This window comes from Mus caroli, unplaced genomic scaffold (genome assembly GCF_978045245.1).
Source record: "Mus caroli unplaced genomic scaffold, Mus_caroli_1 scaffold_7, whole genome shotgun sequence".
Lineage (NCBI taxonomy): Eukaryota > Metazoa > Chordata > Mammalia > Rodentia > Muridae > Mus > Mus caroli.
In genome coordinates, this window is record NW_028227262.1 from 96,390,104 (window position 1) to 96,534,282 (window position 144,179).

Sequence of the window (144,179 nt, forward strand, 5' to 3'; positions counted from 1 at the left end):
TGTATGTTTACAATTGGGTGGTGTATGTGTAAGTGTGTGGTATGTATGTGTGTGTGTCTACAGTTTGATGGTGCATGTGTATTTGCAATTGGGTCATATGTTTGTGTGTGAGTGTATGTGGTGTGTGTGTTTCTATAGTTGAGTGATGTGAGTGTTTGTGTGTGTGCTGTGTGTCTACCATTGGGTAGTATATGTGAGTGTGTGTGGGCATCTACAGTTGAGTAGTGTGTGTATGTGTGTGTGTGTAAGAGTGTATGTGTGTGGTGTACATGTGTGTATGTGTTTGTTTATGTATCTGTTTCTAAAGTGATGCGGTGTGTGGTGTATGTGTGTGTTTCGACAGTTGGGTGGCAGGTGTCTTGATGTGTATATCGACAGTTGTTTGGTGTATGTGAGTGTCTGTGATGTGTGTGTATATACAGTTATGTGGTGTGGGTGTGTATGTGTGTATATATGGATGTGCAGTTAGGAAGTGTGTATATGTATGTGTGTGTATATGTCTATGGCTGGGTGGTATGTGTGTGTGTGGTGTATATGTGCATGTAAATGTGTGTGTCTACAGTTGAGTGGTAAGCTATCTTCTACCCTAACATGCTCTCTGTCTTGCTGAGTTGCCCATGTCTCAGGTTTTACAATAAAAAAGGGTTTTACTGAATACTTTTTGTCTGTGACTCTGGGTATTTTCAAGATTTGGTTGTGAATCCTTTCTCAGTCTAGGGACATTCCCTACTGGGGGCTGTGAGAGAATGAAGAAAAGACAGAGACAAAGGCACTTGTGGAGGAAACAGGGATCAGGTGGGCTGGGCTCTCAGATGGAGAAACAGCAGCACCCCAGAAGCTCAGTGTGTTTATTGTATAGAGTTGAACAGAGAGGCAGGGCTATTGCATACAGCTGAATCAGAAGGCAGGGTTATTACATACAGATAAACAAGGATGCAGTTTTTATTATATACAGCTGGATCACGAAAATGTGTCTAGGGCTGGAGAGATGGCTCAGTGGTTAAGAGCACTGACTGCTCTTCTGAAGGTTCTGAGTTCAAGTCCAAGCAACCACATGGTGGCTCACAACCATCATTGATGAGATCTGATGCCCTCTTCTGGTGTGTCTGAAGACAGCTACAGTGTACTTACATATAACAATAAATAAATCTTTGGGCTGGAGCAATCGGGGCTGGAGAGAGTAGGGCCGGAGCGAGCAGAGGTCCTGAGTTCAATTCCCAGCAACCACATGATAGCTCACAACCATCTGTACATCTACAGTGTACTCATATACATAAAATAAATAAATAAATCTTTAAAAAAGAAAATGGGTCTAGCTAACCTCTAATCTCAGCAGGAGCAGTCTTAGTGGGGTGAGGTCTTCCGGCCATAAATATCCAGGGGAGAAAGTTATGGTGGAAATTTCTGGACATACTATTAACACCCACAATTGGACCTTAGAGTAAGGCTTTGTCTTTTCCCTCTTGGTCTCACCCTGGGAAGGCTTTGCCATTCCCATGGGGCTGAGGCTAAGGGTCCTTGAGATGGCTGTACCCGTGTCAACAGCTCACGCCCTCTCAGAACTTTACTCAGGGATGAACGAGGAAAAGAAATAAAAGGAGGACGTGACTGCTTCGTAGGGGTCGAGGGTTTTATTACAGATAGAAGGCTGAGGCAGAGACATCTGGGAGCGCCCAGAGAGGACATGACCAGTGTACTGAGCAGGAGAGAGGAGAGGGAAGGGGGGAGAGAACAAAGGGGAAGAGGGGGAGGAGAGGGGAGAGGGGAGGGGAGAGAAAGGAGAGAGGGGAGGGGAGAGAAAGGAGAGAGGGGAGCTAAGGGGAGAGGGGAGGAGAGGGGAGAGGGGAGAGGCAAAAGGTAAGAGGACTGTGTAATCAGAATGGTTGGGTTATGTAGGGAAGAGCAGCTGCGGGAAGGGCAGCCCAGCCAGTCAGTCCCTGGGCTGGAGACTTTAAGGTGGAGAGCGAGGTATACCAGCCAGGGTGACCCATTAATAGGTACTGAGAGATGCTGGAAGAACTTGATAGCCAGAATCTGCTTTGATGTTAAAAGGCCCCTCAGTACCTCAGTTAGCCATTTGTCCCAGGGTTGAGACCTAACAAGGCTTCCTCTGGTTCTCTCATTTGGTCTCTCCAGCTCTGGGTCTGGGATATATTAGGTACATAAAGAGTCATGGGATGGGCAGGGTGCAGTGATGCACACCTTGAAGCCCAGCACTCAGGAGGCAGATACAGGTGGATCTCTAGGAATTCCAGGCCATCCTAGTTTACACAGCAAGTTCCAGGCCAATGTTCCAGGCCAATCCCTGTCTTAAATCCCAGCCTCCTCAACTCCCCCCAAGTCTAACCATAGACAGTAAACTGCCTTTCAAATATAATACAACCTTCAAGTCGTAAGGATTTTAACAAAGTCGCAACACTTAGGAAAAGCCACCTTTGAAAATCCTTTGTGAAGCAATTCGGCGCTTCTGGAAGGAGACAATAGTCTGCAGGATATGGGAATAAATTAAAACTATGACTTATTCCTTTGTGACACTGAAACAAATAGAATCAAACTTTCAATATTGGGTGAGTTCCATAGCCAGAATGAAACCAAAGCAAACTCAACCAAACCACACACACACAGAGGTGCTTCACTTGCTCACCCACAGTCCCTTGTTCTTTCTACGCCGAGGGGGATGGTGTTCACAAGAGTTGGCCTTTTGTAAGAAATAACTCATTTTCGAGAAAAGAGCCCCATAAACAACCGAGGGAAACAAAAACAGTAGCTCACAATAAAAATGACAAAAGCAATCTGATTGGGCGTAAAATCTCAGGAGGGCTGGGATATTAACTCAAGGAGCCGCAGAGATGAATTGATGTGTTGTCTCGTGTCGTAAACAGCTCTGCTGTGGGGGTCGACAGAGCTGGAAAGCAGACTGCACTTCAGCAGTTAAATATAGAAACCTGTAGGGACACATTTATTGCTTGCAGAAAATCCATTCCAGTAAAACCTAAAGAAACCAGAATAGAGAGACATGAAATACTTCAGAAACCAATTAGCCCTATTAGGGATGGAAGCACCAACTCTGACTATCCAGTAGCTATGATGTTATTTGTTTGTTTATACTTGTTTTGTTTGCTTTCTCTTTACATCTGACTGTCTTTTCTGTTATTAGGGTGGGGCAGAGGACTGTTTGGAAGGGAATTGTTTTCCTATAGCTGCAGATGGGTCCTTGAACTCTGTATGGGTTCCTGGGAACATTAATACCATGCCAGAACCCCCGAGCGTGCAAAGAAATTTTTGACAATCTTAGTTTTCCTTTTATCAGCCCTATGGCTAACTAGGAAGAGGCATTTTGCTTTTTAAAGGTCAAACTTGAATCTCTTGATTTTGCTTTTTAGGTTGGATGAATATAGCACAAGGAAAATGAATTAAAACAAAACGAACACAGGTGTTTTTTGTCATTTTGTTTTGTTTTCCTTTTTTTTTTTTTTGAGGATGGAAGGTAGGCATCTTGGTTTTCTTATTGCCTGCCCTCCCCCTACCCCCAAGCCCCATTCTTGCCTCTTGGCCCACTTTTCTTCAAAGGTTACAAGTCTTGTTTTCGTGTACTGAAGATGAAAATTCTCCAGTGGAAATTGAATACTTTGCGATTATTCTCAAGGAACAGATATTCAAATATGTATACTGTCTAACTTAGGGTTTCCTTGCTGTGAAAAGACACTATAGCCATGGCCACTCTTATAAAAACAAAAACCATTTAATTGGGGCTGGCTTACAGTTGTAGAGACCTAGTCCATTATCATCATGGTGGGGCACATAGCAGCATCTAGGCAGATGTGGTGCTAGAGTTGGTGCTGAGAGTTCTGTCTTGATCTGAAAGCAGCAGAAGGGGACTGTGTGCCACACTAGCTGTAGTTTGAGCATATGTAAGACCTCAAAGCTGGTCTCCACAGTGACGCCTTTCCTCCAACAAGGCCACACCTACTCCAATAAAGTCACACCTCCTATGTGCCAAGTATTTAAACATATGAGTCTATGGGGGCCATGCTTATTTAAACCACCAAATATACCAAATATCCAAATAAGGAAAGATCAGCAAAATATGTTTTTATAATATACATATATACTACTCCCTGGGTTTAAATGTACCATTAGATTTTGGGTTCAAAAGACACAGGTTGTAGAATTTTTTAAACATTGACGCATTTCTTGGAACTCAGTAAGTTCCTTAGAAATTCTACTCTTCAAAGAGAACAGTGTTATTAAATTACTTCCCTACTACTTTTCAAATATGACTGGAAAAACCATTGAGTTGTATATCACGTAGATTTCAGTTATTACACACATGGTAGATTCTGTGATTGTGTTTCAACAGACGCTGAAAATATATATGTTAACCCTAGGAGGTCCATGCATTTATTACTGAAGTTAAAAATGAGTCCCTATACTAGGAAACACAACATTTCTGCTCTTTCCTTAAAATACTGCCTTAGCTGCGGTTCTTGTCTGGGAGGAAGAAAAACAATTAGCAGCCCAGTGAAGAGGCAGTTGCTGCGTGCAGGTGCTCGGAGGAGGCGGTAGTGAGCGACAGCCACCGCCTCCCATACACACGTCAGCTTTTGGGTAAACAAGAATTCTCTCACCCAAAGGTTGTAAATTCAGCAGGAGGCAAAGCAGGGCGTCTATGGATTTGGGAATCCTGATTGGACTGTTTCCGACTCTCCGACCACGCCTCTCAACACAGTGCTCCGCCCCGCGGTGGGCGGAGCCCAAGCTGAGCAAGGAGAGCGCTTGCGCGAGCTGTCTCTGCGGTGGTGCGGGCCATCCCGGCTGCGCACACTCGCAGTTCACAGGCCGTGTGTGAGGCGGCGGAGGTCACGGCGCGGAGGCGGGGCGGGGGGCAGCATGGCAGCCTCCTTGGGGTTCCGGGGAGCAGCCTCCGGCCTCTGGTACTGGAGCGGCCGGCGGCGGCCCGTGGGCAGCCTTGCAGCGGGTAAGGACCTCGCGCCCCATCTGCTCGTCTTCCTCTGGTCATCCGAGGAGGGCTTTTCGTCCGAAGGGCTGCGGTTGGTTTGAGGGTAAAAGCGACAATTGTGGTCGCCTCCTAGGCCTGGGCCCTCTTGTAACTGCCTCCTGAGCGGTCAGCCTTCCACTCCTGCCCTATGCCCGGCTCCAGATTGTTCAGCGTTTCCTCTGCGGGACCCAGGAACAGCTTGTGATGAAGGGAGGAATGTTTGGGTCCCTGGCGTGCGCTTTGGATTTGGGGCTCCTAGGACATTTGGAGGGCTCACTCCAGAGGTGACCCCACCGCACCCACCTCTGGGACCCCTGGCCTTCCAGCTCCCTGGCTTCACCCTAAGCGGGGGCTCCCTCAGACTTCAAGGCCTGATTTGTGTTTTAACTACTCTAGTCGGTGGCATGGCGGTATCCTAGAAATCCAGCAAAGTTTGTCACCCTTGACCAGCAAGCAGAGCGAACTCCATTATGAAATGGAGCTGTGCTGCCTCAAAGTGGTGGACTTTTGTCGAATTATTAACCACAATTCTTTGCCTCAAAATTGTGTCTATAACCTAACCGACTACTATGCTGTGCTTCAAGTATGGAAAATGACCAGGGATTTAGGAGAAAGCTGTGTGTTTAGAGCGACATGAATATCTGAGAACTGCTTTTCACATGAGGATCTCCCAAGGCCTTAGAATGAGTAAATTGGGACTTCTCCAGCAAGATCCAGGAAGTACCCCTTGTTTCTCCCTGACTCTTGGATTTTCTAGGACATCAAGACACCTCTTTAATTAAGAATTGGTTGAAATGGTCATTACCAAGGCTTTTAGAATGCAGTTTCTCATTTGCTGTGGACATGACCATAAAGAAAAATTCCCATGAGGGTTTTCATATGCTACTTGACTAGCATTTAACCTGTTGGGAACATGTGTTGAAAAAGAATTGGTTGATTTGTGGGAGATACCGAAGGATTTTTTTTTTTTTTAATGTAAAAGTTTATTTTAACAATGCTGTTTAGCACTATCTTATACAGGACTAGCAAACAAAACACCGTTGCCTTTGCTTAGCATGCAGGAGGCTCTGGATTCAGGGTGCTTGTGTTCACTTGTTTTAATTTTTGTGTAAGAAATGTGTTGGGAGTTAATTTCTGAGCAGCTCCCAGTCTTTGTCCTCAGGAAAAACCTATGAAATTTCTTTCTGCTTTGGAAGAGCATTTGTGTGATAATAGGTAGCAGATGACAGATAAGGAATTGTGGTTAGCCAGATGCAAACACATGATTTTGGATATAATTTTTTTCTTTTTAAAAACACTTTGAAGGGAGCAGCAGTTTTCTCATCAGTGTATAACATTTTGAGATCTGATGAGTTCAGGACGATATATTTGCTGTTTAGTGTTTTTACAAGGTGACTAATGATAGTTTCTTGAACCGTTCGTGTACCTTTTAAGGGTTATGAAAGGTCTTACAATTCATGATAGGAGAGTCTGAGGCCAAAGCTTATAATCCTTTGCTCTGACAGCAGGAAGCACCTGTCTCCCCGGTGCTGGGTAAACTGCTTTACCAAACCATCTTGTGCTTGGGCTGCTCTGGCCCAAAGGCATGCGTCTATGAACAATTAATTTTAAGAAAAAGTTCTTTAGTGATGTCTTTGAAACACTCAAACAATCCCTTTTTACTTTGGAGTTATTTTAAATGCCAGTGTTTATATAAACTAATATTAATGACAAATAGTAAACTAATTACAAAAAATGTTAATGTTTTTTGAGATTTAAATCTTTTTTAAAAATTGGGGAAAATACCTCATCTCCATGCAACTTTGAAGTGTAGGAAAATGTAGAAAAGGAACCATGTTCAATTACTAATATCTGATGTTCTGAATTCTGTGGAGGGATTTGCCTCCATCATGTTTAAGCTAATTATAGCGAATAGTTGATAGTGTTATAAAGACCCATGTACTTTTTAAAAAATGAGACTTACAAGGTGTCAACTTATGGCAGCTATAATACATTTAATGCATACCAGAAGAAACAGAGAAAATAATTTCTTTCCTGTTTCATAACTCATTTAATAAGCAAATTTTGTATTTTTAAAAAAATATAATTGTACTTAGCTTTAGGTCTATATTTTTAAAGAGGTCTCTCTCTCTCTCTCTCTCTCTCACACACACACACACACACACACATATTCTTCAACTAACTTATTGGGACTCCTCAACATGTACATAGAAAAATTGTATCAGGACATTTTTAAAGACCGCTTGACCAAAGGTGGGGTGGGAAAATTAAATAGCACTGTATATAGAGTTGCAAATACTAAGTTTAAAAAACTATGTGTCTTTTGTGTATATGCTTGTATTTCTTGTATGTTTAGATTTAAGCTTTTTTTCCCCTCACAGTTTTATCCATAATACAGCAATTTGTGATTACAGTCACCCACATTCCCCTCTGTTCTACCTCCTCCTTTCCCTCTGAACCCCTTCTTGCCAGCCTGTTCCCCATTCACACCATTCACAAAATGATAACCCTTCCAGCAACAACCATTAGCAGGCAGAAGTACTGCAGGAAGGGTGGGTCCTCATGGGACCACCTCTGTGCATGATGGCCTGTTGAAGGGTCAGGTGACCACAATTGTAGCAGCAGTGGTGTCTGGATGGTTTTGTTCTGTGGCATTCCTCACCATCCTTTCCCTCTTCAGCGCCCATGGTCCGTGATGTTCCCTGAGGCTTGGGGGAGGAGAAGTGATAATGGATATGGTTTTGTAGAATGTACTCCACTTTAAAAAAAAAAAAGATTTGAATCTCAAAAAAAGTTAACATTTTTGAGGTTAGTTTACTATTTGTCCTTATTATTAATTTATATAAGCACTGGCATTTAAAATAATTCCAAAGCAAACCTCAAGTCCAACTCTAAGGTTGTAATCTCAGAGTAATCAAGTATAAAATGGTACTGTTTTCCATTTACATTAGCATCATTTAGTTTGGGACATGCAGGTCTGAAAGTTACATGTGGCCTTGGGACTAAAGTTGACCTTGAATTTACAAGAGTACACACCGAGAAATACTTACTACTGAAGTAATGTGAGACCTTCCCAGAGTACGCCATCATCCTTAGCTGAGGAACTTTTACTGTTAAGGCAAACAGTGTTTGTTACATTATTGTATGCAACAGAGGACACCGGGTTGTGCGTACAGCGGTTCTTTCTTAGCCAGTTGTGCTCTCTTCGCTTCCAAGAGTCACTCACCATTAAACACAGGCTGAAAATAATACATGGAAAGATATTTTGGGACCAACCACATTTGTATAACTTCAAAACATGTTATAATTTTTCTATATTATTATGATTATTTTTATTTGTCTCTTACTGTGCCTAATTTATAAATTAAGCTTTATTATGGGATATATACATATATATTTATGAATTAAGATTTATCATGGGGTATATATATATATATTACATACATTATTTTCTGCATATTATTATATATAGTTTTCTGCACATACATATATACACATACAAATAGGAAAACATGTTTGACATTGTAATTTCAGACATCTAATTTCAAACTATTTCCTTCAGATAAAGAAAGAACACAATCTTATGACACAATGAAAAATCCACTTAGAAGCTTTAAATGATTATTTTTGTATAATGAAGTAAACTTTTCCTTATGACTTTATAGTTTTTATAGTCTATATTCATGTGTTCCTTTGATTAGGTAGCTTTTGAAAAATGTAAGATAACTTTTTTTTACAGGTAGTAGACTGATTTCTGGTAGCCAAGTTACCAAGCTATAATAACTTTGCTCCTATTACATCATCTGTAAATTTAAAAACCAGTGTTGTCAAGTTTTCTAACCAGTTTCTCCACCAATCAGCCAGCATCACCTTTATGCTGACTGTGTTTTGTTTTGTTTTGTTTTTTTCCGGCTTGATTTTATCTGGCATCTGACATTGCTGTCTCTGCACATTACTGTTAAGGTAGGCGGGTTTCTCTTGTAGGTTAGCAGGTGTTTCTAGAGTCCCACTAAATTCCCTGGGATCCCTGTACCTTTGGGAGTCAATTCTGTGCGCCAAGTACTCCATCAGAAGCTCCCTTCACTAGAAGATGTCACTCCCTAAGTGACTCCTGCTGCCTTTAATCTGTCTCTCCCTTCTAACCCACTAGGTTAAAAAGGCTGTTTGGGTGTAGGACTTGTTCCACAGTGGCACTTTCTGACCCTTCTAATACAAGTAGCTACTGTTTACTGACTATCATATGCTAGGCATTGTTTAATGTTTTACATATCTTATTTCAAATAATCTTTACAGTAACCTTCTGATGTTGTTGGTCCTGTTGTTGATAAAGGCATCTAGAGGAGTTAGTAACTTTATGCTTCAAGGGCTTACAACCAAAGGTGACTTTACGTGGATCTCCTAAACTCAGAATGTAAATGTGATCATAACCAATGAGCAACTTCCCTTTGGGCAATACTTATACCAACTTTATTTCTTGTCTTGCCCCAATGATGAAATGAAGAGAGCTAAGCCCATCACTGACAACCTGTCATGATTGATGCTCAGATAGTTAGCCCAGATATCATAGGCCTCCTCGTTCTTGGCTCCTTAGCTTCTGCAGCGAAGGTCCGCACTGTCCCCTCAGCTCTTGGATTCTGTCACTTGGAGTTTCACAAGAACTAGTCTTTTGGTAGATAGTCTGTGCCTCTTGCCTGCTAGCATTTTGCCTGTTTGCCTGTTTTACACCCAGCCCTTTGATACTGTTCACACTAGACAAATGATTTGTTCCTTCATCTCATTAAGCACCTCTCTAGCTTTTATCCAGTCTGAAATTCATTTATAAACAGGAATTTCACTGATACCTTTGTTAATCTTAATTTTTTTTTAATCTCATGTTCAAATTCTGAGTATTACGTATATCCCTTCCTTAGGTAGTAATACTGAGGGTTATAGAAGTCTGCTCATTATTTCCAATGTTTTCATTAACCCTTGGTTCACTTCTTATTACATTTTTCATGGCACTTCCATGTATTGGCAGGATTGGTAGCCCTGGACTAGACAGTATCTGAATCTGGGATGAGGAACATCAGAGAGTTAACCTGTGTAATGGTTACAACCCAGCTCACATTTGCCGAGTCCAATTTATCACCACTGTGACTCTGTAGCTGCTTCAGACCTGGTTATATTCCTGTGTGCCCATTTAGTGAAACTTCTTTAGAGTTAGAACTCATTCACATAGCACTTAGCATCCACTCTGCCAGTACCTTTATTTCCTTTTCTTACAAAAGTAGTTATAAAGGTTAAATGTATATAGTTAAATCAGACACATGACTCTTACCACTTGAACGATGATGACTGTTTTTTTTTAATATATCCATACAAAACCCAGAAAAATAAGTCCATATATTTTTTTCACTGCATATTCTTGTATTAATGTTTTGCATCTTGCTATTTTTCTTAGGGTTTTATCCTGGAGGCTTTTCCTCTGCCTTAGACAGATAGATCATGGTAGGACAGGACAGAAAGATAGGCAGTTAAGGACCTGTGGGAGGAAAAGAATCTCCTCACTCGGGAATCTGCTTAAAACTTTCTGACAGATGAGTCAAGATGGTGGAAATCCTGCAAGGCTGCACTCCTACATGCAGAGCTAAAGCTAACTCATGTTTGCTAAGAGGGGGAGCCGATCTTCTCTAGGACCAGCCCTCTGATAGGTTCTCCAGTCCTCAGTGGTCAACTCTAACAAATGGAGTAAGCAGGCTGCACTTACATATGTGCACACACATGCATGTGTGCAGGTAACAGTAATTAAAGGAGATCATGAACTTGAGTGAATGTAAGGGGCACATGAGCAGAAGATGGGGAAAAGGAAGGACAGAAATGAAGTAATATAGTTCTCATGTATAAAATTCTCAAAATTTAAAAATGTTACTTTTCTGAAAAAAAAAAAAGAAAGAAATCCAGCATAATTAACATTTTCAGTGACGGTTACCTTTAAGAGACATTATACCTTTTATGTAGAAGTATTTCAAGTGAAACTTAAGATGACATATTTAAAGCCTAAACATACTAATAACCTTCATGTGTGGTCTTTCTCCCTTTCTCAACTGTAAGCCTGCAGTTTTCAATTGCAATGGGAATTCACAAGAATTCTCACTTACAGTGAAAGATAGTGCTGACCTGTGTATGCAGGCCTTGTGACCCCGGTTTTTACCTTACCAGATTTCAGTCCTATTCAGTCCACCTCTGGAGCCACGCTAGAATCTCATTTATGGAAAGAAGGAAAGGGGGAGGGATGTTAACAACCTTTGAGATGTAACTTGAGAGCCACTAAAATCATACACGTGACAACTGTGGGTTGGTGTGTTTTGTCCTTTCTATGAGTGCCTCTCTAATAACCACTGTGCTTGGATTTATGTTAAATTCTCTGAGTAAGTCAAGAATCCTACCCAAGCTTCCCCCAGTTGGGAGTTCTGAAAGGAAGGAACGCAGGCTGCAGCAGGTGCAAGTGTGGAGCCCCACAAATATAAGAGTAATATTGCATTGCTTTGGGTTAGTGTGAATTATTGTGAATTAGGTACTCTACTAATATGTTTTTAGCTATTTCATTTTTTTCTGCTGTAATAAACAGTGCTATAATAACTGCTTGTGTGGTTCAGAGTTTAGTGTATAGCAGGACCCTGAAAATGATAGTCCATAGTCCTGAATCTGTTTTTCTAAATAAAATTGTATGTCAGAGCTAAGGCTTAGTAGATGAGCACTTGCCATGCAAGGCCGAGGACCCAGATTTGGACCCCGAGAAGCATACACATAAGAGCTGCATGGATGTGGTGGCCTACCTCTAACAAGCTCGCTGGCTCCCCGTCACTCCCAAGCTATGACTAGGCTAGCCTAATCAAAAGGCTCACAGTTCAGGAGATCTGTAAATAAATACATAAAGTGGAGAGCGAAAGACATCAAATGTCAATCTCTGTTCTCTATATGCACCCACACATGTGTGAACATTCACATACACTCGAGACTCAAAAACTATTGTATTTGAATCAGCCATGCACTTTTGTTTATTATTTATGGCTATTTTCAAACTAGAATAGATGAATGGAATAGTTCCTTATGGCTTGCAAAGCTGAAAGTAATTTATACTGATCCTTTTAAGACAAAGTTTATAACCCTTGTAAATTTCTAGAAAGTAGAATTGCTGAGTCAAAAATTGTTTTAAATTAAAATGTAGATAGATTTTCAAAAAGGCTGATCTGATCTATTTAATAATGTATGAGAACACTCATTTCCATAAATCCTCACTAGCTGATGATAGTTTTTGTTCAAGCTTCGGTTCATTCAGTAGTTAAAGAGTAGTGTCATGTTTCTTTTCTCTAATTATAACACGTTGAATATATTTTCATAGTATTTTTTCTGAAGATAATTGACGTTTTCTGTTGTCTTTTTGTGATTTCTGCCTACCTGGGTCATTCATAGACATAGTTGGGATTTTTAAATTATTCAGGTGTGAATAGTGCTGTTTATATTGGGTGCTAGCAGCCCCTCCTTAGTTACTTGGTTCTTCGTCATCTATAATAGTTTTTATGTGTGAATATGTTAGTTTTCCCCTTGTGAAAAAACTCCAGATGGGAAGTACTAAGTAATATAGGGAATTCTGAGTAGTCTTTTGTGTAGAGTTCAGAGTTTATTATTTTTGTCATTTCCTTTATTTCCACTTACATATATACATATCCAGCGTGCATCCCTTGAAAGACAGTAGCAGCCACCATAATATTTCCTGCTATTTTAGTGTGTATCTCAGAAGAGTAAGGACGTTCCATGTTTCTAGACTAAATGATCATAAAGAGTTTCCAGTCCTAAGGTTGAACTTCTGTGAATCCATAAGATACAAGTGTGTTCAAAAGCCACAGCTACCTTCTGGCACTGCAAAACCAAAAGCAGCCCAAACAAACCCAAACCCAAAGTCAGGCCTTGGCCATTTTCCTTACGCTTGCTAAGCATCTGGGTTCCCAAGTGAAAGAAGATAATCATATCTCACAAATAATATCAATAAAGAGCTTAGGTAACTCTGTCTGGCATAAATATTAACTGTTAACTGTTTATTTCTTCTGGCTTTCCTTGTTTCTTGAATGTACTATTCCCTTTTCTTTATGTTCCCTTCCTGTTCTGTTTGAAACTTGATCCACTTTAAAATACACAAGTTAAATGTATTTTCTTAATATTTTCTAACCATGAATTCTGTACCACCGTTATTTTTTTAACATTATTCTCGCCTGTCTTATATTGATGTTTTATTGTGTTTATGTCCTCTTGGATTTTAAGGTTATTGCAAGGCAAGGATTGTATCTCATTTGTGTTCAGTGGTTTCGTCTAGTGTATACCTGTAATGCCAACACTGGGCAGCTGAGATTGGAGGATCAGAGCTTGAGGCTGCCCTCTGGCATAGCACATAGAGGTGTCTACTCAATGCTTGCGGTGTATGTGAGTCCTCACTCTTCCTTGTCGTGCTTGTTACTGTTTCACTTAGGGTAGTTGCTATTAAACTAACTGCCCTTAAATGCAGGGTTCCTTGCTTGTAATGTTTCTGGATTGTTAAATTGCACCTTTCTAACTTGAATACAGTGGCTTGATGTAATAGTGCTCCATCTTCTCTTTTTGTTAATTTGCTTATGGGCATGAGAGCTCGTATATAAAATGTACTTTTCATTCTATTTCATTTTAAATTAAAATTTCAATTAGGTGTCATTTCTCTGTCATTGAACCTCCATGGGCTATAAAGAACAAGGGCTCCTGTCACACACAGTAAACTTAGCATTGGCACTGTGATGTTGCACAGGAAGGACACGCTTGATGGAAGTGGTAGGGTCAGTGGTGAAGAGGAACTAAATAAACTGCTAACCCAGTTGAGCTTTATTTCTTAAGCATAGAGCTTCAAATAATTTGCCTTTAGGATCTCACTGTGCTCACATACACTCATGGTGAGTCGGAACACTTGAGAGGATTTGAAACTTAAAAATGGCTGAGCTTAGTTGTCACACAGAGTCTCAAAACCACAGTCATTGAAAGAGAAAGGAAGAATAAGACCTGTAAATGCTAGGGCAAGTGGAGTTCTTTCTAATTCTTTCAGTAGATTATCAACTTTTCAGGGGCAAGTACTGTGTCTTGTGTCTTTTTAAAACCCTGTCAGTATTTCATGCAATGCACCTTTAGTGAGTGGTATTTGTTCAACGTCACTGTGAAATGGAGAAAGTGTATTTAATGTTATTTCCAAGGTGAGGCAAAGCTTTCTTACCCTCTAAAGCACTTGTTTATGAGGTTAAGCCATCTTTTTTGATTATTATTTTTAGCATATATGACTATTTTGCCTACATGCATGTATGTGTACCACAAATTACTTTTTTTATTTATAAATGTATTGAAATCAGTGTGTTCTAGGTCAATGGCTTCTAAGACTCCAGTTGGATTCATTGGACTGGGAAACATGGGAAATCCAATGGCAAAAAATCTCATGAAACATGGCTATCCACTCATCCTCTATGACGTGTTCCCTGATGTATGCAAAGAGTTTAAAGAGGCCGGGGAACAGGTAAGGCTTGGCTTTGGATTTGCTTTAGATTTTGTTCTTTAAAAAACATTTTTTTTAATCAAAGAAGCAAGTGCTTCTTAGAAGCATGCTCAACAGAGTTGTAAAACCTAATTGTTGCTGTCTTTCATTTTTAATTTAACATCAGGTCAACATTTGGATCCACATCAAAAGAGCAGTATAGCTGCTGAGAGGGGTCTATTTTCTGCTAGGTGGCCAGGGCATTTCCTGTTCAGTCATTTCCTGAGATAATATCTTCTCTGATTATGTTGATGAAGCAATTATTTTGTGGAATTAGCCTTCTTGTTAGATTAAGTCAGGGACAATTGTCTTAGGACAGGAATCTGCTTTGGGACTTAAAGCTTTGCCGGAGTCCTGATCAAATACTTAAATTTTGTCTTAATGGGAGAAGTTGTTCCCTCAGCTGGTTTCCACATCTGTGAAGTGTGAATGATGACTAACTACTGTGTCATTAGATTATCAAACCCAGAGGAGAAAAATGTATGTGAATATACTTCATAAATGTTGCATGGCAGCACTCTGAGTCCATCATTAGTTATTGACTGTAAACCAGGAGACATCCTAAAAACATTGTGGGCTGTAGTATGGAGCTGAGTTATGATTGAGTGGTAGTATGTTGCTTTTAGGCTGTCATTTACATTTCAAGAATTGGGGTACTAGAGTTTATCATGTTTTATGATAGCATCTGCCTGGTAAGTCTTGTTCTGTTTGGATTTGTCAAAGTTTATTAGTAACTCAGATGATAAGAGACCATTTTTTTAGCCTCTGAATTTAACAGATATGCTCTTTTTACAATATGAAGGAAATTTTGCACAAGTCATAGAATGATAACTAAGGGCAAGATATGGTCCTGGGACTAGAAGCTTCCAAGAAACAGAAAACTATGCAAACAGAATAAAGCAGAACAAAAGACATGTGGATTATTATCGAGGCAAACACTGAGACATGCAATCCTGAGAAAGAAAATGGGTTTAGTGACTTAGAAGCCATTTTAGAGCTGAAGTGCCCTTGTCTTTCTTGGCCATGCTCTGTGTACTGTCTGACTCTGGTGGTACTGCATGAGAAAGTGACTGAAATCTTGGGGCTTTTCAGTGTCACCCTGAAGCTGCTCTTGCTCCCGTGGTCTGAGGAGACTGACATCACACTCCCTGGGACTCTGGGCTGAAGTGAAGTAACCTAGACTCTTAGCATAACTTTCTGGAACGATCTGATGACTTACTTTACTAAGAGACTGTGAAGAAGGCGACCTTTTATTATCTTTAATATGATAAGTACTCCAAGTTGGTTTGTCTGGAGTTAAATCAGTTAGTAGCTAATTGATTGAAGGAGATAGTATTAATTTTGGGTATAACACTGATATTTGATGTTCATCACTATATGGTGACATGTGTTTGCAAATGCTGCTAGATCTCTAAATTAAGGAAATGTCTTGAATTTGGGCAGAAAGCAAGGTAGAGGTTGAATGGAGACCCTCCAGTGGATTAGAAGTAAGAACTGGCAGAGCATAAACTCAGGGACTTTAAAATGCCCACACCGTTGTCCCTCCTCCCATGCCTCTAGAATATGTATATATATGTGTGTGTGTATATATATATATATATATATATATATATATATATATATATACTATAGGTTACTTTGGAACAACTGAAGTAGTTGTCACTGCATTCTATATCTTTCAGTTTTTCCTAGACTTCCAGAACTTTCTTGTGTTCTGCCTGAGTTATTGACTTCTCTGAAGTTACCCCTCTAACTCTATTCCCCAATGACATTCTTGTTCTTTACTAATTTTAGGTAGGCCTGAGGAAAGACTACCTTAATAGGCTTGTCTAGGAATAAGGGAAACGTTAACACTTTAAAAGGAAAAACAAGGGAATCTAATATTTAGTGAGAAACTGCTGTATCTGGGCCTTACTCTCAGCCCTTCAAGCATTTGGATTATGGGATTGTAACATAACAAAGAGCAGCTTAGCACTCTGATTTTGTTTTTGTTTTGTTTTGTTTGTTTTAAGTTTTATTCATTTTTAAGTATGCCTATGTGTGAGAGAGTGCAGTGCCCTCAGACACTAGGAGTGGGGTCAAATCTGAAGCTAGCTGCTCTCCTCGGGTTATTCAATGAGTTCATAGTAGGAGCGAGCCAAGGACTGAACAAAGGTGTAGTTTTGACACCTTTGAATTACAAGATGCACAGCTACTAATGAATAAAAGTTAATGTATAAGGCATTTGTCAGTGTGCAGCATGGCTTTGTTTTTGCTCTGAAATGTAGCTAGCTACTTGTCTGTTTATAAACTGGATAATTGGTGTAAATTGCCTGAATTTTTAAAACATCAGTAATGCCAACTCATAAATTGTATATGCTTTGCGCCTCCTCTTTTCCACACTCTTCTTGTACTTTGAAGAGTGTTGGAATAATAATTATTCTTCACAATAAGTTGTTTAGTGGATAGCAATGGTTGAAAAGTGGCCCCAGAAGGGTGTCTTATACAAATCAAAAGGAAACACAAGGACTAGAGGGATGGTGTAGCAGTTAAGAGCACTTACTCTTACAGAGGACCTAGGTTCAATTCCCAGCAACCACATGATGGCTTGTGTCTGTCACTGAAACTCCAGTTCCAGGGGATATGATGCCCTCTTCTGACCTCACTGGCCATTAGGAACATACACGATGCACAGACATACATGTAAGTGAAAGACTTACATACATAATGAGATAAAATGATGTAAATAAATAAATAAGTAAGTAAATGATAGTGCAATAGTGAATCTTTATGATCTAGAATTTGGCAAAGGATTCTTAGCTATAACAGTATGAGCTTGTGTAACAAAATTAATAGGTAAATTGCAATTCACTGGCGTTAAATTTGCTTGATCTAAATAACACCAGTAAACTAAAAAGATAATTCACCATGAAAGGTCTAAAATATTTACATATCATATATTTATTTGATAAGGGACTTGTATCTAAAATTCATAAAGGAGTCTTACAACTTAACCATTAAAGACAAGTAATTAAATGGGCAAAGGATCTGAACTTCAAGGCAGTTAGATGAAAGAGGCCAGAGAAGCATGAAAAGGATATACTAGTCATGAGGAGGAGAACCATGGACGCTGGGACAGTCAGAATGAAGAATCCAGCAGACAGAGCAGAACACACCTTTCTATTGTGGTCATACAGGGCAATTGGGAAACTCAACAATGGTGGCAGAAGAGAAACTGACTCGGCCACTTCAGAAGACAAGTCGGGGAGTGTCTCAGATAATGAAGCATAGAGCTAGGATATGACTGAAGAGTTCTTACTGTGTGTGCTGTACTTGAGTGTATCTTCATGTGTGTGTGTGGCCTCTCTTTCTCTGTCATTGCCCCACCTAGACTAAACCGGAGGTCACTGATTTCCTGCCTTTCTCTGCCTCTCCAACCTCTGCTGGGCTTTTAGATGCATACTGGAATACCTGGCTTTTACTTGGGTACTGGAGGTCTAAACCCAGGGACATACAGCAATATGGAAGAACTTTATTCATTTAGCTGTTTGTCTCCCCACTTCCTGGCCTGTCGATAAAAGAGAACCTGGATCTAAGCCAGGCATAAGGGAGCACGCTTTTAATCCCAGCGCTGGGGAGGCAGAGGCAGGTGGAACTCTGTGAGTTCAAGGTGAGGTCCAGCGCAGCCAGAGCTACATAGTCAAACCCTGTCTCAAGAAACAAAACAATACAACCCCCTCCCAAAGTGACAGCAACAGAAAACCAACCTGTGTCTATACTCAGGAGAAATGAAAACATATTTACACAGAACTTTCTGAATAACAGTATTGCTCATAATAGCTAAGAAATAGAAACAACACCCATGTATATCCGTGGATGAATGGGTAAGTGAAGTGTCACATCTGTACTGGAATGTTATTTAGGAATTAAGGGGGAAAAGGTGCTGATATTTACTGTGTTGCAGATGAACTAAGCACACTAAATTAAAGAAGCCAGTTGCAAAAGACCATGCTCTAAGCATCTCTTATTATCTGAAAAAAAGAAAAAATCAAGAGAAAGGAAATCTAAGTATGCTAGTTGCTTAGTGCTTGGAGAAGATAAGCAGCCTTGGGCATAGAGGAGTGGTGGCTCATGGATGGATATACAGTTTCTTTTTGAAGAGATTAAACACTTGACTGGTAATGGTTACTCTTATCTGGGAATATAATAAAAGCCAACCAATTATTCATTTACTCTAAATGGGAAAATTGTATAATGTATGTATGGGTGAAGCCATTTAAAAATGAGAGCCAGGGGCATAGCTAGTGGCAGGTGAGAACCAGGACTAAGGGTCACGGCAAGGAAGAAGACACAGACAGAGGAGAATGCTGGGAAGAGGGAGGCAGACATTACTGTTGTGTTGCTGCCAGTCATGGAATGCCACCAGCCATCGAAGTGGAAGAAGCAAAGAAAGAGCCTGCCCTAGATCACTGGAGGGAGAGTGGCCGCGCCGACACCTTGTTTTCAGACTCAGACTTCTGCCTTCCAGCTCTGTGAGAATTCATTTTTGTTCTAAGCTACTGTTCTTCTGACACTATTTTGGAATGTATGGAATATACTGGCAGGCTACAGGATGCATTGGCTTGGAATCTGCCTTTGACATTTAGTTAGCTGTGTAGTCTTTGGCAAGCTTTTGGTTTTTCTCTTTGTCAACTCGTTTCCTAATGCATAGAATAAGAACAGAGCTTTTCATATAGTTGTTAAAACAGAGTTTAGCACATAAATACTATTTTAGTGTTAGCTGAAAATTCATGTAAGCCATGTTCCCATCTCTACTATACACATCTACTATTCCTGTTCCTGTGTTCTCCATTCAAGTGATAGTAATAGTTTCCTCTTGTGTGTGTGTGTGTGTGAAGACAAGTTAATTTTATTGGGCTGATTACTGTTTCTTGAGTATATTCAGAGTGCCAGGAACTTCTTCTAGAACTCTTGCCTGAATGAATCACAGTTTTTACTACCTTGAGACCCAGTAGTAGGTAATAGATTATCAGAACACACACACAGTATAACTCTAAATAGGGAAGTTGAATGTAAAAGTAGAAGAGATATTAGTCTGTTTTAGATGTATCACATTTGTGAAATGGCATATAAGGTTCTTTATGGAGGCTGAGAGAAGAGTATGAACGATTTATTCACAGTAAGAATGAGGACAAAGGAATCCTCTTTCTTTCTTTCTTTCTTTCTTTCTTTCTTTCTTTCTTTCTTTCTTTCTCTCTTTCAAGTTGAAGCTTTATTCAGGCTCGGAGCTTCCAGACTGTTCCCAAGTAAAAGTAATGTAGCACCCCAAGAAGGAATCTGAATTTTTTAAAAATTTATTTATTTTATATATATATGAGTACACTGTCACTTTTGCTGTCTTCAGACACACCAGAAGAGGGCATCGGATCCCATTACAGATGGTTGTGAGCCACCATGTGGTTGCTGGAAATTGAACTCAGGACCTCTGGAAGAGCAGCAGTCAGTGCTCTTAACCGCCGAGCCATTTCTCCAGCCAGAGGAATCGTTTCTTTAAGAGCCTCAGTTTCGGGCTCCCAATGGAGGAGCTAGAGAAAGTACCCAAGGAACTAAAGGGATCTGCAACCCTATAGGTGGAACAACATTATGAACTAACCAGTACCCTGGAGCTCTTGACTCTAGCTGCATATGATTCGAAAGATGGCCTAGTCGGCCATCACTGGAAAGAGAGGCCCATTGAACATGCAAACTTTATATGCCCCAGTACAGGGGAACGCCAGGGCCAAAAAAATGGGAATGGGTGGGTAGGGAAGTGGGTGGGGGGGAGGATATGGGGGACTTTTGCGATAGCATTGGAAATGTAATTGAGGAAAATACGTAATAAAAAAATATTAAAAATTAAAAAAAAAGAGCCTCAGTTTCCATTTGTTAGGAGGTTTTTGCTTTTGGCCAACAGATAAAACTTGAGTATCTGTCTCATGTGGCTTTCTATCAAAATTATAATTTGACTATAATAAAATGCCAAGAGTGTTTTTGAGGAGAGAAAGACAGGTAACAACACTTAACAGTTCATTTCTGATAGAGAACCACAGAGACTAACATTGTGTATAAACGTTGCTTACCATCCAACGGAAGTGATGTCATCTGAAATGAAAGTGATGAGGACAGGGTTTCTGAGACTTAGAAGGTCCCAGGACAGATTCAGTGGCCAGGTTTTCTCCTTTCCACTTCCTTGTGATGTGTAAGTGGATAGAAAGAGATGATGTCAGACTCATTTTACAGTGACCAGCTTTCCTGGAATTGAAGGTTACTGGATATTAATAAATTGTATGTTGGAGGTAGAAGCTAAATTAGGTATTTTGTTGTTGTTTTGTAAGAGGGCACATAGGGTTCTCTGGAGGAGAAGGCAGGAGAGTAGGTAGGATTCATTCAGGTTAAGAATGAGGACAAATGTATCATTTCTTTAAAAAGCAAAGCCTCAGTCTTCATTTGTTAGGAGCCTTCCTCTGAATCCCTGAATGACTTCAAATCTGCAACACTCTTGTTAACACAAGTCTTCCTGAGTTTTAGGATTACAGGAATTAATGCACTGTCATTATGTTTGGGAAGCTGAAGCCAGAGCGGTTAAATGATTTGCACATTTAAGTAGATTGCATAGTACTTGGTGGGGGTGCAACTAAACCTGCATCTCTCACCCCCCTAAATAAGTGTTGCTTTGTTCTATCATTCTGCCTTTGCTTACCCACTCAATGAACAGATGTAATTGAGGGATTCTAATTAGTTGGCTGCTAAAGGCTTTTGTGGCTAGTGTCAGATTGGAAATGAGGTTGGTTTCTTCCCTTCTATTTTTGAGTTGTTTCCAAATTTTGTCAGTTATTGTACTTTTAAAGTCATCATAGCAATGGTAAGAGTATTTGAATGCCTTTGTTATACAAATCAGACAGTGTTAATACATACCAAATGTATGCGATCATTAGATATAGAGCAGTCTGTCCAGTAGAGTGGTGACATTGCGGTTACTACTCTCAGTGTGTGTTTTTTCCAGACCTGTGACTTTTGACATGACTTGATATTTTTGAGGGGTTACCAGCACTCTGGCAAACCAAGCATCCCGAGAAGCAGATGCTTGGGATGCAGGATACTGATAGACCACCCATGTGCTTGGCAGTTGGATGGTTTGGTGTTGCCAGCTCATGGGCATGAGAAGCTTGGGGATATGTAGTGTCCTAAGATCTGTGAGCTAATTTTTGGTACCCTGTAAGGGACCTTTGAAGGAGTTATCTAGATAGAACTAAATTTCTTTCCATGGAAGAGAACTGTGTTTCTAAGGGGGCACCTGAAGTTTTCTGACATCGACTTCCAGACTTATATCTTGGAGTGATCTAGAGATAGAGCTTCGCTAGGAAGACAACTTGCCTTTGTTTTGCTTTGTATTTACTTCAGGGAAGTAGACATTTATGGGGACTTTCTGTGAACCCCATGTTCTCCAGATAGTTCAGAAGAGGATGAAGACTCTAGCAGCCTCCATTTGTTCTTTATGTCACTGAGCTTTGTTACTGGTCATGATCTTGAACTTTTTCCAGTAAATAGTTACAGATCCTGTCATGTTTGAGACCTGGGCACTGCTTACATTTGAAGCATTAAACATAACATTAAACAATTCTCCTTTGTGATTTCTTTAAAGGTAGCATCCTCCCCAGCAGAAGTAGCCGAAAAGGCTGACAGGATTATCACAATGCTGCCCTCCAGTATGAATTCGGTAGAAGTTTATTCTGGAGCAAACGGGATTCTAAAGTATGTATTTCTCAAGGGTACAGTTTTTCTTGCTGTAGCTCTGGGTTTTGCGTTGTTAAAGCTGCTAGGGCATTTAAGCTCTATTGGTTAAATTTTCCTGTGTATTTTCTAATTTCATAAAGTGAACAGTGGTTTCCTGCTTACTGTGAAGAGTTAAGTTTTGCACTAGAGTCAAGTATGTGACTTGCAGGACTCCCTCCTCCAGCCTTGCTTAACTCTTGCATTACACTTTCTCACTGGCAGAATGGTTCGGAGCCTTTTAAGGCTTGCATTCTAAATTGTACCTACTCTTTAAAACAAGATTTTCTTCTGGTGTATAGAATTCTAGAAAAGGGACTCTGTGAAAAATAAAAGCAAACACTGAAAAGCACACCAATTTAAGACTTTACTATATAGTAAAAAGTTATGGACTGTCCTCTGGGCTGGTCCATCTGCAGTGAGGACATGAGGAAGCTGGAATCCAGTGTTAGCAGTAGCCCTTTGGGTGACGTGTAATTCCCGTCAGTGTTTCCTACCAGTGTCTGGCTTCCCTGACACTGTAAGCCTGCTGGTAAATTGCTGCTTCCTGCCAAACCCTTGTGGTGTGGTTATGTCAGAGTGACAGTGGTTGCATTCCAGTTTCTGGCTTTCTGTTTCCTATTCCTAACTTACTTTGCTGTCGAATTTAACAGAGAACTAATACAAAGTCATGTGCCATGTAGACACTTGAGTCACCACACTGATTTCTAATAATGCTTGCTAAAAGAAAGGAAGATTTGCTTTGAGAAAACCGTAATACAATGAAATTTGAGGTTTGGAAAACTAACACACTTGTAAGGAAAAGACATGTGGATATTAGACAGAAAACTGATAGGATAAATGTTTAGGTTTCAGGGGTTGGTGGAGTCAGCGGCCCCACAGTGTGGGTGGTCTTGAGGCGGCCTGGCTGACTCGCTACCCAGCCTGCTCCAGTTGTGTCCTGCTTTCTTTCTCCAGGAAAGCTGCTCAGACGTGTGCAGTGACACAACATTTACTAATATCCTTCACTTTGGAGCATGGTGGCCAGCTAGCAGACCAGTTTTGTTCAGGAAGTGCTTAGGAAGAGTTTGGTGTCGTATTAAACTCTAATTGCCCTCTCAGTGATGGTCCCCTTCTGCCTCCTCCACCATGTCTGGATTCTTTTTCTACACCCAGTGCATTGTTTTTAAGATTGTTAAAGGTGATAATACCATAGAAGACTGGTAGTTGTATTCATATTTTTTCTTTTACATAAAGTAAAACCTTTGTACTGAGGTGCGTTCTAGCAGCACTTGGCATGTCTCTTCTGTGGAGTCCACCCAAATACTCTGTTGGTTCTGTCTGAAATGTTCTTGAAAGAATTCTATGCACTTTCTTTTTCAATACAAATATTTTATTTTCCTTTTTAGTTAATTTTTTAACAGCAATTTCCCCATTTTCTCTTTTAATATTTCTATATATGGAGTTCTAATTTTCCAGTCTTGATTGTGTATCCCCTGGGCGAGTAGACCTGTGGGAAGAACTTGAGGAAATATATAGCTGGTGAGATGGCTCTGGGTAGAACCCTTGCTGTGTAAATTGACTCCACAGAGTCCTCCACTGTTTTCCATGTGTACAATTAGAACACATCATTCGCACACACTAATAATAAATGAGAACTTCGGGAAATTTGCATACAATTGTTAGCTGTCATTCTTGATTTATATGTTTCTTCTTTATTTACTTTTGAGACAGAATCTTACGGTATTGCTTAGGTTGGCCTTGGACCAGCCTTGTAACCCAGGCAGATATTGAACTTGTAATCTTCCTACCTTACCTTCTCTGAGTATTTATTTAAGATTGTAGGCCCGGGACACCGAGACCCGGTAGGCAAATTCTAATGTAGGTCAGAGTTTTCTAGCCACAAGGGTAAGTACTGCCTTATAGATAAAAGGGAACTGTTTCAGGTATATGTTCTGCACTCATAGTACAAAGAGAAATCTTTTATGATAAGGATGATAAAGGTTTATCTATGATCCTGCTTCCATCTTTACCAATGTATACATTTTAATTTGCCACAAAACCCCCCAAAAATCTTGTCAAACTTCTAGATTCAATCCTTTATTTCCTTTTTCACCTGTTTAATATTTTTTTTAAAGTGTCTTATTAGGTCAGGAAGTAGGTAGGTGGAAGTGGATCTGGAGGAGTGATAGGAAGTGGGATAGGATCAGGAAAGAGTTGGAGGAAGAGTGAGTCTGATCAAAATTAGTTATTTGAAAGTCTTAATAAAATGTTCTTTTAAAAGATGTTTCCATTGTTAAAAGAATATACCCTCTTGAAGCAAATAGCTATATTTTAGTTGCTTATATTTATTCTTAGTGAAAATGATATGGGTATGAGAAATTTGCAGTATAGCTTACTAAAGACTTAAACTTTTTAAGACCCAGTGAATAAGCCAGTTCCCTTATGAAATTACTAGGGTTTCAAACTTGCTTACACTTTAGCTTCACTGTGTCAGTATGGCCAGTGGACTTCACTTGATACTAGGCTTTGCCACTTCGTTATCTGAATGAGTATGGGTTTACTTTGAACTGTAATTGATCTGAACTTGAGTACATAAATATGAGATCTGTCAACCGTTTCAGTACCAGGCCACAGGCCTCCTTGATGGTCTGGCTATTTTGACCTGATTCTGATTGTTGCTTAGTTGCATGAAGTACTCATTCAGTGTTGTAAACTTGAATATTTTCATTTATACTTAGAAAAGTGAAGAAAGGCTCATTATTAATAGATTCCAGTACTATTGATCCTTCAGTTTCAAAAGAATTGGCAAAAGAAGTTGAGAAAATGGGAGCTGTTTTCATGGATGCCCCTGTCTCCGGTGGTAAGTGCTCTCTAAAACACATGTGCACTGTGTCATATAGTTTTCTGCTTATCCAAAGTAGCTAGCTGTCCTGCTTTTGTGCCACCCAAGGTATTTACCATTGATTTCAGATGTATTACCAATGTATACATTTTAATTTGCCACAAAACCCCCCAAAAATCTTGTTAAACTTCTAGATTCAATCCTTTATTTCCTTTTTCACCTGTTTAATATTTTGTTTTTAAAAAGTGTCTTATTAGGTCAGGAAGTAGGTAGGTGGAAGTGGATCTGGAGGAGTGATAGGAAGTGGGATAGGATCAGGAAAGAGTTGGAGGAAGATTCTTAGTCTCTCATTAAGATAACAACAGAATAAACTGGCATGATGTTTAGTGCTTTCACATACAGCACTGTAAGTTACCTGTAAATTTCTGTAAAGGTGTTAGAGCTTAGAAGAGTCACATGGTTTGGGTTGAGTTGTTGTGTGGTAAAGACAGATCATTGCCTAGAAGTTCAAGAACTGGGTCAGGGAATAATTAGTTTGGGGCTGGAGCTGTAGTTGAGTTGGTTGAATGCTTGCCTAGTGCATATGAAGTCCTGGTTTGATCCCTAGCACTGAGTAAACTACATGGGCTGGTGCATGCCTGTACCCAGTACCTGGTTGGCCGAGGCAGGAGAATTAGAAGTTCAAGGCTTCAGTACATAGGCAGTTTGAAGCCAACTTAGAGTGACTGATGTCCTACTTCAAAAACAAACAAACAATCACAAACCATAACAAAACTCCAGCTTGGCTGACTCTGTTCAAGAAATTGAAAAAGTTATTTTAAAAAGGAAAAAACAAGCCAGGCATGGTGGCGTACGCCTTTAATCCCAGCACTTGAGAGGCAGAAGCAGGCAGGTTTCTGAGTTTGAGACCAGCCTGGTCTACAAAGTGAGTTCCAGGACAGCCAGGGCTATACAGAGAAACCCTGTCTCAAAAAACCAAAACCAACCAACCAAACAAACAAACAAATAAAAAGGACAAAACAAACCCATCTGACCTCTCAAGATATATGTGAGGCTCAAGTGGCTTTACAGGTGACTGTTATTAAAACATCAAACAAAGATTATCAGATTTTCATGTGAATGTTTCCAGACAGTAGAAAATAAGGAAGGACTTCGCAGTTGATTCCACATGAAAGACCTTTCAACTCTCTTATTAAAGCAAATAGAATCAACAGGGAGAATGCTAGGTGGATTTCAGTCAGGAGTATAAAAGTTCAACCTTGAAAGACACAATTCGTAGATCAAATCCAACCATAAATAAGAGAAATAAAACATTGCAAGTTCTGTGTTGCCTTTATGTACAGATGGCTTAATATTGGAAAATCTGCAAATGTAATTTACCGTGTAACATGACGGAAGTTACAGGATACATTTTGTGAGAAGTCAGAGACTCACTAATGAAAAATTTAAAATTTAATTTTGTATCAGATAATAGCAAAAGTGGGTGTGTGGGATGGTCGGTATGTGGGGATAGCAGGATTGCTGGTTTGGTAGGATTGTGGGTGTGATTTTCTGTCATTTCCAAAATTGCCGTAATCAGAAGTGCTCTTGTGTGTATTTCTGCTTATACATATGTAAAGATAAGTATGCATTTGTAGCAGTAGGCAGCAATAGCGATTTTATTCCAATTATATTAAATATAAGATTGAACTTTTAAAAGATGAAAAGTAAAATATAATTTAATTCAGATTTTATTTTTTATAATTGGTTTTGATAAAAAATTATCTTTCAAACTTACTACTATTTGTTGTTGATGTTGTTGTTGTTGTTGCTATTTTGTTTACTTATGATAGAGTCTTATGTATTAACCAGGGTGGCCTTGATTCTCCTGTCTCTACCTCCCAAACTGGAATTGCAGACATCCATTATCATGTTCAGCTTCACATCATTTTTGAGTGTAGGTGAAAGAATAATTAATTATTAGCTCTTCTTGTTACACTGAATTAGTTATGTAAGATTACAGTATAAAGATTTGTAGTGGTATTTAGTTACCTTAAAAACTAAAATTTATTATTAGTATGTGTGTATGGCGTGTGTAGGTCGGAGGATGTCTTTGTGGAGTTGGTCCATTCCTTCTGTCATCAGGTGAATTCCATTGGTCATGTCATCAGGCTCTGTGGCAAATGCTTTCCTCACTGAGCCATCTCTAGGGCCTAAGTTTTTAAAAAGGTTTGTCAGTGTATACAGGGTGTGTGTGGTGTGGTGTGTGTGTGTGTGTGTGTGTGTGTGTGTGTGTGTGTTAGTGTAACTGTGGGTATATGAGTGTGTGCACATGTGGAGGCTCTGGACTAATGTTGGGAGTCTCCTTCAGTGCATCAGGACCTTATTCACCGAGGTAAGGCTCTCCACAGAACCCAAAGCTCACTGATGCAGTGAGTCTAGCTAGCCAGGAAGCCGCATCTGCCTAAGTGCTAGGATGACAAGTGAGCCACCATACTCACCTGGTGTTTACTTGGGTGCTGAGATCTGATCTCTGGTCCTCAAGCTTGCATAGCTTTATGCACTAAGCTAGCTCCCCAGTCTGATTCAGGCATTCTGACTGTAAAATACTAATAATATTGGGGCTGTAAATACAATTAACAAACCAAACCATTCTTTCTTTGAATGGGATGATACACAAGTTCTTGCTAGGGATTCTCCTCTTTTTTCTTCCCATGGTGCCACAGTAACACTGGGACTAGAGATGTCTGCTACCTTTACCTGGAGCAGTCAGCAGCAAAGTCATACAGTAAAAGAAGCAGTCAGTAGGGATGGGAGGAAAGCTGCACATTCTGACTCAGTACTGAAAAAGCAACTGATTAGGGAGTGAGCGATGGGGTCATAGCAACATTTCTCACAGTCGAGCAAACAGTCAACAATGCACAAACTGCCCAAAGGCTTAGGGAAGCTAGGTGGGTAAAGGACCTCAGAACCCAGGAGTGTGTATAGTGGTGGTGGTAGGGAGGGCTACACATGCGTGTGTGTGTGTGTGTGTGTGTGTGTGTGCATGCTCATGTGTGCTCGTGCATGTCCAGACCAGAGGTTGATAGTTCATATTTTCTTCCATTGCTCTCTTACTTTAAAAAGCCTTTGGTATTTCTATATATACATTTTTTTTCTCCTTCACCATGTGGTCTCTGGGGATTAAACTTAGGTCAAGTGCTTGGTGGCAAGTGCTTTATCCACTGAGACATCTTGCAGGCCCACTTAATATTTTTCACATTGTAATTTATTTTGTGTGTGTTCACTTTCCTGTATCACATGTATGAAGGCAGAGGACAACTTGAGGGAGTCAGTTTTTCCACTGTGTGGATCCTGGGAATTGAACTCAAGTGGTCAGGTTTGGCAGCAGGCACCTTTACCCACCAAACCATTTTGCCAGCTCACTCAACCTTATTCTTTTGAGCTAGTTTGTCCCTGATTCTTTAGGAATCTACTTGTCTTTGCCTCTTCAGTATTGGGGCTTTTACATGGGCCTGGGGATCCAAGTCAGAGCCTCATGCTGTTTCCTCAGTCAGAAATAGTCAGAAACATTCTTGTCTTCTCATGAAACAATGTTTGAGTCCTAGTACGACTGTGAATGCATCTGAACTTGTATTGTTATTCATGAAAAGCCTTGCATAGGTATATTTTGTGATAATTAATTGGTTTGACACTTGATCATTATGAGATTAATTACTATATAATAGCATCTTATTTATATTTATATGATCCTTTCACAGATATTTTTAGGCATTTAATGTGATGGATTATTCTCATATTTATTATTTTTATATATAAATATGGTTTGTTGAAAATTACTCTAAACTGAGCACAGTAGGGAACCTGTGGCAGGATTGCCGTGAGACTCAGGTCAGAATGGGCAATTTAGAGACGCACTGTCTCAGAAACAACAACAAAAAGATTGTGCTCTCTCAGTTAAATAAAGGATTATCTACCTGTGTGTCAAATAGACAGCCTTAAAAATTCATTATGTTTTAACCAAAGAAAACGAGGGAAGAGGGATGTGGGGGGAGAACAGTTTCATCAGTTGTGGAGTATGGAGTACTTCGGGTCATTTGAATTAAACCTTAAATTTCTTCTTCCATTGTATCCCATGCTTTACATCTGAATTAGAGGCTGCAGACTAATTTTGGGTCATTTCCTCTATTGCTCCTTATTGATTTTTTTTTTAAAATTGTTTGATGTATGTGTGTGTGTGTGTCCCCATCCATATGCGCCCTAGTATGCATTTGAAGGTCAGGAGATAACGTTGGGGGTTTGTTCTCTCATTCCACCATGTGAAAACGTAGGTCAGCAGGCTTGGTGGCAGGTGTTTTTACTTACTGAGCAGTCTGGCTGGCCACACTATTTTTGAGACAGGGTCTTTACTAAACCTGGATCTTTGCATTCCAGCTGGCCAAATTCCTGGCAACCGCCTGTCTCTGCTTCCCTGAGCTTGAGTTACAGATGTCTACTGCAACGTCTGACTTTTACTTTGGTGCTGGAGTTTAGAACTTGGGTCCTCATGCTTCTGCAGCAAGCCATTTAACCCACTAAGCCATATTGCCATCCCCCCTGGGGGGGGGAGTGTTTTAACTAAAATGTATTTAAATAGATTTATATGAGGATATAAATACAAATAGAAATGAGACAGTATCACAATTTCTATTAGCATTTTAAATAAAAGAGAATTTTTACAGTTCAGATGATTGAAATGGAGTAGCATTTGGAGGTGTGGGTTAATCTCCCCCACCCAGCACTTCTATTTCTTACTAAGCAATATTATTTTTTTTAATTTATTATTTTTTTATTAGGTATTTTCTTCATTTACATTTCCAATGCTATCCCAAAAGTCCCCCATATCCTCCCCCCCACTCCCTCACCCACCCACTCCCACTTCTTGGCCCTGGTGTTCCCCTGTACTGAGGCATATAAAGTTTGCAAGACCAATGGGCTTCTCTTTCCAATGATGGCCGACTGGCCATCTTCTGATACATATGCAGCTAGAGACACGAGCTCCAGGGGGTACTGGTTAGTTCATATTGTTGTTCAACCTATAGGGTTGCAGACCCCTTTAGCTCCTTGGGTGCTTTCTCTAGCTCCTCCATTGGGGGCCCTGTGACCCATCTAATAGCTGACTGTGAGCATCCACTTCTGTGTTTGCTAGGCCCCAGCATAACCTCACAAGAGACAGCTATATCAGGGTCCTTTCAGCAAAATCCTGCTAGTGTATGCAATGGTGTCAGCGTTTGGAGGCTGATTATGGGATGGATCCCTGGGTATGGCAGTCTCTAGATGGTCCATCCTTTCGTCTCAGTTCCAAACTTTGTCTATGTAACTCCTTCCATGGGTGTTTTGTTCCCAATTCTAAGAAAGGGCAAAGTGTCCACACTTTGGTCTTCGTTTTTCTTGAGTTTCATGTGTTTTGAAACTTGTGTCTTATATCTTGGGTATTCTAAGTTTCTGGGCTAATATCCACTTATCAGTGAGTACATATCATGTGAGTTCTTTTGTGATTGGGTTACCTCACTCAGGATGATGCCCTCCAGGTCCATCCATTTGCCTAGGAATTTCATAAATTCATTCTTTTTAATAGCTGAGTAGTAATCCATTGTGTAAATGTACCACATTTTCTGTATCCATTCCTCTGTTGAGGGGCATCTGGGTTCTTTCCAGCTTCTGGCTATTATAAATAGGGCTGCTATGAACATAGTGGAGCATGTGTCCTTTTTACCGGTTGGAACATCTTCTGGATATATGCCCAGGAGAGGTATTGCTGGATCCTCCGGTAGTACTATGTCCAGTTTTCTGAGGAACCGCCAGACTGATTTCCAGAGTGGTTGCATGGATGGGCAGGATCAGCATTGTAAAAATGACTATCTTGCCAAAAGCAATCTACAGATTCAATGCAATCCCCATCAAAATTCCAAATCAATTCTTCAACGAATTAGAAAGGGCAATCTGCAAATTCATCTGGAATAACAAAAAACCTAGGGTAGCAAAAACTCTTCTCAAGGATAAAAGAACCTCTGGTGGAATCACCATGCCTGACCTAAAGCTCTACTACAGAGCAATTGTGATAAAAACTGCATGGTACTGGTATAGCGACAGACAAGTAGACCAATGGAATAGAATTGAAGACCCAGAAATGAACCCACACACCTATGGTCACTTGATCTTTGACAAGGGAGCTAAAACCATCCAGTGGAAAAAAGACAGCATTTTCAACAAATGGTGCTGGCACAACTGGTGGTTATCATGTAGAAGAATGTGAATTGATCCATTCTTATCTCCTTGTACTAAGGTGAAATCTAAGTGGATCAAGGAACTCCACATAAAATGAGAGATAGTGAAACTTATAGAGGAGAAAGTGGGGAAAAGCCTTGAAGATATGGGTACAGGGGAAAAATTCCTGAATAGAACAGCAATGGCTGGTGCTGTAAGATCGAGAATCGACAAATGGGACCTCACTAAGTAATATTCTTAGGAGTAACAAAGATCACTCCCCTCTCCTTTTCCCAGGCCATGAAGTAGCAGGGTGAAGGTTTTCCCTAGGTTGGGTTTTATGTTTATTAAACCCAACAGAAATGACTTCTGTATACATCATTTTTATTAGAAGCAAAGCAATTATGACACGTGATTCACAATGCAACCAGCCATTTCGTAGTTTTGCATGATCGAATTTTCTGGATTCTTTTTAAAATGCTTTCAAACCATACATGTCCTTTCCATATCTCATGTTCTATTGGGGTTTCTGAGCTTTAATTCTCTTTTCCCTCATTTTAGGATATATATATATATATATATATATATATATATATATATATATATATATGGTGTGTGTGTATCAAGTCTTTTTTTAAAAACAAAACAAAACAAATTCTTTGATTAAATACTGCATATCTAATCACGTTCCTCCATCCCCGTCCTTGTGCTTTTCAGGCACTGGGAAGGTAGGAAGAATAAGCAGACACTGAGCTGATGGAGAGCACCCAGTTTAAGAGATAGAACCTCATTATTTATTACCCTCAAAGTTCTTGCTTTAAAAATACATCTTTTTAATTAATACAATACTTGTCCGTAATTATGGGAGCAGTGTGACATTTCAGTGTTAGTGTTACAGTTCTCATCAGATCCACGTAACTGCAGTGCCTGTCACCTAAGACACTGATGTTCTTCCACACTCCTCCATCTTCTCTCTGACTAGATAACCAGCGTCCTGACCTTTACATCGAATTCTCCTGCTTTTCTTTAGAGTTGAGTTCATATATTCTTAACCTCTAAGCGGTAGTTTTACGGTTTTTCATGATTTGGAACATTCTAGAAATGGAATCATCATTCTGTAACTGGCATTTTGCTTTCTGTTCTGTTCCTGAGTTGTCATGTGTGTTGTCAGAAGAGGCATTAGTTTATCCAGTTCTTGGTGAGAATCAGAAAGAGCTGTCTTCTCAGTATTGAAAACGCTCCTAGGTAAGCCTATGGAGTCTGGTTTGTCTTTGAAATAAGATATTGCTATAAAATCCAGGCTGGCCTAAAACTTGGTAACTTCCTGCCTCTGTCACTGTGGCTGGAATTACTATAGTGGTGACACATGCTGTACCACCACACTCAGTTCCAGAGGTACTTAAAAAAAGCCACTCTTGTGTGGACAAATGTCACCCTACAACAGGGTTTATGGTCTGTCAAACAATGTGGATTGAATGTCAGCCTCTACTTATCCCTTTGGTTAAATGAGCACATATAATACATGAATGTTTCGCTGTTACATACTTATTACTCGTAGTTCATTAATTTTAACTGCTATGTGATAGTCTATATAAATAACCATACTCCAGCCTTTCTACTATGATGAACATTTGGATTACTTCCAGGGCTTTAAAAAATTATACACTTTTTTATACATCACGGGAGCCTGCCCTTTCAGTCTGTCTAGTATAATACTGGAACATTGTTAGTGTTCAATAAATGCTTAAAATTTTAGGCTGAATTCAAGTGGAAAAACAACTATGAAAAACAGACAGGATAGTGGTGGTCCCCCCTTTACCAAGTGAAAATAATACACAGAGATGTTAAGTAACTTATTTCAAGCATGTACCTGTTTGGTAGGAAAACTGAATATGAGTGTGATATTTACTTCACAGTTATTATAACACAGCTGTGTTTAGAAACTTTCTCAGTGTTGTTAATTTGTTGCAAGTAGAAATAAAAGTTGTTAAATCAAGAATGCTCTTTAGAATGTGAACTCATTTCTTGGCTAAAATAGCTAATAACTGATGTGGTGCTCTGTTACAGTAATGACTTTGAATGTCTCATCTTTAGTATCTCTCCTGTTTCCACTCCTGAAATGGATTGGCCTTAACCATATGGCTTGCTTTGTACAGCGATTCATTAAATGTTTTAGACAAGGAGATTTGGAAGCACTTTGAACACTAAAATGTGCCTCTTTTTATGTGGGATTCTTCCATCAACACAGCAGCCTGATCCAGCTTGTATAGGCACACAAAGAATGGCTGAGTGTGGGTCTGCTATCGCGACCATCCTGCCCTGGTCAGCGTGCCAGATGACTGCAACCTCACTGGTTACCATGGACCTGACCAGCAATACACTGTCCAATAGGCTCAGTGTAAATTGCTTACCTATAGAATTGTGAGAAAGTAAAAGTTATGGCATTTGGTGTGGGCAGTGTATACTGCTGAGTACATGATAGACCCAGTTGAGTCAGGTAACCAAGATACTTGTCCAGGATTTGTTAGCAAGCTGGAGAAAGTGATTCTGTATAGAAATCTGTTTGATTGTAGTAAATAGTTCTTTAACCTTGTCTCTTTATTTCTGATGACTAATGAATATGTTACTTGGCAAGTTGTTATGCAATACCCGCATTTGCTCAGATCTGATAAAGTAGTTGGTAAATTTCAATAGAGGTTACTATGCTTTTTTCATGCAGTGCTGTGGTTAAGTAGTATGTCCGGCTTTTAAGTGTCTCTGCTGCTCCTAGGATGGGAATTTATCATTAGAAGGAACCCTTATGAATTACTGTAGTCTGACTCTGTTATTTTATAGATGGAAAAACTGAGGTTCAAAACTACTCAGTGACTTGCCTGGGGCTTTCCGGGTAGTGAGCAAACCTGGGAGCAGGATTCCAGTCTCTAGGTCAGGTTGGCTCTTCTGTCATCTGCCAGAGCTCCTTCCTTTTAGTGGTATCTGGGTGTCTTCTCTTTGTCCAGAGCCTTGTCCTTGTCATGGCAGTCTCTTTCTGATAGCTTTATTTCTGACAATTTGTCTTCCCCACAGCTAGTTCTGTCTGCTACTTACTCTCTGGTAGGTACTGTCACATCTTGAGAACCTAAGGGGAACTGCCTTGTCTTCTAACCCCTAGAGGCCAGCTTCTAACCTGAGCTGGGCTTTCCATTTCTTCTCCAGTCACTTAGGAGAAATTGGTTGAGAAAACATTATTGTGTAATTTGGAGAACTGAAAGTTCTGACCCATTCTACTCATTAGTTGGAGAGTGACCTCTGTTCACAGAGAGCATGAAGTGGAAACTTAAGAGTTCTTTGGAGAGTCAGTTGTGTTGGAAGGTGTTTTGCTGGGGCAAACACGTGAAGGAGCATTTTCCTAAAATGGACACAGGTGGAGGACTAAGGCAGACTTGTGAAGGAACATTTCGCTGAAGCAGACACAGGTAAAAGGAGGTGCTGCTAAAGCAAACACATGAAAGGACACATGATGAAGGGGGCCTTTGCTAACAACACGCATGTATTGGTCCGCCTTACACTGTGTAGTTGAGCATTTGTTGAGACTCCATAGAGAGAAACACACCAAAAAACTTCTGGTAGTGTGCTGTAGTTCATTGCCTCTTTGTGGACTTGGGCAGACTGGCAGATGGATGTCAGTTGAGACAGACACATGTACTGAGGCAAGACATGTGATGTTTGAAGGGTATAAATTTAGGACTTCACAGACAGTGATGGAGGCTGAGTTAGGCTTGTATAGAGCTAGCAGTGCAACACTTGTGGGTCTGGTGTCTTTGCTGAATCTTCGCTTCCCTGAGAGAACTCTTGGCATTCCTCCTGGTCCCTCCTGCTCACCTGAGCTGCGGCTGAGGCTTGGCTGTCTCTGCTAGGTAGTGTGGCACTGCTGCTGATTCATGTTTGCTAGCTGGACCCTATCTGTGAAGTGTTTGTGAGTGGATCAAGCTGCCTCTGCTAACCTGTGAACTGAACTGCTGATTTCCAGACAACACAGACCCTTTCTTTCCCACTACCTCTGGTGGGTGGTGGGCTAAAAGGGAGGTTAAAGTGTTTAAGACCATCCTTAAAAATAGGTTTTGAAAAAAATTAAAGTTGCAACAGAATGAGTGGGTTAGAACCAGTTTGGGGAGTTTTTCCTGTTTGAGATTACTAGTTTCAGGTGCTTACTCAAGCCTGCAGAGGAAGAAGTAAGTGCTTGATATGACTGGGACGTGACCCATTCCCAGACATAAGCCCTTGGGGGTTGGACAGGATTGTGCCTGAAAGCTGAAGGACAGAAAAGATTGTTTATTTTGCAGCAGTTCTGCTATGTCCACTTCTTTCTTTTGTGCATAGCATAGCATCTATGCCATTCCTAGGACTACTGTATTACATTTGTGTGCTTGTTTCTTCTGTTAGACTTGGAAGTGTGTAGGCCTTATTTAGAAAAATAAAAAATATTTATATCTCCAGTATATATTCCAGTATATATTCTTTTTTTTTTTTTTGGTTTTTCGAGACAGGGTTTCTCGACCCTGGCTGTCCTGGAACTCACTTTGTAGACCAGGCTGGCCTCGAACTCAGAAATCCGCCTGCCTCTGCCTCCCGAGTGCTGGGATTAAAGGCAAACGCCACCACGCCCGGCTTTCCAGTATATATTTTTAGTTGACATTTAATAAAAATTTAATGAAGAATCAATCAATTCTTTCTTTCTTTTCTTCATGCTTTACCAAGCTACCTGTTGATTCATATATACATGATGCTGGGAATCAAACATATGACCTTCTCTACCATTGAGCCCACATCCTATCCCTTTTCAAGATGGTGGTGGGCCTCTTGCCTAATGTTCACGAGGCCCGGGATTACAATAAGTAAGTAAAATAAAAATATTTAAAGATTAATGTTGAACATTTTGGGTTTTCCTGCAGTCATTCCTCATTTTTAAACTGTAGTATTCAGAATAGTGTAAAGAGGAAGACTGTCATGAAGTTTAGAATGTAGGAAAACATGCAATAATTTGTAGAGTTGCAAAGTGTCCGCTAATGTAGCAGCATTCCCAGGAGCTGGGCAGACCAGGATCTCCTCTGCAGGACTTTCCACAGTAGCCGGTTGCCATGAAGAGGCACGGCTCCCTGAGCTGTTGACTGTTCCTGTTCTGATTTTTCTTTCATATGCTGGTATGGATATTTATAGAGAAACCAACACTGGATTTAACTTACACAGCTGATTCTACATTACCTGAAAGAGTGTTGAGTTTGGAAATGGAAAATGTATGTTAAAGATAAGTTCTGAAATCCTCAGATGATTTCTGTAATATCCCATGGGAAATACTGGAATTTAGGTTTAAATTTAACAGTTCTTTAGCAAGTATTTTTAGATTTTTAAAAAAATTTTTATTTACCTTGGTGCTCTGCCTCCATGCATGTCTGTGTGAAGGTGTCAGATCTCCTGGCACTGGAATTACAGACAATTATGAACTGTCATGTTGATTTGAACCTGGGTCCTTTGAAAGAGCAGTCAGTACTTTTAACCATTGAACCATCGTCTCAGCCCCCAAGAAGTATTTTTTAAACAAAGAACGAAAGTTGGTCTGTTCACACCATTCTCTTACCACTGTTATCTCTGTTAGTAAATTATCTTAAGGAAGGACAAATCTCAGTACCAGAGGCTGGAAAGCTGGCTCAGGAGGTAAAACGTTTGCTACAAAGGCACAAAGGTCAGAATTTGAATTTCCAGAAACCACATAGAGTTTAGGTGCAGTAGCACATGTGTATAATTCCAGAACACCTAAAGCAAGATGGGATGTGGAGACTGGAGAATCCCTAGAAACTCACGGGCTGGCTAGCCCCGGGGCCCTGTCTCAGACAAGGTGAAAGTCGAAGATGGTCATGATGTTGTCCTCTTTGTCCTCTTGGCTTTTGCATGCATGCTGTTGAATACAAGCACTCATACACACACACACACACACTGAAAAGAAAGTGGAGAGTGAGTGAAGATCTAAGACCTCCAATGTTAACTCTGGCCCACTCCACACACGCAATAACACATGAAATTTACACTTCTTATCTGCATGCACACAAAAAGAAAAGGTTACATTTCCTTCAACAAAATAGCTTACAATTCAAAGTACTGTGTTTATATAACTTTATATGATTGTATATTGCTTTATGCTTGCATATTCTTGCTCTGTATTATGTTGGTAATACTTTGACCACAAGGGACATAACCCACTTTCCATTTCATACAGTAACTGTTTAGTAAGTTCTTGTTACATTTCAATATGCTTTGGATACTAGGGCTTGGGCTTTTCTTCTTGGAGCCTATGTTTGTGGGGATAGGAGTAAGCAAATAAAGGGAATTTCAATAATTAGTGCCTTTAAATAAAAGTACTAACTAGGGAGATAGAGACTAATGGAAGGCCCTTTTCTGTAGAGTGATGGATGGTCTTTCTCAGGAAGTAACATTTAATCAGAGGAGTGAGTGTAGAGACCCAGGAGAATATTGTGTTTGAGGGGAGGGAACTGCTCTATACAGGTTCCTATGTGTGAACAAGCTGGTATGTTTGTGGAGCCTTTATCATTCTAGCATTAGGGTACTTGGTTGATGGGTTAATAGTAACTTTTACTTGATTACCATTTCTTACACAGGCCTTTATTTAACACTTTGTGGTTATTAAAGTAAAGCTAACCAGGCCTGCTATTAATTAATTAAACCATGATTACCTATCTCAAGTGCGCTACTGTAATCTCTGTATTCTGTTTAAATCATGCCTTTATGAGACTTGGAGTCATCATGTGATATCAGTGTCACTGTGTCACACCACTGTGGGTTCACGGGTGTCTTTGTGTGGGGTGAATGGATTTGTGGTCACAGTCTTGTTTCCTGTTTAACAGGAACTCATTTTTGGCATTCATATGCCAGATATGAAGCAAATTTAAACTCATTCTTTATGTCTAATGACCAGGTTCAAAAGCTGCTAGACCAGCATCATCATGGTACTTAACTGTGCTTAAGTGATTGCCTAGTGATTGGTGTCTGTAGGTTTGCAGAGAGAACTTGAGTTGAAGCAGCTTTGAAGTGGCACTTGCAGTTCGCTCCAGGCTTCCCGTGCTGCCAAGCCTGAATGACACACTTAACTCTATTGTTTCATGTAGGAGTTAATGTCAAAATTAAATAACTGCACTTGTGTGTTTGTGTAACAGTTCCCTACCAGGAAACCTGATTTTATATTCTACTTGCCTGGGTTCTGTTTTAGTAATTGAGGTGTTCTTAGACTGTGAAGTAGTAAGCACAAAAACCTATTAAGGAGTTGCCCTTAAAGTACCAGACTTGCAGGCTGTATCTCAATGAAAGTTTCATATAGTCTCCATTCTTACTTAAAAACCTAGTGTGCAGTCGTGGCTTTTACTCTCACTGAACTGGATACTACTGTTTTTCCACTAGATCTGTATCTAATTTGTAGTAAAGGGGCCACAAAACCAAAAATCATTTCTGTTTTGGCACCTAGTGCTATTATAGTTAAGGGTCTGATGGCATTTCGGTCACAGCGTTTTCTTAGAAAAGTTTACAACCTGGCAGTCTTTCTTGGCTTTAGGCTGAAATGGTGCTATTTCTGTTTCAAAGCAAATTCTTTTATCAAATTTCATAGACCTGAATGTGTCTGCTGTGCTGAGGGAGAGGGACGATCGATCGTAGCAGTTCTTTCCCCGATGCCCTCACATATGCTTTAGTTACAGGGCGTGCTGTGTGTGGTGGTAGTATTTTCTTTAAGAAATGTTTTACATCTGTTTATTCATTTTGTGTGAGGCATGTTTGGGCATGTCCCGAGTGCCACATCCTGTATTGGGAGCCCAGAGCAGCTTGGGAGAGTTGTTTCTCTCCGTCCACTCTGTCACAGGGTCCGGGGCATGAAGCTCCGGTTGTGAGACTTGCCATTGTGGCCTCTCATTCCTTGAGCTACTACTCAGTAAGAAGTTTCGTTATGCAAGATAAATGAGTTCTAGAAATCTGCTGTTACACTACGGTGCTTGTAGTTATTTGTTAAATTGGGGACCAGAGAGTGTGCTATGTAAGCATGACAACTATAGTTCAGATCTTAGTGCTGACATACAAGCTGGCTATAGTCCTACACAGACCTGTGGGCTGAGGGGGAAACATGATCATTGAGGTTCAGTAAGGGACCCTGTCTCAAGGAAACAGGGTAGGAGAGATGGAGGAGGACACCCAACACTCTCCCCTGCCTCTGAGCCTTGGTGTCTTTCCCCACACATGAGTGTACATACAGAAATAAATAAAAGAAGAAGGAGTATTAAAGAGCAAGATTTAGTGGCTTAGGCCTGTAATTCTAACATTCTGGAGGCAGAGATAGGAGGATGTGACTTCAAGGTCAACCCAAGCTACATTTGCGACCCCATCTCAAATAAAAACAAACAAACAAAACAAAACAAGACAAAAGAAGCCAGTGGTGATCTCAGTTCGTGCCTTTAATCTTAGCACTCAGGAGGCAGAGGTAGAGGAAGGTGGATCTCTAATTTAGAGGCTAGCCTGGACTACACAGTGAGTTCCAGGGTAGTAAGGGCTGTACAGAGAAGCACAGTCTTGAAAAACAAAAAAACACAACAACAAACAAACAAACAAACAAACAAACAAAACCCCCAATAAACAAAAAGATTGAAAGGCAGGTATTTCATCCGGTGTTGCTACTGCAAAACAGCAGCAATAAGGCCCAAGGATGAGGCATCTTTGGAGATAATGGTCCTTACCGTGATAACAGTGGTAGGCTTATGGGTGTATGCTTATTTCCACACTGGTCACAGTTTATATGTTCAATAAGTGTGAGTTTTGGTATATCAGTTACCATTCATTAAATAAAGCTATGTTTTATTCTGAAATAAATTGGTTAAATTTACATAGGTCTCTTGTTTTTACTCTTCTCTAAGACAGTGTTTTGCTCTAATCAGGCTGGCCTTGAATTTACTGCATCTTGCTTCAGCCTGAGAGCCAGAGTTATAGGTATGACATACCACATCTGACTAGGCTTCCTTCCTCCAAGAGTTATGTTGCTGTTGCAGTTTCTTTAAAGTTACTCTCTAATTGGAAACTCTCGTCTTTACTAACTAACTAAATGTAAAAATATGTTGTAGCATTTGACTTTAGAATGAGAGACTTGAGTTATTCTCTTCAAAAATATTAAATAAAATCATAGTACTGTTCTTGGTCATGTTTTGATACTTAAAGTTTTAGTAGCTCAGATAGTTAAAATGTACGGAAACTTTGGTAACCAACTTCATTTCCTTAGAAATTTCCTAAGATTCATTTAACAGAGTACACAAACTTGAGTTAATTATGTCATTTCATTCTCTGAAATTTTTATTATAACCGTGTATCCATTAAGTATCCTTTTTGTGCCTCGAGGTTTTCTACAATTTGCACAGGTAGTTCAGAAATATTTGTAAATACATTTCCAGGGTTTATTTGAAATGAGCTCTGAAGTGGTGCCCATAAAAATCTTTTCATATTTTTTGGCATACTGTGAGTGTACTGCAATAGCTGGTGTAGTCAGACCCCCCTCTGAGTTTTAAGTTCTTTGTTTGTTTTCAAGACAGGGTTTCTCTGTGTAGCCCTGGCTGCCCTGGAACTCACTCTGTAGACCAGGCTTGGCCTCAAACTCAGAAATCCACCTGCCTCTGCCTCCTAAGTGCTGGGATTAAAGGTGTGTGGCACCACTGCCCGGCGAGTTTTAAGTTCTTAATGCAATGAAACAGGACTACTGACTGTATACATGATAGCACAACTCAGAAGCTCAGGTAGTTTGCATCTTGAGGCAAGAATGGGAGGAGATATTGACAGCAGAGAGGTTGCTCAGAGTCCCCATTATCGCTATCACTCTCCATGACTACGGCCGTCACTGTTACTCGTACCCTTCTTCCTTTCCGTACACGTATTCTCTCATTTCGGATTCCTTCCTCTCTAAGTCTGAAGGCTATATTTGAATTGTGTTGTAATTTTCAGTTAAACACCCACTCGCTGGCTGCAGCAGTTGCTCCTGGCCAGCGCCTGCCAATGGTGGAGGGACCAATGGTGTTCTTACATTGCTGTGGTGGGAGGCACATCAGTAAGGCAGGGGTCCTGCCTGGAGGGATCCTGGGGTATTTTAAATGTCTTTTCATTGCCATTCAGGATGTAAGTCAGACCAGACGCAGTTGGGTCTGCTCACACAGTTAGGAGTGCCTACTTATGTTTATGTAAGACTGAAGTAGATTTAGCAAATAAATCTGGAGCAGTTGTTTGTGTATAATATATTATTCCTCAATGTTATTGATTTCTAAGCAGCATGAAATCAGTTCTGTTTGCTTTACATGGCCTTATTTTGTTAGATCTGGGTGTAACACTTTGGGAGAGGTGAGAGAAAAGATGGATTTAAGAATTTGATAAGGGCCTTGTTACTATGAAAATAGTTATTTTCTTGAGATGTCTGATTTTCATAAAGTAATTTGATAATGTTGGCAGATAAAAAGTACATGAAGTTAAGTTTAAATTAGTCTCTTTGTATTTGCCACACAGTTGTAGTTTTTTCCTTTATTCCTTTGAGTGTTCTATTTGGGAATTTGTCTACAGATTTTACGATAGTTTTCTTCCTTTCTGCTGGGACAGGAACAGTGGGCATGTCTGCTCTTTCCTGCCTCACAGGGATTTCAGCCTGAACTGATGGTGGACAGTTGTTTTGTATTTAGCTCAAATTACCATGAAGGATATGAAAAGTAGATGTTTTGTGTGGTTTTGTTTTGCTGCCCTCATTGGGGAATGTCAGTGTCATGGCTGACACTGCTTTGTTGGATTAAAGCTATTGTCACCATAGCTGTTTATCCCTCACTGACTCTGAGAGAACATGATTCTTAGAGATCTTAAAAATAAAACAATATAAGGCCTGGTACATAAGTAACTTTAGCATTAATAAATTTTATTGCTTCTAATTCTTTTAAATTTGAGAGTAATATTTGTTTTCAAACAGCTAACATTTTTAATATACTAAGAGTAGAAAATTAGTCTTGGCAGACACTGTAATAGGTAATTGGCTTTTCTTGCCAAGATAGGTTTGTAAACTTTCTGAAAATAAAGAAATAGAGGGAAAATAATTTCTCTTTTTTACTAATGACACATTAACCCTTTGTTGTAGGTTATAGAACGTCTTCATTTAGCATTCTTTTGTTAGATAAACATCTCAAAAGAGAATAGTTTATTTCTTGTAGACACTCAGATTGTTGAAAGAACTATTTTGATTTAAAATCCTGTGTAGAGATGAGATTTTTCTAAAATTCAGAAATAATTTTGAGAAAGACATAATAGTAACTATGTAACTGACTTTGGGACCTGGGATTTGTAATAGCAAACTTTGAATCAGTACTTAAAAATATTTGATGATATCTCATGGTCTTTAATTGGCCTGAACTTTGATATTCTTATTAGTACTCATATAAAAACAAGTTTGCAAGATCCAACATCTACATCTTAGACCTTGCACTCTGTCTACGCTGCAACAGTGAGACTAACGGGAAGGAGTCCATATCTGACTCAGAAGAAGCAGGCTCATTGCATGGCTTGAGTAAGGTGGTAAGAGCAACCAGGACTCCAAGCTTGTGGGAAGGGAGAGAAAAGCTTTGCCCTTCTCTGTTCGGCTGCTGGGTTTGTACTGAAAACTGTAAAGTTAAACTTTTTGGAATCGTTACTATCCCAAGTGGGAATATAAACTATATTGAACAAAATTTATTTAGCTTGTTAAAAAGTCAACATAAAACTGTGGTTAATTAGTTTATACTATTACATCACTTATAGTAGAGGCTCAAACTAGTACCCAGTAAGAGGAGCTGCCTCAGGTGAGCTGCCCGATGTTTGTATGGGGCTTTAAGATAATGATGAGTTTAAATTCCCTCTTAGAGCTAAGTGAGAATAAAACTGGAGGCAATAAATATTCTTGGCCAGGGCCATTAAATGAAAAAGCTGGGAATTCTCCAGCTCTTGACTTAAATTGTTTGTTTATCAGCTGGCGCCTAGTCTGGAGTCAAGAGCTGGCGATGTCTATCTGTGACAGAACTTTGAAACTCTTGCAGGACACTTTCATTTCAGCTGAAGGTAACTTGAGTTTATAGCTTTGGCTTTAAAGATTACTAATGATTTACTCATTTCCTTACTATTTAACCAGAGTGGACTTTTTCCCAGGAAGGGATCTGTGTTTATTTAGGGCTTTTGTCTGCGGAGGGATTAAAAGGCAGCCCACCAGCATTGTGAACTTGATGGTAATAAAAGGTCACCAAAACACACCATAAAAACATTCTTACCATGGAATTAATTATACAGTGTAATTTTACAAAGCAACTTGGTTACTCCAGCCTTATCCCCCTTCCTAAACATTCTCTTATTTGAAATGAAAACTTAAGTACAAAATTGCTTTGTGAAAAAATGTATTGCTGCTTTTATAATTTAAAGACTGAGGAAACCATCATGTGCATACATGCAGTTAATTGCTTAGAGGCTTTAAAATTTCTAAATATATACGATTTTTCAATGGTAAAATAAAAATTCATTTGGGAGGACGGTAGAATAGTTGAAAGATGTAGTTGATATTTCAAGGAATGCACAACTTCTCAACACATATGCCCTGTTAAGAGTTTATCTGTGCCACCAGGGGGCATTGCATGCAAACCTGCTTGTGAGAAAGGGAGGATTTAAGATATTTTTTGTTTGAGAGGATGTAAGACATTTCCTAGATTTTTGCTTTTGAAGTTGGCTTAAAAAATACATCTGATAGTAAGCTAATTAAGTGTCCACAGAGAGTTGAAAAGACTTCTGGGGGTTACAGATAATTTATTTTTAGGTTGATTCTGAAAGTAAATCAAAGTGGACATTGACAGAGAATACCTTTTTTTAAAGAAAATAAAATGAATATGATGTTTGTTGCTGTTAGTGATGTTAAGCTGTTCTAAGAAGAAGGAATCCTGCTTGTAAAAATCCTCGAAAATATTTCAAAACCCCCTAGTGCTGCAAATTAACCCACACCGTCATGCACACACGTGCACACACACATACACACACCCTACTACACCACACCGCACCTGTTAGAAATGTTTGTTGGCAGGCTGTACTGATGAGCCTGTTTGAGAATACGGAGAGACCTTTTTGAAAGATGCAGGTTGGCCCTTACACGAGCCTGACTGTGGGACTCATTAGGCAGTTCATGCTCATGTCTTAAAGGCTGTTTTAGGAAAATAAGTTCTTAAGTTTCCTGTACTGGCTTTCAACGAATCTTTATAGCTTTTTTGAATTAGCTCATTTTAAAAAGGTGATAATATAAAACAAAAAAAGCACCTCATTATAAATTTTATAAAAGTGAGATGTTTTCATTAAACTGAATACCATGTTGTATTTTTATGAGCCATTAAGTATAAATTAATAAATGGTACCAAAACCAATCGAATTATTTAATACAAATGTCTAGTTGGAAGAAGTGCAGTTCCCTGTACGTTATCTTGATTTTTATACTTTAAAAATGTATACTTGCCATGTAGAGGTGGCTAGTGCTTAGCTTTGATCGCTTTGCTTTATGAAGTTTACTTCTGTATGCACTTGCCTTTTCTCGGAGGCTTCTTACTGTGTAAAGCCTATCCACCGTGATGTTGCCGTTTAGCAACAAAATAAAACCTTTGCCTCTCACATGGTAAATTATTAAAGCTCTTTCTTATATTGTGAATTATTTGGTTAGCATGTGAGTTGCACTAAAAGTAATTCTATTCCATATTGTTAGAGATTGTCTTTGCGTTAAAATAACTTCCCATTTGACATTTGACCTGCATATTTTACTTTTTAACTTGATACAACAGTCTGCGTCTTGGCTTTGTTGTATGCTAATATTTCTACTTATTTAACATCAGAGGCTGCTGTGGTCTTTCTGTAGCTTATGCTTGTGTTCTGTAATTGTCTCTGCTGGCCATGAATTTTATCTTGGCTTGTCAGAATTTCTTACCCAGGCTTTTGTGAGCTTTGTAGCCAACATTTTCAAAAAGTCATATTCGACACAGTAAACTGGGTTAACAAAAAAAATGTACTTATAATGCCATATATATATAAAATATATGTGTATGTGTATATATATATATATATATGCCTATAATTGAAGCAGGCTTCTTGGCTTATCACATCAGCTTTATGTATTAAGAGCAAGTAAATGCAAATCTCATGTAATAAAAAATGATTGTCACCAATGACTATATTTTTCTAGTTATTTCTATTGAATTAACTGTTTCAATGAAATTCTAGAAATTAATTTTTTTCATTAATAATAGTGATGGGGAGAAATCCTTACTCATTAGTATATGTGATATTTTTTAATGAAGCATTTAGATTTTTGTCTGCTCTTGTTTTACTTGGAAATAGTTGGCCTGAGCAAATGTTACCATGGGGACATCCATATAGATATAAAAGAGAGGGGCAATACACTAAAATACCGTGGGCCTAGGTGATCTGTGTGTTGGTACCCAGGTGATGGGGTGGGGTGGTTGGCTCAATGAGAGGGCAGGAAGGAAGCAGTGAAAAGAGCAACTATTGGTCTGAAAGCCATTGAGGCAAATGTTCGCAATCTCATGGATGGAAAGGAGACATTTCAGGATTTAAAGTATATTTAATTTTTCATTTGCATATGTTGTGTTGCATACTTCATTTAAAACACCTCATTCATGAGAAGTATATTTATTTAAGATAAAAAATGTTTAACTTAGTTAAATTTGTTACTTTAAAAGTTAGCATTTTGGTCTTTGAAACAGCTTTAATTATTGAAGATGCCCATCATTGTATTTCTGATGTCTGAGATGAGTAGTTAGAAGATAGTAATTGTAGCTTTGAAAGGGAAACTGGCATTGAGATTTATAGAGTTTTTGATACTTGATTTTTAAAATTAGACATCTTTAGTAATTGTTTTTAAAAGATTTATTTATTTATTTAATATATATGAGTACACCATTGCTCTCTTCAGACACACCAGAAGAGGGCATCAGAGCCCATTACAGATGGTTGTGAGCCACCATGTGGTTGCTGGGAATTGAACTTAGGACCTCTGGAAGAGCAGTCAGTGCTCTTAATAGCTGAGCCATCTCTCCAGCCCTTTAGTAGTTTTTAAGTATTAGTTAAGAAAATAATAATATTCTTCACCTGCATGTTTATAATAATAAAAGTAAAAATAAGAAATGACAACAGTAAAACCAAGTACTAGATAGATTTAAGATTCTGCGGATGTAGAATAATTAGGTATAAGTGCTGGGAAAGATGATTAGAGACCAAAGAACCTTAACTGTGTGCAAAGTAATGTTTTTAGTTATTGTATTTAAGTACAAAAAGCAAGGAAGCTGTGCCCAGGTGGGGAATTAGGGGAAGGAAAAGGATCATTTCCATTGTACTTGTGCTGTGGATGCTGGCCGTCAAATACAGGAGGGTATGGGGTGGCAGAGATTGTTTCAATTTACCTGTTAATCTATCCAGAGAAAAAGTCAGGCTCTTGCCAAGGTAGTAAGCAACCAGAAGTTTTAAAATTAAATGGAGTAATTTAAAAGCTGTGATTGTGTGCAGTTGCTTGGGAGGAAGAGGGCTAAAAATGACAAAACTGCCTGGCTGGGCCTGGCTGTGTCAGGTGCAGTTAACTGCAGTGGGAGTATTGTTTTCAAGATGGAGTAAACATAGCTGGGCTCTGTGGGTGGGGGTGTTGGGAGATGGGTCTTTAAGAAGTTACTGAGATGCAGAAGGTTAACCAATGGACTTATTTGGCATGTAAAATATTAGGTAAGTTCTGCAACCAAGATTCACATTTACATATGTAAATCCCTGTTAGTGATGAGTTGTATTGCTGGATACTGGAGTATATCTTTATAATCTCACACACTAAAATTCTCATTGATGCTTCATAGAGGCTTCCCCTCCCTCCTCAACTGACCAGATACAAGCACTTAAAACAAAAATGTTTTCAGTTCCCTATATGGGGTTTTTAGTTAGGTAATAATTCTTTCCATGTTTTGATAGTGGAACTGTGAGGGGAGGCATCAGAGTGGTGGTATCAGTAGAGGATGGAAGAGTATTTCTGCTGACTGTGTAACTAAAACACCACAAAGCTCTTTCCTTTATCTAGTAACCACACAGATTTTAAAATGAGTGTGGTGACTTACATCTGCAGTTATAGAACACAAGTGGCTGGGACAAGGAGATTGTCAAGAGGTTGAGGCCAGCCTGGGCTACGTAGTGAGTTCCATGCCAGCTTAGACTGAGACATTGTCTCAAAGGAAAATAAATGTGCTAGTCCTACCCTGATGTTTGAAGATGCTCTACCTGAAATGTCTCTTCCCAGAATCAAGCTTACTCTCACAGTAACTGCAGTAAGCCTCAGCCTCTTCACTCAGATGTGAGAATCCATATTTCATGTTGTGGTTCACATCTGTAGTCTTAGCACTCAGGAGGCTTGCCAAGAGTTCATAGCCAGCCTAGACTACAAACAGACTAAATTTTAAAATTGTACAAATTACTCTACATGAGAGCCCCATTTAAAAAAAAAAAAAAGCTTAGTATTAGACTCTTCTATGAAACCTCTTAAAGTGATCAAAAGTATTTCAACTATACTTAAATTATAAAGCAATGTAAAATTTAATTTATTTCCAGATTGTCATATTTTTACTGCTTGGGGTTGGGTTAGGTGCACAGCTGACCAACTCTTAAGGTAATAACCTGGTACGGTTGGTTTTGTGATTGATGGCTTTTCCTCGAAACACAGCAGTACTTTGGAATGAAGAGGGAGAAGGCCCTTCTTCCCCTTGTGTAGCATTCAAAAGGGAGACCAACCAGAAATATTACTGTAGTTTAGAGCACCAAGAAAACCTGCTATGAGTTCCTAGGTTATTGGAAATAACATATGCAGATTTTTCATTCTCGAGTTTTCTGCTTACAATATACAAAGTTATTTCCAGAAATGCTGTGACATGAAAGAAAAGGATGAGAGAGGATAAGCAAAAAAATTCTAGAGGAAAACACTTTTCTTTTTTGTGTATGTATATGTATACTTGTGTGGTTGCTGGTGCGCGCGCGTGTGTGTGTGTGTGTGTGTGTGTGTGTGTGTGTGTGTGTGTGTGTAGAGGCCAGACACTGATGCTGTTAGGAGTCTTTGCTCTTCCACCTTACTCACTGAGGCAGGGTCTCTTGGTCAAACTAAGAGCTCACTGACACGCCTAACAGTGTGCTCTGGGGATCATCTGTCTCCACCTTCTGGGCTTGGGTTTCAAGCAGACTGCCAAGCCTACTCATCATTTATATGGGTCCTGAGGATCAGAACTCTGGTTCACATGGTTTCAGGACAAGGTTGGTTGGTTTGTTTGTTCTAACTACAGTGCCAGCTTGCCAGCCCTTAAATACAGATAGATGTATTCTGACTGATTGCTTCTAGGGGTGATAGTCCAAGGGAATAATGGTTATTACTAGGTAGAAAGTTACTTTTTCAGACTTCATTCAGCAACTGATGGGAGTTGAGCAACCAAACCTTAGGCGGAGCTCAGGCATCCTCCTGAGGAGGGGGATGAAGAATTGCAGGAACCACAGGGGTCAGGGACACAATATGAGAACACAGCCCACAGAATCAACTGACTAGGGTCATGGGAACTTGAGTGATCAGGGAACCTGTAGGGGTCTGCCCTAGGTCCTTTACATATATTGTTATTTCTGAGTAGCTTGGTGGGTTTTGTGGGAATCCTAACAGTGGGAGCAGGAACTGTCCATGACTCTTGTCTATTTGTTGGGACTCTTTTCTCCTGCTGGTTTGCCTTGTCCAGCCTTGATGTGATGGTATGTGCCTGGTCTTATTGTAGCTTGGTATGCCATGTTTGGTTGATGTCCCTGGGAGGCCTGCTGTTTTCTGCAGTCAGGAGCCTGGTCACCTAGTGGAGGAGGAAGGCAGGAGGGGAGACAGGGGAGACACTGTGGTCAATCTGTATTATATAAGAGAAGAATAAAAAAGAAGTTACTCATTTAGTTGTAAGGAGACTTGAAGTTTAGTCGGGACTGCTTTTGTGTGGCTTTGCTCTCTCTTGCAGGGTAGTAAGGGTCCTTTAGTGGCTGTGTGGTTATGGAACAGCAAGAGCAAAGAGTGCATCAGCGCTAGCACCTTTAACTGCCAGAATGCCCTACAATAGCAAGGTTTTCGAAGGGGGTGGGGCAAGGGGACAATTCTTGATCTTTCCATGTGTTGGTAACACCCACAACTCCAGTTCCAAGGGTTGATACTCTCTGGCCTCCTCAGACACCTACACACTATGGCATACACAGAAATAAAATAATGAGTACATCTTTTTAAAATGTGATTTTTTTTTAAGGTAAAGCGCAAATTTTTGAGATGGTGAATTGTGATTTTCACAATTACAGAGGATGTGTTAATGTGTACCTAAGACAGTGATTCCAGGAAGGGAAGATGATGTGGGAAAACTAGTGATAAAGGTGAAAACAGTGAGGAATGCAGGAGAATTCTATTTTTCTTGAATAAAGGAGAAGGCTGGGGAATCTGAATTGGGAGAAAAGAAACTGCTCACAGTGGCTTTTTTTTTCCCTTCAGATAGTGCTTCACCATACAGACCACAGCGACCCCCATTACATAGCACCTCACTGTATAGACTGCACTTGCCTCATCACACAATGTAGACTGTCCTTGAAATTGTCCTCCTGCTTCAGCCTCCTGAGCTCAGAGATGCAGCTGCACACCACCACTGTTTAATGCTGTTGTTGTTGTTGTTACTATTATTATTTGTGATTTATGGCGGACTTATTTGTAGAGACTGGACTGGAGTTCATTGTATAGACTAGCCTGCTTCTGTCTCCCGAGTTCTCGGATTACATGTGTCACATTTGCTCTTCTGAATGACAGTTTTGGCACTACATCAAAATAAAATGTTGCCACTAATGTTAATTTGTAGTATGTGTCTGTCACATGACTCAGAGAATCTGAAGTTGGGAAGGTTACTGTGGAAATGAGCTGTCTGGTTTCACAGCCTGACATTTCCCTGTCCTCCACTGTTGTGACTGTACCTCTTAACTTGACTCTTCCCTCACACCACAAAAACATTTTATTGTCTAAGAAATAAATTGGCTTTACTGTTATTTTTTCTCATTCCATAGTAACTCTTGAGTTTAATTTTCATTGGCAAGTAAAATGTGAATGGCATACCTTTCGTTTATTTATACCTGTGTTTTAAATGTCTTGAATTTTTATGATGTCATTATAATATACATTATTATATGAAGAACCACCAGACATTTACTTATAATCTTCCATGCAAATTCTTTTGGGGAGAAGAATCTTTACTTAAAAAGAACTAAGCTGGAGTGGATGTTCACAGTCAGCTATTGGATGTATCACAGGGCTCCCAATGGAGAAGCTAGAGAAAGTACCCAAGGAGCTAAAGGGATCTGCAACCCTATTGTTGGAACAACATGATGTACTAACCAGAACCCCGGAGCTCTTGTCTCTAGCTGCATATGTATCGAAAGATGGCCTAGTCGGCCTTCAATGGAAAGAGAGGCCCATTGGACTTGCAAACTTTATATGCCCCAATATAGGGGAATGCCAGGGCCAAAAGAATGGGAATGGGTGGGTAGGGAAGTGGGGGCGCTACGGGGGACTTTTGGGATAGCATTGGAAATGTAATTGAGGAAAATATGTAATAAAAATATTAAAAATCAAAAAAAAAGGAGTAGAAAAAGAAAAAAAAAAGAACTAAGCTTTTAAGTTAATACTATTTAATTTTATATTATATTGTTTTGTTTATATTTTAATTTCTCTTGATGAAGTTTTAAAACTAATAAAGAATTTAAGCACAAAGGATTCGAGATAAAGTTTAAGATGGAAAATATATCTAATTGCATGTAGTTTTTTTCTTTCTATAGAACAGTTCCTATAAATATTCTTTCCTTTTGTCCCTCCCTTAAACTATATTAGATTACATATGAAGAAGTCATTTAAAATGCATCTTTGTTTGGCCTACAGGACCACAGCTTTGACTGGATTGAAGTTGGAGTTGGCATGTGAGCACGTCTTTGTTGATATGGTGCTTGCTTTCTGAAGGGCTCTTCAATTATTCCCTTTCAGTAATGATCTAGAGGACTGGAGAGGGTCAAGTAAATGTCCCCTTAAGGTGTTCTGCACTGAACCTTTATCTGAAAGGACGATGATGTTGCATCTGGTCTGTCCTGACTCTGCTGGAGCAGACTCTGCTGTGCTTTTCAGTAGTCAGTGGATGCGTCATTTCTGAAGTGAAATGGTGGTAAAGCCGTGAGAACAAAGTCTGGCTTCCTGTCTTTGTTGGTATTTGTGGGTTCCTAATCTCCTAAGCGTCCTGGGATGCAGATCTGTGCATCCACAGCAGCAGTTTTTATGGTGAGGAAGGGGGGGGGGGGAAGATAGTATTGAAGCAATTCCTGTCCAGGTCTGCAAAGAGCAGATTGCATTTCCCTGTCAGTGGTGTTAAGTTTATGGCCCCTTTTTGGGAAAGTGCTATTAGGGGTTTGGAGACCTTTATCTTCCTCTGTTTTGCTGTCTCGGATGGAGCTGTTCTCTGTCATTTGCTAGGTATGATAAATGCTGTACTAAAACTCCTTGGGTAAAGTTTGATCTGAAAGGATTACTGCTTCTTTCTGTTTCCTGAAAATGGAATCACAGCATTCAAATCATCAAACATGCTGCTTCATTGGATCAGCAGGAGTGTATACCTCTAATGTCTTTTAAAGCAGTTCAGGGATACAAACCACAAATGACAGCCAGTTTTGTCTGAAACAGTAGCAGTGGCAGAGAGAGACAGCCAGACCTTTTTGACCAGAACTTCCAAAGAGAAATGACTAGAGACTGAAGGACTGTCTTATTCTGTCCAAGAAGAAGGAAAAGCAGAGAATCTCATGGATCGCAGAAAGATTGGTCCAGGGACAAAACTTTCAGGTCTTTGGTTCACACATCCTAGCCATTCTTAGTTTTATTTTCCCCAAAAGTTTGCTTTGTGAACATTTCTGGGATATATTCCGTATCTGTCTTTGTTGTTTAGTTCTGATTAGTCTGACTAATGGTATTTTAAGTTAACTGTATAGTTAGTAGCCTTTGTGCAGTCATGATTTATTGGTGTTGGTTGTAGATGTTAGCTTTTCTCCAGCTATTGGGTTGAAATACGTTTCTGATTGAATTCTTCTAACAAGTAAACTTGTAAATAAAAACAGAAAATCAGACAGTAATTTCTTCTTTCTTGGGTAGTTCATTGGCAAATGATTTGATACAAGTGAGGACATATACTCAGCTTGAGCTTGAGCTAAGTATATGGGTGATCTATAAATTGTTATTCTTCCATTTCCTTTATATGTGTTAGTATATCCTTTCTTTAACAGAAGCAATAAAAAATTGATGTTCCTGGCTCTGTAACTCCCTCTTCAGGCTCCTTTATATTTTATATTTTAGCTCCTATAAATTCCTGCTGGTGATAGATATCAACATAAGAACGATAATAACAATGTTCATAGTCGTTTTGTTGGTGGTGGTAGCTGGTTTTCTTAGTGCACATGCTGCACAAGCTCATAGAACTGAGCCACGTCTTGGCTTTTTCAGACTGGGTGTCATGTATCACGAGCTGCCTTGACCTTGGAATCTTCTTTTTAGAAACTGTACTGAGGGAAAATGATAATCTGTGTCAGAGTAACAGGTGAGGGATCTGGAAGTGTAATTTGTTGGTAGACATGCTTACCAGGCCCGAAGCCTTAGTTTCAGTCAGTCTGAAGCATAGAGAAGAAAGAGGGATGGGGGAGATAGAAGAGAGAGACCATGGTAGGTGGTCTTGCGGATGTCTAGAGTCCACTCAGTTCCTTGACTGGGGTTATAGCACAAGAGATACAGCATGCAGAGGTATCTAATTGGTGGGTCCTGGCAGTTTCCTTCATAGTGCTATAGCCCGTCAATCTTTTGGAAGATTGGTGACTTCTAGCACAATGTTAGCTTTTACAGGGGTGTCAGGAGGCCTGCTGCATTTTCAGGACTCCATAATAACCATTTCTTATCCTTTCCTTTTCTGTATGAATTCCATTTGACCTATAAATACTGCTTTTAAAAGTAACTCATGGTCACTTTCTGCCAGGTTTTGGTACACTGCTGGTGAACATGAGAGATGTCTGTTCTCATCAGTGCTGTAGTCCATGTGTTTATGTTATTTTGAAACTAACTTAAAATCTTATTCAGAATTCAAGGTATACATTATAAACATTGCTTCATAGCCACTGAGTTTAATTAATGCTTACCTTTTAAATTTTCCTCTTTGCTAATATTTTTCTTTATTAAGTGGAATGAAGAATTTTTACCTCTGTTCTTAAAGCTTCTGGGTCAGTGTGTATAGTTCTTGCTTAGCATGTGTGAAGTCTTTGATTCAAACTCAGCATCGTCTAAACTTTGCGTATTCAGGGAATGGAGACAAGAATCACCAGTTCAGAGTCATCCTCCACTAACACCAAGCTTGAGGCCAGCCCATGTTATCAAATACACACACACACACACACACACACATATAATATTTCTGTATGTTGTAGTGTAAGATTGCCTTATGTACACTTCTTAAAAAGAAAATTGGATTCTTTTTTTACAACTCATTTTGCTACTTACAATGTCTTGTAGTATGTAATAGATACGCTTTATTGTTTTCAATACTACAAAGTGTTCTATTATATGGACAGCCTTACTGTTACAAAAGAAGCAACTCTAAATATACATGAGCATAGATGTTTTCAAGAGTTTTTCTTTAAAAATGGAAATGCCAGATCAAAGAATATATCTATTTTATTTATTTATTTATTTATTTATTTATTTATTCATTTATTTTTGGTGTCTTTTGAGATAGGGTCTTTCCATACAGTACAGGCTGTCCTGGAGTTGCCTGTGTAGAGCTGTCTGGCTCTGAACGTGGAGTCCTCCTGCCTATCCTACTGGGTGCTGGGCCTGGAGCATGTACTGCCCCAGCCAGCAGAGGATCTGTGGTTTGGGTTTAGGGGAGGTTACCGGGTGTTTCAGCAGCACTAGTGGAGTAGTACAGGGAGCGATCTGATCTGAGTGTGCTCCTCAGATTTCATGTTCTGGGAAACTCATTCCCAGGGCAGCGGTGTGGAGAGGGTGGGCCTGGGGAAGGTGTTCGGGTTGTGAGGGCACTGCCCTTGGAAATTGGAAATTGGTTAGTCCCTTATGAAAGGCTCTGACCCAGGGAGTTTGGTCTATTGCTCTCCTGCCTTTCTGTTTCTGCCTTGTTGAGGAATGGTGTTCTTTCCCTCTGTAGGATGCAGAGATCCACCGTCACTAACCACAAACCTGCTACTGCTGTCATCTTGTCATTTTCTGTCCTCCAGAAATCTGAGAAAGTGTTTTCCTGTATAAGTGACCCTGTCTCAGATAATCTGTTGTAGCAGCACAAAGTAATAGAGAGTATTTAGTCACACTTGGAAGACTATCTAAACAGTTCTACTCTCAGGGCTTAAACATTATGTCAGTGGATATTTTAAGAGTGTTTATGCTCATTCATTCATTTAGCAATTACTTGCAAAGTATATGCCACATACTTAGTATTAGTCTAGGACTAGAAACCTAGGAATATAGCAGAGACACACATGCACACATAGACATACAGACACATACATAGAGTCACACACAGACCCATGCAAACACTCACATATACTTTCTCCCTGGGGGTACTTTTGTAGTGGATATGAATATGTAAGGGAAAATAAAAATCTCAGAAATGTATACTGCCAGCCTGTCCTTTATTTATGGTACTTCTCAAAAACAGAAATTTGAATCATTTATATATCTGGACATTTTGCTTTGTTTTACCTGTTAGGGCTTCTTAGTTTTATGACCTACTTAAAAAGACTTTGCCCTTTCCAGAGAATAAGATATTAAAATTCATATGTATATTATCTTAGTTATGGTGTTATTTTTAAAACTTTTAACTCTTCGATCTATGTGTGGTTTATTTTGATGGAGGGAACATTAGTAGCGATGTAGATTACTTTTTTTCTTTTGAAGATCCACTTAATGGGGGCTGGAGAGAGGTGGTTTAGTAGTCAACAGCACTGGCTGATCTCCCAGAAGCCCCAGGTTCAGTTTCCAGTATAGATGCAGAAGCTCACAGCTGTTAGCAGCTCCAGTTCCAGAGGCTCCATTGCTGTCTTCTGGCTTCCTTAGGAAACCAGGCATGCATGTGGTACACAGACATACATGCAGGCAAAATACAAATACACATGAAACAAAAACAAATCTTTTTTAAAAGTCCACTTAATGAAATAAAAATTTTTCCTTCACCAATTTCAAATACTCTGTTAATTTCATACTCAATTTCCATATATGTTCTTTAGCTCTCTGTATGATTCTGCTGATAGATTATGACTGATTCTTTTCCTAGAGGATGGTTTTATTTTCTATTGCTTTATTATCTAGATGGGATAGTCTCTCCCTGCACCCCCCACTCACCCCTCAGAATTTTTCCAAACAATTTTTACTTGGCTATTGTTCCAAAGAAATATAGGAGTAATTTTATTATGTTCTTCTTGTTGCAATTACATGGACTTTATAGAGAATTGGCATAATTACAAAACTTAAGTGTACCTTAGAGTCAGAAGGGGAGGCCGGCCTAAGCCCTGTTAGACATGCTGCTCATTTTGTTCTTCATGGCTAGAACAGCAAGAAGCCGTAAACTTGTAAGCAGGAAGGCACTGTGACCATATTAGCATTTCTAAAAGATGATAGCAGCTATAGTGTGGGAAACACTCAGACAGAGGGTTAGGGTAAATCTGTGTGCCTGGGACATTCCTGCATTAGTCCAAGCACACTAGAAAAGTGATAACATGATTTTTCATGTGTTTGTCTTCCTGGAAATACCGTAGGTTTTATAAGAAGGTAGCCTGTGAAGTGCCGCAGGGATAATGGAGGTTAAACAGACCCGATGCCCGTACTCAGGTTAGTGCCAGCTGTCATTCATTGCTTTTCTGTTGGCTTACAGTTCTCTTCCTTTTGTTTCTTGACCCAAGGAAGCATCAGATACCTGTTTTCTCCCTGGATTTATGTTCTGTATTCCCTTTTGAAGATGTATTTTTAATCAATGTCTATTTGTGTGTATGCCACATTAGGGTCAGTGGTCCCAGTGAAGGCCAGGGGCATTGAACCCCTTGAGCTGGAGTTGTAGGCAGTTCTGAGCTGCCTGACTTGGGTGAGAGGAACTGACTTGCATTCTTCAAGAAGGATGACCGGGGTTCTAACTACCTACCATGTCTGCTGCCCTGGTCTTCATTCAACATCCTTTATCCAGAGAACACTTACTGAGGATTACAGTAGTCTTTTTAACCTGTTATTTGAATGGCTTCATCTTGACTCATAGCTCTGCACGTCCTAGGTTGTAGGCCATATCTGATGACTCTTCTTGCTGGCTGAGTCCCATGGCTTGCCAGCTACTACATGGCAAGAGTTGGGAAGCATACTCATGCGCCTCTTCGGTTCTCTCTCCCTCCCAGAAAACTTCATACCATTGTTCAGTCATGACGATGGTAACATGGCACCTTACCTAGTTCTGCTCACTTCCTAGGGGGCCTCACCTCAAAATACCATAAGTTTCCTCCCCCTCCTCCTTGTCCTCCTTATCTTCTTCCTTCCCCATTTCTCCCTCTCCCTCCCTCCCTCCCTTCCTTCCTTCCTTCCTCCTCCTCCTTCTTCCTCCTCTTCCTCCTCCTCCTCCTCCTCCAGCTTTTGTGCTCTGCTGGGTGCTGGGCAAAGCAATGAATGGACTTCCAAGGTGTCAGTTTGGCAACTAAATTGATGTACTGAATTTCAAGAGAACAGATTTAGTTGTATCTTTAAACGGAAACACAGCCTCTGTTTTATGTATATGGAAGGAGTTACAAGTGGTAAAACTAAATGATGCTGCCTCTGCTAGGTGGAAGTAATCACACTGTGGTGGGCTTGGTAGCTCTAGGTGACTCATGTGACTCTGAAGTGGTCTTTAGCCAACTGTTCTTACTCTAGTGAGAAGTTTGAGATGTGGAGAATGTGTGTGCTCACTCCTACTTGCTGAGTGAGGCCAGAGGCAGAAGTTTCCTGTTTTCCTTTATCACTTTTCACATTATTGTGAGAGTTTTGTTTTGGAGTTTGAAACAGGGTCTCTCTACATAGCCCTGGCTCCTGGAACTGACTACATAGACCAGGCTAGTCTCAAACTCAAAGAGATCCTCCTGCCTCTGCCTCTGCCTCTGCCTCCCAAGTACTGAGATTAAGGACATGTATTACCACATCTGACTTGTGTGAGTTTCTCTCTTCTTTAAAAAAATGATAATTTGAATTGTGTTGTAATTTATTTTGTATGGCACCTTCACTTAAGAAAAACCTAATGCTAAGCTTACATTTTTTTAATTGAAGACTTAAACAAGAGCGTGTAATGCTATAATATGAAGGTATGCATTTATAAAATGAAAATTTATGTTGGGTCTTTTGTAATGTTGGTAGATTTTTGTTTTGGGTGTTTTGTTTGTTTGTTTATACTGTGTATTCCTCCCATTAATTGTATTTTTAAAGGTTACATTCAAGGATTGAAACTCAAGAGTATCTCATAGAAAAGCTGGAAGTAAAATTTTACTTAGCCATACATTATGCTCTTTTCTTAAGTTTTCAAATTTTAAAAAGTTGTTTATTAATGGTTTTGCATGTGTGTATCTGTGCCTGCATGAGCATGGGAGGACTGTTCTTCATGAGCAGAAGAGAGTGTTGGATCCCTTGAGGCTGGAGTAATAGGCTGTTGCAAGCCACCCAGTGTTGGTTCTGGGAATCAGTCCAGGCCTCCACAGGATCTGATCAACAAGCACTCCTAACCACGGAGCCATCTCTCTGGCCTCAGTGGTTGCTCTTCCAATACGAGTTGCTACTCATATGGTTAGACTTGAAGAGCATAGCATTTCTGGTTTGTAGAATTAAGTGGAGCCTGTATCTGGGACTGTGAAAGAGTTAGGGATGCCTTTGGAATGCTGTGCCTCTGAAATATAGTATCAGAGCTCTAAAGAGGCAGAGGGGTTAATTAGATGCTTTAAAATCCAAAGATTGGTCTTTGTTGTGTACAGTGCTTATTCTGTGCTGACTTTTGGTTCTGAATGGGAAACCTTGGTTTTGACTGCTTCTGAAAGAATCATGGAGGACATGTTGAGATGGTTTAGAAATTAGGAGACTTCTGGTTTTGCTATTTTAAAGTAGAAAGAGTTACATAGGCAATAAATTCTGATCATAGAAGAGACAGCAAAGTATTTAATTCCAGTGAGGAAGTGAGTTAGTCATAGTGAGTGGTTACTTACACTGAAAATCTGGAACTGGGTATGGTGCCTCATGCCTGTAATCCCAGTGTTCAAGAGGCTGAGGCAGTAGGATCACTAGCTAGTTCTGAGCCTGCCTGGGCTAAGCAGTGACATCAAAGCTATCCAGGGCTACAATAGTGATCTTAGGGACAAGGAGAGAAAGGGGGTTGCTCTGACAGACTAGTTCAAAGACTAATCCTAGTTTATTGAGACTTCTTTGTCCAGTAAGTGTTGAGAAGAAATATTTTAAAATATCCTAAATTATTCCTAATGGAAATATAAGCTTTTGTAATTTTTAAAGGTAATAAGAGAAATATAATTTACCACAACGGAAATAAACTTTGCCCTCTTTTGAGTATGTAGGTAGGAACATCCCATGCTGGTATAGCCAGTTCATTAGATAAAAAACACATCTTTTCAGTGTAGCCACGTTACTTAATGTAGTCACAGTCCCACATTTAAAAATGTCACTTTGTAGGCTAGATACTTATTCCTATAGTGCAAATGGTAGTCAATATACTTATGCCTTTAAATACATTTGACATTTTTGCTTTCAATTTCAACTTACATAATTCTTTCTAAACTTTAGTCTCTGAAGAGTTAAAAGATGTTGACTTTTAAAGTTACTTAAATTTTAAATTACACACCTTTAATCCCAGCACTCAGGAGGCAGAGGCAGGTGGATCTCTGAGTTTGAGGCCAGCCTGATCTACAGAGTGAGTTCCAGGACAGCCAGGGCTACACAGCGAAACTATGTCTCAAAGGGCACCACCCCTCAAAACAAACAAACAAACAAACAAACAAACCAAAACTAAAATTACTTAAAGATGAGCACTTGAAAAGCAGGTACCAAGCAGTTTGGGTTTAAGTTGAGCATAGAGGTACCACGCATTCCTCTCATTTGATCAAGACAGGGTAGAAACAAAGAATATAAGCTCTTGGGCTTATCATATATATCATATGTAATTTGAAGGAATTTTATTATCCCTAGAAACAAAATTAGAGAGTTGTGAATTAGTGAAACTGTCTTAGCAAATAGAGTGATCTCATGGTATATTTTAAGATGCTGTATTCCAATTTATGATCAATTCCTTGCCTGGTGTAATTTCTTACTCATTTTCCAAGTTCACTTAGAAAGTGAAACAAACAGAAAACCTGGCAGTAGCAGCACCATTGATCCTCTAGTCCCTAGGTCTTTAAAACTCAAGTGTGACTGTCTGCAGTCAGCAGTGACCTGCTGTGACTGCTACAGTAAGGTTCTTGAACGTCCTATTCCAGTTACAGTCTTTGGGGAAATGAGGTCCAGATACCCCTTTTAAATAATGCTGGTTGTATAATGTTTGTATCATTTTGTGACTGACAGACATTTATATAGGTCCTTTCTTTCCTAACTGCTGGACTTAGATTGTGGAAACTGTGAATGTGAAAATAAAGCTACTGATAAGCTCATCTTTTCCCCTTCTCAGTATATTTAAGTGTATAATTTTATAGTGACTTTTTTTGGGTAAGACTCTTTAAGTTACAGCTTTGCCATTGTGGAGTCTCCCCTCAATTATCTTTTGACTGGAATAGAAATAGTTAAATGACTTTGAAAACTTACTTCCCAAATAATCTTCAGATCAGTGATTGGTTAGAGTGCATTATTAAAGGGGAAAGAGAGAAACCTCATTTTAAGGAGTGAGGTGAGGTGTGTATAGAGGGTTCATGTACAGGAGACAGTGCAGGGGAGAAAGGAGTTTAGAAAGGGAAGGAGCCAATATGAACTTCATGTGGTAAAAAGTCTGTCCTTGTTTTAAAATTTAAAGTCGGATATTAGTAAGTACTACTGCAGCTTTATTCTAATAATTCCATTTTTGTCATTAAAATTTAAGTCTCATATTTCTGGTAGTAAAACAACCTCTGTCAAATGTAGGAACTCTGCAGCTTGAACACCTCTCGTGTCTGATTAGAAGGTTTTGTTTTGTAATTAATTTTCCTCTGAGCTCTGTGTGGAGAACAGGAACCCACTGCAGAGAGGTTAGAATACCGTGGAGTTTAGCTGCTCTGCTTTAATGATACAAGGGCTAGCAAAGCAAGAATAAATGAGGTACTTTTGGGGGAAGAAAAAAATGTGAACTGACTGTCAGTGTGAGACGGGTTCTAGGAGCACTTAGCCAACAGTTACAGGGCACACTTGAGTAATTGGATTTGCATAACAAGGCTTGCCGAAGAGATCTGACAGCATAGAGATTTGTCTAGCTGGAGAGCTCCAGATGGACGTGACCACGCAGCAGCTGGGCGGCACGTTGCTCAGCATGGACAGCACCGCCCAGACTGGCAGCTGGACCCTGGCGACTGCAGGGCTGTGGCAGGCCAGCTGGTGGCTTCTGACAGCCAGTGGCCCTGTTAGAGAGCCTTTTCATAATGGCCTGTCAGGGTACTGGACCTGCAGGGACTGGCAGGACAATGTCACAAGTCACCAGTGAGGGCTGTTGAGCTGAAGTCCCAGGGAAGTAGAGGTGCTCACTGTTGCAGCCACAAGGCTAGCACCTCCTGGTGTGATAGCTCCGTGTCCTAGGGAGACTGTGAGGTTCAGTGGGACAGAAGTGGACACATCTTGTGATGCTTGTCTTCTGTCCTTGTATATTTGCAACAAAGACATAGTGTTCATGAGAGAAAACATGTTTAAAGCATACCACACATAATACACATACATAGAACATGTATAGCATAAACTGTCACAAGTAAACTGGGGTCATCAGTCCATTCAGGTGACTTCCCCATCTCTGTGTCTAGGTGGATTCTATTTGCGTGGAGGATTTAAACCATCCATCTTCTCAGATTAGAATCAGCTTGGAAGAAGGCTAGCCTTGAGTCTGCCATCAGTGAATTTTACATGTGTACTTCAGTTGAGAATTTTGCCATCTTATATAATTTTTCCTCTAAACTATGTGACAAAATACCATAACTTACTTTAAGGGAGGAAAACTGCTTAATAAAATGAAAGTTTTGCTAATCTAAGCCCCAAAGCTTTTGATGTAACGAAATTCTAGTGAAACAGAAAAGCTCATATACTTCCTTAGACTGTCAGTAGCATTTCATCTGCCCCCCCTCCCCCCGTCTGTGTCTCTGTGTGTGTGTTCACTCTTTTTCTTGTATTTTATTTAGTCCTTATGTCAGCTCAGAGAATTGACAGGGTGGCAGATAACATATCTATTTTAATAGAATGAAATGGGGACATAAAGATGGCACATAGGCATAGTTGCCTGGCTAGTGATGACACAGGGAGTGGTCCAAAAAAGCCATAACTTTTAAACCTTTAAATTGACAAAGGTGTGTGTGTGTGTGTGTGTGTATTAGCAAGGGCTGGGTAAATACATAAATTTATAGACAACTTTGGGAATGCAAAATATTTCAGCCAAATCAAAAAAACAGTTTAACAGTATGCATCAAATGTATAGAAACACACACTTGACTTAGTAATTCTGTTTCTAACAAATTTATCACTACATTAGGAATGCATATAAATATTTAAGTGATATGGATGGATTTTTAGCATTAAGATCCCAGGCCTCACACACACTGGGCAAGCTCTTTAACTGCTGTACTCTACTGTCCCTAACTGAGAATACTGGCTCATGATGTGCTGCTACCCATAGCCCTTCCTTCAGATGGACCATAAAGTCACAGCCATTCTCCTCACAAGACAGTGAGCCTCGTGAGAGGAATAGTAGGCACTGCTGTCTCTAAGTGTGAGTCAGGATGGCCATCTTGTAGGTTTTGTTGTTTGAGTCACAGTCATATGTAGCCCAGGATTAGGCTGTAGCTTGAGGTGATCTTGAACTTCTGACCCTCCTGCATCTGTCTCCCAAGTGCCGAGATTACAGGAGTGCACCATCATGTTCTGTTTATGTGGTGCTAGGGATCAGCCTCAGGGCCTTGTGCACACTAGACAGGCATTCTATGAGCTGAGCTGCGTTTCCAGTCCCACGTTGTGTTCTTGGTTCAGATACAGTTTCATTTAAGAATATTCGCTGTAATTAAAATGGTATAAAAAGCGAATTGGGAAAATTAAATTTGCCTTCAGTCTCAGAATTGACTGGGGTCATACTAAAAAAAAAAAAAGAATATTCGCAACAGAGGAGTAATAATTATTTTATCAAATTTTGAGTTTGAATACATCTGCTCAGTGTTCTCTTTGATGAAATGACACATGTGTACCAAGGTCTTCTGCTACCATTGATACAGCGATGTAATTGCAAGCTAAACTGGATGAAGTTTTTTTTTCTTTTGGTAGAACATCATTTTACTTGTAAAAATGACAAATGATATCTGAGAAAAAGACCTAGTAGAGCTTTTAATTCAAAGGGAAAAAATGTTGGTATATTTCTTCTCAGTTGTAAAATCCAGTTTGTTCAAGTGAAAACTTATTTGGAACTCTTGTGTCTGACTGTGCTTTGAGAACATCCTAAGATGTTTATGGCCTGCTGGGAAGTGTAATTTAAAAACACAAGTTCCTCATTCTGAGTAATAGGAATTTTTGACGTTTTTGTCTAACCCACCAACTTAATAAATTTCAAATGGTCATTGTTTGGTATTGTAAAGTAGACTGATTTTAATGTACCAGTACAGAAATTCCGTAGTAGCGCTTTCGGATCCCATGTTGTAGCTAACTCTGCAGAGACCAGTCAACAGATTTTGATTTGCTGTCAAGGACGAATAGCCAGTGTTTGGAAAAGCTATTTAAGTGCTGCTCCCTCTTCTAATGTTGTCTGTGTTCCCTGTCTACTCACCCAGAGCACTCACACTTAACCTGCATTAAAAAATAATCCAACTGCCTTCCACTATGCCTGAGCTAAAGAGGGTTGTAGTTATAAAATAGTGCTCTCCGTAAACATTTCTATTGTTGTGGTGTAACATTTTAAAAATAAAAACGTTATCATATTTTAAGTAAAAGAAGAGAAATAGTCTAAATTTTCCTTAGTTTTAATTTCTAGTGTTATAAATTTTGACTGCATATGTATAACCCATGTGAACAAAGAAGCTTTGGGCTCCTCACTGATAAATAGTAAAATGAAGGGGTCCCAAGACCAAAAGATTTGGAAACATTGGTATCATTTGGTGATGACTTGGAAATAGTTCAAATGTCCAATAAGAAGGAAATAATTAATTTTCATTATGACTTAATATAAATAAATACTTGACATGGAAAAACTTGTTTTTGTGAAACAGTTCTCATGTGGCCTCAGCTGGTCTCTGACTCACTACATACCCATGTCTGACATTAACCTAATTTTTTTTACTGTATTTTTGGTTAGGTTGTGAAAATAGGTTATAAGATTTGTTAATTCAACTTAAAATAATTATTGTAAATATATAATAGGCTTATGGTAATGTTAAGTGTTTTATACATGATTGGTGTACATAATTTTAAAATATTAGTTTTCTGTGGCGAGGAAGGTAGAAAACATTTTGTAAAAGGCATTGTAAGCCAGGCCTGGTGGCACATGCTTGTAACCCAGCACTTCAGAAGTAGAAGCAGGAAGATTTCCCCAAGTTCAAGGCCAGCCTGGTACACATGGCAGAGTTCCAGGCCAGGCAGGGTACTTAGTAAGATCCTAGTTCAAAAAAAATGGTCAAAAAAAAGTGTGTGTGTGTGTGTGTGTGTGTGAGAGAGAGAGAGAGAGAGAGAGAGTAAGTGTGTCTGGGCTTGATCTCTAGCACCGCAAAAGGCAAATGAATGAATGAATGAATATTAGGCTGCATCATTAGGTACCATTTATTTCCTCCTGGCTTTTGACAATAATATTCTGTATTAGTTTTGTGACACTGGCTAGACTACTCAGTCTGATCCCTTTTTGTGCTGTTTTATAAACCAGGACAATGGTAACTACCCTTCAGACTCATTGGTGGGTTAATTGAGGCCTCTAATACCATTCGTTATATATATTTTCCTCTGTCATCTCTTAGCTGTAAAACATTGTGTGAAAGTAATGAGTGTGTAACACTTGGTGGCTCAGAAGCATTTTAAAGTCAGAAGAAAACATGGGGTATTTGAAGTTCACTTTACCATGGAGATAGAAGAGTTTTGTAGAATAATAGCTGTAATATAGAAAGGAAATATCACTATATAAATAGAACTTTTTATAAATAAAGGTAAAACAGCCAGGTGGTGGTGGTGCACCTTTAACCCCAGCAGCCCTCAGGAGGCAGAAGCAGTCAGTGTCTGAGCTCAAGGCCAGCCTGGTCTACAGAGTGAGTTTCAGGACAGCCAGAGCTACACAGAGAAACCCTGTCTCAAAACACCAGCAGATAGACAGGTAAATAGATAAATGTAAAGTAATATTTAACAGGCTTCAGTTACACAGTAAGTCTTAGGCCAAGAACCTAGCTAAGGAGCGTTGGCAACTGATAGCTGCTGGAAGAAGGGAGAGCCTGTTTGCTTTAAGGGTGTGGCCCCTGGGAGGTAGACTATTCCAGGCCACAAATCCAAGACTGTATGAACATCGCAAATTGTACTTTTTTTTTTAAGGACACAAAGTTGGGTGTGGGTAGGGAAATGAGATAGATGGATGCAGGAGAAGTTGAGGGAAGAAGATAAATAATGATCAACATATACTGTATTAAATCCTCAGCTAATACAACATTTTAAACATCGTTGTACCCCATGCAGTCCTCATAACTGCTTTTGAGTTGAATACCATTCATCTCACTGCCATGAGATGGTCCATAAAGAGGGTGATACTTGTCCGAGTCATTGTGGAGATACAGCTAATTAGATTTGCCAGTTTAACCACAGACTACACTACCTGCATGAGGGAAGGTGCAAGGAACAGCCAGCCCAGATGCTAACCCTAGGAAACCTAGTGAATTTTGAGGGAGAAATGCCCTGGATTAAAGCTGATATACTTCCAAATATCTAAGCTATAAAGATTCATTCAAAATATTCAATTAAAATAATGTGGACAAAACTGAGCACCTGGCATGTCATAAGCAGTCAATGATCAGAAGAAAACTATTACAAAAATTCTAACACTAATTAAATGTCTGTTTATAAAAGAGAAAAAGAGAAAAATAGCCTCTGTAGAACAGCATTCCCTAACCTAACTCCGGAGTCACGGAGCTGTTTTTAAATTGTATGCAGCATTTGTGTTTACTCTGAGCTACCCATTCATTCCAACAGAGTCCCAGGCAGCCCTATATAATCAACACACTAGTTCTGCACTGAAGTATATGAATATTCTAAGCCAAATGAGAAAAGAAAAATATTCTGTTTTGTATTGTGGTCTTTGAAATGCCAAAAGATACACAAATATGGAGTTCTGCTGATCTATAATAGACACTAGGAACATAGTGGTTAGTCATTTCTGAACAAAAGCAATCAAGGTATGTATTTGATACAAAATGTTCATGTTCATCACAACAACATGGGTATACTTTAAATGTGATAAAGTTAAGGAGAAAGGCAGCCTCAGTTATATAAAATGAATGGTTTCAAAGGGAAAGAATCCCAGTGTTGGGAGAGTAAGCAGTTAGTCGGTCACATGGGTAAACTAGAAGCAGCGAAGTGAAGCAGCCTCTTCCTTGGCCTTCCTCCTTGTGTGCTCTCTCCTACTGTGCTTACATCCCACATGATGTGACAGCCTCAGCTCCACGGTCTGTGCCTCTTGAATCTAACCCTCTCTGAGTTGGCTCCATCTGTTGTTTGCTGTGGAATGACTGGCTGTATTGGGTTGAATGGTGGGCTATTTTGGTTTCGTTTTTTAAACTCCTGCTCCATGGTTTCAAGTGGGATTATAGGGCTGCTGGATAAGTTCTCCCTCATTCTAGTGTCCACACTGTTTCTCACACTGTCTTCTGTCTCCAGGCCTCTAGTGCTATTGCTCAGTGTCGGCTGGTGGTCTTCCTCCTTTCACTAGAGAATACACACAGTTGGGAAAGACTCCATACATCCCACCACCAAGTCTACTAATCCTTCCTTTATGTGCATCTCCTCTGCCTGCCTTCTGCCTCAGGGGATGGCAGCAGAGATCTCTGAAGCCAGCCTCTTCTTCTGATTGTCATCTCTCTGACTGTCTCCCTAGTTAAATCAAAATCTCTAGTTGTTCTTGCTACTTAGTTGGGATTGAGGTCCATACTACTAGAATGTAAGTTCCAGTAAAACCAGAATTTGTTCTGTTCATGCTGATTACTATACTGTCTGTCCCTGTAACAGTCCCCATGCATAGTAGGCACCTAGCGTGTGTGGAATGGACAGATAAATGAATAAGTAAGTGGGTGAATCTAGAAAGAGAAGACTTAAATAAATTACAGTATCTGCCTTAGATAGCACAAAGTATACTTAATAAATAGTCTTTCCCTCTAATCTATACTCAAATTGGAAACTAAAAAAATTGTTTCTTTGCCTTGAAGCGCTCTCTACCTGGTTACTATAGAGATCACTATTGTAAACGTTCAAGCGTCACCTGCAGTGGGCGGGGCAGGCTTTGGCCCCTGGGAGCCGGTTTCTACGCAGTTGAGCTCTTCTCATGGAGTGCATTGATGGTCTGGATCTGCTCAAACCCAAGCTTCTTCCTTCACTGTGGTCTCTTACAAGACCCAGATTAACTGTTTCTCACTATGAAAGAGACAGGGCATGGAGGATTTTGTACTGAGAGACCTGTCATGATCTCATTGTAATGGATTGTATTTCTTTACTTAAAATTACAGGAAGCCAGGAGTAGTATAGTACCACACATATATAATCCTACTACTTGGGGGCAGAGGCAGAAGGGTTTTGAAATCAAGGCTAGTTTGGGCTACATAGCAAGACAAACCACCCCCCACCCCAAATAAATCACAGGAAGCATGTTTGTCAGGTTCCTTTGCTTCTTGAGGATATACACGTGTAGTACAGATGTGGTGCTGTTGGATATTGGAGGAAGCCCTGCCTTTTCTTTTCTTTTCTTTTCAGTTTTTCAAGACAAGGTTTCTCTGTATAGTCCTGGCTGTCCTGGAACTCACTTTGTAGACCAGGCTGGCCTCGAACTCAGAAATCCACCTGCCTCTGCCTCCCAAGTGCTGGGATTAAAGGCGTTCGCCACCACGCCTGGCTGCCCTGTGTTTTCATGAGATCTAACTCAGTAGCACAGCAGTATGCTATAGAATCTGTCTCTGAATCACTCACCAGCTAATAGCAGATGATAAGAACAACTAGCTTCTTACTTGGTAGTTGAAGTTTATTTGCTAATAAAATGGAACTCAAAGAGGGTGTTCTCTGTGTAATACTGTGGTAGATACTCCTGAACAAATCTGCAAAGTAAGATGGTAATTGATGAGTAATGACTATTTTTAGAAATTTGACTCTGAGTAGGCTGAAGATGTAGCTCACAGGTATAGCACTTGCCTAGTATGCAGGACTTCTTGCATCCAAACCCTAGCATTGCAAAAAACAAAACAAGACTAAACTAAACTAGACTTCTAATAAAAGCAACAAGCTTTCCTGTGGGACGTTCTGTTTGCCAGACATGGTGATACACATCAGGAATCCCAGCACTTCAGACACTGGGGCAGCAGGACCAGCAGTTCGAGACCACCCTGGGTACATAAAAAATAAAAAAAAAAGAAATTTAACTCCAATATTGTACAAAAGTAATGTGTAAATAAAGAGGTAATTACTTAATTTACTTCTGTTAACCTTTGGGTAAGAACTTTATTCCTGTACGTCTTGCTTGTCTAGAAATCACAGTAAAAATGGAGTTTCAGAAATTCTTCTTAAATGAGCATAAGATTTCATTTATACACAGATTTCATGAATTATGAGTTGATAATATATTATGGAATAGTTACTATTAGTAGTAGAGCTCCTGCTAGCTCATCATTTGTTCTGTTTATTATTATTATTATTATTATTTTAGTTTGTGTGCACTCCATACTTGACATACACACACAGATGGGGGGGTGGGGTGCGGGGGGGGGGGGGAGAGGGAGAGGGAGAAAGCAAGCATGCACTTTTTGGCCAAATTTTACTTTCAAATACTTGAAGCCTATGTTTTCTGAAAAGAGGCTCCATGTAACTGCAAAACTGATCTTCCCAAGGCATTAGCTGGTTGTCTGGTGTTACTGGGGAGACTTCAGACTTGCATTGCCTACTTGTTCCCACATGGAGCCGGGCTTTTGTGTTTTCTTTGGTCCTGTGTCTGACAGTAGTTAGTGCATTGCATTTGGTTTTAGTTTCTTCATTCGTCTTTAATCTAGAACAGTTCTGATGCCTCATCTGTTAAAAAATCTTTTATGATAATAAAGTCGAGAGTCTTATGGTTGCTTTTTAATCTGGATTTATTTCTTTCCTTATTGGCTTCAGGCCACTAAGAACCTGCTTTATATTTAAAAAGACGTTGCTGTTCAATTGTAGAAATTTGTGGCTCATTCTGCATTGTCTCAGATGTTTTTCTTAGGAGTCTCAGTCTCTTCATTCAAGTATAGGGAAGCTGAAATTGAGGTAACTTTTTGCAGGTAAAGAAACCTATTGTGATAAGAAACTTTGTTTTTGCTTTGGATAAAAATCAGCTGCCCTGATTTATGCTGCACTCACCTTTCTGAAGCCCAGTGGCGGGATTTGTGCTTGTCTGTGCCCGGCAGGATCTGGAAGTGGTGTTAAATGATTCCCTCTGAAGTGCCACTTTCAGATTTACACCCTCTCGGGAGCGGCCTCTGTAAAACAGAAACAGGCCGAACTGCAAGAGAAAGAGCTCCCAGTGTGTATGGAGCAAACAAAGCATGTTACACTAGCTTCTGTCTATAAAAGGAAGTGGGAAATAGATTGGTTTAGTCTGGTTATTTTTGAAACATATTTAAGAAGAATTTAATAATCAGATGACACCTTACTGTAATACAGCCATACATGCTAAGAAAACAGATACTTTAAATAATATGCTGAACTTAGAGAATGTGTACTTTCAAAAATGTTTCTTTTAGTTGTAAAAAAAAAAATTCTCACTTAACTAATGTCACCAGTTCTTTTCAAACCCTATACACTCTGTTAAATAGCTCCGTAGCCCCGAAGTGTTGTCTCAGTGTAACAACAGTCTTGCTGGCAGATCTTCATACTCAGGAACAGCAGATGTTTATAACCGTGTTCTGCTGTGGGGAGGAAGGTAGTTTTGGTTTTGTTTTGTTTTTCTAAGGTCATCAGTGTTTAGATTAATCAGGTTGACATTTCTTGCTGGTGGGTCATGAACTGTTGATAATAGCACTAAATGGTGATTCCGTTGTTACATTGAATCATCAGGGAAAACCACTGGCACTCACCCCCATGTGTTCTGCAGCAGGGGTGTGTAAGGGAAATATGTGTGTTTCTTTTGTTTGCATCTTAGAGTTGTTAGAGGCTGAGTCACACATTAAAGGATGCTCCAGCCTTGCCATTATTTTAGAGAACCATAATCAATAGCTTGACTGATAGGAGGAAATGGAAGAATATATAACACTTTTTGTATCATAGCCCAAGTCATCCCTTCATGTCGGTAGCATTTCTGAAACCTTGTCTTAATGAATGAATGTACTTGGATTGCCAGGAAGAAAAGCCAGTACATTCACAGATGTGTAAGTTGTATTTTTACTTAAACTAGTGATGTGAGCATAAGAACCCTTGGAAGGTGGGTGTTCACTTTGAGAGGGACAGGGAAGAAGGGGAGAGACGGAAAGCTTACATGTGTGATGCACATAGACTTCTTAAACAAGAAGAGGTCCTTGTATCAAAACCTCTTTAAGGAAAATTTAAGACATTAGCTGGATTTTTTTTAAATGCTGGGGATTAAACCCAGAGTCAGTTGTTTGTTCATTTGCTCTAACACTGAGCTGTGGCCTCAGTCTTCTGGATTGGCTAATCAGCTGCTTGTAAGGTAAATAGCAGTTTAGAATGCAGTGAATCAGAAATTTCTGGTATATTTGAATCTTAAAGTGTGCTTTTAGCATGTTTGTGTGTGTGAACAGAGGATGAATAGTACTGTGACGGTTATATATTCATGTCGTTTTAGTTTTTGGTGAAAGAATTCAGTCGGTTGTGATGTTTTGGTGACTATCTTCAGCACTCAGCCCAGGTCTTAGGCAGGTGCTCAGTTATAATTCACTAAATAATGTGTGTCATTTGGGCAGAGGCCGGAGGTTTGCGGAGGACTTTATATTGTCATAAGGAATGTATTGTAGGTAGGAGAGATTAGTATTCCCCTCTATAGGAAAAAGTAATTGCCTTATCTAGGGTAAGCGGGCTCTTCCTATCTTGCTCTTTTGAGAAGTCATACAGCATTAGAAAGTTATGGGCCACTAGAGGTCACTGTTTAGTAATCAACTGCTAATGAACCAGAACCGCCAGAGGAGCCAGTAAATTACGTGTGGGTTTTTCTAATTATGAATTCATATTTAATCATTCAATGACAAGGTAACTGGAAATGGTTCTGTGTACTTTCATATGTGGTTATGCTAATACACAGCTACATTTCTCAGATGTTGGTCCTCCATCATTAGAGTAGCAGACATCAAAGGCTTTGTTTTCTAATCTTAATTACCAATTGTAAAACATAATTAACTTTGTTAATACTTCCACACCTTACATGGGCCAAACACTCTTTTAAAAATAAAGCTTAAGTGCAAATATGCATTGTGTTTGTGTGAGTGATGTAACGGTTCCTTCCTCTCCTGTGTCTTCGCACTTCACTCTTCCCTTGCCCGGCTCTATTCTTTCTTCTCTCTCACCTGGTTTCCTTTCTCCCTCCTTTGAATTCCTTTTCCACTTAAATGTACATGTGTTAGTTGGTGACTGTTTTCCCAAGCGATCAGCCTTGATGGAATGCCTAGGAGAATGACTTCCACTGTGTCTGTTAAAGGACTCTCAGGGCAGGCAACTTAGGTTGAACCCACCAGCAGGATAGGTGTGCTTGTCAGTAAGCATGGAGCTGTGCTTGTCGCTGAGAGCAAGTGGCTCTCTGAGGCCTGTGCAGCCAGGAGTCTATGCAGGAAAAGGCAGATTTTCTATCCCCTCTTCCATGCTATTCTGTTTCTTGAGACAAGATCTCATGTAGCTGACCTCTTAAGCCATTTTGTAGCAGAGAATGGCCTTGAACTTGCGATCTTGTTTCCATTTCCCAAGTGCTTCATGAGCCACCAAACCTATTTTTTTTTTTTTTTTTTTAGTGCATTCCTGAAGAGTGAGCCCAGGCCTTCCTGCATGCTAGAAAAAGTAACCAGTTTATGTCTCCTGGAATTTCCTTCTCTGCCCCAGTCAGCAAGCACACGGCGACGCAGCATCATTTTTGATGGTCACATTAGTCTGATATTTTTAGGCAAGCTTTTACTTTTATAACCCAGTGTGACATTTCACTTACTTGAATTTTGAACATCTAAACTTTTTTATGACAATTCATTTTCTTTGCCTTCAGGCTTATTTTGTAATGTGCTAACTCTTGTCTGGATTACAAACTCAACTTGAACCAAAATTGGGACTTAATTATTTTTGAGTAATCTAAAAGCCCAAAAGTGTGTTGTGTGTATACAGAAAATATCTGGTAAATACTTGGTTTGTAGAAAGTAAATGCTGTTACATGAGATTTTAAAAACAGACACAAACAGAGCATGAACTTGAAGTGATCTTGCAATTCTTAGCATATCACTTTTTTCTTTTTTTGATCCACAGAAAGTCATCATTAAATTGATTGACTGCTGTGTCTAGTTGGGTGAAATTTCTTGATTTCATTTGAAGTAGCGACCATAAAAGAAGCATTCATTTGTGAAGGTTTGGATTGATGTTGGTGCTAATGGTAAAGATGAAGCTTGTCTTATTATCAAAAAGGAAAAAACACCCTAGTGTAAGAGTAAGGGAAGCCAGGCTTTTGTTTGACACCAAAGAGCCCATCCTGTTCCTTCACAAAGCTCAGTGCGCTGCTAGCAGTGTGATAGGCCAGGTCAAAAATTAATAGTGTTTAACAACAACAAACAAACATCAAATCAAGATAATTTTTATAATCTTTAATAGCATATATTAGTTGTACCTAATAGTTTTAATGACTTAAAATAAAAACTGGGCAATGTAGTATATACCTTCAGGAGTCAGAGACAAATGGATTTCCAAGTTGGAGGCCAGGCTGGTTTTCATAGAGCATTCCAGGCCAGCCAGGGCTCCACAGTGAGACCCTGTCTCAAAACAAAACAGATGAAAACTATTTAATGTTGCCTGTCATTGTGTGTGCACATGATATTTATAGTAGATGAATCATGTGGCGCGGCATGCACATGAAAGTAGAGGATAACTCTATTCTCCTGCCTCCATCTGGGTTTTAAGCTCAGGTTGTCAGCTGTGCACAGCAAGTGTATTTAACTGATGACCAGTCTCACTGATCCCCAGATACATTTTTTAGAGACTTTATTAGCATATACTAGTTGTACCTAATAATGTTAATGACTTACATTAATTTTATTATGTGTTTATCTTGTGTGTGTACATGCATGAATGTGTGCCACAGCATGTGTGTGGATGTCAGACAGACAACTTATAGGAGCCATTCCCACCTGCCCTGTGGGTCTAACTCAGGTCTTCAGGCTTGCTCAGCTGAGCTAGCTTGCTTACACAATTAAGATATTTTTGTGCATATATATAATGTGTTTTGATCACATTTACCCCCATTACCCCATTACTGTCTGGTTCCCTCTACCATTCTATCGACTTCATTTTCCCAACTAGTTGATCTTTTTGTTTCTGTGTGTGTTTATGCATGCACATTTACATGTAAACACACTCTAATGTGTATTGGTAACATGATGAATTCAATTAGGGTTGCTTACAAGAACATGGGTCAGGGATTATACACAGGAATTTAAGTAAGCTTACCTAGATAAATTGAAATACCCTGTTGCCATAAAGTGTACCTATGCATACAGTAAATCACTGTAAAATTTGATGGGTATGGGGCTATACAGGTAAACCCAGAGCCTCACACATGCCGTGCATGGGTTCTACCACTGATCAGCCCTGCAGATTCTTTGGGGAGTTTTGAAACAAGAACTTGTGTAACTTGGGTGGACCTGACGTCCTAGTCTTCTTGCCTCCACCTCCTCCTGAGTACTGGGGTTACAGGTGTGAGCTACCACATTGTATTTCCTAAACATGCCTTTAGATGCATTTCACATTTCTCAGAAGATAAAGGGAAATATTCAGAGATCAAGTAATTGAATAGTAATGTGAAATCAAAATGATGGATAAACACAGGAAGTTTAACTGCCCTGGAAGCAGTTGCTACTTCAGGGAGCCAAGGATTTGGGAATTAGTACTTCTGGACAAAGATCACAGGGTAATGGGGACCTAAGCCATGTGCTTATACAAGCTGAGACATGTGCTTCCACAAACTGAGAAAGCTAAGCACTTGCTTCTTATATTAAGAAAAGGAGGAAGAAGAGGAGAAGGAGGAGGTGATGGAAGAGGAGAAGGTGGCAGTGGTGGCAGCAGCAGCAGAAGCCAAAACATCTCCAAACAGGCTAATCATCAAAGAGAAAGGGTCATCTGGAGGTCATTTGCCTGCTGGTCAAGGAGGCTAACTAGGAACTCTGGCTGTCTACCCTAGCCAAAATTTGAGAAACTTTATAATAACTCCGAATTCACAAGTAGAGAGTTTAAATGTAGACTTCACTCAACTGGAAAAACATCCAATAATTTATGGGCTTCTTAGTATAGTTAGTATGACCTATCACCATAAAACAAGTGAGCATACTCTCTGTGGAAAATCGCCCTCGATCTGGGACTATTAGAATTTACAGAGATATTAGTATAACCCAGTTAAGAGCAAATCACCTGGGGCTGGCTCTGACTCTAGAACCATAAGCCTAAATAAATCCTTTATTTTTATAGTTGCCTTGGTCATAGTGTTTTATCACAGCAATAGAAAAGTAACCAATACATTGCAACACAGTAAGAAGAGAAAATATCTCTTTCATATCAGAGTATGATGAAGTTCAGCCATTTTAAGTGTGGAGACCGATGAATGTGAACAGTTATATGTGGATATGTAACTGCAATCACACTTAACACACAGAGTTTCTGGTCTCCCAGCAAGTTTGCCTTCTTTCTTTCCTTGGCCGCTTATCCAGCCCTAGGTAAACACTGTTTTACTGGCTAGGCTATAATATGGCATTTCATATAATATGATATGATGTGATATGCTATGATATGTATTTTATAAATATGTATGTGTGTGCGTGGTCTTTTGTGTCTGTAGTGAACTTGATGAGAATAATTGAAGGCAGAAGACTGCTGTCACAATACTGTCAGTTTAGAAACAGTCCAACAGAATGTTCCTTCACGACGGTGCTGAAGTTCCAGTTCTGGTACGATGGAGCCAGCATAGTCATTCTTTTTTCTCCTGATGGATATGACTAAAACACTTGGACAGAATGCATGCAGCCACTGCCCCAGGACCCTAAAAAGTGAAGAACAGCAGGTAGACAGAGGAGAAACAGGACTTACATCAAAGGCCCCTCAGCAAGCCTGCCCTGAGCCCCACAGCACGGAGCCTAGCTACACACAGGACACAGAAGGAAGACTACCCACAAAAGAAAAATTCTAGCCAAGAGCAAGAAGGAGATTCCTATGAAAGAGAAAGTGAGGAAGTTAATTATTTCTCCCCCTCTCTCCCTCCCTCCCTCCCTTCCCTTTCTTCTCTCTCTCTTTCCCTCTCTCCCTCTCTCTTTTCTCACAGCTCTTCCATTAGTTGACTCCTGGAGTTTCAGTTTGGCTGTGGCCTTGGTAGCCAAGCAGATCATGGCTTCAGAGGAACCTGTGGATAGAGGGTTTATATCAAATTTATATTGTGGGTTTTTCCTCCTGTTGGATCCAGAGCCAGCCTTAGTTAGCAAAGCACAAGACTTTCTAGTCAAAGTTTAGGAGGGTTGGGGTAGGTATTGGAGTATTAGGGGGTATAAGAGGAAACACCAAAACCAGTGTTGTATATGAATTTCTGGGTCTACTTCTGGGCCCAGAAATATTAGCAGGACTCTGACCCTCAGCAGTACACCGAAGACTTGTCTCCTGATGGTCAGACTGTCTTCTGGGAGACTGCATGTGAAGCAGAAGCAAAGACTACTTAGAGGGTTGTAAAGGCAGGTTGGGATGTGCAGCCTGCCTCTAACCCTGGCTGGTGGTCTGGTGAAACACACCCCGTACATCCAAGATGGCCTGTTTTCCATAGAATTTAATTTAAGGGTTTCATAACATGTTATGTTCCAAATGTCCATGTTCCTTAAAAAGTTACATGACACAAAGACCAGGAAAGGCTGGTAAATTCCCCAGGGAGGAGACAAGATGCCATCCACAGATTTGCACAGATGTTTCCTATCAGGCATATCAGGCATATCAGGCAGAGGCTTTGAAACATCTGTTACAACCATGCTTCAGAAAGGGAGCAGATAGGAAATCTCAACTCTAAGAAGTAGAAAATTTAAAAATGGAAATTTTTTATTTTAAATATTGATTGTTGTTTTGTCCTTTTCTGGCAGATTTCTTCCCTGTAGCTCAGGCCAGCCTTGAACTTGAGCTCCTGTGTCCTTTCAAATACTGGGATTACAGGATTGAGCTGCCGGGCCTGGCTCTTCCCCTCCCTGTACTCACTCTGTCCCTTCCCATTCCTTTTCTTTTCCTTGGAGCTTGAGTTCTGGCTGCTCACTTTCAGCTGCTTGATGTGGGAGCTGGGAACCAAACCCAGGTCTCCTGGAGTAGCAGTGTGCAGTTTCTTGTCAGCTTGACAACAAATTGGGGTCATCTGGGAGGAGAGAACCTCAATTGAGAAAATGACTCCCTTAGATTGGCATGTAGGCAAGTCTGTGGGACATTTTCTTGACTGATGATTGAGAAGGGAGGACAGCCCACAGTGGGTAGTGCCACCCCTGGGCAGGTGGTCCTGGGTGGTCTAACGAAGCAAGCTGGGGAGAGCAAGAGAAAAAGCGGCACTCCTCCAGGTTCCTGCCTGGCCTTCCTGCACCGACTTCCCTTGGTGAGGAACTGTAATTGGGAAGAAGTCAAACCTTTTCCTCCTCAATTTGCTGGTCACAGCACTGAAGCCCAAACTAGGTCCAACTGTATGTGTTTGATGAGAGGTTCGCTTTCAAACCATATAGAAGGATTAAAATTAAATGGAAGAAACAGTACTTCTGTAAGCACTAATCATAAGAAAGAACGAAGGGACTGAGATCAGGGGCTCAGCGCCTTCTCACTGTGCTTGCTCGCAGGGTTTCATTCCTAGCACATTGACTTTTTTTTTTTTTTTAATAAAAGGGGTGTAATTTTGATTTGGTATTGTTTCTCTGAGACAAAGATATCTTATATAGCACAATTTGACTTCAAAATCTGTAATCCTACAACTGTTTCCTGAGTGCTAGAATGGGGTCAGTGCTAGAATGTAGCAAGACACCCTGGTAAGAAAGTTTAGGGGATACATATTTTATGTAGTCCTCAAATAACAGAAGTGTTATATGTAAGTACTGTGGTCTGTGTGCGTCTCCTCCGGAATTTAGGAGCATAAGCTTGGTGACTAACATGTTGGCTGGAAGAGACTGTGCTTTAAAAGCTGTGTGGAGGGCTGGGTAGAGGAGTTGCCTGGCCTGGGCAAGGCTGTGGGTGCAAGGCCCAGTTTCAGAACCAGAAAAGAAGTAGCTGGGTTGTGAGGGCTCTCTTCCCACTGGATGCATGGGAATTAGTGTTTACTTTTGTAAAAGAGTCTGGTGCACACAGCTTGTTCTTGTCCTTCCATTGTCATGTGCATACACACTGTTCTGTGGGTAGAAGGGTCTTTTATGTCATCAAGAACTATTCTTTTAAATCCAAGGACTGACCTTTTGTCTCTCTGGTGATTTAAAGCATTGTAATAGCTTTCTTCCTGGCATTGCAGCGACCAGAACTTATAAGCATTTTGTAAATAGATCATGCATATTTCTGACACTCTTCTCCAGAATGTTCTTTTAAGATGATAACAAACCAAGAAAAAGTATTTTTGTTTTTACTAAAATTCAGTTCATCATTTCCCTAAGTTATTTTCTACATTATTTCTCTCCTGTCTGTGTTTTCTGTCAATTTCTTAGACTTGATTTATTTAGTATTATAGAAAGAGCTCATGCTTCAGAAAGAGTAAACAGGTAAACAACAGCAGTGGCTAATGTGCCTGATGGTGGGAGGCTGAGTGATGTGCCTGAGAGTGATGCTCACACTGGAGGGCCTAGCATCCTCTTCATGACCCCAGGGACGGGGGTCAAGTGACACTAAGGCAGAACTTTAAAGAATATGTACACTTTTGCCGGCTACGTAAACACCCAAGGTGGGTATCAGAGTAGGGCGTGAGTGCAGAGGTGGCATACCAGGACAGGAGGACTACTCATTGGAAGATCATCTGATCTTTTTTTCCTTTCTGGGGAAAAGAAGGCTTGATCTAGTTGGGCTGATGTACCAGGTCCAGTGAGGTGAGTGTAGAAAGCTAAGCTACAACCAGCCGTGTAAGGAAGGCAGTGATGCAGGCATTTTTAAGGAGAGAAAAAGTTGAAAAACCCTCATGACAGTGAGTGAGGATTGGGCTGAAGGGAATGTGTAAGCAGAGAAAGATAACTAAGTAATTACAATATTTTAAGTGAGAGATGGACAGATTCAAACCAAGATAATAGCTAAGAATTAGAGAAAAGTAAAATACAGTTTTGTTGAAACTCTGCTTTGTTTTAAGAACATTAAACAATGTAATAATAGAATGAGAAAACCATTAACAGTGTGCCTCAAGATATGACTCTATGAGCCAAAAAAGGAGGGTAAATACAGTAGAATAAGTGGTACTGACTGATGCTGTCAGACAGCTGAACTCTGGGTTCAGATTTGTGCAACACTGGCTGGGGGTTCCACTCCTAGATTTACAAGGAGCAGCAGTGCTCATCCATGTGAATAACAGGGTGTGTTGGTGAGTATTGACTGTCAGTTTGACAGGAGCTAGAGTCAACCAGAAGACAGACTTCTGGGCATGTCTGTAAGAGAATTTCTAGATTGGGTTAAGGTAGGAAGACCCAACCTAACTGCAGATGGCATCATTCCATGTAGGGTCTTGGGCTCACCACTTTTCCTTCCTGATTGGATTCAGTGTGATGCCTGCCTTACCTTCTTGTCACTGTGTCTCCCCTGCTGTAATGGATTACAGCCTCAAATGTGCACAGAAATAGACTTCTCCCTTACGTTCTCTTGCTGGGCATTTTATTGCAGCAGTGTGCAGTGTAACTAATTCAGAGAGACTGGTCCCATTTTCGGAGGCTGGAGACTAGCTCAAGTCTGCTGTTGACTATTTCTTAGGGCTGCTGTTGTCAGCAAAGTAAGCATCTTGGTCAGAAAAGAAACATGGTGGTTGAAAGGCCAGCCACCGGACCAAGCCCCTCTTTGCTTCCTGACTGGATCTGCAGCATGCTTACAAGGCATGAGCTTCAACACAGTAAGAGCTGATCCAACCTAGACGCTCGCAAGGCTTCCAGGGCAATGGTAAAATCACAGAGAGAGTCAGATGAGTACCCTTGATCAGGGTAGGAATAAAGAATGGGGACTGAGCAAAAAGTACTCCATGAGAAACGAGCCTAGAGAGAGCAGCCGCAACCTTGCCAAGGGGAAAATTACTTGCTGAGAAAATACTAACTAAAAAGGAAATTAATTTCACATGAGACTTGACAGAAATTAGTGGCTAAAGGGGAGAGTGTGAAGTCATGTGACTCTAACATAACATTTCATGAAACATCTCCCAAAGAAGACAAAGTTTGAGCTACCTTGAAAAGAAAATTTAGTAAGAAATGGAAAGACTGAAAGATTTCTCAGTGACTAGAGCATTCTCTGCTCTTGCGGAGGACCCAGGTTCAGTTCCCAGAACTCACACAGTGGCTCACACCATCTATCTGTAACTCCAGTTCCAGGGGAATCTGATACCCTCTTCTGGCCCCAACAGGCACCAGGCACACACATGGTCACATCATCATCATAATAACATTAAACTTTAAAATGTATTTTTAGATTTTAAAATTTTTATTGTATGCATGTTTTTGCCTGCTTGTATGTATGCAGATCATATGCATGCCTGGAGCCTGTAGAGAAAAAAAGAATTCACTGGATGCCCTGGAACTGGAGTTACAGATGGTTATGAGCCACCATGTGGGTGCTGGGAAGTGGACCTGGGACTTCCCAGCAAGAAGCAAGAGCAAAGCGCTCTTAATTAATGGCTGAGCCATCTCTCCAGCTCTTAGAGTAAGAACTTTTTGAAAATAAAATAAATTGGGAAGAATCTCAGCTTTTAGAAAAACTCAGGCTATATAGTTGCCTATTACTATAAGCTTATGCATCTGTCTGTTTAACATAGTATGCATTTGACTACAAAATCTTTAAGGAACTTTTTCTATTGGGGGATTCATGTTAGGAAGTTACTGGGGTTGCTCTCAAGTTGAAAGAAACCAGGTTTCAGTCCTGGTACTGTTTTGGGCTCTTTCTCCTTGCTGCAGAATTCTCTTGGTTTTGTTGCCATGTGGATGGGGTACTCTGTTCATGTTTTTTTTTTTTTTTTTTTTGATTTGTTATCAGAAGGAGGAGGATAAAAAACTGTACCGGTCAGAAACAAAACCCAACAGTGAATTTCTCTCTGTAAATTGTCATCAGGGTCCTGTAGGTGCCAGTCAGATCTGAGGTGCCAATCTTAGTGAGGCTGCTCTACAGCTCCTAGTACAGGTGAGTGGTTATGCCTGAAGAAGAACCACTTTGGGGTGTGGCTGGAGGAGAAAATGCAGGGAAAAGTTAGGACATGCGAAATTGTGTCTGTGAGGGCCAACAATGAGAAGCATGTTGTATGTAGCTCATGGCTGTGCATGCCATCAAGAAGTAGGTTGTATTAAAGGATGAGGAGCTGAAAGGTTAAAGAAAGATAAGAAGTAGAACTGCTGTAATTCTCACAAAACCAGATGGAGGTTTCTCTTCACTTAACAGTTACCAGCACTCAAGTAAATAGTTGCCTTTATCCTATACGTGGGCTCACTGCGTGCTGTAAATGTATTTAATCCAAAGTTTTAGTGCTTGAAGTTCACTACAATAAAGAGATTGCCAGGTGGGTGCAAACTGTAAATAGTAATGTGTCCTTTACACTCATGCGAATATGGTTGGCTATCCTTCCTTGTGGATCATAAGAAATGATTGCAGAGGAAGACTCGGTGGCTGGGGAGTTAGTAAGAACAACTGGAAAGGAGGCTCAGCATCTCATGATAGAAGTAAGCAGCTGCTTCTTCACCTTTGAGTTCAGGTTCTCAAAGGATCTACGAGTGGGGCTCAGAGATGGGCTCCTGTATTTGCTCAGCATTCTCTTCATTTCTTGTGGTCTCCTTCACTCCATTGCTGTTAGGTCATCTTGCCCTTTGCTTACTCCTCGGAGATCATTCTCACTTGTCAGCTGTCACTTTTCCTTCCTTTAACGTTACTACATGTCCTTGATAAAGTAGAGGGGAAATAATTATCACATTTTCTTCTGTAGCAAGTTGGGGTGATGGGGTCCAGGCTGATGTGGAATATGGCAGTAATTGGATCATCAGGCTTTGATTATTAGCATTTTAAACTTTGATTATTAATGCTGATGAGAAGACTGTGAAGTGTGTAGGAAAATAATCAATTCCTATCACAGAGGAAGCATTGTTAAAAGATGTTTTTAAAGGGTAAAATAAAAGTTCACTGAAGTTATCAGCTACTTAATAATAGACTTACTTTGTTTTTCAGTTATTCTTAAAGCTGAAATATACAGTAGTTACACAATGAGTTTTTGTTTTTACAGTATTAGAATGTGCTCTGCTACTATCTGCCCAAAGACAGAACTTCAAAACCCAGGGCTCTACAAAGGGACTGCCCTGGTTCTCTGTAGACTCTGGACATGTGGCTCTCAGGAGCATGGAGCGAGGTTGCAGTTCAGCACTGAGTGCCATCTCAGTCTGGGCAGGTGTCAGGGTATTGTTCTTTAAGTGATTTACAAAATGAAGGTAAACCACTCTATGCTTTGATTGCCCACCAGTTAAACCCCTCTGCATTTCTTCTGGCTTTCTCTAACGTCCTGGTCCTCCTCAAGCCATGCTCGCACCACACAGAGTATTCTGTTGCTCTTTCAGCATAAGCAGGGCTATTGTGATATTTATCTGAATTCAAACAAGGCTAATTAAAAGAGCTGCTGACAGTTGTTGTGATCTGACTTTGACTGCAGCTTGATGGTCATTATGGGTAAATAATGAACCAGGTCTGCAAATGTAGCAGCTGCCAACTCGGGATAGAAGAACGGCTATTGCTTCCAATTTAAGGATCTATCGACCGCTTCTCTTCTCCCTGCAGATCTTCTGCAGAAAACAAATGTTTTCTGCTGCTGTGTATTGTGGTTTCAGCTGTTTCAGATATAGCCTATAATTTCCTTCTTTAATATTTAACTTAGGACATTATTAGCTTTCAGAGTTAACAACTTTTCTGTTTTAAAAAAGTTTGGCTTTGTCCTTGTGAATGCCATAACCAGCTAACCAGCTGTGGCTATTTATATGCATTTAATTTGTACATTATACAAGAATTAGTATAAACAGCAAGATACGACCTCTGGCAGTGTTTCAAAGGTCTTCATAGATAGCTTTTTTTGTTAAGAGATCGGCGCAGGCCCGTTGCTTTTGTTTTCATAAAAATGGACACCTCTTACCAGACCTCAAGTTTAGGTTTTGTTCACTTTTTCAGTGGCTTTGGAATATTTTGATTCGTGCTGTATTTATCAATTCGGAGTAGCTGCAGTGGCTTTCATTAAAATGCAATAGTGAATATATTGTCGCTCCATCATGAGCGTCTCCTTGTCCTATTAGTGAGTAGGAAGAGGTACATTAAAGGTGGCACGAGGACAGACTGCATCCATAGATTAATGTACTTCCCTGCAGATGTCCTACACTTAAGGATGCAGCTTCTGAATCTAATGGTTACAATCTAGAGTCTCACACAGGCCGGAACTGAGCACCATCCTACCACTGAGTCACTCGCTATGGAAAAGCCTGGCTGCATTATGTAAAGCCCGAGGATACAGCAGTGCTTTGTGCATAATGTGGCAGAGCTTTGAGATCTTGCTGGGAGGAAATGATCCCAACATGCCCCTAGAAGAGAGTCTTACTTTGAAAAATAATGATGAAAACTTGCTTATTTTGCCATGTCTTTGTCTTTGTTTATTTCAGGAAAGGCTAACCAAACTTTGTTTATCAGACTCCAGAATAGTACTGTGAATGCTCTTGCTTTCTCGTCCCCAGCTTGGATTACGCCAGAAGTAATGTTAACAAGGGGTTATGTTGTGCTGGCTTATGTTAAACCAGATCACCCCTAACATGTGCGAGCCATTCATCTGTGTCACCAAAACCCAGGAGGACATCTGACATGGGCTCTGCAACAGAAACAGTGATCGCTTACAAATCAAACATGGCACGCTCTAAACTGATTGTGCACGGCAATCTCTTCTAGAAAGGACAACTAATTGAACATGATAAAGTGTAAAGTTAATTAACACCCTTAAATTTGTTGATTACTTTCACGGGATTATATTGTTCGTTGAGTAGCAGCTTTCTGTCCCAGCTGTCGCCTTTTTTCAGCGAATGACGCTGGTAAACAATAGAGACACCATAACAAGTCGTAAATGGTCCCTGTGACAGCAGCCCCTTGTGAGGCTGCATCTGTAGAAAATGATTAGAACAATTGCATTTTAAAGACAGCTCACATTGCAGCCCAGGTCCCATCGGCCCTCTTCTTGATCTCTTTTGATGGCAGACTGGTTAAAACATTTAAGTTCTTTTGAGTAAATTAGGTGATTTACTGCATTTTTTTTTTTTTGAGAGTGCCTTGGCAGCTTGGCTTTTACAGTGTTAAAGGCAGATATAGCTGGAGCTTACATTTTAGTGTTCTGTCTCCTTCCTGGGTTTGAAGGCCTCTTTCCGATTGGCGTGGGTGAAACTAGCTCATCTGTGATTCCTAAGAGGTTATCTTAGGTTACCCATCCTTGATTCAGCTTTTTTCGTAAGGCCAATTCCAAATTTCAGCTCTTTGCTACTCTTAGGCCCAAGACTTTGACATGCTTAGGCTGAATAGATTTACTTGCTATATTTTATAATATTTGCGGTTTACTATGTCAAAGACCTTTCCTTTATATTCTCTGCTGCTTCCGAATAAGCATGGCACCTTTTGAGTCTAGAATGTAGATTTAATGATATTGGGACTTGTCTGAGCTACCAGTGTGATTTGAGTGGAGATTTCACCTAGGCCATTTATTTTGAATCACGTGTTTTCATTTTTACCTCTTTATGATAATGTCCCTGAGTACACACACACACACAGGTTTCTTTATATGGCATTAAGTGAAGATGCCAGTGCCACATACTGAGAATCACACTGCTCCAAAATTGAGGTTGTCCTTTTGTGTGTAATTGATGAGTAGCAGTGGTATTTAGTATTTGGCACGCTGGCTTGCTAATATATATTTGTTGTGGACAGCTAGCTGGAGCTTTACCTCACTCGCATTCAGAGAGCTCCTGCCCACTCGACACAGCACAGGAAAACTCATGGGTTTGAGTAGGTATGTGTGCTTTTTACCAGTGCCTCTCAGAAAGCTACAAGAATAGGAAAAGAAAGCCAAGACTGTGGGGCTCTCACTGAGTGCTGGGGAGGGGGGATGGGAAGATGATCTCATGTGAAGGAGCAGTGACATGTGTGCACAGAAACCCACAGTTCTCAGTGGACACAGAGAGCAGAGGTAGGGATACTTATTCACTGGCAAGAAAGCTGAAGATTTAGAAATTAGAAGATTTAAGGAGAGAAAGATTAAAATCCTCTGCTTTCTACAACTCTCAGGAGGATCAAAGGAGGGAGGTGACAGTAGGAGTTTACTGTCCTGTGCTGAGTCAAGCATACAGGTTCTTCAGGGAAAGTGACTTTCTTTGACTTGGCGTGGGACATACGTGACTCCGAGGCCTGCTTAGTAATAGTAATGATGTCTGTAGCTGGTTGTGCTCGCAGGAAGGCATCGTCCGAGACACCAGCTTGTGCTGGTTCCTAAACCAAACTGCCTCAAATCGGGAGACAGATTAGCATGAGTCTTAGAACAAGGCGATTACTGTTGGTTTACTGTTTACAGATGGTCGACCAAGTCAGTGAGGAGGGAAGACCTGAGGAGTAACTCAGTTCACTCTGAGCCCTAAACAGTCCTTTAACATAAAAATATGAAGAATGTTATTTGTTATTTCATTTTCTGTATTCTATGTAAAGTACCAAATAAGCATTAAGAATAATATGTAACCTTAAAACATGTAACTCAGTTCACGGAGAAAAGCTCTGAGGTTGCTTTATCCTCTCTAAATGAAGTTTGCTCTTACTTGAATATAACTTTTTGATTTAATTTTATTGTGAAATCTTTGTTTTGTATTTGTTAATGGTGAGTTGCTCTTTTCTTTTTTCTCCTTTTGTGGTGTGTGTGTGTGTGTTTGTGTGTGTGTACTGTGTGTGTGCAGAGCACCAACACTGGCATTGTTCCTCATGGCTCTCCATTTTGTTTAGTGAGAGGGGTATCCACTGAGCAGAAGGAGAGCTCTCTATTGGCCTAACTCAGCCAGCTTGCTCCTGCGATCCCTGTCTGTCCTAGAGTGCTAGGATTAGAGGTGGCTGCCACACCTGCCTGGCTTTACGTGGGTCCTGCAGATCTGAACGCTCATCCTAATGCCTGCACAGCAGCAGCTTTATCCACTCGGCTGCACCCCTAAGCTTTTAGTTGACTCTTAATTGATAAAAGTAGTATACTACATATCAGGTATGACATAATTTTTAAGGATATGTATACTTTGTTGAATGACTAAGTCAAACTGTCTAGCATGCAATATTGCATATACTTGCTTTTAGTTATGAGAGTACTTAAAATCTACTCTCAGCAATTGACAGAAATACAATTCACTGTTACTAACGGTAGTTATCACATCGTTCAGTGGGCTCCTGAACTTCACCTTCTGTATTTCTGGCTTTCTGCTTTCTAGACATATTGCTCTGATAAGCAGATACAAAGCTCTGCAGAGAGGTGGGAGTCACGTGTGGTTAGGGAACAGGTGCGCTCTGGGACATCCCATACTGTCTGTTCAGGTCATGACTGCTTTACTGTTTCAGTCAGATCTGCAAGTGCATTTGGACACCATAGGAGTATTTGGGAAGGTTTGGAGGGAGAAAAGGAAAGAGAAAATGGTACAATTATAGTATAATCTCAAAAGAAAAATGTAAAGGTATAAACCTGAGTCCCTGAGCCTTAGGTGCTAAAGGTGAGTATAGGTGTATCCTTGGGGAGTGGAGGGTAAAGTGAGAGTTCTGGGTCTCTCATCGCTTTACATTTTAGATTTCCTGGAATAGTCTTATCTCAAATGCCAGGAAACAGATCTCATTTTTGATTAGGAAAACATGTTTATGAATTGAATCTTTTTACCTAGCAATTAAAGCACTGACTAGATAACTTGCTGGTGATACTCTTCTCCTTTGAGTCATTTATACTTCTCTAGCTTGCATATAATTGGTTTCTATTGGCTTGTGTGGATTTTCTTCACCCTTGTCCTCCCACCAACAGTGGCTCTTGTGCATCTTAAGTAGTAAGAGCTGGTTCTTAGTGCCAGGGTGAAAACCGCTGGATGATGATGGGTCTCCAGTTGTGGAATTTGGGTGTGTGTCAACTGTAAGTCTCTGTTTTTAAAATAGGAAGACTGGCTAACTTAACTTTGATAAGGCATAAGAATGCTTCTCTTCACACTGCCAAAATGTGATAGATACAGGTGACTTTGAAGAGCAAAGTATTCGTCTTAGTTTGGGTTTATTGCTGTGTTGAGACACCATGACCAATGTAAATCTTATAAAAGACAACATTTGATTGGGGCTAGCTTACAGTTTCAGAGGTTCAATCTATTATCATCATGGCAGGCAGCATGGCAGCATGCAGGCAGACATGGTACTGGAGAAAAAGCTAAGAGTTCTATATCTTGGTCCAAAGGCAGCCAGGAGAAGAAGACTGTGTCCCTAAGGGGGTGGAGCTTAAACACTAGGGGTCCTCAAACCCCACCTCCACAGTCATGCATTTCCTCCAACAAAGCCATGCCTCCTAATAGCACTTCCCATGGGCCAAGCAGATTCAAATCATCACAGTGATTGTGTCTATTTTGAGTGATTTGGGCACTTGTGTTTTCATTTGTTTGTATAATTGAGTTCATTGTTTTTATTCTAGGACTATGGGAGAGAATTTCTAAAGACATGATTGTAAGAAATGGCTAGAAGCTTTAAAGGCAGCTACAGGATTTGGGCTTGTTGGATTTTAGTTAATATATCTATGTTAAGAAAAAATCTTTTTTTTTTCTTTTACACTTGTACTTAGCTAAAAGGCCAAGACGCAATAAAGTAGACTATATAAGGTAGGTATGGGCTTAATCAACTGAAGGACATTTAATTTATTTGCTTACTTACTTTTGAGACAGGGTCTCTCTCTGTACTTCTGACTATCCTGGAACTCACTATATAGACCAGGCTGGCCAGAACTCAGATCCTTCTGCCTCTGCCTCCCAAGTGCTGGGATTAAAGGTATGCACAATATCATCCACTAGACAGTTTGACTTAAGCCATTCTGCAAAGTGTGCATATCTTAAAGTTATTATATCATACATAATAAGTAGTATACTATATCATTTCTCATGATCAGCCTTTCTTTTTTCTAATGGGGAACTTTTATAGAGTCCGGTGTATCCCATGTATTCAAACATCATACATGTTTGAATGTGGATGCATGTGAATTTGAAAACCCCAAATGATCATAGAATCATGTTGTCTGGACTTCCCTCATAGATTGGAAGTGGATAGAGCAGGCAGCATTTAAGTGGATTACTAGAGTGCCAAAAAAGCTTGGTAAACCCTTAGCATCATGAGTATTTCTGTGAGAACAGGTCTCACCTGGTACCGCTTCGCCATGTTTCTTCCCTTTTGCCTTCTGTCTTAGTCCACTTTGTGATACTTTAGTAGTATCTGAGAGACTGGGAACTAGGGACATCGAGTTGGTAGAGTTGTCTGATATGCTCAAGGCCCTGGAGTTGATGCCTAGCAACCACTAGAAGCACCACTCCTAAGAAAAAGGGAGAGACTAGTTAATTTATAAGGGACAGAATTTTATTTCTTATGGTTCTGAAGGTTGGAAAACCCAAAATAAACGGCTGTCATTTGTGAAGGGCCATCATGACTTGAAGGAGCAGGATTTGGAGGATGAGGGGCAATAAGAATGAGAGAGGCCACACTTGTCCTTCCATAAAATACCCATGTTCTTGATGTTGCATGCGTCCGTGCATGATGGAGCCTCCGTGTTCTAACGAGCTCTCATTGGTTCTCACTGTTTAGCACTGTTGTCTTGGGGATGACTTACTTTTTAGAATGCACATTTAAGGAATAGCCTCTCCTTTTCTGTCTTTCTCTGGGTAAATTGTCATCTACTGAACATCTCTTTTGTACCAGGCTCTGTGGGTACGTGCCTCATGAGTCAATTATCTCTACCTTCCCAGAAATAGTGTTCCTATGGAGAATTGTATCAGAAATAAAGGTATTGAAATAAGTGATATAAAGTCAAAGCAGGAAAGTTAACAAGAGTTAAGTTTGGCTCCTCTGAAGAGGCGAATGTTGAGCCTGGTTCACAATTATTGGGGATTTTGTCATGAGTAGTTTGGAGAAGAATGTGCCAAACTGAAAAGAATAAGTGCAAGGCTCGGAGATGAGATAAGGTCGTACTTGATCTGTTTCAGGGACAGCCAGAGGCCAGAGTGCCTTGAAGCCTGAGAGACAGAAAGATGGGTATGGATAAGACAGGAGAGGAAGCTGTGGCTTGATTAAAAGAGGGCTTTGTAGGACTTTGGATCTCATGCTGAGCATGATGGGAAGTTTTGGGATTGCTGAGAGAAGAGAAAAACTATGGGCTAGATTTATATTCTAGGAGAGTTCCTCTGGCTGTTGTGTTGAGAATAGATGTTGGAGACGAGGGCAGAAGGGAGATCAAGTGTACAGACTGGGGTTATAGAAAAAAGTGACCAGGTCACGGGCGCATAACTTCTTACAAGCAAGGATACGTACGTGTGATTAAGCTCTCACCCCACTGCTAGCTACAGAGCTTGATGTATAGTAGGTGCCCAGTGGACTATGTTGAATGTAAGCAAATACGGGATTTTCCATCTCTTCCCATAAGATACACTCAACTTTCATTGATTTTTCTAGGTCTTCGTGGTGATTTTTTTTCCTCTCCCTACTCTTACTTTTTGAGACAGGGTCACATTTTGTTGCTTAAATTCAGAATTTAAGCAGAATTCATGATTTGGCTACCTTAGCCTCCCAAGTGGCATGGCAGGCATATGCCAACACACCAGCTTACAGTGTTGTAATCTTAACACTAACCAAACATGGACTTCTTTCGAACTTCTCAACCAGGGCCAGCCTGCTTCTCCTGTTTATGGGGTGAGTCCACAGCAGCTAATATTCAGCAAGCAAGGTTAAAACTAACCTAGAAGAGACAATGACTTAGATAACCAGATAGGGAAAATGCCACATCACACATAAAAATTGTAAAGACCTTCTATTTAAGTGGTATTTGCAGCTACTCTATAAAGCTTTGCGTATTCACGCCTTTCCCAGTTCATACACTGTCTTGGAGTCACTTCTTTATCACACAACCAGCAAGTGCTATTCTCAGAACCAGTTATTACATCTCCAGAGCCTTTATTCTCTGAGCCACGGTTATTGATTTATTTTCCAAACAGTCATCTATTAAATATATCCTGCTGTATACAACATAATAGGAATACTGACATAAGCAAGACCCCATGCTGACCCCGTAGGAAAAATCAGATAAAGAAAATGAAAGATTTTAATAATATATAGTAAATGCTATAATCGAACTAAAACAATATAATTGGTTTTATGTATACTATTATTAAAATATAAACTAAAATACAGGTTTAAGATCTAAAGTGGTAGGAGCCAGTGTTTCAGATTTAGGACTCTTTCAGATGTTGGAATATTTGAATATATATGGAAATACCTTGAGATTGAAACCCACATTTAAGATTAATTTCTGTCCCTGCCCCCAATGTATAGGCTGAAGGTCATTTTACATAGAATTTTTAGTGTGCCTGCATTTTGACTGCTTCCTATTACCTAAGGATAGATGCTCAATTTTCTGCTGTGGTTTCATGTTGGTTGCCCAAAAAGTGTTAGATTTAAAAGAAACATATGATTTCAGAATGTTGAATTAAGAACAGCCAACCTCTAGGCAGTGGTTGCACATGTCTTTGAGCCCAGCACTCAGGAGGCAGAAGCAGGAATCTCTGAAGATTCAAGGCCATCCTGTTCTATAGAGTTCTGGGATAGCCATGATCACACAGAGAAACCCTATCTCAGAAAGCAAAGTAAAAAAAGTCAACCTATTTTTAGACAATGGACTTGAATTCAAGTGACCCATCAAGGCCATATACTTAGTGCTTATTAGTGACAGACATGAAGACCTGTGTCTTCAGAAGTCTGGGGCCTTTTGGAGCTTTGTAGTTGCAGCTTTTCAGATGTCCTTTCCATGTACAGATGCACAGGGGTCACACTTCCTTTAGGAGAGCTTAGATGTTAGTTCTGCCCCGCGCTAGAAGTAGGTTTGATGGTGTGAAAGGAGTGCATGGGATGATAGGATTTGGTCCCAAGAATTGCCAAAGCTTTCAGAATTACTCAGTTTAATCAGACACTGCATTGGGGCATAGGTTGTGATAAGGTCAGAAATAAAAACACCGTCAGAGAGAGAGAGAGAGAAAGAGAGAGAGAGAGAGAGAGAGAGAGAGAGAGAGAGAGAGAGAGACTGCCAAGGACTTTGAATCAAGAATAAATTATTCTTTCTTGTGAGCTTTTCTTGCTTAAGTAACTTATTTCTTCTTTTTGAAATATGTGTTTGAACAAGTGAGAAAGTGCACCTGTCAAAAGATTAACCAGCTGAGAACCATTGTCAGCATTAATTTTCCTTCAATAAATGACTCTCTGAAGCTATTTAGCCATCTGTAATCTAGATACAGAGCTCCTGAACCTATGATGGATAGTGCTCGATTTGTTTGTAAGCTTTGACTTCAGTTATCTACTTAATTTCTGCAGGTCAGATCAACAGGATTAGGAGACAGGGTGGTTATGTGGCTTGAATAAGAATGGGTAATGAGTTGAGCAAAATAATTCTAAAACATTAATGGTTCACCATCTTGGCAAAGTAAATTAGAAGCTAGCAGAATGACAGTCACTCAAATGTCATTATCAAACACTAAAATAATTAGGTTTTTGTACATAATCCTTTCCAGAGTGTATCTAATGCTGGTATGAACTGAGGTGACTTAACGTCCTGTGAGCGTTGTAGGCCTCCCCATGTAAGGCACGCACTCCCAGGATGGGCTGCCTTGCATCACACTGACTTGTGCTTTTAGTGTGGTTAAAAGTAATAGGAACCAGGAAAGGGCATGTGCTTGATGTGGCAATAGCAAAATATTGACAATTTAATTTTAATGTTTAAAAGCCATATTTCATGGAGTAAGTTCAATTGAAAAGCTGGTCCTCATTCGTAGCTGTACGTTCTAATGGCCAGGTCTAATCGTGGCACACCTATGGTTTCCTATTTCTATTTGCAAGTAAGCCATAAAATAATTACAAAAACAGAAGTTGTGCTAATGTAGCTTATCCACATACTTACTTTTTTTGAACTATAAAATCTAACTTAAAAATTATGAACAAAGACATGTCAATTTTAAACACATTAATTTTTAAATTTTATTTCATATTTAGTTAAAAAGTTATGGCCTTTCTCCCTCTATGAAGAAAGACAAGCCTAAATTAAGAAGTTGCTTCACTGATGAGAAAACTCAGATGGTTCTAGAAAATGTATGTGAGAGCAATCTAGCTAAGCATGTCTCCCTTGGAAAAGAGCCTTGCTCCCCGAGTGCCTGTTTGTGGCCGAGGAGTCAGGTCTCTAGATCTTACCCGTATGTGAACTGTGGTTCTAGAAGGAGCTTGTGAGCCACATACCTCAAATGCTACCTTTAGAGAAGGCTCCTCTGTGTGCTGTGCTGCTAGTTGGGGCCCCTGTAAAGTATGTATGAATGGCTGTGTATGGGGGTTTATGATTAACCTCCACTTGGCTATTGGAACATTCCTTTGGAGATTTGTAAAATCATACACATGCCTGGCAGAAATACATTTTTGAGGCAAGGGATTTAAATTTGGCTTTTAGGTTTGTCTCTTATTTTGGTATTTTACTTGAGCGGTTTTGCTTCGATCTCCTTTTCCCACATGACTCAGGTGTCGGAGCTGCTCGGTCTGGAAACCTTACATTTATGGTGGGAGGTGTTGAAGATGAGTTTGCTGCTGCCAAAGAGTTGCTGGAGTGCATGGGCTCCAACGTGGTATACTGTGGAGCTGTTGGGACCGGGCAGGTAACGTTGCCGCACAATAACAGGACGCGGTATAAAACGTCCTTTCTTTTCTCTGACCAATGCTTGCCCCTCTCTGCTTGGTTTATGCTGGGGATTCCGTGCTTGGATTCTAGGTTACGTTGGAATAAGTTGGGTTTTCATCATTGCTCTTAGGTCTGTGCAGATATCAATACAATGAGAAGCAACCTGTGCACTTAAATCTTTTTGAATAACAAATCATTTCCTTTAAAAATGTGAGATGGCTTTCAGTACTGAACTCTTAATAGAACTAAGTGCCCCTCCCCAGTTCCTAATGCATGCACATATCCCATTTGCCCAGCCACTAGGCTTGAGACTTTCATATTACATATCTTTATTGGGCTGAATTTGCCATTCTCAAAGCTGTATGAGTTTTACTTCAGCAGTCTCACTGTTGATTATCTTGATCATTCCACAGGTTACCTGGGTCTAAGCTTCTGTTATCTCTTAACCTAGTTTGCTGATCAGAAGGGCAGTAGGTCCCTATTTTCTACCATGTTCAATTTTAATTTTTCTCCCACTTGACAGTCTTAGCTATGAAATTTGCTCACATTCCATAGAACACAGATTTGAGTAATGTTCTTATATTCCTAGGCTCCTTCCATGCTTCTCTGTATTTAATCCTCATATATATTTACCATTTATCCTGATGTCCATCTTTTTTCTTGCCTGTTTACATTATGTCCTAACCTTTAGAGAGATGATTTCTGGTTCTACCTCCTCTGTGCCTCTCTGCTTTTAGCAATGAAATTACGAGTACTGAACTCTAAGGTTGACTCAGTTCTTCCTGCCCACTCCTCACACATACTCGCATTCACTCCATTCTTCCTGAACCCTGCTGTCTGCCCCACCACACACTTTACCATTGCTTGCTCATTTGCTCATCTGCTCCCTTTCATGTAGCATATCATTCCCACTTCCAAATTAGAATGTAAATCCACTCCTCAGAGAGCAATGCTCTATGGATCATTCATCCTTAGAGTGTTGAGGCCACAGTAATAATGCCATTTATTACCAAGCAAAAGAGACCCCTAGGTTCTGCTGAGGACAGTGTGTTAGGTTCAGAGGGAAATGCACTGAATACACTCCTTACCTCCAGGAGAGAGTCCACAACTGAATGGTGGCTGGTACATTGGCTGGTTGGCTGGTTGGCTGATTGGCTGGTTGGCTGGTTGGCTGGTTGGCTGGTTGGCTGGTTGGCTGGTTGGCTAGTTGGCTAGTTGGCTGGTTGGCTGGTTGAAGAGAGAACCCTGTAGAATCAGGTGAAGAAGACTTTTTTAGAAGGATTCTTACCAATGCTCTCTGGTTTCAGTCTGCAAAGATCTGCAACAACATGCTGTTGGCTATAAGTATGATTGGAACCGCTGAAGCTATGAACCTTGGAATCAGGTTTGTTGAAAAGAACATTTTCATATACTAATAATTTTCATTGTCTTCCCTATTTAATGTTTTATGTTAGAAGAATGACGTTCATGGTAATAAATGAGTTGGTTCAGGAGCGTGTTGAAAGTGTTTCATTATTGAGTTTTGATAGACTTTGCTTATTGGACAAGCAATAGGACTCTAGGGAACACCAGCACTCTTGGCCACAGCCATAAATGTAGTGCACTGTGCTCTGAAGTTGTACTATGCTTTGTATATTGGAGCCCCATATCTTCTGTTCTACTTAGGTAGAAAACTGTAAAATTCAAACCTATTTTGGCAATGTTGGGACAGATTTGAATGAAACATGATTCAAATGAGTCATGAATTTAAGTGCTATGCTACCATGTGACTAGTTTTATATGCCTGTTTTAAACATACTTCTCAGAATCTGTACTAGCAAGATCTTGGTGCTCTGTTGTCAAAACAATCGGGCTTCCATTCCTAAAGGTACAATTCATGTATATAACTTTGATTTTAGCTTGCTTGGTTATCCTAGATTAGAATGTATCTTTTAAAAAATGCAATGTTCACTAATTGTTTACTTAGAGTGAGTCCAAAATTCTGTTTTTCTTTCCAGTGATCATTCTCTAGAATGCTTAAGGTTAATGCCTAATTTCATCTTTAATCCTTTGGATTGGGAATGCTACATGTTATTAATCACCTAATTAATATTTTTAATATTCTGCATCTCACAAATATAATAAATACATATCTTTTATTTTAGAGAACTGCTCAATGTGTACAAGTTGCTTTAGTCATAGCTTTCTTTCTTATCCTGGGCTGCTTTATCAGATACAGCACAAAGCAGAAGAGTGGCCTGGACACAGCTTTTGATAAAAGCAATGAAAAGAGCCAAAGTGCTTGAGATAGTTTTAAAAACATGGTAATGGATTCACATTTCCTCTTAATTACCATATCAAGATGCTGTTGTTTTATTGAATTGCCCGTCTCAGATGTTAAACTATCTTGACCTATTAAGTTGTCATGTTGTAATTGAGATAAAAGAGGAATTTGCTTTGCATCAGCGCTAATTGGTTTATCAATATCCCATACCATTTACATTTTAGAGCCAAATGTCTATAAGATGGTGAGGCATGTTTGTACAAAGCCTTAATAAAACTGTTGTGCGTGGGAGCCCTTCAGACCATCATATTTGTGCCATGGCCAGTTTCAGGCTATGGGTGGTTGTCATGAAAACCTTGTTATTTATTTTCACATTGTTCTCTAGATCAGTTTCATGAAAGAAGAAAACAAAACTTTCTGACACTCGAGTTGCATATAAAGTTAATTTTTGCTTACAACAGAATTAATATCCATTTAAATGTATATGTATGATTTTTATTCTTATTTTTCTGGAATAAGGGACTAGACCATGAAAGTAAGAGCCTGTGTAAACATAGTTTCACACCCAGATTCATGACATGACATGCCCTGTCCTCACTAGTTTGTTCTTCACTCCTCACACAGCGTAGCACTGGCACAATCGTGTCTTCCCACAGTTCTTGAATAATTTTCCTGTCAAAATTCTGATTTTGACATTTGTCAAATTGTTCCCTGGTATCCACACAGAGGGAGGCAAGCACTGATTCCCACATGGTATCCTCTAATCACACACATGCCATGGCACATGTGCACACTCATACACACACACACACAAATATAATTTTAAAAAATAAAATGAAACTTATATCTAAGGTAAGTCCTTATAGAAATTCACCAGATGCCAACTAATAAAGAACAATAGGAATATCAATTGCACAAAGTGTATGATGAGCTGCGAGTCATTGGCTACTGCAGTGGTTCTCAAGAAGAGTATTAAAAGTGGAATAAAATCCACACAAGGACATTAATAGCAGGAAAATAGCTTATCTTATTTTGGCCATGACCCAGTATAGAAAAAACAATATTTGACTATAGAAAGATTTTCTGTGGTTCCGTGGTATAACAGAACCTGTCACTCTAGACTCTGAAAAATATGAAAGTTTTAAAATTTTAGTTTTTCTAAAACTCTAAATATATATACATATAACATGTATAATATATGTGTGATATAGTATATGTAGAGAAGAGAGAGCTACAAGTGTAAATAAAACATGCATTATAAAGTTTGAAGGCGAAGCAGAAGCTTGCTGGTTCCCTCGGCTGTTAAGATGATATACACCCTCTAATGTCTCACGTGGAGCGAAGCTGTTCTCATCACTCCCGGTTTCCCACGTTGCCTCACAGGAGTCTTGATGCACTGAAACCTGAGTGTGTCTGCTGCTGTCCTTCCGTCATGGTTTACAGACGTGGTTTAAAATGACAGGATTGTTCTCTAATAGAATGGGGAGAGTGGCCAGGATTTATTGAGCTTTGCAAGGTGAAAGAAAAAATTGGCATCAGCAAGCATAAATTCCCAAGTAGTAAATTCCCACCGAGTCGCACAGAGGAAAGTGGTTCAGAGACACTTATATTCTGCCCACCCACAAGTGGAATTTTCTAGAGGATTAATGTCAACATTTACAAATTGAGTTGCCTGTTCCAGTGAAGTGATCATTTCTGATTAATTTCATTCTCATAAGCAATTTTTTGTTTCTAGAATATGGTTTCTCTTTAATAGGAGAAGAAAACCATACAGTTTAAAAATTGTATTGACCCTTGCTCTTTTACAGTGAGTCTTTATGGATGTTAGTGAAATTTTTAAAATGTTGTAAAAAAAAAAGTGCAAAAAATATTGGTACATAATATACTTTGAGATTCCTTTTTATTAGATCTTTTCCCTTCCTAATTGGATTCCTAGTTAGGGCTCTAAAGTCGTTTATAGCCTTGAAAGCACCCTGCCTGCATGGCGAGGTTGTGTCCAGGATCACATGCAAACAACATCGTCAATGTACGTTTTGTTGTTTCATCTTTAGTTTTGCTCCATTGGGAGTTGATTCTTTTTTTTTTTTTTTTTTTTTTTTTGGTTTTTCGAGACAGGGTTTCTTTGTGTAGCCCTGGCTGTCCTGGCACTCACTTTGTAGACCAGGCTGGCCTCGAACTCAGAAATCCGCCTGCCTCTGCCTCCCGAGTGCTGGGACTAAAGGCGTGCGCCACCACGCCCGGCTGGGAGTTGATTCTTAAGAAACACTGGTGATATAACAAGTGATTGCATGGTGAGTCGCGCCCAGGCCCTCCTTGTAGCTGACATGTCGTCTTACACCAAAAGTAACTGCAAACGCTGCTACTTCTCTCTGATACTCGAAAGCTCTTGACAAAGAGCGTTCCCTGCGAGTTCACTTTTGCTTTCCTGGTTAATGTACCTAGAAGTTAAAGCTCATTTATTTGTTTATTTGTTCGTTTGTTTTTCAGATCAGGGCTTCTCAAAGACCAGGCTGACCTCGAACTCAGAGATTCCCCTGCCTCTGCCTCCAGAACACTAGAATCAAGGGTGTGCGCTCCCACTGCCTGACAAAACTCTAATTTTTATACCTTAAACAACAGAAAAATTACAGAATGTTGATAGGATTTCTTAACTGATAAAATGCCACATATTTGTTAACTGTCATGTTACCACCTACAGTCACACAGTGAGTCTCAGGCTGGTAAAGTCTGTCTAACTTGCATCCAGTTCTCATTTATAATATGATAATATTATAAATAATATAATATTTTGGTAATAATATCAACCAACCCCCACGAGGTTATAGTGATGGTTGAGTTAATTCTTCTTGTTTTTTAAAAGTAGTTCTTGGCACTTACTACTTAGTGATATCTGAGGTTGTAGTGAGGTGTTTAGGATTTGGTTTGACTCTTATTTGGACAGTTTTGCCTTGTAACCTGTCTCATTAGCACACTCTGTGTGTGTGTGTGTGTGTGTGTGTTTTAGTTATTGCCTGTTTTGTGCATGGCCAACTCTTAAGAACATAAATGAAAGGAAGAAGAGAGGCGGAAGGGGATGGGTTAGAGGCTAGGGTGTGGCACTTCTCCTGTGGTCACCAGGTCCCTGGGTGTGGATCTCCCCTCACCTGCCCCAGGCAGGCAGTCTCAGCCCATGCTTGGCTTCTTTGTTGTCTCATTGGTTCCTGCCTGGAACTGACACACGGCCAGTCTCATCAAGCATGAGTGAATCAGGGAGTGACTGGTTAAAATGGACATAGCTTTAGATGTTCCTTTCTGTTATACCAATACCCAGTTGTCCTTCCAAACACCAGCACAGGTACGTAAAAGGTAGAGAATGAACAAACTTTTGGCTCCTAAAATTTTGGTTATGGTGAAGGCAAAGAAGGGTTTTTATACTTTCTTTCTCTCTCTCTCTCTCTCTCTCTCTCTCTCTCTCTCTTCTTCTTCTTCTTCTTCTTCTTCTTCTTCTTCTTCTTCTTCTTCTTCTTCTTTTTGTTTTTAACAATTTATGATGCATCCTTTTTTACTTCTCCCAAAAGTTCATTTAATGTTCTTGTGTTTTAGAGGTGAGTGGGTTTGACATAGTGACGTTTATTTGAGTTGCATTATATATGCAGTCAGAGCAATGAATTCATTCTGTTTGTATCAGAGAACATCTCAGCAATTGTAAAGCCCCGAGCACGCATGCACACACTCTCGAACCACGTCCAGTGGCAAGTTATTATGGGGACTGACAGACTGTCATCCTTTTGATGGCTTGAGCTGTATATCTCCTGAGCAGCAGTGGGGCTCTTATGCAGAAGTATCATATGTTCCCAGCCAATTTACAGGGAAGCAGCAATAACATTTTATCATGGTTGAGAGCCCAGTAGCTGCTTCCTATTAAACTTGCCCTTTCAGATACCTGTCTTGGATTAATTTGTTGATTTCAAATGGAAACTCAGTCTTCTCCAGTGAAGCATGACGTTCTAGGGTAGACTCTCTGAATGACAATTACTGTGTATTCTAGCTGGTTTCAGACCATTACAAGCCTTGGGCACAGAGGAAGGCAGAGGACTTCAGTAACTGATTTTAATATCCTGTCTAATTCTAACTGTCAGTTCTGTATGTGCCAGCTGAAGGAGCCTCAGAAGGAGGAAATGCAAAACACTCCTCACTTGCTCTTTTTAATGATACACTGCTGCAGAGTGGGGGCAGGGAGGGAGCAGCAGGCTCCTGAAGGGAATCTGCACGGCAGGCAGCATTTTGGTTTGGAAAGTGAGTAGAGAAACAGCTACCACCTGACTATATGTGTTCATGTGCCCTTCAGATGCCTCTAGACAGTGACATGTTCAGCAAAGCAGGCTTCTGTATGTCAGTGCCAGGGTCTTCCCTGGGTTGTTCTCCCCAGGGAAAGCAGAAGGTGTCAGAAAGGTAGGGAAATAGGCTTAGTTCGCCATTTGGGCAAATGCTACAGTGTGAAGCTCCTTGGCTGTGAAGAGTCTTGTGAAGTACTAGCCAGCAGAACCTGGAAGGTTCTTAAGAGAGGGGTAAGGCCGCTGCTTTAAATGTGATGACATCTTTGAATCTAAGATGGTAGGATACTCCTAAAATGTTTGATGCCTTTGAAAATGTGCTCTTTATGGATGCATGTTTAAGAACAATATCTTTTTTTCCCAAGTCATGCGTCTCACTGTCATACCAATAGCTTGATTTTATTTACACTGAAAAACAAAGTGTCTGTTGCAACTACACACACATAGCACATGTAGATCTTTTTCTTCCCCTTTGACTTTTTAAAACAGTGTCTGACTGATACAGCTGAGATTGGCCTGGAACTTGCTATGTAGCCCAAGCTGGCCTAGAACTCCTAATCTTCCTGCCTCTGCCTCCCACTTGCTAAGACTAGGCATACACTGTGTGCTCTGCCAAACTCAGATACTTCAAAAAGACCCAAATAGTTGGGCTTCTGTCTATTACTGGAGAGAATTCGTGATAACTGATTTAGATGGAATCTTTATGTTTGATAGAATCTTTAATAAAAGACCCACCCTCATAACATGAGCCATCATACAGACTCAGCTGAGTAGCACGTAGTGTGCAGTTTATTACTACCACCTCAGAAGCCTGCTTACATCCTGTTGTGGTATACTGGTTCCATGCACATCTTGGCTGTCAGCTCTCTTCCCCCCATTAGCACTGGAAAAACACTTTGCTGTTTGGGTGTTGAGATTTTGCAGTGAGTAGACTATACAGTAATAAATGGTGAGGTGCAGTTTGTTTAACATTTATCTAAGTGTCTCTTTTCAATCTTTTTTTTTCCTAGAAGAGATTGATCTTAAGACAAAGTAGAAAGCTTTTATGACAGTTGTTTTATAATGGCCCTTTGCATAAAAGAAACCAATAAATTGCTGGGTATAAGATTTTATTTGAAACTTGATTCGATAATACTTAATAAAACTGGGCTTCCCAAACTGTGTGAAGATCCTTCGACTCGAGCTGACGAGCAGTTTGCTGCGGTTCCTAGGGTTGCCTTGAGCCCCGGGAGAGAACAAATGATGTTTCCGCTCGGGCAAGCTTTGTTTTATCAGGATCAGTAACCTTATCAGCAGGTGACCCAGAACTACAGCGCATGTCTCTGAAGAGATAGCATATGTCACCACTCTGGGCAGACTTGCTTCATAAGCAAGAGTGTGTGCAGGAAAGACTGTTCTTTGTAATGATAACTTCTCCTAAGCAGATTTTACAGCTCATCATTCATCTCTTGCATTTACTCTCATAAAAACTAACGGAGAAAACATACATGTAAGTGCTTCCACCAGACTCCCGGGACTTTTCGGAGTTGTCATATTTCTTTCTGAAATCGATCATTTGTATGTGAGTGTAGAATTGAGATGATCAGGTTGGTTTAAAGTACATAAATGACAAAGCAGTAGTATCTGAGAGACAAGGGAACCCTGACTGTGAGAAGCCATGCACACTGTGCTGAGGCTGTGTGCTTTCTCCTCTAAAGTGGACAGTGCAGGTTTTTCTCAGGATGCCCCTGTTAATCAGCAGCTCTTAATACTACATAATTGAAGATTGGATGCTTCACTTGGATTTGATTTTATGGATTTGTTTGTTTGTTTGTGGGTTGTTGTTGTTTGGTGTGTTGATTTTTCTGGATGGTGTGGTGGGGTTGAGACAGGATATCTCTTTGTAATCCTGGCTGTCCTAGCACTTACTGTGTGGACCACACTGGCCTTGAACTCAGAGATCTTCCTGCCTCTAGAGTGCTGGGGTTAAAGGCAGGAGGTACCTCCACTTCAGGCCTTTATTTTAGATTTTTGAGGTAGGCTCCTACTCTGTAGCCTAGGTTGGTCTGACACCCCTCTATCCCAGGCTGGTCTCAGAGTAGTGACTCTTTGGCCTCCCAGTTCCGTGTGGATTTTAGATTTATAGTGAAGGAACAAAGAGGTGGGATCCCTTCACATGTTAATGAGTCACACTTGACCTGTACATCCTGACATTTAATATTTTTCTTTGACCTTTGACAGGTCAGGCCTTGACCCAAAACTATTGGCTAAAATCCTGAATATGAGCTCCGGACGATGCTGGTCTAGCGACACTTACAACCCTGTACCCGGGGTTATGCATGGAGTCCCCTCATCCAATAACTACCAAGGTGGATTTGGAACAACACTCATGGCTAAGGTATGTAAATGCAGAGATTAGCTGGGAAGGACAGACGAAATATGTAATAGTTTCATCTTCCCCTGCCTCTCCCCCCTTTCTCTCTCTTACACACACACACACACACACACACACACACTTTCAACAAACCTTGCTTCTATCCAAGAAGGCAAAATGTTTACAACACTGCATCAGTTTTCCACTAAAAATTAGTGTAAATTTGGCTTTGATTAAAAAAAATCTTTACCTTGATCATTTTATTTCTGGCTAAGGATGCACTGAGATTTTTCTCTGAGGCTTGGGTTTATTTATAGTATAAGCTAATAAAATTTTGTTCTTCATCATAAATTTAGATTAACTTACCAACTCCTTAGAATGGGAGCAGTGCAATTTCCAAGTTGTTAATGCTCTTGTGTTAAGTGTGCGAAGGGATTTATGTGTAAATTAGTTGTTTAAAGGCTTTTGTTTGTTTCTGTTTTGGTTTGGTTTTGGTTTTGGGTTTTTGTTTTTGTTTTTGGGGTTTTTTTTTTTGTTTTGGTTTTTGGTTTTTTTGGTTTTTTGAGACAGGATTTCTCTGTGTAGCCCTGGCTGTCCTGGAACTCACTTTGTAGACTAGACTGGCCTCAAACTCAGAAAATCCATCTGCCTCTACCTCCTGAGTGCTGGGATTAAAGGTGTGTGCCACCACGCCCGGCTATTTGGTTGTTGTTGTTGTTGTTATTTTGGTGTGTTGATTTTTCTAGATGGCATCTCATTTTGTTTGTTATCTCTCCTCTAGAACATACTTAGGCCAACAGATCTTTAGGTCTTCTAGAACTACCCACTCTTCGCCCCAGAACAAAGGTAGTAACACAGTTGCCCAGATGCTGAATTCCCGGTGACATTTGTCCCTCTACTTCCCAAGTGTGTCTTGGATTCATTTCCTCCTCTTTCTCCACCAATCCCATGGCGGTGCCTCATTTCCATACACCACAAGACTTCCCCAGCTGATCCTGATGGCACTGGGTTGCTTCCCACATGCTAATGAGAGTAGGCTACAATGTAAACCCAAGTGTCACTCACTTCTCCTGGTACCTTCTCATAATAGCTCACGGTTACTTGTAGGTTAATGTCTATCTCTGCAGCTTGTCTAACAAGGCCTTGAAAATTTGGCCTCTTCTGCTCCCCTCTGCTTCAGCCATGCTGAATTCATTGTCCTTTCTCCCTTACTCCCATACCTTTCCACTTTTGGTTCTCTCCATCAGGATAGTTCTTCCTTGCTGCAATTCCCCAACCCTGGTGCCTTTACCTAACCAACACACCACCTTTTAGCTCTGTGCTCAACCAGAGCTTTAAAAAAAAAAAAAATCTTTTTTTTACCAAAAGGCACCCTGGACTATGCCTCCTGGGCTCCCATACTGGTACTCTTGCTCCCAAATTATACTAGCCCTCTTGAGTGTCTTTCTTCAGTCTCTGCAGGCTGCAGCTGTCATATTTATCACTGTGTATATTATGTAGAGTACTATTTGGGACTGTCTCTATGTTTCTATACCAGTCATACAGATTTCCACAGATTTGAAAAACATTTCTCTTTTTGTTTGTTTGGTTGATTTTGTGGGGCTTTTTGTTGTTGTTTTGTTTTTGTTTTTGGGCAGGGTTTCTCTGTGTAGGCCTGGCTGTCCTAGAACTTGCTCTATAGACCAGGCTGGCCTTGAACTCAGAGATCCTCCTGCCTCTGTCTCCCAAATGCTGGGATTAAAGGCAAGTGCTGCCACACCTGGCTTGAAAAACATGTAATTCTGCCTGCACAGTAATTCTATCTAAAAACAAAATAAATTCATCTCCCAGAGAAACAGGCGCTCGGACATTGAGAAATCAAGAATTCTGTTCTTAGTATTTTTCTAGCTATGTGGAGGGAAAAGTGCTTAATATAGGGCCTGGGTGTGCGGCTCAGTGTGAGTGTGCTTGCCTACATTTATACGAAGCACTTGGTTTGATCCTCAGTATCAAAGGACAGAAAACATGCACGCACACAATGTGTGTAAGAATCTTTTTTTTTTTTTCAGATTCTATTTTTCCTTCCCTACCCACTTCTCCCTTTAGCCTAGCCGAGTCTCCCACACGTCTCAATATGCTTCCTTCTGCCTTTGATCTAGGATCTGGGATTGGCTCAAGACTCTGCCACTAGCACCAAGACCCCAATTCTCCTAGGAAGCCTGGCCCATCAGATATACAGGATGATGTGTTCAAAGGGCTACTCAAAGAAAGACTTCTCTTCTGTGTTCCAGTATCTACGGGAGGAGGAGCCCTTCTGACTGTGCCCTGTGGACGTGGACACTGTTAGGCACCAAACTCTGTCCTGAGCTTCCTCTAGCTCACTCTAGAAGTAATGGGTCTAATCAAAGGTCGTCTGTCTGCTTTTGATTGTCTACATCACAGCAATCCCTGGGAATTTCTATCCATTTTAAATGCTGCCGCTTTCATCTGTTTAGCCAGCACACCCAATGGTTTCACTAACTAGCCCAGTTGACCTTTTTGAAGTTTGAACCTTGAGTACCTTCAACAAAATTGAGCACTCTGATCAGGATATTTTATTTACTCCACTTTGCAAATAAAATCAAATGTTTTGTCAACATGATGGTAAAAAGGAAAGAGATCGGTTACAAAGACAAATTAGAGGGAAATTTGTCCGGTTATCCACATGCTATTATTATTCCTTCATTCAGGGTTACTGACTTACTGTCCAGGGCTTGATAAGTAAGGCAGCTTATTGGCCCTTGTTACACTATCTTAGTGTACCCTCCTGTTACAGCTTCCACACTCAGCTGGCTTGCTTCAGTATTTTTGCTTCCTGTATATTCTTACTACATGTTTTTGACTCCAGAAAAATGACACCTTTAGACTGTTTCAGAGCCAATGATGATATTTCCTTTAAATAATTATTACATTATTCTAACTATAGTCATATTATTTTGGATTTAAATAAATTTCTATCCTGATAACATTTTTTGGAGCTTTTTGTTTTGTCTCTTAAGGTTGTTTTTGTTTGTTTGTTTGTTTACAAGCAAATGGTGGAAAGGTGAAAAGAACAAAGGAGGGCCAAGGTCAAAGGGTACAGAGCTTAGAGCTGGCTGTTGTCAAGCCAGCAGCTTGCTGCCCTTCTGAAGACTCGATGGCTGTATGCCTGAATGTTAGGTGGTTAAGTGCTATAACATTGCCATCGAAGGTAACTGGCCTCGGTGTGGAGCACACTCCTCATTTCTCAACCCTGCAGTGGTTTGCTGCAGAAGAGACAGGACAGACCTGGCAGGGAATGTGTAGTAGAAAGTTTACTCAGTGTCAAGATGGGAAAGACTAGATATAATTCTAAGATTGCAGATATGGATGGAGTGAGAGAAAGAGGTGATCAGAGAGAAGACATTACAAAGTGACTGGAGCAGTTGGGAGGCCAGTCTGCCAGTGGCCTCCATGGAACATGGAGTGGAATTTTAGTAACCTGGTTTTTAACGTGAATGATAAATGTTAATGCAGGATGGACTTCATCTAGTGTAACCTTGGGCAACTCAGAAGCTGTCACACCCGGTGTAGCCAAATACAAAATGCTTAATTGAAAGTAGAAGACAATGAATTAAGGACAGTGGCAAGAGTGAAGGTGAGCGTGTGGTGATGATGGAACTCAAACCCTGCAGCTGGCACTGGGGGGGCTGGGAGGGGGTCGGGGGTCGGGGGCGGGGGGTGGGGGGCGGGGGGAGAGACAGTGCTTTACCAAACAGTCAGCACTGTTCCGTTCCCGAATGAAATACATGTGCACAGAACAGCTTCACAGCGCTGCTCCTGGCGGTGGCATCCACAGTAGCAAAGCGGTAGAAACCCCTCGAGTGGTGAATAAGGCCTGGGAGTTGTGTGAGTGGTGTGGTACAGGAGCTGGGAAATAGCCACGTGGGTTTGGCACCTTAGAGGTCATAAGTGACGTTTTGAGGAACCATGGAAGCCAGCTGAGTAAATGCACTGGTGTAAACACATGAGAGATTATCTACTCCATTGAGAAGGAGCAGAGTGCTGGAACATGCCACAGCACGAATATGAAATGTCAGAAAAGCAAGTCCATAGAGATTTGTGGTAGATTAGTGGTTGTCAAGGGTTGAGGAGGAGAGAACTGGGGAGGTATGACTAAGGCAGTGCTGTGTGTATGAGTGTGTGCATTTGATAATTGGTTCTCAAGTGGAACAATGCTCCCCGATCCCCAGTAGGACATAAGCTAACATCTGGAGATGCTTCTGGTTGTCACATTCCTAGAGTTTAGTGGACAGAGCCCAAAGAAGCTGTTAAGCATCCTGCGATACAGGACAGTAGTACCCAAGATACACATAATGCAGAATTCAGAGAACCTTGCTCTAGGGGCCACAAGGTCTTAGGTCACATATCAAAACCTAGTTAGAAGTCCCCACCTTTCCTAACAGACGTGGTTTTTCTGGCCCTCATTCCATCGAGACCTCAGAACTCCTCACTCCTATGAACCCTATGGCTGATTCTAAATCCCTGCTGCCAGTTGCAGACTCTTAGACCCCAGTGTCTTCATAATCGCTTTTGTTTGTAAACCTCTTTTTACTGCTGTAGGATTTTCATAAAATATAAAGCTTTTCTTTTGCACACTTTTTCTATAAGTCCCGTTTAGTAAAGGCAGGCTTACACAGCCACCGCCACAGTCCTGGTTTAGGACACTCCCACCCTCTGCTAAAGCCCCTTAGATCCAGTCGTTGATTTCCCTGACGCCACTGGCAGCCACTAATCTGCCTCTAGAGTCCCAGCTGCTTCTTGGCCGCTGGTCTGGTTCTTCCTCAGTTCCTTCTTCACACTGTTTCAAGAGAGATGGAAGTCTAACACAGGTCAAGTGGGATGCTACGGGCAGAGCTCCCGTTACATCCCAGTCCCTGGTGCTCTCTGGCTTCTGGTTTCCTCCCTCTGGCTTCCTGTTTCCTCTTGCAGCATTGCTTCACTAAGAACTTGCCATTTCTCAAATCTTCCATGCTTCTCACACTTTAGTCAGTAGTTAGCGCCTTTCCACATGCCATCCCCCACCCACCCACCCCTGTCCCACCTCCCCAGTGCCCCTCCTGGCTGACCAGCTCCCATGCCAATATTTTTAAATAGCTTTCTTTAAATATACTTAAAGCCATCATCCCCCCCAGCATAGCTTCTTGTTACCCTCTGTGTCAGAGGAACTACCTTTTATATTCTGTTTGCTTCCTTGGTTGCCTTTCATACTGCAGTGGGAGCTCCCTGAAGGGAGAGACTGTCCTCTCAGCTCTGAGCAGCCCTGAGCATCAATGCAGATCTTAGGTGGGTGCTGGAATATATGAATGATGAGAAACTGTGGGCGTTGCATTTATGTTAAGTAAACCACTAACTGGACAAACCGTTTTTCTTAAAAGACTTTTGCTTAGTGCCAAGTTTATTTTTTAGTAAAGATTACATTCATTACAACTCCCCCACCCCCAAATCACAGAATTCAGAGCTTTCATAAAGTTTTTGTAAACTTTGACCTTCGTAAAAACTGAATTAAGCTTTTACAGCGAAAGGTGTGCAGTCATCGATTCGCATGTACAGTAAGGCAGCTAACCTCAGGCTAGCAAGGATTACTCACTAAGGGTCTCTAAAGGGTTGTGTCTGAGGGACTCTGTCCTACCAATGTGATATCATGGAAGCCAACATAGATGGCAATGAACACACTGCAGACAGGCCTCCTCTTTGGCTGTTCTCACTGCATATGCTGTCGTCTTGACTTGCTTTCTAAGTAGTCAGAAGTATGTAGGATCTGTCCACACTGCAAGGAGATGTGAATCCGGCAGCCTTATCCATGGCTATAAATTTGACTCAGGCTACTGTCAGAGGCTGCCTGTGCTCAGGAAAACAGCCAGTTACTGCCAGCCTCCACTGCAGAAACTGCACCCTGGAGCATTCTCCAATGGCTAGCCCACCAGTGGGGAGTCATCAACCTGAGTAGGGTTTTTAGGCATCTTTCAGTTCAATTGAAGAAGGAGCTTAAGGACAACATAGGGATTTGTAACATTCCATGCAGGGTGTCAGACCCATAAACTAGCTTGTCTGTCGTACTGGATGCACACGGAATTGTCTTTTGTTGGCAGCAGACAGATTGAAGATGACCTTTTACTATGTAATTATATTCATCATTTAATAATTCAAGAATACCTAAAAGGGAAAAAGACCTCTTCAAACTGAAATTAGAGTCTTTGAAGACGTTCATAGGAAAGTATAGCAAAACAGAAGCCGGTTGCAGCAGCCTGCAGGGAGGGCTTTAGAATGCCTGAGATACAAGACCCTGTACCAGAGGACCCAGGTCCCTGCTGAGCTGTGTAGCACTGGGATCTCTTGCTCTCTTTTCCCAGGAAACTGCTGCACTGCTTGCAGAGGTTTGTTTTAGCTCTAAAACTCTGATTCCTCTTCCTTACGAATTTAAGAAAACATGAGGCATATTTTCTTGACAGTTTTTGGACCCCCTCTTGTTACATATTATTTATTGCTCATATAGCCATCTCATTTATTAGAAGTTTTTTTATAGCCAGGAATAGATTCACAGATCAATACATTTTTATTAATGATGCTCTGTCACGCCTGGTACAGAGCTAGCAAGAGAGCTCATCTAGAATGGAGCCACTTGAATAGACCTGACATGCGCACTTAGCTCCGAGCTGCACTCGGTAGAGTAATGACATTGGCAGAGGCGAGGCTGTGCAAACCTTCCTCACAGCCAGACTCATAAAACCAAAGGGCAGCTTTGGGGCCTGATTCTCAGCCTTGGCTACATATGCAAATCCTGTGACTTTTTGAGTATAGCATTTTATCTTCAAAAGGACAAAATTTGGCATTTGCCACGGTTATTAAAAATGATAAATGCCTAAAAGACTTTTAGCATTTGGGTTGTTGGAGATTAGAACAAATATTGTTTCAGTAGGAAACAGTATTTCAGAGCAGAAAACTTCAAATTAAAATTGTCAAATCAGGAAATTAAAAAAAAAATCTTTCACTAGCCTCCCTTTAGCCAGATGAAATTGGACATGATTGTTGCTTGTCCTCCTTGTAAAAAATGAACAGTCTGGGTTGGGGTGTGTGTGTGTGTGTGTGTGTGTGTATTGTGTGAAAGACATTTCCTAACTTTGTTAGTGATAGCCTTATAGCCTGAAACAGTTAATGCCCATCACCGTAATGCCTGCAGCCCCCACCTCTGTCCCAGCAGAGCAGAGGATACAAGCTCACTCACTGCCCCCACCCTGCCCCAGCAGAGCAGAGGATACAAACTCACTGCTCTCTAATACTTGTCTTGTGCCTCTCAAAGTTCAGTGCATCCCATTGATGGGTAGAATTTGAAGCTTTCTTGGGTAATTTTAGACTATTTGACTATCCAGAGGTTTCCCCTTAGAGTTCCAATCTCAGAGATGCTATGAGCGAATGTACCTTTCATCTTGTGGCTCCATGTCTCTGTCTCCCCCTAATGACCCTAACCCTGACCCGAGGCCTGCTCTCTATAAGTGCCAAACATGATTCATTCTCCTTGCTTGGTTTAGTTTAGTTCCTTTAATGAGCCAGGAAGACCAGGGAGACCCAGTGGCTTATTTGTGCTAATGAAAGCACGTTCTGCTAAGTTAACTCCTAACCCATTTATTCTGGCTTTTATTTTCACCAAGAGTTGACCAGTCTCAGAGGAGAAAAGTCCACATTCTAGACAAAAACATGAAAACAGTGCAGGTAAACAGGAGCATGGCCACTACGATGGAGTAATGGGAGGGAGACATGGCATGCCAGGCATGACTGTCCCAGCCATTTCCCTCTAGGGGTTTCTAAGAATCATCCCTTCTCCAGGTCGCTGCTTGCTGTTTGTAACTTGGGATCTGAATCTCTCTCTCTCTCTCTCTCTCTCTCTCTCTCTCTCTCTCTCTCTCCTTCTTTTTTTTCTTTAAAGCTTGGGTTTAATTTAAACTCAATCTGACTTTTCCCCCCAACACATAGTGACAGAAGTGGGCCATCAAGGACATTTAGAAGGTGACAACAGGAAGAGACTCTTACAGAGCCAGTTTATGGTGGGCTTGGGTTTGCTCTCCCTGTTGTGGGGTATGCTGCTTTCAGCCCAGTTCAATTTGGATTGGTGCAAATCTGTCCATGGGCTCTGATAAATGTGTCTTTATCCTCATGAATTTATGCTTGCTTCCCTGTCAAAAAGGGAACCATTAAGAACTGATAGTTTCTGAACAGTGGTGTGATCCCTGGTGATGGCCTTCCCTGGCTGTCCCATGTCCATCTAGTGACATTAAACGCTGCCCCTTCGGAGGCTGGGTCCCCTGCATTGCATCTGCTCGAAGCAGTTTCATCCATTTCCTCATACAGGTCAGTGACACCCTGGAGCTTGTATACCTGTGTCACCACAAATCTTAAAAGATGCAATTTTCTTGGCAGCTTCATCCTCCTAAGATGAATTGGAGGGTGTGTATGAAGGACATGGTTCTAATAATCTCAGTGCTGGGGTGGTGGGAGGTGGAAGCCTGTGTGTTCACAGGAGAAAGCTGTTGCCAGAAGACCATGAAAGATGGACCCATGGAGTGCCAGGTAGTCCGGAGATAGAATTGTGTCTCCTCTGGCTCTCTGACTGGTCTCTGTCTGAAAGCACCAGCTTCTGCTTCTTGAACCGTCCCTCTCACATTGCTCCCTGTCTACAGTACAGCTTTACCTTCTAACTCTCGGGGAGAAACAAAGTCACAACTTCAAAGAAGATTCTTCCCAAAGCAAGCAAAAGCATTATCAAACTCTAGCCCGTCAATTTGGGGGTCCTTTCGTGTGATAGCTCTGTTGTGCCAGATGGTTTCCTTTATTTAAAAAAAAAAATTGTAAGTGAATTCTGCATGGTCAGGTATTGCCATCTTTGCGGAGAATTTCCTTTGCCTAATGTCCTATCTGATGGGCCATTCTGTTTGTTGTATGCTACATAATCGCCACAAATGCATACTGTGGTCCATAAAACTGCCACACTGCTTTCAGAAACTAGTAATTCACAAAGTAAACCTGAGACAGTGCTGTTAATAAACACAAATTGCAAACAAGCCGGTGGTGAGGGGAACAACGCACTCATTCAGGAGTAATAAAGCCTTTGATCTTACTTTGAAGAAAGAGTCTATGTTTAAACTGCCCATTCAGGGACAGCCAGATGCCCGTAAAGGGCCCTGCTTTGCTTGGATAGAGAATCACTGAGGCCTGTCTAGCAGGCCTGGTTTGTAAACAGATTAGTTTAGGGCTCATCAGGACTGATTTGCATAGGATTCAGTGAGCCCCAGTCACTTCTTCAACCTTAATGACAAATGCCAGTTTCAGATTGCTTGCCATTTATTTTATTTTATTTAGCTAGAAATGTTAGATAATTACCTTGTGGCAGAGGAAAGGATATGTATATGAAATAAAGCCCCTGTCCCCAGCCGGTAGAAGGATGATGACAGAAGACCCACCTGGCTCTCTAAAGGGCAAGGGAAAATGAGGATAACAAGGGTTACCTGGTTACAAATAAGGGTTTTCTACAATTTCCATTGTTTGAGAAGGAAAGGGGGATTAATCTGAACTGCAGTGGAAAAGCCAAGTGGACTGCAGAGCCAGTCCACAAATATTTATACACAAATGCTTGTCCCTGGAGTCATGCTGTGCTCGGGAGCTAGAGATCCTGCGGTGCTGTGTGCAGACAAACCTCTGCCCTCTCCTGTGTGCCATCCAGGCCTGCACAGTGAAACATGGGCTGTCGGAAGAGGGAAGCTGACCCATTGAAACACAGGTTCTGAAGCCTCTGTCCAGTGGCAGTGTCTTGCTTGAGGGGCAAGGCCTGTATCTCCAGAACATTTCATACTGTTTGCCTCACCACCTAGCTTAGTCAGGGTTTCTGTTCCTGCACAAACATCATGACCAAGAAGCAGTTGGGGAGGAAAGGGTTTATTCAGCTTACTCTTCCCACATTGCTGTTCATCACCAAAGGAAGTCAGGACTGGAACTCAAGCAAGGTCAGGAAGCAGGAGCTGATGCAGAGGCCATGGAGGGATGTTACTTACTGGCTTGCTTCCCCTGGCTTGCTCAGCTTGCTTTCTTATAGAATCCAAAACTACCAGCCCAGGGATGGCACAGCCCACAATGGGCCTTCACCCCGCCCCCACCCCTCCATTGGTAATTGAGAAAATGCCTTACAGCTGGATCTCAAGGAGGCATTTCCCCAACTGAAGCTCCTTTCTCTGTGATAACTCCAGCCTGTGTCAAGTTGACACACAAAACCAGCCAGTACACCACCCATTCATTTGTCTTTGTTTTTGAGGCAGGGTCCGTGGTGTAGCCCAGGTGTTAATCCCAAATCATCCCACATCATCTTGACCAAATTCATTAAAGCAAGCTTCTTTATTTATGTACACAGTTTATATCTCTGTAAATGTGGGGATCAAGAGATCAGCATTAGAGTGAGGAAGACAAGGTTTTTATAGCTCAGGGGCAGATGGGTTCCAAGTGGTGGATTTGGTGGGCAGAGTGGGTGGGTTTACAGGAACGAAACACAGGATAGCAAGTTAGTCATAACGACCTCCTGGGAGAAAGGCATGATTGCAAGGTGGTCATAAAAAGGTAGTTGTAACAACAGATAGTCATAACAAGGTGGTCATGACAAACTTTTCAAACAAAGGTAGGGTTGCAAGATGGTTATAACGTTTTGAAAAAGAGACATGGTTGCCGTTTCCTGGAACAGGCAGTACAGAACCATTTGTAGTGAAGGTTACAAGTGGAGCATAGCTCAGTCCTTGAGAAACAGACGTTTAATCATGAACAGGAATGAACCCAGTTGGTCTTTATTATAAGATGGCTTTCAAGACTAAAATGGAGGTAGGCTGGCTCAACACAAACTAGCCTTGAACTTAAAAATCTTTCTGCCTCTACCTTCCAAGTACTGGGATTACAGGTGTGTGCTACCACACTTGTTTTAGTCTCAATTGTTAGAATAATTGGTAATTTTCCCATTGGTAACTAGGAAAAAAAATCTCCCTTGGAGTTGTGAACTTTAAAAAAAAAAAAATCAAAAGAAAACCTTGCTTATTCTGACCACTGGGCAGATCACTAATATAGGAACGAAACAGAGACAGAGTGGCTATAGCCAAGCTGATCTCTACATGAAGTAGCTGACCCACAGTGCAGTGTAATACAGTCATACAGTCCTGGTATCTTTGGCCTAGAGTGTCTTGTCTTGCTGATGTGAGATGCTTTTAAGTACCCTAAACACTGAAGTTGCTAACTTATTCAACTTAGACTAATAACCGTTGGCTTTTGTGTCCTGCCATGTTTAGGTAAGATCTCAGCCATTCCTAGATTCCTGGAAGAGAGATCCAATCAACTCACTATATAAATGTCACCTTGGATACATTCCACACTGGAGAAAATAGCACAAGTCTGGGATGTGTTAGGAGACAGGCTGGGAACGGTTCCACAGCCGCAGGAGCTGGACGCCACGCCCTGTCCAGGTAACTCAGATGAACGGGACTTAAGGGCAGCTGTGCCTTCTGCTTCTCTAGGTAGACTTCATTAGGCCACGGAGGAAGAGAAGGCCTCGTTGGTTGCCTCTCTATGAAGACTGGCAGAGACAGCTCTATCAATCGTAACATTGACTTGAGATCCAGTAATCAGCGGAACCCACCCCCAGAAAAAAATGGGTCATGGGAATCCTCTGACCCTCAGGAGAACGAGGATGAGGCCCTGGGCTAGGGTGAAGCTTTACAGTTCGGACGGTTAGCCTTCTCTGACACTACCTCTTCTTAGTGGAGAGGGTTTCTGTTGTTCCTGTTTCTCATATTCTTCCTGCTTGCTGTAGGCCTATACCTACTTCTTTTTTTTTTTTAAACAGGTAACCATGCCCCACCCCCACCCTAACCCACCCCGCTCCGATTTCCTGGGATGAGCCCTCTAGGAGAGTACTTCTAAGCACGACGCTGTCACCTATCTTCTCAGGAATCCCAACACATGGCAGCACCTGCGTCTTCACCACAGGCTGTCAGGAGGCAGAGCAGTTATGAGCGCCAATATGGCAGGGACAATGCTCTTGTCACTCAAGTCTCACAAGTACCTCATATAATGCCTGGTGCATATAGCATCTCCAATTTTTATTAGTAATTTTTTTGGCACTCTTCTTTTCCTCTCTCCCTCCCTCCCTCCCTCCCTCCCTCCCTCCCTCCATTTATTTATTTATTTATTTATTTATGACTCACTGGGGAAAAGAGCCAGAGCCAAAGTGGCCATGAGTTAGTGGCTTTGGAGAAGAAGTGGCCAGAGGGAAAGGGAACTGTTCGTGACGAGGCAGCTTAACCCTGGATGTGAGGCTTATCAGCTCTAAGGAAGCTTTACCCCAGTATTTGTTTACCCCTTGAGATAGAAAAAAAGGTTGCCGTTCTTCAAGGCCCATCAGGATAATTCCCTCCAAATATCCACTGACTGGACAAGGCTGCTAGCATGTTCTCTGAGCTATAATGAGTATTTGGTAAGTGTGCCTGCTGTCAGTGTGACTGCCTCTAAATGCCGGCAGGTGGACTGTGCCTAGAGTCACAGCCTGGTTTGCTGCTATGCTGGCCCTGCCCAAGCACAGATTCCCACAGTGACTGGACAAAGAGGCTTTGTTTCATCTTGTCTTCTGAAGTTAATATATATGAATGGTTATGAGGGACTAAGTCAGCCATTCTCAACCTGTGGGTCATGACCCCTTTAGGGGATCGAATGACCCTTTCACAGGGTTCATCTAGGACCATTGGAAAGCACAGATATTTACTTTATGATTCATAACAGTAGCAAAACTACAGTTATGAAGTAGCCAGGAAATAATTTTATGGCTGGGAATCACCACAACATGAAGAAGTGTATTAAAGGGTTGCAGCATGAGGAAGGCTGAGAACCATTGAACTAAGTGTCAGAGAGACTCCCAGGTAGGCAGCTGGATAGGAAGAAGAACTGGGCTAGGTTAAGAAGGTATCCAGTTTTTCCTTTGGGTGTCTCTTGCCTTTTAGTTAGTTCATTGACAAAGAAAATGAGTCCATTCAAGGCCCTCTAGACTGTACCATTTCTAGACTCTATCAGCTGCATAAATGTACCCAAGAGCAAGGGTGTCACAGTCACCTCCCTAGACATGGGAAAAGCCTTGACGAAATCCAACCTCCCTCCACCCCCAATAAAAGTTTTGAAGAAGCTTTGAATAGAAAGAACATATCCCAACATAATGAAAGCTATATATGACAGACCTGTATCCCACATTCTACTAAATTCGGAGAAACAGAGCAGAAGTGATGGCAGGATGTGACCCATAGGACACTTGGAAGGGTGTATGCTTTGCACAGCACAGTGTCTGAATGCTCTGGGAGAGAAGGGAGTTCTTATTCTGACTTGCCGTTAACCAGGGTGTGGGGAAGCTTGCTTTCCCCCCAAGTGTTCTATGCCCATAAGCACCAGAGTGAAGGGAGAGTAAAATATGACCCTCTAAGCTTGGGTCCCAAGTAGTTGCTAAAGTAATTTACAGTTGGGAAAGCTGTGATCAACCTACTTGAGGCACTAAAGAGTATAAGGAGGGGGAAGACTCCTAATTTATCACAGGCAATAAATAATAGCGACTTATACACTACACTAAGAAAGCCACTGCCAGAGAGATTAACTTAGAAGATACCATTGACACGAAGCATTTGTTATTATTTCTCCCTGAGGATGACTGCAGGTGAGTTTAGCTTTGGAGCTTTCAGGGTTTTTTTATATGATACTTTGTACTTCTTCAGGTCAGACCTAGGGTTGGTCCTGCTGTGTGCATGAGTGTGCCCTTCGTCTTTCATTTCCTACCTCACTGTTACCTCTGCCCCGCAGGTGCCAAGGACTCTTCCGAGGGCGTGCAATTGTTCGAACAGTTAGAATGGGGAAATACTTGCAAGGAAAATGATGTTAGCACCCGCACTCATCCATGAGTCAGCCTCCTCATTTTCATAGCAGTGTATGCATCAGGGACTTCAAGTCGGGGGAGGGGGGTCAGCCACAATGGGAAGCAGCTTGCTGGAAACAGCTTCCCAGGAAACCGGCTGCTGAGTCAGGATGGCTGCCAGGTTTTTCATCATTCCACCAGGCAGTTACTGAAGTCTTAGAGCCATAGAAATTAGCCAAAACCAAACTGTTGGGGGGAGGGGGTGGCGTTGCGGTGTTACCATATATTTTTTAATGCCTTGGTTGATATAGTTCCCTGAGAATATAGTTACTTAAACACCTAAGAGTTTTGCTCAAGGGAAAAGAAAGGGAAGGCAGGAGAGGAGAAATGAGGGGAGAGGAGGGGAGTGGAGGGCAAGGGAAGGGAGAGGAGGGCAAGGGAGGGGAGAGGAGGGGAGGGAGGAAAGAAAAAAAAATCACCTTAAGATGCTACAGATTCCTTAAGCTTCAGGAGTCTGATGTGTCACTCTGAGCATCTGCCTCTACTCTCCTAGATGCCATAGGAAGGAAACAACAGCTTGGCAACATCTTCGCTACATTCTTTTTGGACAGATTGTTAACTTTGTTCTTCTTGGCCCGAATTGGGTGGGGGTTATTTGTTAGTTTGTTCTTTCCAGTTGAACATCAGCACTGCTACGTGTCACCAAACCTCCTCGCTCTTGAGTCTTGAGACAAGTGGCCTGGAGCATGCAGGTTCACAGTCTAATACAACTCACTCCCCATATGGTCCCTTCATGGTGGGTTCTAAGATCAGCCGGCTGCTGACAACGGTCAGCTAGTGTTGTAGGTAGAGACCAGCCTTTAGGGACTTGGCAGGTTTGTGTTTGGAGGGATGGACTTTAGTGGTGAAGGGAACCAGAAAAACCTCAGAGACCTAAGGATGCAGAGATTTGCTGATGGCTTCCCAAGGACCTGGACAGGATTCACAAAGTAGGTGTCTTGAGGGCCGGGTTGTCTTCTGTCCCCAACTTTTCTCCCTGCTTTACTCTCTTCCTATTTTGGCTACTTTTTATTGCTGTGATAAAAAAGGAAAGGGTTTATTTGGGTTACAGGTTGCTGTCTATCGCCAGAAGCCACAATAGGAACTCAAGGCTGGAACCTGAAGGCAGGAACTGAGGCAGAGACCTTGGAGAAACACTGCTTACTGGCTGTCTCCCCATCGCTTGCCTCTTAGACAACTCAGTGCCACCTTCCCATGTGTGCCATTGCCCACAGTGTGCTGGATCTTCATACATTAATCATAAATCAAGAAAATGTCCCCATAGATTTGCCTATAGGCCAGTCTGATGGAGGTGATTCCACAGATGAGGGTGCCTCTGCCCAGGTGACTCTAGCTTGTGTCAAGGTGACAAACACAAATGCATGCACTCCCCTGGCTGTACCTCAGGGCTTCTGCTGCCCCGTTATCCATCTGTGGCTGTGGCTTCCAGGTGGCCCATCACAGCCCTTCCCACACCACTTTCTCCATCATCACCTTCTTCTGGTTTCAGCTCACATCAATGCCTGCTTTCCTCTCTGTTCTCAAACCAAATCGCCAAGAGCTGGGATCTGGGCTGCACAATCCACATGTCAGCCCCTCCACAGGCCAGCTCTCGTGACTTGGATTTGCTGAGTGATATTCAAATGAGCTGCATGATGACCATCATCCATTAGGAAGGAGGAGGAAGAAAGACCCCAAGAGGAAGGCAGACACCCATAAACCTAAGCACAGTTTACAAGGATCACAGATGGAAGGAACCCCAAGTACCACATGAAAGAAAGCTCTTGCCTGCTTCTAAAGTTTGAGCCAAGGAAGTTGAGAAACTGTAAACATGCTCCCTGCCAGATCCATCCTAGGGTAGGAAAGGGAGAAAGGCAAATAGAATATTGTTGTTGTTGTTACTATTGCAACCAATAATATTTATTTTGAAATAGTGTTTTGCTCCATAGCCCAGGATAGACTTGAACTCACATTCCTCCTGCCTGCCTCAGCTTCTCCAGGGCTTGGAATTTATAAGACACAAGCATACCTGTGCAGGAACCTCTGGAGAGAAAAATCTAACTGGCAGAAACTGTCTGTGTTACTATCTAGAAGACACTGGACCTCTGTTATAACTCCTGAAAGGACTGTGCAACAAAGCTGAATTTATGAAGCTTGGGAGATGTTGTTTAAAAGTTGAGGGCCAGCTCAATGACTCAGTGGGTAAGGGTGCTTGAGCCAACCAAGTGTGACTATCTGAATTTGATCTCCTAGGCCCCACCTGGCAGAATGCGAGAACTAACTTCTGCAAGTTGTGCTTGACATGGGTATATGCACGCATGCACACACACACACACACACACACACGTTTAAAAAAACTATTGATAGAGTTGAAACTATTAAGAATTCCAAGGATTTAAACATGTCTAGAAGATTATAAAGCCCAGGGTGGATACATCAGTTATTAGGGATATAATAATATTATGGCAACCTGAGCCCAGCTTTCCTTCCTATAGCTTGATTTATGACTGAAACTGAGCTGAGCACAGTTTCCAGCGTTTCTCCCTGGCCCCTTATTTCCTCCTACCCTTTCCCTCATGACCCTCTGGCCTATGCTATAAGAGGGTGGATTACCAGCCTGACACCAGCACTTACAGGCTGCCCATGGCTGCCTCCACTCTACCTTCGTTTCTCTTTCTGCCCGCCTGCCTTCCTTCCTTCCTTCCTTCCTTCCTTCCTTCCTTCCTTCCTTCCTTCCTTCCTGACTTCCCTTCCTATTTGGTCAGGCTTTTCCATCCCATCCAGGATCTCCTCCAGTCTCCATCTGCCAAAGCCTCCCCCATTCCAGTCACACCTCTGGTTTCCACAGAAGTGGCTTGAGCCTGGTACTGATCCTTATGTGCCTGCGACACTTATACTATTTCTCTTTTCTGCTCCACGATGCCATCCATCCATCCATCCATCACTAGGTTGGAGTCATTTGAGATTGAAAATGGCAGCAAAGCAGAGGGGTAAAGCAAGACACCTGAACCCAGACCTCTGTTCCAGTCCACATGCACATTGGGCCAATGTCGCATGCTTCTCTTGGTCTCAGTTTCTAGATCTACAACATGAGAAAGGAATCTTAGAGACCTCGGGGGCTTGTGAAGAGGTTCAAGGAGGTCCATCGATGTAAAGGGCTCCATGACCAGGTGTCTGTTCCAATGATTGCTGTCAGTGCTTGCTGGAAGGTCACTGGACAGGATAGGGCTGGAGGCTCCAGACTCAGCCAACCGTATTAACGTCCCCATCCATTGAGGCTTTTTAAAATAAGAGCAGCTAATGATCAAGAATATGCCCGGGTTTTACTTTCGTCTTGCCTCTCCCAAGCCTCTTTCTGAAGGAAGTGCTAATGAGCAGTGAAATGGCCAAAAGGTGATCAGCAGGGGGGTGGGGTAGGTGGAAGCAGCTTGGCCTGCTCTAACTAGGCAGTCAGCTCTGGAAGAAGAGGCCTTGTAACAGGCGGGCAGAGAGTCCTGCGCCCAGTGCCAGCCCCACTTGGCACCAGAAGGAAGTGAGAGCTTCTGCAGGGGCTGCAGCCTTGTATCTGGTTCTAGAGATGCTACGGAAAGGAGCCCACAACCTTCTCCACCCCAGTTTAGATCCGTGCACCTCACTGAGCCTCCTCACAAGCCCCCATGAGAGGGTCTCCTGCCTTATTTTGTAGATCTGGAAACGGAGTCAGTCTGAGAGAGGCAAGTACTTCTCTCTCCTTGTGAGAAGGAGTGGATAACGACTCTTGCAAACCTTCCTTCACCAACTCTACGCTGCCTGGTGAGCCCAGGGAGTGCGAGCTGGCATTTGCCAGGGATCCTTCCCAGGGGCCGAGAGCTCAATGTTTCTCAAGCCTGGCTGCACTGGAGAAGCACCTGCTGCCGTCCTTAAAAGGTTGTTGTGTGATATTTAAAGGAGTCCGCTTCTCAGTACTTAGAGCCACGGAGTTTGCAAATAAGAGTGTATCAAATTAATATAGGCCTAATAAAAGGTTCTGTGCTAGCTGAAACGACTGTCTGAAATCCTGGCTGCATCTGTCTTTACTTTACTGTAGTTCCATTCACGTAAAAAAAAAAAAAAATCAGAGAGCCCCTTTGGGAGGAAAGGATGCTTGCTTAAGGAGGGCATCGAGAGGGGCAGAAGTGTTGATGAAATGCTCTCGAGAAGCCATGAGCTGAGCTCGGTGCCAGCAGAGCTTCAGCGGACTCTTAAGTGCCATGTCATCACCCGAGGCGGAGAGCTTGTGGCCACACACTGGAAGCTCAGGAGGAGAAGGGTTTTAAGTATCAAAAGAAAAATGTTCTTCTTAAAAAGTAGCATTATGTTGATTTAAGTTAGGATATTTGTAATACAGAATTTAAAGAAAAATTGAGATCTTGATGTTTACCCAAGTATCAAGTAGGAAGATGTAGTCATAAACTTTCAAGTGGGAGAGAGAAAAAAAAAAAAAAAAACTGTGTGCTTAGAAGTTTGTACAAATGTCCGGGCCTGGATTTGCTGTTGTCTTACAGAAGCTCTTGACTCTGAAATTGATGTTGTGCTTAGAGCACGTCCATGGGGATCAAAGTCACGTAGGAGAGTGTAATTCATCCGAAAGTCACTGGTTCCTTGAGAGACCCTGGAGCTGTGGGGCTTCTGGAGGAAGAATGCGAGCTCAGGATGCGAGGCAGAACTTACTTCTAGGGCAGAAAAGCCTGAGCAAGATGCTAGATGCAATGGTGCTGAGCTTTAGTGAGCACGCGCAGGGTCTGGAAGATGGCTGCCGGATCCCACTGTGAGCATTTCCGTTCAGGAGGTCTGAGCAGAAGCTGAGAACTTGTTTCTAACTCTCGGATGAAGGAAACACTGCAGGTATGGCTCCCGCACGGCTCTAATGAAAAGAACAGGACGTCTAAACTCTGGCAGCTGCAGAGGTCTACACTGCACTGCACTGAGAGGTCTACACTGCACAGATGGGAAACAATGCTGATGAGTTCTGAGAATGGTTTGAGTCAGTGCAGGCCCTGTGCGTGCTGCCACACTCTCTGGATTCATATGCACAATAATTCTGCTGTGTCTGGAAGGCACTATTTCCTCGGAGTCCTCCACCACCTCTGGCTCTTACGATCTTTCTGCCTCCTCTTCCGAATATAGTTCCCTGAACCCTGAGGGGCTGGGGTTTGATGAAGACGTTCCAATTAGGGCTGCATGCTCCAAGGTCTCTGACTCTCTGCACATTGTCTGTTGCGGGTCTCTGTGTTAGTTCTTATTTACTGCAAGGAGAACCCTCTCTGATGACGGCTATGTAAGGCACTGACTGAGTCCTAGCCTAGCTGCCTGACCTAGAAACTCCTGGTTCTGTGAAAGCTTTTAGGGATCCATGAGTCAAGCAGGTACTTAAATGTCACTAACTCACATGGGCTTCATTTTACAGAAAACACAGTGCATGTGATACCCCATTAAAAAGCAAGCGCCCACAATGCCCTGTTCTCCAAGAAGCAGGACACAGAAACATTGGCAGGCTGCTGCCAGGACCCCCTTCTGTTCAGCAGAGCCCTGTTAGAGAATGCCATTCCAGCCTCTCTCCTTCAAAGGCTGTTCTTAAAACTGGCTCCAATGGAAAATAATAGCTGTGATAGGCCTGACCTTTGAAAAAGAAACATTAGGTTCTCTTTCTAGCTAAGAAATTCAGTTCGAGCAACAAGATTATATATGAGTCTCTGACAGACGGGCTAGTAGCTACAGCTCTTGCCAGAAGGAGTGAGATGAAAGCGAGAAGCAAATTAAAGTATTAATCTCAATTATTCACATTAAATATTAACGGCTGTATTTTAAGGCATTGAATAGATGCTGGTACTAATTATGAATATCAATAGCTTTGCTTACCAGAGCTTCCTGGGGCTTTGGTGTGTGGAACTACAGGTCACATTTCCTTCCTCCTGGTGTTAGAATTAGATCAGGTGTGACCCACCGTGGGCTTTTATTCCTTGAGAAGGACGAGGCTGAGTGACCTGTACTCTGAATGACTTCAGGGATCATCTTGACCCCCATTTGCCAGGCGATATCATAGGTTGATTTCTGACCAGTAATGGGGGCTGTTAAGTGACTAAACAGGGAGAGATGGTTTGCCATCAGTACTCTCCCAGGCTGCCCCACTTCCCAGCACCTGGTGATTCTGTTGAGTCAAAAGAAGGAAGAACTTCCAGCTCCAAGGTACTGAAGAGACACAGTGTAAACTATTGAGGAGGAAGCAGCCATGGGGGGGGGGGGGGGCATTGAATAAGAATGGTTCTCTTAGACTCACAAGTGTGAATGCTTGGCCCATACAGAATGGCACTGTTAAGAGGTGTGGCCTTGTTAGAGGAAGTGTGTCACTGTGGGAATGGGCTTTGAGGTCTCTTATGCTCACGTGACACCCAGTGTGACACACAGTCCCCATCTGCTGTCGGTGGATCAGGATGTAGAGCTCTTGGCTCCTCCAGTGCCATGTCTGCCTCACACCACCATTCTTCTTACCATGATAATGATGGACTAAACTTCTGAAGCTGTAAGCCAGCCCCAAACTAAATGTCTTCTCTCATAAGAGTTGCCCCGATCATGGAATCTCTTCACAACAAAGAAACCCAAACTAAATTTTAGGTCCCCTTTAAAATTGAATTTGAGGGTAGGTGATAGGTCTCTGCTTTCTGTTGTGGTAGACTGGGACTTTTGACCAATTTACCTCTTGTGGACAATTAGAAAAGCTGGACAGAACAGTCTATAAACATGTCCTTGAGGCATTAAAGATCTAAGCTAGACAAGCATTAACAGATTAAAATTTGGGAGAAGATAGAAATCAAGAGCCTTGGAAAGTCAGTGCATTTAGGAGTATTTCTGTCAATTTCGGAAGAGACGCTCAGGGACTAGGAGAGAAACAGGGCTCTGGAAGGTTTGGAGGGTATGAGGAAGTAGAGTCTGGAATTCAGGTCTTCTCTTCAGTAATTTATGGTGGTGCCCTTGCCCTCTCTGTCTGGAGCCAAGATGAACCAGAAGTAAACTAACTTTTAAAAGAACTGAATCCAGCCTTCTTAGTCCTGAATTTGAACAGCCAAGATCTCATCTGTTTTCCTGAGGCAAAGATCTTTCTGAAGAAATGATGATATCTTCCCAGTCTTCATCTCAGTTTTACTGCCCTCTGTTGCAGGTTTTAGGCATCTAGCCAGCCAACCAACCAACCAACCAAAAACAAACCCACCCAAACAACCAAACAACCAACCAAAAAACAAACCCAAACAACCAACCAACCAACCAACCAAAAAACAAACCCAAACAACCAGCAATGACAACCACAAGCAACAACAGAGCCACGGGGAATCCAGACACTGAAGGCATTGACACACAACTTTGCAATACCATGTTTCAGGTGCTCAGAAATACAGTAGATACTACTGAGATGATTTCATTAGGGAGAGATCAGATGGGGATGGTAGAACTGAAAAGATCAGTTACTAAACTGAGACCTCATTGAGCTGGGTCTGCTGATCATATCTTTAAACTCAGCACTAGGAGGCAGAGGCAGGAATATCTATAGATTTGAGGCTAGCCTGGCCTACATAGAGTTCCACATAGTTAGACCCTATCTCCCAAAACAAAGTAAAACACATCATTGAGTGGGTTTAATAGAAGATTAGATTTAGCTAATTAGAAAATTAATCAACATGAATGGTGGAAAAGACAGAAGAATAAGAAATGGAGAATCGTATGAGGGGGTCTCCTTCCCAACCCAGTGCTGAGGTTTGAGCTTAGGCCTCTATCACTGAGCTAAATCTCTAACCCTATGCCAGAGGTCTAGCATAGTGTAAAACTGTAGATCCAAAAGTAGAAGAGAGAGAGACATTATTTGAAGAAATAATAGAGAAAAGTTTCCAAAAACTGATGCAAGGTTTTGAGCCACAAAGTCAAGAAAGACTACAAATGCCAAGAAGGACCAGTGAGACCTAGACCTTGAACATCAGAGGAAAACTGGTAGTTTGAATAGGAATGTCCCCCCTAGACTCATGTGTTTGAATGCTTGGCCCATAGGGAGTAATATTAGGAGGTGTGGCTTTGTTGGAGTAGGTGTGGCCTTTTTGGAGGAGGTGGGCTTTGAGGTCTCCTATGCTCCAGCTATGCCCAGTATGTCAGACAGTCTTTTGCTGCTTGCAATGTTGAGATGTAGAACTCTTGGCTCCTCCAGCACCGTGTCTGCCTGCATGCTGCCATGCTTGCCACCATGATGATAATGGACTAAACCTCTGAACTGTAAGCCAGCTCCAATGAAATGATTTCTATATAATACTTGTTGTGGTCCTGTGGTCATGGAATCTCTTCACAGCAATTAGAATGTGACTAAGACAAGAACTGTTTTAAAAAAATTCTACATTTGATAAAAATACACATCAATGAAGGGCCAATAAACCCATTTCAACTCCAAAATGATAAATTTGCCACCAGAAGACCTTCACTAAAGAAAATACTGAAGCATGTCCTCTACATAGACAGAAAATGGTTGAAGTCCCAAAAGGGAGACGAAAAGGAAATGGAGAACAGGCAACAGAATGTAGGTGTAGATTGCTGTCTACATGCAGGTGAGGGCAGGCACAAGACAAGGGGAGAGCCTGTGGTCGGACAGTGGGAAAGGAAGGCGGACAACTTTAGAGATGAGTTCAGAGAGTGCAGAGGGGCAGAGAAGAAGGGAAGACGAGGAAGAGGTAAGATGGAACCTATAGGAGAGGGAGAGGAGACAGCCACACAGTCCTGGGAGCCATAAGTATTGGGGATTTCTTAGGTAGATGATTAAATAAGTAGGGTGTGTTTGCCCCATCTAGGGGTGCTGCTTGTGTTCGTATCAGTTGAATTTTGAGTTCATTGTGCAGGCGTGGGTTGGGAATTTACTAATATAAATCTGACTGAGGTAGGGAGTGCTAACAAGTAGGACTTGACTCGTGGCATGTATAACATCTCTACAATTAAAATGCAAGCAACTAGCGTGTGCGGAAAAAGGTAGATTAAGTAAATTCGTGCATTAGGAGGAGAGGGTCAAAATGCAATACACAATCAGGCTTATAATAGGAAGGTAAATGTATCCCCCAGATAAACATGAGGAGCGTGTGGTCAGCTTGACACAACTCAGATCACCTGGAAAGAGTCTGAAGTGGGAATTGTCCAGCTCTGGTGGTCCTGTGCGCATGTCTGTGGGAGAGTGCCTCAGCTGTTGAAGACCCACCCTGAATGTAGGTGGCACCATTTCAAGGGGTTGGACTCTAAATTTGAGAATGTGGTGGTACATGCCCAAATTTCAGAATTTTAGAATGTGTGGACTCTAAATTTTACAGTACGTGGTTAATTCCAGTAGGAGGGAGGCAGAGGCAGTTTCTGACCTCTGTCTACACAGCAAGTTCCAGGAAATAATTAAGTTAGTTAAAAAGAAAATAGAAAAGGAAATCTAGCAGAGCAGAAGCAGAAAGCAAGCAAGTGGGGCTGGAGAGGTGGCTCAGCAGTTAAGAGCACTGACTACTCTTCCAGAGGTCCTGAGTTCAAATCCCAGCAACCATCTGTAATGAGATCTGATGCCCTCTTCTGGTGTGTCTGAAGACAGCGACAGGGTACTCACATATATACAATAAATAAATCCTTAAAAAAAAAGAAAGCAAGGGTACATTGTTCTCTGTGCTCTTAACTGTGGGCGTGGTTTGAATAGCTGAGTTCCTGTCTTCTCCTATCTATGGGCTTGGAGTTTTAAGCCAGTTAGTCCCTTCTTGTGTTGCTTTGTGTCAGGGTGTTTGCCTCAGCAACAGAGATGACAAGAACAGGAAGGATGTGTCAGAATGTTCACTGTGTTTACAGGTGGATAGAAGCATCGGACAAGTTTTCCTTTCCTTCATTTATCTCTCTTAGTTAGGGCTATTATTGCTGTGATGAAACACTATGACTAAAAGCAAGTTGGGGAGGAAGGGTTTATCTGGCTTACACTTGCACACCCTCATCCAACTCTGCGAAAAGTGACATAAACTGGAGCAGGGCAGGAGCCTGGAGGTAGGAGCTGATCCTTGAGGTCACGGAGGAGCGCGGCTTAGTGACTTACTCCTTATGGCTTACTCAGGCTGCTTCCTAACAGAACCCAGGACCACCAGCCTTAGGGATGGCATCACCCACAGAGGGCAGGACCCTCCCCCATAATCACTAATTAAGAAAATGCCTTACCATCCAATCCTACGGAGGCATTTCCCTTCACTCAGATGACTTTAGCTTCTGTCCAGTTGACATAAAACGATCCAGAACATTATCTATATTTAAATGTCCCCCCATCTTACATGTGGGAAAGGGGTCATTCCCAGCGAAACAACTCTACCTTCTAATTTTATGACTCATCCGCTCCCATTTTTAGCTCTTTATAAGCAGCAGATAGATGATTAAAAGAAAAATTTGCCATTAATGGGAAGAGTTTTTTCTTTCACTTAATGTAACCTGAACATCTTTCCTGTAATCAAATATAATTTTATGATAATGCTTATAGTATAGCCTGTTGTATAGCTGCTTTATAATTTGTTTAGCCATTTTTTTTATTGTTGGGCATTTGGACTACTTCCAACTGTTAGAAAGGATTAAAACCTCCAGTGAACATCCCTGAATGTATTTTTTCCCCTAAGTACCTCTAGAAGTGTGGTATGGGATGGAGGGCGGGCCAAAGAGCCTACCAAATATGAAATTTTAGGACTCATGCTACCCAACTGCCATCCTCTAAGCTGCCTTTTTACTGGCAGGTTAGGAGTACCTGGGGTATCTTCTGGTTGTTAAGCAGTGTGCAGCCTGTGCCTGTAACAGGTTCAAAGCTTGCCATCCATGCAGCAGTGTCTACACCTGTAGAATTAGTCCCAGCAGCACATGCACACCATGCCACAGTATGGAAGAAATTCATAGCAAATGAGCAGTCTGTGGCCTGACCTCTGTTGGAGAGGCCTCAAGGAAAGGTGACACTCAAAGGTCCTGAAGGTGGGCAGTAGGCTGACTAGTCCAAAGGTGGAGGAAACAGCTGTGTGAGGTAGACGTCAGCTTGCCTGGCCCAACACACGTGAGCTAATTGAAAAGCTGACTCTCTGAGCCAAGCCAGGTCAGCTCATGGATGTTGGAAGATAGGATGGCTAAGCTGTAATGGTTCAGATAAAACAGGCCAAAGTGGACTCTGGATCAGGGCAAAGCTTCGACAATAGGGACATATCTGTTTCCTCAGTGGGTAGCCCCCTACATACTTGATTATATCTCAGAAATGGGAAGAAACTGGGTCGTTTGTAACACACACACACCACTGCCAATTTGCTAGATACTCTTGGAAAGATAATAAAAATGAAACTTTCCTCCTCTCTCAGCAGAATAGAATTAGACTCACCTTGTTACAGTATGTGCTACCAATTAGAGGGAGAGAAGAAACTGTAGAAACCTCCACCACCTTCCAGCTGCTCCCCTCTAATCCAGGTAGCGTAAGTCCCCACGGACCTTAAGCTAAATCAACCACCAGATATTGAGAATAAAAACAAACTGTTAATTAGAGGCATTGCAAAGATTGCTTTTCTTTTTGTGTGGAAAAGGAGGGGAGCAGAGAGGATGCCGGGCAGGAACCCCACCAAACACAAAGAAGATGTTAGAGGCACCTTTCTCTCTCTCCAGGGATTTCAAAGCAAAGATTTGTAAAGACTCCAGGAACAGTAGGGAGAGCGCTGGTGTCTTGTTAAGTCAGGTAGGGACCTCATTAGAGATGGATGAAGGCAGGTGGTCTCCCTACAGGGAGACTACGCTGCGCAGAGCTGTGCTCAAGGACAGTCCCATCTAAGACCTACTGAGGGAGGAGCTGGTGACCTGAGCCATGGTGGGCATCGGGGGTGGCCATCAGAACATCCACGCATCCAGAAGTACCCTGTGCACGGTTCCTGTACACACTGTCAGTCTGCCCAGGAAGAGCTGCTTCTCGCTGGAAACCACTCCATCACATCTCTACTCCATAGGCAAAGCAGGCAAAGGTGGAGGTCGGAGAACAGCAGCAGGCAGTGGTGACCTGAGCCAAACACTGGCATGAGATGAACCGCATTTCCTTCCCTCAGCAGTGCATGGACCACGAGAACATGTCACTGTACTGAAAACCAGGAGTTTGGGTGCCAAGAAGTGGACTCGGCAGTTTTAGCGTCGGGGCTTGCTATTGCCTAAACCCGTTAGTATGTATCTGCTCCAAAGTTCTTTGCACTGTAATTTAGCCATCCCCTCTTGCTGGATAGTTGGTTTGTTCCTTATCTTTTGGAATTATAAATCAACTTCAGAGAATGTATTCATGCATATCTTATCTCTGCTAAGATCACGGCATTATAAAACACGAAGCTGTAAAACTCTTTAAGGATATTAGGACAAAACCTCGATGCCCTTGGGTATGGCAGGAACTTTTAGACACTACACCAAATGCGGGGGGCCGCAGAGGAAAGAATTTTAATGCACTTCAGTAAAATTGAAAGTTTCTGCTCTGCTAAAGACGCTGTCCAGAGAATGAAAGACAAGCCATAGTTGGGAAGGTATTGTTAAAATGCCTATCTGATAAGATGCTATCCCCTCCCTGCAATGTGGACAGAACACTTAAAATTCAATAGTCAGAGCTTATACAACCTGAGTGAAAGATGGGCCCAAGACCCTCAGAGATGCTCTACAAAAAAAGATGGATGGATGGCACATAAGCATATGAAAAGGTGGTCCACACTCTATCATCTGGGAAAGGCACGTTTAAACAAGGAGACACTGCTTGGGATGCTCAGAATCCACAACGCTGACAGCACCAAATGCTGGCAAGGATGTGGAGCAACAGGCATGTGTACTCACGGCTGGCAGGGATGTGAGGGGCATGGCCACTTTGGCATACAGTTCAGCAGTTCCTTCCTAAACATTCTCTTACTGTGTAACCCAGCAACTGTGCTCCTTGGTATTTAGCCAAAAGAATTGAAAACTTTTAGGCCCATACAAAAATTTACATGCAAATGTGTATATCGGCTTTGTTCATAATTGCCAAAGCTTGGAAACAACCAAAATGTTCTCCAGTGAGGTGAGAAGTAAACCACATTATGTTTAGACCAGGCAGTGTTTGTTATTCGTGCTGAAAGGAAATGAGCAACTAAGCTAAGAAACAGAGGAAGCAGCCAGAGGCAAAGCACTGCCACTCGAGCCTGTTGACCTGAGCTCAATGCTGGGAAGCTAAGGGAGAAAGGGAGAACTGTTTCCTAAATGTGGTCCTCTGACATCTACATATGTGCTGCAGCAAGTGCAGACAGACAGACAGGCACACACATACACACACATGCATGCACACACACACACACACATGCGTGCACACACAAGCATGCATGCACACACACATTTTTGGTAATTTTTTATTTGTTGGGGTTGGGGATGCTTTTGCCTTAGAACTCTCTTTGTAGACCAGGCTGGCTACAAACTCATAGAGATCGGTCTGTCTGTGCCTCCCAACTGTTGAAATTAAAAGTAGATACCACCATGTCCAGCCCTAAAAAAATTTTTTGAAAGAAGCAGAGGAAACGCGATGCATATTAGTAAGTGAAAGAAAACAATTTGAAAAGGCAGTATGCTATATGATTCCAAATGTGTGACATTCTTGACACACCAAAACTTTAGCTACAGAGAAAAACTAGATCTGTAATTATCAGGGATGGGTGTTGGCTGACAGGGGATGATGAGGTGACATATGATTTCAGGCAGTGAAATGATTTTGTGTAATATGGTAATGGTAGATACGTGTCATTATTTATTTGCTACATCTGCAAAATGTGCGCCACCCAGAGAGAGCTCTAGTTTAAACCGTGGGCTGCAGGTGATGGTGACACATCTGAGTGGTCCATCAATAGTAACAACAAGTCCTTCTGGCAGAGGTCCTGGTAATGGATAGTGATGCCTGTGTGGGGCAGGAGGCATGAGGGAACTCTGTTCCCCGAACACAGTCCCACTGTGAATATAAAACAATTCTAAGAGAACAAGCCTACTAGAAACAAAATTCTAGGATTAGAATTGCTGGATCAAAAGGCATGTGTTGTAAATCTTGGCTTCTAAGATTTTTGTCCATACAAGAGTATTAAGGGTAAAGGTTAAATTATATTAGAAGTCATGTTATTAGCATAGCATTGAAAAGTACGTCTTAAGTAACCTCACATTTTAATGAAGGAACCCAGAGCTTCCATGTGTAAAATACTCTGTGACAGCTTCTCATGGGCCAGCATCGTGACAGTCCCCACTGTCAGAGGATTCCAGCCCTAGAATATACCCACAAGGTAGAACCTTCTCCGCCCAAAGTTTGAATGAAGGAGGTAAAAGCCCAGAGGGGCTCAATAACTTACCTGTGGTCACACACCGAGCGGCTGATCCCAGGTGGTAATTCCAGAGCCCACAGCTCAACTTCATGCTGCCATGCCTACATAGCTGGCACTGACAGGGAGCTGCAAATGTGTCCCAGCCTTAGCAAACTCAAAGGTACGTAAACCTTGACAACCTGTGCCACAGTCATCAGATGCTGCCTGCCTGGTCCAGGAGTCTTCAGGTCTGGATCTTTTTCATATGGGTTTGATGAAACCTCACCTTCCACCTCCTCTGCCCTTCTCAGTGCTTCTAGAAGCTGGTCTTTAAGGACTGCATCACTGACTTCTGGCTCCTGTGCTCTGGTTTGGTTTGGCCAGTGGATGTTGGATGCTAAGACCTGAAAAAGATCAAGGCATACGTTCTATCCCCTCCTTCCAGATTGTGCTCTATGCATATCCAAGCCTGGACATCTGCTTCTTAGCTGGGGCCACTATGTGTCAGAACTGCTTGTGCAACTTGCTCAGAGAGCAGCCTTTCCAAATGGAACCTTTGCTGCTTTGGAATAGTTAGGCCCTCTACTGTGCTCTGCCTGTCAAAACTTCTGTCTTTGCAAACTGGTATGGCCATCTTCCCAGGAAGAGCCAGCCATTTTGCTGCACATCAAAGAAGAGAAGGACTGGTGTTTTCCCGGAAGTCATGGATCCACTCACCTTTTCCCCTTCCTGTTCCCTTTGCATACAACCATGTTATGCAAAACTCTTACCTGCTGCCCCAGGGAAGTTTCTCTGCTGGTCTCCCTCTAATCCATGGCAGGCTGCTGCTTTCAAAGATTGGGTGAAATAGCAGACCCCACCCTGCATCCTCGTCTACAATGTTATCTTGACACTCTACTCACTGAGGGGCCTTCACCTCACACAGTTCCTCCCTCATGTCTGAGTTAACTCTGATAATTTCTACACATAGATCAGAGTGAAAAAAAGATGTGATGTAACTTCCAAAGTTAACTGTGCAAGGGCACACAGTTTGAGCTGGTCTTGGAACACTCGACCCTTCACAGGCTCCCTCTTTGAACCTTTTTTTTTTTTTTTTTTTTAAGAATTCAGTTGTCAGGCTGTGAGATGACCAGGCCACATGGAGTGTTCCAGGCCCTGGTCCCAGTTGAATCACCTCTTATGGTTTAAATGTGAAATGTCCCTACCCCTGGCCCATGTGTTTAAACAGTGGGTCCCATGCTGCTGGAGCCATTTGGGGAGGTGAGACCTTTTGAACTTAACCTAGCTGGCTGACTTAGGTCTGTAAGGATGGGGTTTGGAGCTTGTAGGCTGGATGCTTCATTTCCGTTGGAGTGGAGTTCTCTTCTTTCAGATGGCTACTGCAACATACTGAGTCACCTATATTCTCGCTGCCACACTGCCAATCACCTTACCACCATGCCTTCCCCTTCACTATGACCCAAAGTAAATCCATCGTCCCTTAATCTTTTCTCTGTCAGGGATTCTGTCACAACAACAAAAAATCCAAATAAAGAAGAAGAAGAACAAGAACAAGAAGGAGGAGAAGGAGGAGGAGGAGGAGGAGAAGGAGAATGAGAAGAAGGAGAAGGAGGAGGAGGAGGAGGAGGAAGAGGAGGAGGAGAAGAAGAAGAAGAAGAAGAAGAAGAAGAAGAAGAAGAAGAAGAAGAAGAAGAAGAAGAAGAAGAAGAAGAAAGAAGAAGAAGAAGGAGGAGGAGGAGGAAGAGGAGGAGGAGAAGAAGGAGAAGGAGAAGAAGGAGAGGAAGAAGGAGGAGAAGGAGGAGGAGGAGAAGGAGAAGGAGGAGGAGGAGGAAGAGGAGGAGGAGAAGAAGGAGAAGAAGAAGGAGAAGAAGGAGAGGAAGAAGGAGGAGAAGGAGGAGGAGAAGGAGGAGGAGGAGGAGAAGGAGGAGAAGGAGGAGAAGGAGGAGAAGGAGGAGAAGAAGAAGGAGAAGAAGAAGGAGAAGGAGGAAAAGGAGGAGAAGGAGGAGAAGGAGGAGAAGGAGGAGAAGGAGGAGAAGAAGAAGGAGAAGGAGAAGGAGGAGAAGGAGGAGAAGGAGGAGAAGGAGGAGGAGAAGGAGGAGAAGGAGGAGAAGGAGGAGAAGGAGGAGGAGAAGGAGGAGAAGGAGGAGGAGAAGAAGGAGAAGGAGAAGGAGAAGGAGAAAGAAGAAGAAGAAGAAGAAGAAGAAGAAGAAGAAGAAGAAGAAGAAGAAGAAGAAGAAGAAGAAGAAGAAGAAGAAGAAGAAGAAGAAGAAAAGAAGAAGAAGAAGAAGCAGCAGCAGCAGCAGCAGCAGCAGCAGCCTCCTATGCATTCCAGCCCAGGCACTAGGCACTTGGCGAAAACCCCATCTGGGAAGCAGAGCTTCCAGCTTCAACTCTTCGACCCTTTACAGTCCAGAGCTTCTTAGCTGAGGCTCCAGAAAGGGACAGAGAAGAGCCACTCCACGTGCTTGCTCTTTCTAAGAGCACAAACGGGCCCTGTGTTGCACCACTACTCTTGGGGCGGTTTATCACACAGTCATAGCACCTGTCTCCTGAGCATATGCCATGCCCAGCTCTGCAGCCACATACACGGCACCCGCTGATTGATGCAAGAACACACAGCCTCTGAGGCCCAGGCTACAGCATCCTTTCCCACCGTTATTCTAGAATTTTCGCAAAGGTGTATCATTCTCTCGGTGACCTGAGAGCAGGAGTTTGGAGTCAGAAGGATAATAGAGACCAAAAGTACAGTTCCAAGTTCCAGGATGACTTTGGTAGTGCTGGCTGTCAAGTTTTCTTCCCCTTCCTACAATTTCTCTCTTTCTTTCTTTCTTTCTTTTTTTTTTTCAAAAGGAAAATTATTTGGAGAAGGTAGTTGGGAAGAGGAAGAGAGAGAGAGACAGAGAGACAGAGAGACAGAGAATGTGTGTATGTTCATGCTGTGGTTCATGTGTGGGGTCCAGGCTTTTGAACTCAAGCTGTCAGGCACATTTACCTATGACCCCTCTTTCCTAGGTCTCAGCAGCAGCTGCCCATTCCTGCTCCAGTGAAATAGAATACTGTGTAGCTTGCCTCTGTCCCTGCCTATTAGCCTAAACCATACATGCTGCCACTGTGGTAGTCAGAAATGGTTAAATATCAGCAAGTTCTTGTGGTTTGACCTAAATATTAAGCCCCAATTCCTTACATACATTCCATTCTTCACTCTCAGTCCAAATATTAATTCTTCTTTCTCTTTTCTGCCCTGCTCTGTCTCAACTGGATGTATCATGTCCTTTCCTCCACAGAATGTGTCACAATTTGTAATTACACACGTTTGTTATTTAATGTCTGGGACTCTGCATACACGTATAAGTTTGATGAGCGCTGTACATCACTGTGACGCAGACCCTGCAGGCACGGGGCGCAGCACATCATAAGCACCCCGTAAACGTCAGTGGAATTAATGTGTATACAACATGGCTCTCTTCATATGCAGACAATGTTTGTGTTCTGTTGCCAGCGTCCTGTACACACTGCAGTCCTTATCGTGGCATCTGGATCAGAACATAAGCTTTTAGGGTCCTGAATGGCAGCTAGTCATGACTGCCCATTAGGAATGCCTGGAAGAATTCAGAGCAGCAGGAAGATCTGCCCTCAGATCTATCAGATCCATCTACAAGGAATGGAGTCCAAGCATGTGGAGGAATTGCAGAGGTTTCTGCTTAGTGCTCTGTGACACCATGATGCTTTCCTGCTGTTGCCCAGTAGGAGAGTTTTCAACCTAGCATCACGGTCCCAGTTACATTTGCCTCTGGGCATATCAGGTTCTGCCACCAACCACCAACCACCAACCAGAGAGCTTTAAAGAATCAAACAAACTTAATGTTGTAAGGAACCTTTCAACTGATTGTACCAATAGCATCAGCTTTTTCATAATCCAGAACAGTAAATCCACCCACAAATAAACATGAAATCTAAAGGATGTGCCAGAGGACAGGTTTTCAGCCTCTTCCTCCTCCCACAGTACTGCCAAGCCTCAACCCTTGTTTTTTTAACTCTCCCTGCCATATCTCTCCAGGGTGTAGAGTATTTAGTCTGTTGGTTTACAGTTTAAGGAGCAATCACCCATCCACCCATCCACCCATCCACCCATCCACCCATCCAGTGAATCCTCTATCCATTTAAATATGGAGCACCCACAATGACATAGCTTTTCCTTCTTAGCTACAATCGTGTTTTACCCCTTATGGACAAATAGAAAAGAGTAGTGTCGCCACCTAATTATATAGCATGTAGCCAGGAACTAAAAAGGGACCAGATGCTGCTCTGAAAACATAGGAAGTGTCATCCAGACACAGTGAGGAAGATAATCAGTTGCTGAAGACACAATGGAAAGTCCCCGAATGGGTGGTATTAGTGGGACCCTGATACGTAGAGGTCCCCTGGTAGGAAGAAGGGGGCAAGGGACAGCTTTATGAATAAAATAGAGCCTTCAGAATAAACTCAATAGTTGCAGGTATAATAAAAACAACTTAGGCAGCATATGGGCTTTTGATTTGTCTATTTGTTTTGTGGTGCTGGGGATCAAGCCAGGGCCTTTTTTATGCATGTTAGACATGTGCTCTACCACAGAGCTACACACCCTGCCAGATGCGGGTGCTGTCTTTAACTCTTTAGTTGTTGCTGTCACTCCCGAGTGAGACCTCAGACTGCGGATGGCCCTAAGCTCATTTCCTAAATTACAGAACATGTTCTATATTTGTTACCCACGTTCATGCACAACTAATTTCATTTTCATAAACTTTATTGATTCCACCAGGCTCTTCACATCCACCAATTTATATGCCTTCTCATCACACCGAAGGTTTATTATTTCCCTGTGTACATACTGCAGTAATTGAATTGCTTACCTTAATGGCACAATAAGGTTTTGTACACTCCGCCATTGATGTTGCTGACTTAGCACCGTTTGTCTCACTTTACTGCATTGTTCTTATTAATTCTCCCACTGCCAACTAAGCTGTTTCTCCTGGGAACTGTCTGAGAGGCAGAAAGCCTTATTACTGCCCCACTCTACTTTACGAAACATGTGTAGAATTTTGAATTGGTGTCACTTTCCAATAAATACAAATCAGGAGTCATTTAAATTATTTATTGGTACATAATGAACTGTGCCAAACCATAGTGACTTAAGATTACAGCCATTTTTCCTATCTCACAATTCTGTGGGTTGTCTGGGTTCAGCAGGGTGGTTCTTCCACTCTGTGTGCTATTGGCTAGGGCTGTAGCATCTGGAGGCTCCACTGGGCTGGGGTCTCTAAGAGGCTCCTAAGCATGGCCAGCAGTTGGTGCTGGCTACCGTACCTTAGTTCTCCTGCATGTAGCCTGTCACAGTACAACATCTAGATTCTAAGACTAAGGGTTCCGGCCCCATGGAGCTAGAAACTATAGATCCTTAAGACTCAGCCTCAGAAGTCACACAGGGTCACCTTTGCTATATTTTATTAGATGAAACAAGCCAAGAGCAAGCCCAGACGCAAAGTGAAAGGAACGGCAAGACATTCAGCCGCCCTTACGCTAGGGACATTTTCCATTGTACAGATCAGTTCTCGCCCGAGGACACATGTACTGAAAAGCATATCTCTGACATGACCTAATTATTTCACAGGTGTACTAGCTCATGGGTTTCTTAGAAAGTCGCCTCGTAGACCTGCCCCTCCCCTTCTCGGCTCTTATCCTGATAGAGAGCAATTAGGCTCAGGAACTGTGCCTCTGTGCCAATGAAAGCATTCAACTGCATTTCTATTTTGTCATTTTGGGTAGGACAGTACTATATCCTTGTAAACTCAAATTTAAAAACAAACTCTATTCAGGGTAGGAGGACATATTTAAATAGTTTATTTTTGAGAACAAGGTGGGAACATAAACACGCTATGCTAATTATCCCGACTGATACTGAGACTAACTTTAAAACAGTTTGCTCTGTGGATCTATTTTATGTGTTTATTTTTTTGTGATGCTGGGGTTTGAACCCATAACGTTATACATCCTGAGCAGGCTCCCTACTACTGAGCTGTCAGGCACAAGCCTGAGATGAGCACCTAGCTATGCTGGGCAAGGGTGAGAGCAACAAGGCAGGAGGCAGGGTACAGGGCATGGGCGGAGCTTCTCTGAGGAAAGCCGGGGAAGATTTTACAGTATCCGAGGACAATGCCAGGGAAAGGACAGTAGGGGAGCTGGCCAGGGTGGGCAAGGCACACTGAGAACTGCACTGAGTGCTGTATTTTGGGGCACCTTACAAGCAATGGTTATAAGACCATGGTTTTTACTAAGTAAGCGTCACTGTTTGGAGTGGCTATGCCTGTGTGGTGGTTTGAATGAGAGTGTACTGCATAGGCTCAGATATTTAAACAATTGTTCGCCAGTCAGCAGCACTGTTTGAAGACCTACGGCATCTTTGAGAGGTGGAGGAAGTACATCACTGGGGGTGGAGCTTTGCTGGAGGAAGTACATCCTGGGGGTGGAGCTTTGCCGGAGGAAGTACATCACTGGGGGTGGAGCTTTGCCAGAGAAAGTACATCACTGGGGTCACTGCTTCATGCCTGTGTTTGAGGGTTGAGTTCTCAATTTCCTTCTCTTGTTTCCATGCCTGCCATTTGTTGCTATGTATCCCTGACGTAATGGATTCTTTGCTGAAACTGGTCCCCATGTTTTATCACAGCCACCAGAAAAGTAACCAATATGGAAGTTGATACCAGAAAGTGGGCTGTTGTTTTGAAGAGTCCGATTATGGGCTTTTGGAGGAATGTGGAAGACTTTGGAGCTTTGGTTTGAAAGGTGGTTGAGCATTGTGGACAGAGTCTAGAGAGCTGTTCTGGTAGGGTCTTAGAAGACGGAGATGTGTGTACTCATGACATGGATGCGCTTGCGTATTTTTATATAAAGAATGAAATGTTGGCCAAATGTTTAATGCTGAAGAACACAGAACAGCCTCATTTTTTAAAAACTACATGTATTAATTAATTTGTTGCGAGTAGAGAGTCACATATGTGCCACAGCATATCCATGAAGGTCAGAGGACAACCTCTGGGAGTTGGCTGTTCCTTCTAACATGTGAGTCCTGGGAACTGAGCAGAGATCATCAGGCTTAGCAGCAAGTATTTTTACCCACTGAGCCATGTTGCTAGCCCCACCTTCATTGTTCTTCAGAATTTTTTTGGCGTTAAAATGACATAAAGTCAAGTTTATAATTGTAATGAGAACACTGCTTCACATAAATGTCAGAAGTATGCTTAAGACTATGTCAAAAATTGTTGAAAATTCTGCCCCTATTACCAAGCCAAAATTAATTGAGCAATTTTTGTTTGTTTGGTTTTTTGTTTGTTTGTTGAGACATAGTTTGTCTGTGTAACAGCTCCAACTGTCCTGGAACTCTCTCTGTAGACTAGGTTGACCTCAAACTTTCAGAGATCCATCTGCCTCTTCCTCCCAGGTACTAGGATTAAAGGTGTGTGTCACCATGCCTGACCTGAAACATTTTTTTTAAAATGAAACTCAAACAGTAATTTAAATTTTTAGTCTATTAAATTTTAATTTATTAATTTTTAATAAGTACTTTGGTGTGTGAGTGCTTTGCCTGTACTGTTTATGTGAACCACATGTGGTACCTGGGAGGTCGGGAGAGGGCCTGGAGTCATAGATAGGTGTCAACTGCCATGTGAGTCCTAGGAACCAAACCTGGGTTGTCCTCGAGAGAAGCAAATGCTCTTAGTCACTGAGACATCTCTCAGTCCCTCAAACAGCAACGTCCCCTAGTTCCTGAAGAACTAATTGCAAAGGTGTGGTCCTCGCTCAGCTCACAGGTTGTCTTTGTGGGAGGGTGGCTTGCGGGTAAGTCAGCCTGCCTCCACCTCCCTGACCCTGGCCGCTTCCACACTAGTCACACCATCTATTCTGCCCACTCACTTTATAATGACAGTAACTGGTATTCTACAGATTGTCTCACCCGTGCCTGGGAGACACACATGTGTAAATTCTAGTGACTGTGACAAGCTCATCCAAATGAAGGAAACCCAGTTTTTACTTGATATTATTGATTAGTGAGGCAGGTACCGTGATATTTCACTTGATAGTTTTCCTGTAGAAACAGCAGCCACAACACCAGGCCAGCTACAGGAGCCAGGCTTTCTGCAGAGTCAGAGCTCTGGAGGCCACACAAGGGAAAAGGCAGGGACTCTGGCCTCGCCAGCCAGCGACAATGGCATTTCCCCAGACTATAAGCCCCACTGGTAATAGACTCTGGTACTGAGACAACACTTTGCTACAGACAGATTAGAAGAGCCTGGCTAACAGTTGAAGTCAGACCATTTTGATGTTTACATAAAGATGCTTAAACATCGTCTTGACAGGTTTATTCCAATTTGGTAAAGGCAATAATTTTATGGGATGGTAGCTGTTTCCGTGCAGCCCTGACTCCTGCTGGTCCTTTTGCTTTTTCTTCTAATTGGCAGATTGATGGGCTCCTGAGAACTTGCCTAAAGACTATTTGTAGAGGGAAGAGAGGAAACCAGAGGGCAGCTCTTTCTCCGGAAAGGCTACTTCTAATAGTGTAGGGGAAGGGACTGCATTTACCCACAATCTACAAATTATTTCTGGCATATTAATAGACCTTTCGCCTACTTAAATTTAGTTTGTATAAAGGCAATAAATGTGCTTAATTTAAAAGTCAAGTACTTTCACAAGACTTGTAAAGAAAAGCAGCAATCCTTCCCTCTCCGTCCCTCCCTCCCTCCCTCCCTCTTCCCCCCTTAACCCCCTCCATTCCCTTTAGTACTCTCTCCTTCTCTCTCAGCCCCTCTCCTTCTCCCTCAGTCCCCCCACTTCTTCCTGCCTTTCTGGGGAGCTTCTTCCACACATTCTTCCTCTCCTAATCAAACGCCCCCTTTCTAACCACACTCAGCTGCTGTGTTTGCTGGGTTTTCAGCTCTAGATATGACCCACGCCCCCACCCATGGGAGATCAGACTTCTGCCACATGTTGGGGTTCTTTCCCCTCTCTTCCATACAACATCCTCAAAATTCTGTTTGTTCTTTATTAAATTAAAAAGCTGCCTTTGATGGCCCCTGTCCTCTAGTAACTTCTTGACTAACAATACCTGAAAAGTTGTTGCTTACCCATCAGGAGGCCTTCTTAGCTGGGATAAGATTCTACTTTGGAGTGTAATTTCCCCATAAGATTTCAAAGGCATTGAGTGTGGAAAGGTTTAATGTCATGCTAATTCCTCCCCTCCCCTTCCTCCTTTCCCTCCCCTCCCCTCTCCTCTCTCCTCACCTTTCTTTCTTCCCTTCCCTTTCCTCCCCCCCCTTTCTCAATTTTTTTCTTATTCCTTCAATTTTGATCCGATGACACTGTTCTTTGTTATTGGCCACTTTTATTCATTATAGTGAGCAACCCATTCAACATGAAAACATTTTCCAGGCTCCCCCAAAAAGAAATTTTTTGGTTTTGTATCATTTCTTTTATAATCCCCTGGCTAATTTTGTCTGTTTTGCTTTCAGAGTTCAGCCTCCTGAGATGATTTTTCCCCCTTCTGTTTCTTTGCCTCTTCTGTTGTTTCCCCAGAGACAATTACTGTCTAATTCATCTGCTGCTTCAACATACCTGATACTGTGCCTCCTTTACTCTGCCCTATTCTCTGGATTATATTCTCTCTCTCTCTCTCTCTCTCTCTCTCTCTCTCTCTCTCTCTCTCTCTCTCTCTCTCTCTCTCTCTCTCTCTCTCTCTCGTATTTTATTGCTCTTACTCTACGAGTATACCAATTTCTGTTCCTTGACGTTTGCCTGCTCCATGCATTGGTTTTGTCTTCTGTGAAGACTTGCATCATGGGAAGAAGGATTTGATGTGTAGCCTGAGCCAAATAAAGAGAAAGAAATTGCTATTGAAACTTTCTTCCTTTGACCTTCGGAGAGACCACATTATCCCGATTCTTCATTTGACTGGTTTTGTTTTTTTGTTTTTGTTTTTTTTTTTCTTGTGATGGCTGAGCCCTCTCTCCAGCCCTGACTTTTTATCTTTAATGTGTTTTTATCCTCTTTCTTTAATTATATATTTGTATAGGTCAGATTCTAATAAAAGTGGGTATTAGTCAAAGTAGTATGCACACATACTTTCTATTGGAATATTACAAAAACATAGATGGAGAGAGAGAGAGAGCTGTCAATCAATCATCTTTCTACCTCTCAAGAGATCTTAAATAATTGGCTTATGAAAGCTGGGGAATTAATAACTCTCACCCCCATGGGCCTGTGGCTAGTGTGGTCAGTATTCCAGGCATGTAGACCTTGGCAGTAGTCCTGGACCTTAGCAATAGCTAGCAAAGCATCAGCTATTGGTTAACTAAGTAAAGAGGAAGCAATGAATTCAGAAGTAGTAAAATGATCTTTCATTTATTCAGTTTATGACTTGCTTACCTCATGGTCAGACTGTGTTAAATTGGATATAAAATAAAATCACAGGCCCGCCTGAAATGAGTTTTGTCTGATGGGGTTACCAAAAAAGTCAGCAACTGCTGCGGCTGAAGGAAAATCATAAACAGAATTATAGAATGAAAATAAGAAGTTTTAGGACATGATAAAATGCCAGTTAAATGCAGAACCCATACTGCTTGAATATATTTACTTAAGCATCCGTTTTCTAGCACATCTTTTTTGTTAAACTGGTACCAGAAACAAACAAACAAACAAAACTAAATAAACAAAAACATTCCCTTGCTATTTGATTTTTAAGATAATTTTTTAACTTACCAGTCACACAAAATGTAATAACATTTTTCTGTCAGTATTCTTATATTTTTATGACATTTACTTATTTTGCATCTCAAAGTGTATAAAATATGCAAATATAGGCAGGGGAAAGATAATGGAATGGAATTTATCAAAACATTAACTGCGCTCTGAAGCCCAGGTTATTAGTGCACATTTTAAAGACTTGAAGGCTTCTTCCAAATTTTCTCCATGTTTGAGTGGCTGAACAATAATCTGAAGGAGACGCAAGGTGAAAGGGCCGTGACAAAGGGTGGTGCAAGAGAAAGACAGCAGCAGGTGAGGGAGGGCTCTTTGGGGGGCACCGCACCTATGGGAGCATCACAGGCTGGCTGGGGTGGGCTGAGCTGAGGAAGGGGCGTGCACATGGGGTGAGATGAGGAAGGGGCGTGCACATAGGCTGCCCTTGAAGGACATCCCAAGCAGCAAGAGCAGAATGGCTGATGGTTGGAGCTAGGATGAAGCCTGTCTTGTGAACTTCTCACTTAGAAGCTCTTGAATCACCGAGAATGAGTTTGGAAGCTCAAGAAGTGGTCAGGTGGTAAAGGGCTTCGAGGGGACAAGAAGGGGGACTTTGTCTGGAAACCCATTAGGTCCTTGTGTAACATGTCCCCCAATTGCAACTGAATCAGGCTCCTCATTAAGTGGTCTCCATTAATGGACACTCTTGTGGAACTAATTCAGAAGTAAAATCTGATTTAGCATGAAAAGTGCTAAAGGGCATGAAGGGCACAGCAGTGCTCTGTTCAATGTAGAGAAATGATACAGGTATGAACACACATGTACGCACACACACACACACACCACCACCACCACCACCACAGTGTACATATACACACCACTACCACCATCATCACCACAATACACACACACACACAAACACCACCACCATCACTATAATACACACATACACACACATACTACAACACCACCACATGCACACACACACACACCATATACACATACCACAACACATGCATAAACAAAACAACAAACACATGCATAAACAAAACACAACATTCTCTCACACACAGATACAAAACTCTCTCTCTCTCTCTCTCTCTCTCTCTCTCTCTCTCTCTCCTCCAGAACCTACATTTAAAAAAAGAAGCTTTATAAGAAAAGTAAATAAATAAATAAATAAATAAGCACTGAAGTAAAGAAGTAGCCCAGGCTAGCTTTGTATACTTTGAAAGTAATAACCAAGATTTGCAAGTCACTCTTATTCAAGGATCTGAACTCTACACAGGTCATTAACAACATTAACTCTTTGCAGCCTGAGAATCCATTCAAGTCATGTGACTAGGATCCCTGTCTAGGACTGCAGGAACCAGTTTTGCTGAGTGCTTAACTTGCCTTTGCAGAGCTCAGCACCACCCATGGGTCCCCTGGAGCCAGCCAGGCTGGGCTCAGTAGACCTGCTCTACACGAAGTCACCATGGCCAGCGCTATGCTGCTAGCACCCATGCCTGTGTGCTCTTTCCTGGGCATGGACAGAACCAGTGGGTACCCCTAGACACTGTTCTTCTCCTCGATCACCCCCTCTTCCCCAGCCCCACAGCCCTGCCTGACTACTCATGTGATCTTCCTTTCACTCCACACAGGTCCAGAACTTGAATGACACCAAATTACCTCTATCAGGGTCCATATTTCCCACCATTTTGGCATGCACACCTCACACTTGAGGGTTTCCATACTCCGGCTCAATCCTACTTCTGCAGATCTGTCTCCTGCTCTTCTCGTTGTTTCTCAGTACTGCAGGTATCTGGGGCACCGGCTGTCAAGAGTCAGGAACACCAATCAGGAACCTGTGGCTATTTCGATAGTCTTGGCTGACTGTGGTAGAAAGAAGAGACACTGAATCACACTGACCTGGGGTTTTGCTTTGCTTTGAATACTGGGGTGGAACTCAGGGCCTGTGTCAGCTAAGCAGGCACATTATCACTGGGCAATACCTCACTCCACCAGAGTACCCATCCTATTAAAGCATCTAGGACAAAGTAATGAATATCTTTGTTCTGTTCTGTTTCGTTTTGTTTTTGTTTGGTTTAGTTTACTTGGTTGGTTGGTTGGTTGGTTGGTTGCTTGGTTGGTTTGTTTTGTTTGAGACAGAGTTTTTCTGTGTAGCCCTAGATGTCCTAGAACTCCGTAGACTAGGCTGGCCTTAATCTCATAGAGATCTTCCTGTCTCTGCCTCCCAAGTGCTGGGATTAAAAGTGTGTGCTGAATCTCTATGTTCTTCCTCATTGGCGAGGCAGGAATTCTAGTAGCATCACCTAAGCCTGTTGTGAGGATCCAATCCAATAGCATTCATGTCTGGGTCTGGAAAGGGCTCAGTCTACTGTCTTACTTTTTGACGGGACCTCCTAAGTAAAGAGTGGAACAAGATAGCCCACGATTGGCCTGGCAGTGGTGGCATATACCTTTAACCCCAGCACTTGGGAGGCAGAGGCAAGCAAATCTCTGGGAGTAGCTCCATGATAGCCCCTGGATATGAGAAGGCAAGAACTTCCTTTACAATGAAGAGAGAGTTTGTCCCTCAAACACTCTCCTGCACAAATGTACCCGTCTGTTCTCATGGTGTTTAATGGAGCTGCAGCCTCAGCATCCTTTATACTAGTAAAGATGTTAAAAATCACAAATCCACAACATATGAGTTCTTCATGGAGAAAGGTAGGTAAAGGCAGCTAATGATTGCCAGAATTGGGTGGTGGCCAACGGGGAGGATAAAGCAGCCAATGTGTCTTGTTTCTCAAAAGCTCTGCTGAGAATGTATTGTCTACCTTCTTCCAGGCAGGGAAGGTTGTCTGTAAGATTGCCAGCTTTTTTTAAATAAAAAGAAGGGGCTACTAACCAAATCTGAGACTTTCTTTTGGAAGTTAGGCACAGCTGGTCTTCATGGGGCCTGCACACGGCAGCTAGGATACCACTGATTCAGGCAGATTTAAGCTGGACATTAGCCTGAAATTTTGGGTTAGCTTTTATTGGGCAAGTTGTTTGAATGAGTGAAAGTGATCTAGAGAAATGGGTAGCCATTTTCATCCAGTTCCCAACAAACTTCTTGAAAGCAATGAGACATTTCCAGATTAAAGCTGACTTCAGAGCTGAGGATGGCTCAGTGGTTAAAGAGCTTTCTAGGTAAACAAGAGTTTATTTCCAAAACCTCCATAAATGTGACTCTCTATCCCCAATTCTAGCCTTGAAAAGAATGGATGTGGGAATCCCCGGAGCAAATTGGCAAGGAGGACTAACCCTGTTGGTGAGCTCTGGGTTAAATGAAGACACTGCCTCAAAAGAAAGGAGGCAGAGGAGCTGTTGAACAAGATTCCCCATGTCAACCTTGGGCCTCTACACACACCTGCTGACTCACACCTGTGAACAGGTATACACGGATGTACACCACATATGCACACATACGCAAAGAGGAAGAAAAGGAAGAGGAGGAAGAGGACAAGGGGGAGGACAGGGATGAAGCAACAGCAGCAGATGACTTCACCGGGCCCATTCAGGAAATACACTATGTAAAAACACTTAACAGTGTTTATTCTAAATGTTCCCTAACTGTTAGCTCCCCCAGCAATGGTTATTATTATTATTGTTGTTGCAGTATTTCCACCCAGTCCCTGGCCCATCCTGAAAGTTAATTATGTGCATAGCTTTCCCTCAGCTAGACCAACACCGTGTGCTGAATTAACTGAGGTAGAGGAGGAAAGACCAATGACTTGAACAGGGATTCTTTGTACTCAACTAAGAGACATAAT

At 41.5% G+C, this 144,179-nt stretch overlaps 1 protein-coding gene and 1 non-coding gene across 2 annotated transcripts; both read left to right on the plus strand.

Annotated features, from left to right (window-relative positions):
* The first annotated feature begins 4,765 nt into the window (after positions 1-4,765).
* Positions 4,766-104,281, plus strand: Hibadh (3-hydroxyisobutyrate dehydrogenase). The gene is made up of 8 exons (XM_021165077.3): positions 4,766-4,978; positions 14,401-14,561; positions 22,240-22,349; positions 25,088-25,209; positions 92,210-92,343; positions 93,674-93,750; positions 101,163-101,319; positions 103,434-104,281. Exons 1-8 carry the CDS (start codon positions 4,891-4,893, stop codon positions 103,590-103,592), a joined length of 1,008 nt encoding a protein of 335 aa, XP_021020736.1. The 5' UTR covers positions 4,766-4,890; the 3' UTR covers positions 103,593-104,281.
* LOC115031376 (small nucleolar RNA SNORA32) lies at positions 5,795-5,916 on the plus strand. Its single transcript, XR_003837017.1, has one exon. It is a non-coding gene; the product is annotated as a small nucleolar RNA SNORA32 (small nucleolar RNA).
* Positions 104,282-144,179: the final 39,898 nt, after the last annotated feature.

Coding starts and splice junctions, on each gene's coding strand:
- Hibadh (XM_021165077.3), top strand. CDS start 4,891: ATGGCAGCCTCCTTGGGGTTCCGGGGAGCAGCCTCCGGCCTCTGGTAC. Junction 92,344..93,673: donor GAGCTGTTGGGACCGGGCAG/GTAACGTTGCCG, acceptor CTCTGGTTTCAG/TCTGCAAAGATCTGCAACAA. Junction 93,751..101,162: donor GCTATGAACCTTGGAATCAG/GTTTGTTGAAAA, acceptor GACCTTTGACAG/GTCAGGCCTTGACCCAAAAC.